Raw genomic sequence first — 134,189 nt, forward strand, 5'->3', positions numbered from 1 at the left:
TCTCACCTATTTGTTTTAATGTTGTTTGACTATTTTGGATATCTATGTTGACATCGAGCATAGGCAGGTGTGAAGGTAATCCCGAACTCAAGTGCGTGTGTGAAGCAACCCCGTCAATAGGGGACCGGTATATAAAGCCGGGAGGGGCCTTGGCATGATCATTTCAGTGGCAGGAGAGCGACGATCCGTCCCCCTTTGCCGAGCTTTCTTTCCTACGGCGAGTCCCTGGACCTCTGCTCCGCTTCCTCGACTTCCTTGTAATCCCAACTGGTATGCTTCTTCGCATTCTCCCTTCCTTTCTCTCTGCCTATGGCTCTTTTCTTCGAGAATTTCTAGCCAGGGACTCTGGCCTTTCGCCCATCCATGGCTTCTCTCTGATATCTCGTACCTTGTGCTTCGTTTTAGGTTTAGGGTTTCTCCTTCCATCGCTTGCTGAAAAAGTGTAAGAAACGGGTTGCTTTTGTGCGGAATTTCCCATAAAGGACGCCTGTTGCAGAGCTAGGGTTCCCCAACAGTTAGCGTTTCGTGGTGGTTCAGGGTGGCAGACATATCGTAGGGTCTCTTGGTAGGGTTTCATGGTACGGCATGATATCCTAGGGTTCCACTGACAAATAGGGTTCTGCAACACAACAGGGTTTGTTTGTGTGTTTTATGGCGCGCATTCCCTTGGCTCTGCAGGCGGGTGCTAGTGCTGGCCCAGTCTCTGCATCTTCATCACGTGGATCGGTAGCCGGTAGCTCTTCATCCTCGTCCAGATCTGTCACACAAACCATCAATGGATCTCACCACTTCAACATTGGTGGCTATTCTCTGGCCAAAGGCATGGGAGTAGGCAAATATATTGCAAGTGAAACCTTTACTGTTGGGGGGTACCAGTGGGCTGTGTACTTTTACCCTGATGGAAAGAACGCAGAGGATAATTCCTTGTACGTTTCTGTCTTCATTGCCCTAGCAAGTGAAGGGACTGATGTTCGTGCTCTATTTGAACTCACCCTGGTTGATCAGAGCGGAAAAGGCAAGCACAAAGTGCACAGCCATTTCGATCGAGCTTTGGAAAGTGGCCCTTACACTCTGAAATATCGAGGCAGCATGTGGTATGCATCCTTTATACTCATGAACTAAATGGTTTTATGCTATTTGTACATGCACATACATATATTTATTTACTAAAATAGTGTATGCTGACATATGCACATATATATTCACATTTATACATGCAATATACACAACAAATGCTTAATTTTGGGAATGCTGACCTATATACAAACATTTGTGACTATGCTTTTTGCTTCGACACGCATGCCTGATGCACGCACATGTAGGATGTAGATACATGTGCACATGCAGACATTTAAAAGAGCAGATTGTTGGCTTAAAGATATGCACATATACACATTAAAATGCATTTTGATCTTATTTTGTTCTACATTTTTTTCTTCATGTGCTCATTTTACATCTTAGTAGCAATGCATTCAGCCAAGAAAGTTGTGGGTTTTTTTATAAGTAAATTTAGTTGGCTATGAAATGAATTTTCAATTTATTTTCGAAGTATATATGCACAGTGGTAGCAGCAACCAATTCTTTTTGTGGTGTCCTAGGGGTTACAAGCGTTTTTACAGGAGAGCTGTCCTTGAGACATCAGACTACATTAAGGATGACAGCCTTGCAATAACTTGTACTGTGGGGGTGGTGTTTTCATCTACACAAGGACCAAGGCTTTTCTCTATTCCTGTGCCGGACTCTAATCTAGGGTCTCATTTTGGAGAACTTTTGGACAGTGGCATGAACAGCGATATTACATTTGAAGTAGATGGTGAAAAATTCCCTGCACACAAGTTAGTTCTTGCTGCACGGTCACCTGTGTTCAAAGCACAGTTGTTTGGTCCCATGCGGGAGAGGGACTCCCACATCATTCAAGTCGAAGACATGGAAGCTCCTGTTTTTAAGGTTAGCATCTGTAAGTTTAAGGTAGTGGTTCAGTGGATCTTATGTTCTTGAGATTTATGTGTAGCCAAAGTAACATTCCATTTTGAGGGGGCCAAAGTAACTTTTGACTTGATTGTGTTGCTTTTAGGCAATGCTGTACTTCATGTACAAGGATTCTCTTCCAGAGGACAATGAACTATCTGGGTCGCCTTCCCCATCAACTTCCACATTGATGGCCCAGCATTTACTAGCTGCAGCAGATCGATATGGATTGGACCGGCTAAGGATATTATGTGAATCAAAATTGTGTGATGAGGTCAATGTGGATACAGTGGCTACCACTCTCGCCTTAGCAGAACAACATCATTCATCACAACTGAAAGCAGTGTGCTTGAAGTTTGTTGCTGCAAATCTTGCAGGTTTTTGTTTCAGCATTCTTCTTTATGCTATAACCTCATTTCTCATGTGCTTAAAGTCATCACTAAGTTTTTTGTTGTTGCTCCATCCCAGCTGTGTTACAGTCTGATGGTTATGAACATTTGCGGGAGAGCTGCCCCTCGTTGCAGTGTGAGCTTCTGAAAGCTGTTGCTGGTGTTGGAGAAGAGGCAGAAATAGAGATTCCAGTTGTTGTGAACAAGAGATCCATAGTAGACATGACAAGTCTTGATGGATCAGATGCCGATGGTAGAAGGGTCAGGCAAAGGGCTTAGCTTTCAAAGGCCCATGAGTAACTTGGCTCTTTACTAACAGAGTGGGTGTACACCATAAATGCAGATCTGGGGTAGTCTTGCACATAGCTGACTTTGTATGATGGAACTAAAACTGCTCTAACAATCTCATCGCTTTCTTTTTTGGCTGCATAACTGTAGCTGTGGAGCTGTGTTCCTCTGTGTCCTTGACAAAAGAGTCATACTTCCTACTGCAGTGACGGGGCTGTCAAAGCACTTACACAGTGGTGGATTTTTGTTACTTTGCTATAATTGTTTTGCAAAAGCCCTGTAGCCTTTTGAGACAGGCTTGCCTTTTGGCAGCTCTCCATGATTCCATGGTGTTGCATATGGCAGATGTGTTCTTGAGACTTGAACTGCAGTACTGTTGGCCTTTGCAAGCTTCTACTCTCAAATAACTAGTGGTCTGCATTTTAACAGAGGGAATACATTTTTTGATTAATGTAAAGGATTGAAGATTTTGGTGTTCACCCTGTAGGGATGCTGCTTTTAAGGGTAAGATCCATTATTGGAATCTGTTGAGAGAATGTTAATATTTGATTAGAGGTTCAAAGAGTGGTCACTGAGCCTGCTCCCTGTTAAAAATCTGACGGATCATGTGGTAGTGGGTTTGCATGTTCTGATCAGAGCCTTCTATTAGAATGGCTTTGGATATACCTAGTGAGACAGTTGGAGTCTGGACAGATCTAGGTTAAAATGAAAATTCTAGTTGAGAGCTATGGAGAGGTCAGAATGTCATTTTGTTTTGGCTGCTGCCTGCCTTGAAGCAGTGGTTTGCTATTCGTGGCCCTTGTTTAATTTTCGTCATCCATTGGATAAGACTCACCTTTGCCACGTGTTGTCTGCTGCTACAGAATAACTCATGGTTCAGGAACAGCCATCCCTTCTTTCTCTCCCATACTCGAGTGTAGGCTAATAGTCCCTTCCTATGGGTTTCCTTGTAGGAAGAGTTGCCATTTGAATAAGAGTGGGTAAAGAAGTGACAGAGGGGGGGGATGGAAGCTAGCCTTATGTCTTATTTCATGTTCATATTCATTTTGAACAAGTATGTTTTTCAATATGTGTCCTCATTTTGAATGACCTTATCTGAGGTATGTTTGTGCATGATAACATTAGTTGAGTATGCGCATGCTCTACACATCTAATTGATTGTCAAGGACCTTTTGTATTGTAGTAACAAGTATAAATGGTGGTACTGCTTTCTGGTCTTTTATGGATTAAATGCTTTTTCTAATATTTGAGGATGTCTGATGTTCAATTTGGTTGGACAAAATTGTTTTTATGAGTAATTGTATCAAGTGTAGCCAGTAACAAGCAGCAGGACACAGAACACATTCAGTTTTACCAGTTATGATCTTCATTTTAATTCTGTTGTGTTTGAGTAAATAATGAGCTTTCTCAAGTTCCTGGGCCATGAGGTCATCTTAATCATCAGGCTATTTTTAGCTCTTGATTCATATCTAGGAGGTTTTAACAACTGAATGGAGATCTCGTCATGAAATTTATGTTGTCTGCTTGCTTGATGCTAGAATAATATGTTTGGATACTCAATTGGTAATGAATCATAACGAATCATCATTGCAAAGTGCAATTGAAGTCAATGATGATAATATGTGCATCTTTAGGGTCTTTTCCAACTTGTGTCTATCTTGGCCTTTGAAAATTTGTTGATTACTTTGGGTATTGTGCAGAGAGTGATGTTCATGAAAACAAGTTTAGGTCTCGTATTCAGGACTGGGTGTGAAAACCCAAACAATGTGGGAGCTCCAAGACACATGGGGAATGTCGTCATTAAGATGTCATTCTTTAGAATCCTGTAACTAGGCTGACTGTTGATCCAGTCTCCATGTACAAGTTTTTCTATGTACGAGTTCTAGAGGAAATGGAATGAAGAGACCATTGTACAACCATGCATCTTTCCGTCTCTACTCTTTGTTGTTGATTGGGTTGCTTGGAAGACCCTTTCCCTACCCAGAGGCCAGCTATTCAGCTATTCATCAAAATTTTGGAGATGGAATTGCTCCTTAATGAGACCCCCAAGGTTTCCACTAACAAGCCCTAGATCTCATCTCCCCATACCTGCACTTCTTTCTTGTGCAGACCATGTGCCCTTTAGGAATTGATTTGGGTTGCATGTTGAAACCCAAATAGAGTGTCCAGAGCGGCATCACTAAATATCCCCTTCATCCCCCTCTATGAAAGACGACTTATGTGCTTCTTGTGCTTTTATAAACTAGTATTGGACCTATACGACCAAGGTTCCAAAAAAGAACCGGTTCCCTCTTTATAGCCATCTCTCTCTCTTTCACTCTCTCTAGCTCCTACGCCTCTCTCTCTCTCTCTCTCTCTCTCTCTCTCTCTCATGCCACACTCAAATGTTTACATTACTTTGCTTCACATGACTTGTAACATGTTTATTATGAACTTCTCAAGGAAGACCACTCTCTCTTGGTCACTTGTGAGATGTTTGAGAACTTAACACTCTCTAGACTTGCATTGCATACATATTGAGGCAAACTCATTAGCAATAGAGTACTAAGTGCCTCCCATGAAGCTCTAGGAGGTCCTCCTCAAGAACGCATCATTGCAATCTCCATATTGATGTTGACCAAGATTTGTACCCCTACCACTGTTTGGCATCAATCCTTAATTGCCAACATTGCTCCATCAAAACACTTGGGCTTATAATCACATCAACGCTTTTTGAATATGGTCCACAGAAGATTTGCATTGGTCTCGCTCAGAACACCATTTCTTTAATCGAAAGACTTCATTTGGTAGGTAGAATTGCAAAATGTGCAAGTCAGTGAGAGACATGTTGGTCTAAAGCATCTTGCCACACTACTGTGAAGGCCCATCTTGGTCAAGTACCTTAGTTCTTGACAGCCTACAATCAATGGCATACTTAATGACTTGGACACCATTGGAAAGGAACTTTGCGATCTTAGCCCAACTTGCTCAGAATCGCGAAAATGTAAATCATGTAGAGGTGTTGAAGTCGAAAGGGATTAACCAAGTACCACCCACAGCGGTTTGACTCTTCCTTTGTGGCCTCCCTTATTCAAGAACGTGAGGAGTCGAGGCAGATGATGCGCCACGTTCTTGTGTTTTGGCTAAAGTATCTCCCAACATGCCACGTAGGAGTTGAGGAAAACGATGCACCACGTTTGTTTTGCCTAAAGTATCTCCCAACATGCCACATAGGTGATGTTTTGTTAGTCAATAATATGTAATAGATAGATAGCTATCTATCTAAATTCTATATATCTATTACATATTATTGACATCACAAAATGGCTCTTTATTGATGAATGGTGGACAACATGTAAAGTCGCAAAATTGTTGCTTCCTTTGCTCTCAAGCTGCCTCTTGATAATGATGTCACTAAGTGACAAACTTAATGCATGTAAGTTTAAAATATAACACAATAAAAGTATTCAAGATGAAAGGAAAGGAGTATTCAATAGTGCACCCAAATCATGTCTTTTGGGTTTGAATTTAAATACCTCGCTTATGAAAGGCTTTAAATGTTTTAGAAAGATATTTCTAAGGCTTGTGGATACCCAAATGTACTTCTTGGTTTTTCAAAATTTTAATTATTTAATTTTGTCTTAGAGAGGGCATGCTCGCCACATGTCCCCTGTTTTCTCTTTTGTTCTTTCCTCTCTCTCTCTTTTAGGGTTACCTTGCCATAGCTTCTTTCTCTCTCTCCCTTTCGAATAGAACACGTTGGCCTCTCTTTGGCTTACACAGCCATGACACCCACTCTCACTCTCACACACACACCCCCACACCCACATTGAGAGGTCATGCTCAATGCGTGTCCCTTGTTTTTTCTTTTGTTCTTTCCTCTCTCTCTTCCCCCTTTAGGGTACCTCACCATAGCTTCTTTCTTTGATTAAAGACCTCTAGTAAAAGCTTCCTTAGGCCTCAAGTTTGGCAAAGAAAAGATTTTTTTGCCTAAGCTTCGGAATTTGGAATGGCCGGTGATGGAGTCCGGACTCCGGAAGCGTGTAGGACATTGAGGATTGCTTCATTCAAGGGAGAAGGCAGAGCAGCAGCAGCAAGCACGCGTGGCTGCCGACTGCAATAGCACTGCACTTAAGCTATAACGAAACGCATGAAAGGCTCCAGCTGAGGCACTCTAGTGTACGAAGCAAAGCCGTTGCAGCGGCTAAAGCTGAGAGAGAGAGAGAGCGAGAGAGAGAGAGGGGGGGGGGGGGAGTGGAGGGGGGGAGCATGAAAAAACCTACTTCTGGAGGCAATGCTGCGTGCGATTTCTTCAGATGGCAGGTTCAGATGGTGGTGCTCGAGCTGCTTCCACTGTAATTGGCGATGGTGCTCGAGCTGCTTCCACTGTAATTGGCGATGGTGATGGTTGTGGCTGCTGTGATGATCATCGTCTTATATTGACACGAAGCGTCAGAGCAAACGCGTCAGAGTTGCAGGTGCCAACGAAAGCTCATTGCTCAGCTTGCCACGTTGCAAAAAATGTGTGTGCTCAGCTCCCATCCTCTGGATGGGGAGGGAGGCATTGATACGATGGAGGCGGCGATTGGGAGTTCTCTTCGACAGCGTGGTTGGCGTCGGAAGCAGCTCCGGCAAGACTCGAGTGTTAGATTGTCCCGAAATGGTGACAACAGGCCGGGAGAGTGCGGCCAAGGCTCGACAAAGACGAACGCTCGAACAGTAAACGGAGAGAGGTCCACGTGCGCATTGATACTGGTGGAGAAGAATAGCAAGAAGACGGAGAGGAGATTTCTAGCCTGGAGGCCAGGCTTGATGGAGAACGGACGGACAACGTAGGCAGCATAGGGGTTGAGCTTGGGCATGGAGCTGACGGGGACAACAGAGGCGTCGTAAAGTGAGTGTTAGAACCTACCACAGAGGACGACCCCGACGTGAAGTGGATGGTAGCTAGGAGTCTGGCTGCGAAGCTTGGAGTTGGGCTTGGAACCGCCAGAGCCGGCAGGCGAGCTCTATAGTTTCTTTCTTGATCGGGAACAACAAATGAGGCCATTGATCGAGGGAGTTGGTGAGAAATCCGTTAGAGACGCCCATCTCCATGGGCTGGAGAGCCTGGGTACCCACCAAAAGAGCTCATGAAGGCCGCCTCGCAAGAGCTGTAAACACATGCCACACACATTAGAAAGACGGAGAGAGAGAAGAGAGGGAGGGAGGGGGGGGCTAGTCGCCGCTCTTACAATATCTGCAAGCGATGGGAGCTAGGCCGCCATGTTTTCAGTGGTGAGCTTCCCCTCTTCTTCACCAACCTCACCCCCTCGACAATGTCTATTTGTTTGTTAAATTTGAAAAGAGAGAGAAATGTTTATTTGAATTTGAAAAGAGAGTGAAACATCTATTTGAATTTTAAAAGAGAGAGAAACATCTATTTGAATTTTAAGAGAGAGAGAGAAACATCTCAATGAGACTTTGAATTTGAAGAGAGAGAGAGAGAGGACGTGTAGAGGCTAGTCTAGACTAGGAAGAGATGCCTAAAAAGTTTGCCACGTGGAGGGAGGGTATTAGCCCAATAAGATATATATAGATTTGCAAAGATCAGAGGCCCTAGTCGTGTCTTTAAAGGTGGCAAATAAAACAATTAGAGTTGGCAATCCCTTCCAAACTTGACGACTCCTAGGGCTAATCAAGAAAGTATTGTGTAATAATAAATTAGCCCATGCTTCATGTGGATTTGCCAAGCTCTAATATTCCACTTAGCCCCAAGTCTATCAAGAATTCCCAAACCTCCAATAGTTTTGGGAAGATAATATGTTTCCCATTTTGACTTTTGCAATCCTCTTGCGATTATGCCTCTCCCAGGCTACATACTTGAGGATTTTCTCTTGATATTATGTTCCTTTGGTCTCTAGTAGTAGATGAAGAAAATAACATTGGAGATCAAAATCCTATTGATGGTTATAACTTTTCCTTCTAAGCTCTAAAAGACACATACCACTTAGCACATTTCTTGATGACTCTCTATAGAACCCACTCACATCTACTTGCCATGGATAATTCTTCACCCATAGGGACGCCTAGGATGCTAATGATTTGCCCTCTCAACCTGCTAGAAACCCATTTGACACAAAGAGATCGTCTTAGCATTCTTGACCATAGATCTTGAGATTGCACAAGATCCCAAGCTTCCATGAACCTATGAATGCTATTACCCAAGAATGCCATTAATTGCCAAATGGTCAATTTGGCAATTAGTAGCCCAAATGGTCATCTTAGCACAAAATCCCACGCTTCCATGAACCTAGGAATGCTATTACCCAAGGTAAGGGTTGTGTCATCTTCATATTGTTCAAAAAACTAGGCTTTTCCATTAGGCAATTTAAATATCTCAATTAAACCTTGCCCAAGCTTGCTTTTCAAGTCCCATCCCAAGAGATTCATGGCTAAATAAAAATTAAAGGAGATAAGATATCCATGCCTTACATTTTGTTGAAGAGTAATGGCGTTAGACCAATTCCTCTTGATATCTATATCGTATTTAGAATCTTTGAGGAGAGTCTTTGTCCATTGGATGAAGGTCGGTCCCAACCTTGTGACAGTTAACATGTCTTTTATAAAGTTCCAATTTATCCTCTCATATGCTTTATCCAAATACACTTTTAGGAAGATAGCCTCTTGTTCTAAGGACTTTATCCATTCATGTACGAAGAGGGAGACTACGGCATCTAAGATGTATCGGCCTTTAATAAATGCTCTTTGTGCTTTTATGATGAATTCTTTCATCTAGTAATCTTTCAACCTATGTGCTAGAGCTTTGGACACGATCTATAGGATACTCTAATTTTTAATGGATGACTTATCCCCCTCTTTGTCTAGAAGTGTGATAGCTCCCAAAATGCACCTAAGAGGAAATTCCTTTTGTTCCAGAGTATTTCGAATCATGATACAAAAGTCTAGTTTGATTATACTCCATGTACATCATACCATTACGTACTGAAATCATCTAGTACTAGTGAGTTTTCATCCTCCTTAGCAGAGCTTGTTCCAACTCCTCTAAAAGAGCGGTTTATGTAGAGTTGCATTAGCGAAAGCAGAAACCACTCATGGGATGAGACTTGATATCTTGACCAAATCCTCCTTATTACCTTTAGGAACTATCTTGGCATGGAATAATTCAAAGAAAAATTTGGGAAAAGCATCCTTGAATCTAAGAAGTAGAAGAACAAGTTCCCCCATTACTATTCTAAACGGTTTCTCACGCTTGCTTGCCATTTCAAGCAATTAAAGAAAACCTTACTTTCAATTTCTCAATTTTATTCTCCATCAATTGCCTAACTGCACCTTAGCTTTCCTAGATTTTTTCTCTTCCCACAATCGAAGAGCTTGGATGTCTCCCTATTGGCTGCATCTTGGCCCGAATCTGTTAGTATGCACTCAATGCCCGCCTCTCAACATGTATCTCATATCTATGTTTAGTGCACATTTGTAAAGGCCCCAATTATGAGGATAAGCCATCAGAACACGTTTGTAAAGGCCCCAATTATGAGGATAAGCCATCGGAGCACATTTGTAAAGGCCCCCATTATGAGGAGAAGTTGTTGGTGGGAACCCCGGCTTGGATACCGATGGAGTCATTATTATGACCATTGATAGTTAGGAGATGGTCAAGAGTGCAAGCGTTAGTTGGAGCCGATGGTTCATAGAATATTCCTAGAATATTTCTTAGGATACTTAAATTCTTTATTAGTGGGTGGTGGACGGCTAGCCGCCATTCTTGATACACGAGCGGTGACCGCCACTAAATTCTTTATTAGTGGGTGGTAGACGGCTAGCCGCATTCTTGATACACGAGTGGTGACCGCCATCCATACAATGTAATCGACCGCATTGTATGCACGTCTACCACACTACTTGCAACAATATATATGGACATAGTTTTCACAAGCTAAGGTATCCAATGCTTGTGAGTATCCACACCCTCTACACTTAGTATTTCCTCCATGTCTAGATGGCCATCTAAGCTCTACTTAAGAGTGCACAAATGGACAACACCATAAGAAGAAGAGGAGGAGGAGGAAGAGAGGAAGAGGAGGAAGAAGAGCAAGAAGGAGAAAGAGGAAGAAGAGGAGGAGAAAGAGGAAGAAAGGAAGAAAAAGGAGGAGGATGGGGATAAGAAAGAAGAAGAGAAAGGAAAAATCATAGGGCATGAAAGGGAAGAAAAGGAAAGCAAAAGAAGACAAGTAGGATCAAGCAAACCCACCATGTCAGCTATAGCAGATCGATGAGACAAATCAAGAATACCACTGAGAGATCAAGCCTACCATCGACAATGATGCGTTGAGAAGATAAGCCTTCCCCTAACACTATCTTTTGGCAAGTCACCGGGTGAGCAAACACCCTCGACCCCCATGACATTCCATCATAAGCATCCAACCACCTCGTAATTCAACTAATAGGTTCGTGTGATGTAATTTTACTATCCATTCTTTTACTGCTTAGATGGCTCCCCACAAAGTGGTTATAGAGTTGATACCCGCTAAAAGTGGGTTAGAGCAAGTTCAACTAGATCCCCATTGAGTGGGGTTAGAGTAGGTACACATGGACCCAAAAACAATTCAATCTCATACATATAGACCAGAAAAGTCCTAAACTCATATCCATAGAATTGGAAAGTCCATACTTATACCTATAGACCTAGAAATTCCAAGCATAACTCATACCTATCGCTTTAGAAAGTCCAAGCAGAACTCACTGCAAACCCTTTCCCCACTCCTTTTTTGCAGTCTAGTATTCTTCTTTCCGATATAGCCAAGAGGGTGTGTACACACTCTTATGAGTGAGTGTGTAAGTGACCTTATCATGCCACTTCACTTATACTTCACTCATTCTCATCAATCTACTTTGAGTGTTATACTTCTCTCTATCTCTACTTACTTGTTATATTTGTGTGCGTTGTTACCTTTGTCTCCACTCCAATAATTGGTATCAGAGTAGGTTCTCTTGATCCTCACCCCCTCCTTGAGATGCTCTTCTAATTGTCTTAGATTGAGCTATCCTCTTAGATGGAGAAGGTATACACTATTAACTATGTCAACAGCACACCATAGGGTATACCTTTTCCACCTATGTTGAAAGAAAATTTGTACATTTTTTGGACTATTTTGGGCATGTTTTGGGGCTCATTTGCATGCTATAAGGTTGCATGAGACATCCCAAGGGAGTTAACAGCACATTATAGGGTATACCTTTTCCACCTATATGTTAATAGAGATTTTGTGCTTTTTTGGACCGTCTCAGGCATATTGCATTATGCTCAGCAGTAGCGATTATATGTGCAAAATTTTCAGTCCGCTTTGGTTAGGCTGCGGGAGACAGCTAAGGTTCGGGCTCGTTTGCATGCTATAAGGTTTCCTCAGACATCCCGACAGAGTGTTAGTTTGAACTATCTTTGTTCAATTTTAGGTTTTCTACATTGCAACAACATATATTTGGAGTGTAGACAAGGCCTTCATCGTTGCTTCTTTGTCATTATCGACACATCGGATCTTTGAGCTCATCATCAGCTTTATCAATCATTGTCATCGACTTTTGTATCCCTGTCATCATGTCTACACCCTACACTCTGCCATTTTTCATACACTTTGCAAGTTACTTTGTTCTTATTAGTGATTCTACTGGCAGCCTTTAATAGTAACCATCTCGATTGCATTCAATGGGCATTGTCAGTACCTATAGGTAGTTGGGAGAGTTGCATTTTGTGCTAGAGATTTGTTGGCGAAAATGGCAAGGAATGATGTATTTGGGATGCTTTTCACTAAGGATAACCTTGACGGGACCAAGTACCCATTTTGTGGTCCTATATGATGCGTCATGTATTGGTTGCCAAAGGGCTTTGGAATGTTATTATTGGCATTAAGGCATGGCATGTCTTGCTATTGCATGATGGTATAGGTATTTTGGATGGTGATACTAGGTCAGATGTAAGTTTGGCATCCACCTCCGGACCTCCCACAATGGAACAAGCTAGGTGGGATGGTAGGTATGCACATGCACATGCACATACATATCTCTACTTTGTGACTTTTATCGATGACTACTCTAGACACACCTGGGTATATCCATTGAAAGCAAAGTCAAAGGTTTTTACATGCTTTAGACACTTTGTATCTATGGCTAAAAATGTGTCTACATGGAAAGTTGGCACACTTTAAACATATTGAGGGGGGGAGTATATGTGATAGGAGTTTCATGCATATATGGCTGAAAAAGGCATAAAACATCAATGCATAGTACCTTACACACCTCAACAAAATGGTGTGGCTAAGAGGAAGAACAGATCTCCCATGGAGATAGCAGGTTGCGTGGTTAAAGGCTAGGATTTGCCTCGTGTTTTTGGTTGGAGGTAGTCATGTGTTTCGCTTATGTACTAAAAACAAATGCCCCACCAAGGCCTTGCAGACAACTATCCCTTATGTAGCTTGGAATGGCAAGTAGCTCTCTGTGGCTCATGTTTTTTGGTTGGAGGTAGTCATGTGTGCCACTTATGTTCTAAAAACAACTACCCCACCAAGGCCTTGTAGACACCTACCCCTTATGAAACTTGGAATGGCAAGTAGGTCTCTGTGGCTCAACCCCCTCTATGGGTTTATTTTATGTTTTTAATTGTCTTCCTTATGCTCTTGTTCCTGAGCAATAACACAAGATGGATGATAAACCGATAAAATACTATTATGTGGGGTACAACTCAAAAAACGAAGTATATTGAGCCTACCATCCAACGCCATATGTTATCTTTGTTGAGAACTCAATTCAGCCCATGCTTTTATGCAAAAAATGGCAAAATGGACATCGTTGATACATCTTTTGTACCATGCCAAATAGCTATATGTGGAGCAAATGAAACCTTAATAAGGTACTATAAATCACCCTGTACAAGCTAAAAATAGCTATATGTGGAGCAAATGAAAGCTTAATAAGGTACTACAAATCACCCCGGACAAGCTAAAAATCAGGTTGAATTTTGGCCCACAGATCAAGATATTTGATGAAAGGGTTGTGGATGAGGAAAGGGTAGCCATAGAGGCGTTCGCAAGAGTCTGCCCCAAAAAGGTTGGTGCAGACATTGTGGAATAGCATATTAGCTACTCCTTTGCCTAGCAGGACATGTGCAAGTTCTCATCATGCATATGTTATTCTTTTATAGATCATGTTCTCATTGCCAATATATGAAATGAAGAGGAACTTATTTCATTTGAGGAAGCATAGGAAAATGGTCATTGGATGTAGGCCATGTAAAACGAGTATACGACTCAATCCTTTAAAAAAACACTTGTTATTTGGCATATTTGCCTTATGGTAAAAAAGATCATTGATGAAGTGGATTTTATAAGCTTAAGTGTAAAGACGATGGTAGCATTTACCGCTAAAAGGCAAGGCTGTGCAAAGGGTTATGCTCAAGAGAAGGTCATAGATTATGATACGACCTTTTTCCCACATCTCATATGCTTACACTCACGTGTATTATTACATTGGGCACATCACATCATGGATGGTATGTACATTAGTTGGATATCAAGATTTCCTTCTTGAATGGTAATTTGCATGAGGTATCCCAACAGGGGAATGAGTCTAAAGTATATAGGTTAAGAAAAGCTTTATATAGCCTTAAGCAAGCTCCCAAAGCATGCTAAATGATACTTGGTTGCAAATGGTTTTAGCAACAACCCAACTCAGAGCACCCTCTACGTAAAGATGAGTAAGATTTTTTTTTGTCATCATTTTATATGTTGATGACATACTGCTCACATGTTAGAATTTGCCGATTCTATGGGCAGTGCCCAATGTAATTTGTGTGGTGTGGACACTTATTAAAGTGTCAATGTAAGGTGTGTACACCTAGTGTCTTAGAAACTTAAAGTAGTGACACTAGGCTCTAGAGTAAAATAAACCTAACTCTAGTTAGTTGGTGGAAGGCTGGTTAGGTCAACCCTTGACCTAAACATAAGTTGTACTTTCACTCTATCTTTCATACTAGCAAGTACACTCTACTTTTTTTGCTTTAGCTCACTCTCTTGCTGTCATTGTCTCTCCTCTCTCTCTCCATAACTGGCTGCCATTTTCCAACATTTGGTATCAGAGCAGCTCGTATGTGCGGATTCCGTTCAGCCTCCATCCAGTGCCATCCCGCCTAAGGTCCTACTGCTGCTGCCAACTTGGTTCTCAACTCGAGGAAGAGTTTTTAGCTGCTGTGAGGTGCTGCTGAAGTGGAGGAGGAGCTGTAGCTGAGCCGTCTCTTGTCTACTCCAAATCTGTCCATTAGCTCCAGATCTGTCCAGCTTAGTCATCTGCTCTAGATCTGCTGATTTCAGCCTCTACGCGCAGCCCTGCACGCAGTCCAACGTGCAGTCCCACACGCAGCCCAATGAGCTGTTATTTTGGAAGAGCTGCTACTGTTTTCAACTTTGCTCGCCATTTTCTCAGCTCTACCCGCCATTTTCTCAGTCCTGCCCCGCGTCGATTTCTGCAAACCCTAAAAAGTGCAGAAACCCTAATTTTTAAATTTAGGGTTTTCTCAAAATTTCTAGAATTTCCAGTCTATTTCAGCCATCTCTTCTCGAATCTCAGCTCGTGCTGCCCAAAAATTTGGGGCTTTTGCCCGATTGGAGGCCCTTTGGGTAAATTGTTACCAAACTCATAGACATTGCACAATTCCTTCCACATTGGCTCAAGAAAATTTGGGACTTTAGTTTTTTGGATCTAGCACGCATCATGAGGTAGATTTCAACTGCTGTTCACTGCTGACGTGTATCTCGATGCGACATTTCTGCAGAAATTCCAGCTGTAAGGTATAAATTTCTTCAATTTCTTTGAAATTTTTAGAAAGAAATTTAGGGCTTTTGCCCGACATGCACTCCAAGGCAAGCAACAAGCAGTACAGTAGCATTTAATTGCTATTACAATCAGATTAGGCAGAGAATTTTGAGAAAATTCAGTAAATTTTGGTAAGAATCGGCATTAAGTTGCTGTATTTTGTACTTTTGTGGGCACACATTTCGAGGCAGGTGTGGTACAACAGTATAGTGCTGTAATTTACTGGTTGAGTGCTGATTTGGGTGGCATTGTGCACACTTTGGCATTTGAGTGACAGTTTGGTACTTGTTTCTTAATCTTGTGGGGGATTTTGGTACTCTGAGAAGTATACTCTATACTTCAACATTGAAGTATTTGGCTGCAGATTTTTGTCTATCATTGACAGCATGGCACATCAGGGGAATAATGATCAGAGCAACATCCTTGGTGTCCTCACTCAGGAGGACAAACTTGATGGCTCAACTACCCACTGTGGAGTTTTATGGTCCGTAACCTTCTTGTGGCGAAGGACTTGTGATTTGCAACGACCAGGAGGTCTTGCATCTCAGACACCTCAGCGTAACGCTCGAGGACAGGTTACTGGTGCTGCTGTTGGTGGTATTGGTGCTGCTGCTGCCTCTCCTCTCCCTCCTATCGAGAGGATCAGAGGAAATGGGACTCAAAAGATGCACAGGCACTTTCTTTGATTGCCTTGTGAGTGAAAAGGGCAATTATTCCGCACATTCGGTCTTGTAAGACCTCAAAATCAGCATGGGATGTACTTGAGTGTATGTTTGCAGCATGCAATGAGGCCAGGATATCCTATCTCCGTAGAGAGTTGGCCAATGTGACCATGGATGAAGGTGATAGCATGACAGAGCACCTTACTCACATACAGGATTTGCGTGAGCAGCTACTCAATGTTGATGAGGTCATTCAGGATGCTGAATTGGTAAACATCACACTGAACTCTCTTCTAGAGTCATATCTTGGTTTCCACACCTCTTTGATGTCTTTGCGGGGGGGCAGCAGCCCCTTACATTTATGGAGTTGGAAGGCCTCTTGCTGCAAGAGGAACAGACTCGGAAGAATGTGGCATTGCGTTCAGGTGATGTGGCTATGCTTTCCAAGTTCAAAGGCAAAGGAAAAGTCAAGCAAAATGTAAAAAATCAGCAAAAGAGTGATGCTGGACAGCCATCAAATAAGGTTGTCCAAGACACAGAAAAGACTAAAAAGAAGGGGGAATGCCATTATTGCAAGAAGCCTGGTCACTATATCAATCAATGCAGAAAGAGATTGGCCAAAGAGAAGAAAAAGAACTCCGGTTTGGCTATCCAAGAAACATCAGCCAGCAAATCTACTGATGATGATACTTCAGCCAACTTTGTAGAGGAGGACTATGCATTTCTCACATGCAGTTATGATTCTTCAATGGCTGATTCAGCATTTAATGCTGCTTAAACGCAGCAAACATGGTATTTTGATAGTGGGGCTTATGAAGTTAAGTATAGGAGGGTAGCTTACAGCAGTGAGTGTGGAGTGTGGAGTGTGTATTGCTTAAATTCCTTTTGGAAGATCTTGGTGTTGTGAACAGTAGTCTCTGCCTCCATCTTTCATTGACAGGTGTAATGTGGGGGCTATCGACATGTGTACATAAGGGGTCGAGGGCTTATGGATATGGGCCCAATCTTAAGTAAGGGCATGGGAACTAATAAGTGAGTGTAAAAAGGGGATGATTTATATATGTGAATTATAAAGCTCTTGGCTATGGTGATACTCCCTTAAGAGCATGATGTGATCACTCCATTATGAGTGTATGTGAGTGCAATATTTCTTTCTCATCTACCCCTCTCTTGCATTGGTATCTGAGCTTTTGGCTTTGACCTTGGTTGTGATTAGGATTTTGTGCTTCATCATTAGCTATAGATCAAGATTTTATTTTGTGTTTGAAATATTGGCATAATTTGTGGATTTTTTACCTTAGATTTTACATTTTCTGTGGCACATTTTTGCATTTCATAATTTGTGTGCACATTTTCCCCCAAATTTTTGCAAACCCCAGCTATAGAAATCTTCCAACAATTAGGATAGACATGTTGCATTCGTTGTAGCATGCTAGGTTTGAGTTGCTTGTGGGTGGCAGAGATCTTTAACCAACACACTTCATCAAGGACCTAGACCTTGATCCCATGCCTTTGCATTTGGAGAGCACAACACATTTCTTGATAGAGATGGATTTTTTTGAGGTTCCATCAATGTCTAGCTCTTCTAGAGAAACCTTTAATGGGGGTGGACAACATCATCCCCACGCCTCTGCCTCTGGCCTCCTCTTGAATTTCTACCTCCACCAAAAAGGGACTAACTCCCCTAAAGAAAGACTCAAAAGGGTTGTTTCCATCACCACCACCTGCACCTACCATGCCTTCTTTGAGCTCATCTTCTCATTTTTGCTGTCGATGTATGTAGTCATTGTATCTACATGGAGGCATTTGTTAACAGTACTAGCGATGGTACTAGTGGTAGGGACTACCTTACAATAGCTGGTCTTCTTCTTCACATTGCAGTTGCTTCTTCACATTACACAGTTGCTTCTGATAACTACGGTCATTGCTTTAGATCATTGTTATCAGTGATGAGTGGAGACAACCAAGACGGTCATGTTGGCTATTGTGTTGTTGATGATGAAGGAGGCTATGCTATCTTCGTCCTTCTACTATGTTGCCTTTATGCAGGTCCTTTTCTACTACAAATGTGTTGCTCGCTACTTGTTACTTTTGCTATTGAGTTCCTACATGCACCAAAATGCAGCTCTAACTACTACACTAGCTACAAACCATCTTTTGAGATGCTTATTGCACCTCTCTTCAACATGCCACCTCTGTTTTGCTGTTCACATTGCTTCCCTAGAGCCATCTAATTGCGCCTCCACTTTCTTGGCTGTTTGGAGGTACGCTGAGAATGTGTGCCAGCTTTCTCTTTGGCAATTGGAAGTTCCTCTCTCTCTCTCTCTCTCTCTCTCTCTCTCTCTCTCTCTCTCTCTCTCTCTCTCTCTCTCTCTCTCTCTCTCTCTCTCTCTCTCTCTCTGTGAATACTGGGCATCCCTTTATAACACCAATTATTATTGTCACCTCTCTTTGTGCTTGTTATCTTGTCAACTATACTACTGCATAGGCGTCTTTTGCTACTAGAATCGACTACACGTCATTTGCTTGACACTTTGCCAAGCTGCACATAAAAAACTTCTCTAACATGAACTTGACAGTGTTGGCTCTTTACGGCTCTACACCCAAGCTGTCCTTTTTACCTTGACATAGACTCTGTCATGAGGTTTCCATGATGACCATCAACATGGCCATTGAGCTTCATTTGCATGGTATTAAGGGTGCTTTTGTAAGGTTTCTCTCAAGAAACCTAAGTGCCATATATCATGGAAGTTGTTGAGACTTCCATCCAAACTTGCTCACCTTTAATGAGCAAATCCGTAAGTGCATCCTCTTCTTGATGCACACATCATATGGATTTCCAATTGAGACCACAAATTTGCTTGTGCTTGTAGCCAAGCAACCTTACACCTTAACATACTTCTTTGCCAATGCAAAGAGCCATGATATCTGCAAATCTCATTACAACCCTTCACACATTGAGCACCATGTATGCTCAAAAAAAATTCACGATACAAAATCCATAACCAACCAACCTTTTCTTGAGGCAAAAAACTTCTTGGCAGCTCCTTTATTGTCTTCATAATTTTGAAATCTGCTCTCCTTAACTTCATGGATAGCTTCAAGAGACCTCCAAGTTTCCAATGAACCATAAAAAGGGCTTAATATCACATAAATTGCTCTCCCTAAGATAATGAATGTGCCATTTTTTATATATACACAAACCATAACATTAATCAACATTCTAAAAATAAACACACCCAATCTAGGGTTAGCTAAACTTTGTTCTAATACCATGTTAAGAATTTGAGAATCGTGCTACACTTGGTGCTAATTACATAATATTGAACATCTGCTTAAGGAGGCTCATAGTAATCAAGAAACTCCATAATGATGCTGATCACACACTAATGAGAGGTGGATATGATAGGCAAACTCAACAACTTATATTTGCAATATGTTATGAACCATACAATGAAAAGGCTTCTAAATTAGTGTGCAATAGATAGCCTCTAGCCCAATATCCTTTACACATTATCATGCCATGTGGCAAATCCCTTTCCCACATTCTTTTATGTGTCTCTCACCATTCACACAATATCTCATGTGACATTCTTATCTTTCCGCAACTCTTAAGATAATATCTTGCACCTCTAGGATGTGTTCGCACACTCAACCAAATAACCCGAGCATTATTTTACATTGAACATTTCAACACCCCTTGTGGAGCCTACTGACTCCAAGATTTGCATTCACGTTTTGCTGATCATGAACACTCTTCAACGTTTTGCTGACCATGAACACTCTAGGATGTGTTCGCACACTCAACCAAATAACCTGAGCATTATTTTACATTGAACATTTCAACACCCCTTGTGGAGCCTACTGACTCCAAGATTTGCATTCACGTTTTGCTAACCATGAACACTCTTCCACGTTTTGCTGACCATGAACACTCTTCCACAAAATCTTGGGATAAGGTTTGCATGATTGGATGGTGCCAAAATCACATCCGTGTTTGTGCTCGACGCATTTAAAACAAAACAACCAAGTAGTGGAACTTGCTTACCTTGAAGTAGAGTTCCCTAAGAAATAAGAAAGACCACCTAGCTACAGGGCCTGTCTTAGTTGACACCAAGGTTAGGCACAACATCTAGATGGGGGGACCTTGGTGGGTTCAACTAGTCCATGGTATGAGACATCACCTAGAGAGCCCTTAACCTACCTCCAAAGAGCTTCAATGCACGTAACCTCTACTTTGACTGTATTTTAACACCAAGGCAACCTCGCCCTGGATGATGTATTTTAACACCAAGGCAATCTCGCCCTGGATGATGTATTTGATAATGAAGAAGCCTAATCTCTAAGCATCATGTTTTGAGATTAGGACATACTATCATATCATGCTAAGAAGATTCGGATCACCATCTACCCATGCAAATCATACCATGGTGGTCCTTTTGCCAATCACAGGGTGCGGACTACTTCTACCAAAACTACCTAATTTTCAAGGGTCCCAACCATTTCCACAAGAAGGAGGCCTTACAAGAAGAACTTCTACATCGCCTATACTTTCATCCCACCTCGACAAGTTGCCTACTACCACCAGGGCTACCCATAGCTTATCACCAACATGCTATGCATTTGGTGTTGTAGATCAATCCCAAACCATAACCTCACATGTTAACTTCATAGCATATCTTAGACCACCCCTATCTTTCAACCTTGGCAGCAACTTGACCACCCACTTGGGTGACGTGAGGACGATGTCACTACTTAACCATACCACTTAATCTCACATGCTAACTTCATGGCCTATCCTAGATCATCCATAACTTTCCACCCCGACAACAACTTCACCACCATTGAAGGGCAATGTAAGGACATAGTTACCATTAGGAAGAGGGGTATGTTAACCATTTCATAGGTTAATATACCCCACTAGTAGCAACTTCACCACCGACTTGGATGACGAGAGGATGCGGTCACCATTGGGAAGGGGAGTATGTTAATCACTTTATAGATTAATCTCGCATGCCAACTTCATGGCATATCCTAGACCATCCACACCTTTCCACCCTGGCAGCAGCTTCACCACTGACTTGAGTGACATGAGGATGCGGTCACCATCATTAGGAAGGGGGGTATGTTAAGCACTTTGTAGGTTAACATTTGTATGCTAACACGGTTTCACCTGCCAGATCTATCACATAAGGTAGTTTGCTATCTTACTCGCTTGAATGGGCACTATCTTTTATAAGATGGCACTTGAAAATATAGAGTGACCTTACCTTGAGCTTAATGTCAAACATACTTGCTTAAGACTAGTAATAGAGGCCATATCCATTTTAAGTTTGGCTAACATAGTATGAAAATGAGTCACTTGTATATAAGTCATTTTTCACAAGAAATACACAATCATTCCCTTGCAATAGAATACTTACGGGGTCTTCTCTTCTCTATTCTTGCTTGCATGTATGCTATTGGATCCTTCTTACTTCATGGATGCATGCCAGATGCAGGTTTACCTCTTGCATTAGCTTCTTCTTCTTCCTCTACTTTTGTAAGAGATAACCACCATGAATACGAACCTTGAATTACTTCCATCAAGGTGAAGAGAGCTCTCCCTTCACCCCATTAGCAGAGAGCATTTCTATGTGACAAAGTAGTGTGGCTGCAATGGATGAGATAGCGCACCCATGTTAGGAAGTTGCAATTGGCGACTCTAAGGTAAGGCCTAATGACATGTTTTGGTAAGGCTGAGGTACACTATTGACTTAAATACCAATCGCCTCAACCATGGTTGGTTTTAACATGTTGTGAGAAGTGACAAAACCTTAGTGCCTTTATTTTAGCCTCATTTTAGCAATTTTTCTTTAAGAACCAAGAGGCTTACTTGGTGGAGGTGAGGAACCCTATAGTTATCATAGGTGTGTGTATCATCATTCCCTTTCTCTGCTATTAATTACCTTTCCTCAATGCTTTATATCAAGGGCAATCTCTTGTTTTTATGCTAGCTTTTGTCTATCCTCACAATGGTGAGATGGTGCTTGTTAATTTATACATTAGTCATAGCAATAGTATTAAAGAGTTATTTTTATAATTATAAACTCATGAATGTGGTTTTGACCTACTTGGTGGGAAGTGTGCTCTCTATCTCTGTCTGTCTCTCTCTCTCTCTCTCTCATCAATAGATGGAGGAGAAGGAGCAGGAGGAAGGGGAGGAGGAGGAGAGAGAGAGAGAGAGAGAGAGAGAGAGAGAGAGAGAGAATAATTTGTGTAATTTCAATACGAAAAAGACACACATTAGACAATGAAGAGTGTAAAAGTGAGAATTAACGAAGACACATCCTTAACCTCCCTTTGAACCTTCAATACATAAAGGACATATGTTGAGGTCCGTGTTTGCGCACGCACATGCACGTGCGTCTCTCTCTCTCTCATATATATAAATATATATGAGAGAGACAAAATAATTTATGTACAATTTCAAAAGGGAAACGACACGCATCAGACAACGAAGAGTGCAAAAGTGAGGATTAACTAAGACACATCCTCAACCTCCCTTTGAACCTTTAGTACATAAAGGACATAGCAAGGACATATGTTGAAGCATGTGTTTGTGTGTGTATGTGTGTGTGTGTGTGCGTGTATCTCTCTCTCTCTCTCTCTCTCTCTCTCATATGTATATATATATATATATATGTATATACATATATATATATGTGTATATATATATATATATGTGTGTGTATATATATATATATATATATATATATATATATATGAATACATGTGTATTTATATATATATGTGTACACACACACACACATATATGTATGTATATACATATATATAAACATACATACATACATACATACATATATGTATATACATACACACACGCACGCACACACACACACACACACACATGTAAAGAGGTACCTCTCTCTCTCTCTCTCTCTCTCACACACGCACACACACACACACACACACACACACGTGCATGCACGCGCACACAAAATGCAAAACATGTAAAATAGAATTACTTCTAGTTTTCTTAAAATGTGAGTGAGGTTGAAGCGGCATCATCATTTGATAAAGGACACTTTAATTGAAAGCTTCTATCTCGCTTCATTCATCATAAAAATGGAGAACAAACACAACATAATACATACATGACCCTGTTGTTGAAGGCTTGATGATGATGAGGGTTTTGTTTGTAGTATGTGTGATAGGTAGTTTGATGCTTGTACACCCCTAGTCACCTTGTATTGTAGTATGTGGGCTAGTAAGGGTATGCCTTCCAACAGATCCCTACTTCCACCCCCCCCAAACAAAAAAAAGAAAAAACTACTTTAGTAGTGGTTATGTGTTAGATATCCGTAACGCCGCTACGGGCGTTACCACAGGAGGGGACGGCCTCTGGCTCCGGCCTCTGGCTCACCACCCAGCCATAGAGGAAGAATGAGGATTGCCCCTCATCCCCCAGGCTATATAGTGTGTGGCCTACCGTCCACACTAGCCTGGCCGCCCATGACCCGCATGGGCGTCCTCTCCCACTGAACCCCGGACATGGCCATCCAGTCTGCCGTCGGTTGTCACAGGCATTACAGCCTACGTGACATTACTCCCCCCTTAAGAAGAGTTTTTGTCCTCGAAAACAAACTCGGGAAACCTTTTGGAAATTGCACTACGGCGTTCCCAGGTAGCTACCTCCTCATCCCTATCTGTCCATTTAACAAGTACCTCCTGGTACACTTTATGTCGGGTTTGTCTGTCACAATACTCTAGAATCTTTTCAGGTTCATGTGGTATCTTTGGTGGCTCTATCAAGTCCACCAAAATCTCTAGAGAAACTGCGTTCTCTAACCCGTGAACTGATTTCTTCAGTTTACTGACATGGAAGACAGGATGGACTTGAGAACTCTCTGGTAACTCAAGTTTATATGCTACATCCCCAATCTTCTTATAAGGATTTTAAAAGGATCACAATATCTCGGAGAAAGTTTATCACACTTTCCTGTTTTCATGGTTTCTGACAGCGCATGAACCTTGAGGAATACAAAGTCACCTTCTGCAAAGGTCACCTTTCTACGTCCTTTATCCGCATAAGTTTTAGCGCGATCCTGAGCGCTACGAATGCTCTCACGTGCGGCTCTGAGCATATCATTCATATCTTCAAGGAAATCCTTGACAGATTGAATCTTCTCCTTTTCTAGGCCTACAACCATCGGAGATCTCGGCTAGAATCCATACATTAACATGAATGGTGTAAATCCAGTCGTTGAGTGTTTGGAGGACATATCCTCGAGTATTTGGTTAACCCTTTCCGTTTGACCATCAGACTCCGGATGATCTGCCGTACTCATACTCAGAGTAGTATCCAACTTTTTGAAGACTTCCCTCCAAAAATGACTGTTGAACTTTCTGTCTCTATCCGACACTATATCTGCGGCCGGGCAAGCCATATAGCTTGTAGAGATGTTCAATAAAGAGTTTTGCCAACTCTGGCGTTTTAACCGTTTTTTGGTTAACCTATCCACCACCACCTAGACCGAGTCATTCCCTCGACTTGTCGTGGGTAAACCGGTGATGAAATCCATGGAAATGCTTTCCCATTTTTCTTGAGGAATGCTTGGAGCAAGCCCCCAACCTTTAGCCTTTCATGCTTATTGACCTGACACTTATTGCATTGCAGCACATAAGTTTGGACGTCCTTGAACAAACTAGGCCAATAAAATTGTCGTTTGACTAGTGCATAGGTCTTTTGTATCCCGGGATGACCAGCACTTGGACTATCATGACTTTCTCTAAGAATGCATGCTCGAAAGTCACCAATAGTTGGTACACACATCCTACCCTTGTAGAGTAAGTACCCGTCGTCAATGGAGTAGTTAACATACGTCTCCCCCCGACGTAGAGTAAGTACCCGTCGTCAATGGAGTAGTTAACATACGTCTCCCCCCGACGAAGTTTAGCATCATCCTTTGAAACCATGTCGGAAAACAAAGGTGATGAAGGGCCTACGTCTGAGCTCTCCGGCTCTAAACTGTACCCCGAAGACTCGGCTAGCCTCTCCGGACTAACTCTCGCCTCGCTACCCGCCACACCTACGGCCAGTCTCTCCGGACTATCATTACGTGTCGGCGAGGAAGGTGGGCGCGGCTGTGACAAAGTGCATACGCGTACAGCACGCCAGACCTCTGTAAAGACAGGATCATGCTCACACAAGCCACGGAGTGATTCCAAGAACTCATTCTTGAAAATCGTAAAGCTTAACTCATTAATTTGTGGCATGCGGTTAAGCGCATCCGCCACAACATTATATTTACTTTTTTGGTAGCGCATCTAAAGGTCAAACTCCTGTAGGAGCTCCGCCCACCGAGCTTTCCGACCTTTCAACTTGTTTTGACTCGAAAGCCATGTCAGGCTTTCGTGATCCGTACGTACTTCAAAAGTGGCATCATATAAATAGTGTCTCCACTTTTTAAGTGCATGTACGATGGCCAGTAACTCCCGCTCGTAAGCCGAGTAGTTACGCTGAGCCCTATCTAATTTTTGCTCTCAAATGCAACAGGGCGTCCCCTTTGCAAAAGCACGGCTCCAATGGCCTCACCACTAGCGTCTGTCTCCAAGACAAACGGCTCAATAGGGTCAACTATAGTCAAAACAGGTGCAGCTGTTATGGCTACCTTAAGTTTTTCGAAGCTTCTTTGTTGGTGTCCCTCCCAACATATATTCTTTGTTTTTGTGCGCAACTGATCCGTTAACGGGACTGCGATCTTCGCGTAGTCCTTTACATACTGTCGGTAAAACCCCGACATGCCAAGAAAAATCTGCAGTTCTTCGAGATTTTTCGGGGCTAGCCACTTGAGAATAGCTTCCACTTTCTTAGGTTCCATCCGCGTACCATGGGCGGATATAATGTGGCCCAAATACTGAATTTCTCTTTCAAAAAATTCACATTTGCTCTTCTTCGCAAATAGCTTGTGTTGTCGCAATAACTGGAACACTAATCGCAAATGTGCCAAGTGTTCTTTACGCATTTTGCTGTACACAAGAATATCATCTAGGAAAACTACTACGAATTTTCCTAAGTATGGACGTAAAACACTGTCCATCAGCGTCATAAAAGTCGCTGGAGCATTGGTTAGCCCAAACGGCATAACCAAAAACTCAAAGTGACCGAATCGTGTCCTGAATGCTGTCTTCGCAACATCCTTGACCTTAATTCTAACCTGATGATACCCAGATCTCAGGTCTATCTTAGAGAAATATTTCGACCCATAGAGTTGATCAAACAACTCGTTCATATGTGGCATGGTTGTACCATCTATCAAGAAAAATTCCAAACTACTAATAACCACATTATCAATCCACAGATAATGACTGAGCTTGCTGCTGCGAAGCCATAGGTTGCTAGATAATTGATGGTAATTACACAAGCCCAATGTCTCATTACATCATAAATTCAATATAAATGCAAACATCACAGTACTTCGTGATGATGAACTTAGGAATTTCATCCTATCCCTGTTTGGTGTTGGTATGAAGTATAACTATGAGAACATTGTTTGTTGCCTCCTCATTATAGCGGCAAAGCTACCTAGTCATCACAGGTGGCAATCTCTACCAAGCTATAACCGATGACAAGCAAATAAACGAGTACTCTTGTAAGAACTTCATAACCATATCTCACACCAAACTCATAATCACTACGGATTAAATGCCAGGGCTTGCAAAATTGAATGTTGTCTGATAGGTAGAGGGGATCATTAAACTACGGATGACCTTGACAACTCACTAGGACTAGTGATGTGTAACTTTTAAGTTACTCCACTCTCCTGCTTATTCCATACCATCGAACAAATCGGTCTCTCGATTTGAGCAACGTCAACATATTTATGAGTACCTCGACACTCATGGATTGTGGTTCGGTAATTTAAAATGTTGATCTAGAGTATCGTTCACTCGAGGATCTTAATTTTATTAGCAGCTATGTATTAGTAGTGAGTAACTACGTACGCACTATCATCACACTAGTATATTAGTCTGTGAGTAACTCCGTACCCAATGGCGTACCTCCCCCGAGTGGGAGTACCATATACAACCATCTATAACAAGATGCTTAAGTCACTTGCTGCTAAGAAGTGACTACACAAATTGACCCTTCCATTGCACATTGCAGTACAATCTCTGGTATTACAACACGAATTTTTGGACGTCCTTATCATAGAGGTCAACTTAAAAACTAGTGCATAGGTCTTGTGGAGTCTCGGCTGACCTAACCACACCACTGGTGACTTCCTACAAAAAATGTGGCGCCGAAGTCACCACCTATGTACTTTAACTCCGTAAAGTACATGGTCTTCATCTATCATCTATGGAAAGTTGTAAAACATTCCTGCGATGGATTTTTATCACCCTAAAATTATTCTCTATATTTTAGTGTGAAGAGCTTTTTTCCTGGGTACCATGGTTCACCCCAAGCTCATCTGTTGCTAAATTATCCAATTTAACAAAAGATTTGTCTGCCTCCGAACACTCCAGTTCAGCCCCAGACTTTGAGTTTACTTCTTAACACTCCGGTTAAGTCAAAACTCACCAGATACAATAGGATTTACCACTAAGCTCTCCGGCTTAGCCTCCTATCCTAACTCAGCTCGAGTTTATGTACACTACATATGTCGGATCCGATACTAACAACAACCAGGCTCGTCTGGAGTGAGATACTACTCACTATTGCCATGTAAAATCTTATTAAATCCTAGAAATGCTCCACTCATTCCCCAGGGGTCATACGACTTATAGGGTTTATACGCACATGAACTTTATAAGCAAAATAGCCTGTCATGCAATATTACAATTGCTTATGTAGGAAAGTAATATATTTCCCAAATTCATATGGTAGCAACTAAAATGTGCTCACAATCGCACACTTATGTTGAACATAGGCAAGACTACGCTTGCAAAATGCTATAGGGCGTCCCCCATGCATGAAACTGTCTAACCAAATTAGTCTTACTGCTAACCTCTAGATTTAGATCACTCCGGAACTAAATCACTCTGTTAGCACTAGTACACCATCATGGTCTTGCTACCTAGAGCTTCTCCGAACTCTGTAATAACTGGGTTTTATCCCAACTTATGGCTATATTTGGTAATTTTCAAAGTTTAAATTTTATCTTGCACACTTTATCACTACAGACAAGTGTACATACAGACCTGCGAAAGAGTCAAGTTACATGCACAAGCCTTGGCGTCCCATTCCACCAAGACTACAATCGATTCCGTGAGAATTTGATGTCCCATACCATCAAATTACCACCAAACCAATTGATGTGACATATAAAAAGGCTCTTTCCCCCCTCGAAAGATCACCACAAACTCTCGAGCAGTGGGATGTCAACGCATGGCAATAAAAAGAAGAGAAAACCATGCTAGTAAGTTTAAGAACAGTTCTCTTCGATCAACTTATATAAGGGCATTGAGCATTACATCTCAAGACTATACCCCTTCAGATTTACCTTTGATTTCTACAAATCAATCCTAAATCTGGTATTATTATCTAGGCGTATGCTAATCCCTCAGATTAGTACTCCTAGATAAACCATTCAATTGAGTACTGCTAGCAGCACTGCTAGCCCCTTTATCCCAAGTAATACACACCTTAGGGATTACTTTTACAAGGCAATCTACGTGACTAAATCAAACTAGTCACTACTCTCCAGGCCCAAGTAGTGACACTATTTTGTTACTTTTAACAAGGGCCAACTTGCCTCTACGGGCCAAGGCTCTCTTGTTGCTACAAACAGTAAGCAACTTGTTTGGACACAAGGCATAACCACATCAAGACTACGCTTGTACATGGTTCTCATTTGTCAAAGTTTATCACAATCTTCTAGCAACTGTTAAAAGATTGTGAAGGGTTATGAGCACTACGGCTCAATTAGGCTTACCTTGATTTCTCGTGATAAGCACTTCGTCTAATTTGGGCACAACTGACACCACTGCCGGTCCTCTTAGCCCAAGTAAAACACACCGCGGTTTTAGATTTACACTATAGCCAAACTACGTGACTTTGATGGTTAATACTAAGTCCATGCTCAGCTTAAATTTAGTCTCTCTGAACCAAATGTGTGATCACCACATGTGCTACCCTCGAGGCGCTACGGCCATAGAAGTGTTCATTAGGCACAACGGCCATAGAACGGCTCTCTCTCGAAGGACTCGGCACTACGGCCATGGGAGTTGTCTCTCTCTGAGCACGCGGTGCTATGGCCGTGTGCGGTGGATCTCTTTCGTGGAAAACGGGCACTACGGCCACACAGCGTGACGGCCGTGTTGGGTTTGTTTCGTGGGGTGTATTGTTATTTTTTTTTTGTTAAAAAAAATAACGGGCCGGCGTCGCTTCGGGCATGGCCGCCTGCCCGTGGAGTGTCCACAACGTGGCCGCCGCGCCTGGCTGGCCGCCCGACTGGCCGCCTGCTAGGCTGGCCGCCCGCCTGGCCGCCCGGCTGGCCGCCCGCTAGGCTGGCCGCCCGCTAGGCTGGCCGCCTGGGCCGGCCGCCGCTTGGGCTGGCCATTTGGGCTGGCCGCCTGGGCTGGCCGCCGTGGGGCTGGTCTTCGCCCTATGCCTTTACGACCCACAAACCCAGGCATAACACCATCTCCCAATGCGGTGTTGCCACAAGCGAACAAGTATTCCCTCAGACGGCGCACATGGGCTCTTCGCTCCACCTCAAACGGCGCAATGCTGCGCTGCTTTTGCAGGTCGTGGGGCTGGTGTCGCCCCCCCACACACAAGTTTAACGAAACGCTTTTCGTTCCAGACAAGCTTCAGCGAATTCTTTCGCAGACAAGCTTCACCATTACCAAACGAAATTTTATTTCGCACACAAGCTTCAACGCAGAGAAAAAAAAACGAGCTCTTACCTGCAATTCGTTTGCTATGTGTGACGGGGAGAGAGAGAGAGAGAGTGAGAGAATTCTTCCCTTCCATTCTGTCTTGGCCGCCTCCCTCCACACACTCCATTGGAGATAAGGATAAGAAGATGTATGGTTGAAAATCATTGAGTGGGCTCCGGTCCCCCGGTCACGCGCGGACCCTGACGACCCCATCGAACCGACGCTCTGATACCAATGTTAGATATCCGTAACGCCGCTACGGGCGTTACCACAGGAGGGGACGGCCTCTGGCTCACCACCCAGCCATAGAGGAAGAATGAGGATTGCCCCTCACCCCCCAGGCTATATAGTGTGTGGCCTGCCGTCCACACTAGCCTGGCCGCCCATGACCCGCATGGGCGTCCTCTCCCACTGAACCCTGGACATGGCCATCCGGTCTGCCGTCAGTCACACAAGCGTTACAGCCTACGTGACATTATGGTTGGGTACTAGGGATGAAATTTTTATTTAAATACGTTAATGTTAGTGTAGTTGACAAAATCACTATTTCTCTTTTGGCTCTATTTGGTACCAATATTCATGCTCCTCGTTGTAGCTTGTTGGGGCTCTTAAAAATTTAAATGCAACAATTATTTTAACCGAGAGACGACTAAAATTAAATCATGAGATATTTGTGTTTTGAATTATGGATTGAGTTTATTTAGTCATGCATTGGCATTTTTCTTTCATTTTCTTAAGGTTGTCATACAACTAGCCCATAAACCCTAGCACTTAAAGTTATAAAAGCACGCGATTTCAATAAATTACTAAGACCTTGGATTCAAAGAAAATCACTAGAATTTTTATGGTGCACTAAGTGGTAGTCCATTTTCCATCGTAATAGAAAGAGTGTACTATGTGGGGAAAGCCCTCAGTTTTCAAGACTTGACACTCTTCTTAGGGCTTTCTACCCCTTAGGTAAGGACACTACGAAATTTGACGGCTTCATTTTAAACAATATGTAAGGGAATCGGCTTCATTTTATTAGTAAAAAAAGATGATTGGAATTGGTGCCTTATATGACTACACTAAAAAGGAGATACTAGGTTCGAATCTACCTACCTCCCAAGAATGGCTCCCAAGAAGGAGGTATAGGTGCACTAAGTGGTAGTCCATTTTCCATCGTAATAGAAAGAGCATACTATGTGGGGAAAGCCCTCGGTTTTCAAGACTTAACACTCTTCTTAGGGCTTTCTGCCCCTCAGGTAAGGACACTAAGAAATTTGACGCCTTCATTTTAAACAATGTGTAAAGGAATCGGCTTCATTTTATTAGTAAAAAATGATGATGAGAATTGGTGCCTTATATGACTACACTAAAAAGGAGATACTAGGTTCGAATCTACCTACCTCCCAAAAATGGCTCCCAAGAAGGAGGTATAGGCATCTCCTTTTAATACCCACTCTAAAGAAAAAAAGTTGCAAAATATCCATTTTCAAAAGGGTGTCTTGCTAGTTTTTATTGTAAACTTACAAAAACAATAAATACTAATCAAACATACTTACACCAAATCTAAAAATTTCAAATCTAAAAATTACAAAAATAAACTTCAACCCTTGCTTTGCTTAATGATTGACTTCTTATTGAAAATGGCCAAGAGATTCTTCTTTTCGAAATCGTTAGAGAAAAAACATACTAGCCTTTTCTAAATTGTGTAATAATGTATAGCTTTTCAACTCATAAGGGTTTGTTCATGCTAAGGCAAATAACCATTGATCTTTTGGTTATTGAGGCAAATACTTGTGCATCTTTTGGCTATTCAGTCATACTCCCGTATTCATTAATTAGTGCCTCGCAAGTGCAAACGGGCACTAACTAATGAATGGAGTAAGGTTTAGACTAAGGTTACAACCTTAGTCTAAATGTAAAAAAAACACACACACTATGAACGCTCAATCGCTCTCTCTTTCTCTCTCTTTGATTTTTTTAAAAAAATAAGGTGATTGTGGAAATCCTAGAACGCGAACACCCTTTAAAAAAATGTTTTTTTTATCTCTCTCTGTTTCGCTCTATTTCGTGAGATCAATAAAGTTTATTTTAAATGTCAGCGATTGCCTTCTCTCTCTCTCTCTCTCTCTCTCTCTCTCTCTCTCTCTCTCTCTCTCGCACGCGCACGCATTGAAGGCCACGGCCTTGAATGGCTTCAACTATTGTCCACCTTTTATCTACATCTTGAGGCGGTTACAAAGAAGCATCGGGAGATAGACTTGAAAATTCGATAATTATTTTTATAACGTCACATCACACGTAAGGTCCTAAGATCAAGTCATTTTTCTTCATCATTAAGGTGCCATCCCCTCACTCATAAGGATTCTCCATTCACCAAACTAATCAATGTAAGAAAAAGTTTGGGACCCATATATTAACTTATTATTGAGAACAATAACTTTGCTTACACAAGTGATAAATATTACTCAAGCATATCTACACCAAAACTAAACTTTGCAAAAAATAGATAGAATTTCCTCCATCGTTACAATGATGATTTACTCAGAGAAGTTTTGACTAATCCTCCACAGAGAAGTTTAGTTTTGAGTGATCCTCCACAATAATGTGTTGCATTTGGAAAGAATCAAACTATAAGTAAAAAATGCTAGTTTAAATCTCACATTAGTGGGGTCGCCCTTCAAAGGACCCCAATTGTAACTCTGGTTATGGTTATGGTTATGGTTAGGTGGGCTAAAACCCGAAGGTTTCCTACGCAGGGTTTTTGGTGTGATTCTTGGATTTGTTGAGAGAGAGTAGCTGCTGCGCGATGGCGATGGCTGCTGCTGCAACTGTTTGCAAGTCGTCTCGAGCTTCCCGTCTTCTTCTACAGTGTCGCCTTTCTTCGGCGAATGGTTTCTCCACCATCGGCACTCCGTGCTCCGACCATTTCTGCCACAGCAGCAGGAGCACCAAAAATGCCTCGTGGGAGGACAAGCTCCCCCTACTGGGACCCTCCTGCTGGAGGCGCGGCATGGCTACCTTTGCCCGCACGTAAGTACCCATGCACCTTCTGCTTCCCATAGATCGCTGTTTCACCAATTGACCTAAGTCCAATTCCGTGCAGAAATTGATGCTGAAACCAGCTTAGACGTCATTAACATTCAGTCTTTCTAACCCTTCTTTCCCCGACCGACCCACATCATTGCTAAGTGTGTTCATCCACCATTAGATGCATTTTTTGCCCTTGTATGTATGTGAAATGGCCGAAAACTGTGGCTTTTAGGGCTTTTTTTGCATCTAGGGATGAGAGGCTCCCTTGTGCCTATGTAGCTCAGTAACTTCAAATTTGCATTCCTTTTTTGTTGAATGTACATGGCCTTCTTACTTGTCCTCCTGGATAGCTAAGGTTCTCTAGACTTCCGGCTGATGGGTGGGTAGAGCCTTGTCCATGCACTATCAACCTTTGCCCATCACAGGGTGGCGCTGGTTTTTCGATTGGCGGTGTGTGTGCGCGTGCGTGCGGGTGTGTGTAAAGATCCTTGGTAACTTTGATAAATGGTCAAACTTTCATTTTGGGATTGTAGTATCCATATGCCAAACATTACAACATTATAACCTGCCTCTGCCTACTCACATGTGCATGCTGGGTTTTTGATCTCCTCTTGTCTATTGTGTCATGTGTCATGCTTCTTCTACATGATTCATACAGGTTTTCATGTTGTTGTTTTGACTTTCTATGGCAGTTGGCCATGCGACATAAGGTAAGTACTGAGGACTTTCTCTTTGGTATTAGAGAGATGTGCAAGTTTGTATATTGATCATTTGGATTGGCTTAGTGACTTGAACCATCTTTTGGTTGTGAATGGGGTTTATGTGTTCTTTAAATGCATGTGGATAACACATACCTGGTGTGAGATGAATTCATCAATCAATTTAATATGCAAAAAAGGAGGTATTTGCATTCATCTCTTGTGGTGTTGATTGAATCTTAATGTTGATATGTGTTTTCGGTAAATGAAACTCATGCCAAAGTTTGACCTAGTTTAATCTACTAATTGGTGGGTTCTTGCACAAGCGAAAGGGCATGAATTTGTAAGCATAGGTGCCTGAATGAGCTTGCATGTTAGATAAAGTGAAATACTCTAGCTAAACCTACACAAAGGCACCTTTGAATGCTTGTTGTCTTGCATTGACTTTGTAAGGTGGTTGGTGGTTGGTTAGGCGGTGATGAACGCCAATTTGCCATGCCAATTGGATGGACTTGAAGTCTTTGAGGAGGCAATTTTTCTGGCAGAGAATCTAGGAAAATAATATCGACTTGACTTAGGAAAGGAATTCTCTTTTGAGTAAACAACTTATCAATAGGAGTCTCTCTCTTCTCATCCATAAACACCAAGTATGAAGATACCTAATTCCTTATTGCATTTTGTGATTTGAATGCAAATCACAATGTGATAAGTGTCTCCCCTTTTCCCTTGAGAGGCTTATATTTTTGACGATGTCTTTTCCTTCGTGTGTGAGTGATATTCTGTGTGGTGTAATCTTTGTTAGGATTTGAGTGCATGGGTGAGGGCAATTTTAGGATCACATCACAAGTTATGCTTTTTTATAAGTTGTATTTCCTCGTACTCATAAGCTTAACATATCTACAGAAAGCCACATATGAATATTGGAACTATCGGGCATGTTGATCACGGAAAAACCACACTAACTGCTGCAATTACAAAGGTGAGCTCTTTACTATAAAATGTTAGATGTGTATTTTTTCATAAGAAATCTTTTCTAGGTTTTCTTATTGGTGTTTGAATAATTACTAGTCCTCACACATGTTTTCCACATTTGTTCTAGCCTTGATCATGGCTGAGTCTGCCCTTCACCTCAAAAGAAGTGATAGAAATTCAGTTTGATGGTTTAACGGTGAAGATTTGTCTACTGCCGTGACATATCTCTGAAGATAGAAACTTGTTTCGATGGTTTATCTATGAAGATTTGTCTACTACATTGACATCTCTTTATGCATGAACTTGCACTGATGACAGGAATGGGGATGTCATGGCATGTAGTCTATGCTATACATGATGGAGTTGATGATTTGAAGCTTTGTGAGTAGACTCTCATGGAGTCAAAGATCGCACTTTGGTTTTCGTTAAGTTCATGTTTTCCACATTTGGCATAGGTTCTTGCAGAAGAAGGCAAAGCAAAGGCAGTTGCTTTTGATGAGATAGACAAAGCTCCGGAGGAAAAGGCTCGAGGCATCACAATCGCTACAGTTAGTACTTCTCTTAATATTTGCTTTACACTCATAGTCACTAGAAATGTTTCAGGGGTTTTTGACGTTTCGAGGTTTTTGAGGTTTCGGGGCAAAACGTTTCGACCTTCGGCTAAGAAACACCAATCGTCTAGCAGTGTTGAGTTTAAAAATTTGTGGTTGTGGACAGGCTCATGTGGAGTATGAGACAGAAAAGCGGCATTATGCCCATGTTGACTGTCCTGGGCATGCGGACTATGTTAAGGTGAGCTAATATGTATCCACTTTTGGGTGTAGATGACATGGCATTTGGAAAAAAATTACGATGAGTTTAGATGTGAAACATGCGAACTAAGACTTAAGATGAGATTAATGCAATTAATCATAGATTAACTTAAAGATGCTTGACTTAATGAACTTAGACAGACATAGATTGCCCTAATCTACTATGCATGGATATACATACGAATGTAAGTTACTATGAATAAAAATGCAAACCCTAGAGTGGGGGTGCTTGTGCTTATGGTATGTTGGGGAGCCCTTAAGTCTGCTGGTTTCCCAACCTCCTGTGCGCTGCTGGGCATTACAACTGCCTGTGCAGCACCTCATGACCTCCTGAGTGCTGCTGAACCCTACAGCCACCTATGCGCTGCTACTGTATCCCTTGATAGAACCTGTGCGGTGCCTTTGACAACTACCTTGTCTACCCAAGGTTGACTTCACACAAATGACCTGCTGTACAGCCTCAACGATCTGCCAGTGAAAATAGCTCTGATATCACTTGTAGTGATTGTAATGGCTAAAGCAAAGGCATAAACACAAGCAAAACACACACGAACTGTACAGAATGAAACGAGCAGGGGCCGGGTGATGAGAAACTTACAAAAACCTGTATATTCACCTTCAATCCGTCATTTTCTATTGTGCGTTTCTTACAATAAATAACATCATGCATAGTAGGTGTACCAACCTTAGCCGAGTGTCACAACTTCTAAAATTGCCCACACTAAGGTTATAAGCATATAACATAAAATGCTAAAACTCTAATGTCCCTAGGCATTTTATTCCCCTAGCACCTATACACTTTTTCACTACCCAAATTGCGTAATCTCCTACACTCTTGACCACTTGGATCTTGTCTTGAAAACCTTTTGTAGCAACCTTGGATTGCTCCAATCTCTAATGCACTGTTCTACGTTGAGAAATGTGCACATGTTCTTCTCCCCTCCTTGGATTGAATCCTTGTACTTTTCTTGGATTGAGAGTTAGATCCCTTCTTGGAAACCTGCAACTCCTTGTTCCTCGCTTGTTAAGTACCTAATGCTAATCCTCGAGATTAGTGGCCTAATCGGTAGTGCTAGGAGATCCCTGGGATTAGGAAAAATATGCCGATATAGGCCGCTAAGGCTCATGGTTAATAATAGCAAGTATACTGGTTATTTATAATTGGACAATTATTTATAGCAGCAGTAGCTACTATATAAGTGAGACTTGGGTTATTATTTTCATAGAGAGTTATTCACTCTGTGGTCGGTGATGGACCAGGATTACCGTCAAGAACTCGATTGGATTCAACATATCACAGACGGTCATGCCGAAGGCCTCAGTAGGCAATCGTTGGTGGTATACCAGTGCTGACTTGCATGGTTCGTGGGATTGGAGCCTTAGCCTTCGGCTTAGGGCTGATTTTGGATAGAATCTACGGTTGGGAGGTGAGCTAGTTTGCACCCCTTCTATTTGGTCCTAATTTGGTTGTTTGTGTTTCATAAATAGCCAATATACTTGGTATTATTAACCATGAGCCTTAGCCGCTTATATCAGTCTGCTTTCTCTAATCCAAGAATTTTTACTAACCCTATAGGATTAGGTTGCTAATGTTGAGGATTAGCATTAGGTACGTAACATCCCCTTATCCTTGTAGCGTGGGTTGTCGGGTTGAACATCTTGGGAATCCACGATACCCACTTGGGGGCTCTATACCTCATGGTTGCTCTCATTCTAGCACCACCGGGATACTTGATGTTGAAGAACCACTTGGCTGTGTTTTCTTGTTTGAACCAAAAAGAACCACCTTTGTACTATGTGTTTTCCATAGCTGCACCAATTCAGCACCTTTGTGACTTCCACTAATAGTATAGAAACATAAAGATGAACTGAGAGAAGAGAGAGATATGTTGCTTAAACCGTGTTTTATGTATATATGTATTAAGATGTACATAGATCCTAGCCAATTCTGGTATCTAAAAGGTAACATCTATGCCTATGACTATTGGTATTAGGGTTAGAGAGCTGCACAGGCAGGTTACGGGGGATCAAATAGATCCATGGTTGTGAGGGACTCCTTCTAAGGATCAACTGATATATAGGCATCAATTAGATTAGAGAAACCAAACAAAAGGGGTGCAGGCAAGCCATAGTTACTAGGAGTTTTAGAAACGCCTAATTTGAAATGGGTTTTAGAAACGTTTTAGGAGTTTCATATGTTTTTGAAACGCCAAAAAAAAGTTTTATATAAAAACAGCAAAAAAGAGTATTTTTCAGTATATAATATACATGAGAATATACATGATATTATGTATTTAGGCCTTGGTCTATTCCTGCTGGCTGAATACTTGAAAACGTGAGAATTCAATGTAAAAGACGATACAATGCTAGAAAACATCATCCATATTTATCAATAATCAATGATCAATCATCATATAGATTCCAATCTCTAGCATCCATAGGCAACCAAGAGTCTTATACTTCACTTAACAAAAAGACAAAAAACAACCTAATATAAATAGATAATGATGACTCATGACTCATGAGTCATGACTCATAAAACAAAGTTCCATTGGTGACTAATCTCAAAAAAGTACATACTACATGGCTATACTATATAGCTAAATGACTAGAGAGTTAAAGACTCATCCTCTTGCTTATCATCCTTAGTATCCTCTCCATCATGAATATCCTCAATACCACGGAATGAGTCCTCAAATGCCACATCCTCATGATCTGTTGGTGTGGCATTGGTACTAGCGGGATTACCACGCGATGGAGCTATATCTCCTCATACAATCTTGAGGAGTGTCGGGATTCTCCTTGCACTTTGTGATATTAATCTTGTCAGGATTGACTTGGCGAGGCTAGATGGGGTTGCCTTCTTGCTCTATCAATCGCAGGTTGCAATGGCAAAATACAAGCCTCTCCAACTGTGGAGTTGAGCGCATGTTCCTCTTCTTGGTGTGGAAAAGTACCCATGTACTTCAGTTTCTCTCACAATGTCGTGAACTATAGTCTTGTGAGAGAACTCTCATTGCAATGCTCTCTGCAAATAAAAATCAACAAGTTTTATCATTGAATAGAAGTGTAAGCTATGATCACGATTCACAATTCATAGTGGACTGTCAATATTCTTACTACTTACTACTTAGTAACCCACCAAGTTTGGAATACCATTGCCATATTTCTCCCACCAAGACACAGGCTCCAATTGTGTGTCTCTCAGTTTTGCTGTTGCTCGTCCAAACTTGTGGCTGCTGTTCGCATATATGAGAAGCTCATTCTCTAGCTTTCTCATAAGCTCCACATCACCATCCACCAGCCTGGAAATGTAAGAGTTCCATCCCGACCATAGTTACTAGGTGTTTCAGAAACGCGTGATTTGAAACATGTTTTAGAAACATTTTAGGAGTTTCATATGTTTTTGAAATGCCAAAAATAAGTTTCATATAAAAACTTCTTAAAATATATATTTTTCAGTATAGAGTATACATGAAATTATGTATTTAGGCCTTGGTCTATTCTTGTAGGCAGAATACTTGAAGACATGAGAATTCAACGTAGAAGACGATACAATGCTAGAAAACATCATCCATATTCATCAATAATTAATAATCAATTATCATATAGATTCCAATCTCTAGCATCCATAGGCAACCAAGAGTTTTATACTTCACTTAACAAAAAGACAAAAAAACATCCTAATATAAATAGATAATACTTATGACTCATAAAACAAAGTTCCATTGGTGGTTGAATAATCTCCAAAAAGTACATACTATGTGGCTGTACTATATAGCTAAATGACTAGAGAGTTCAAGACTCATTCTCTTGCTCATCATCCTCAACATCCTCTCCATCATGAATATCCTCACTCTCAGTCGGTAGTACCACCGACTAAGTCCTCAAATGCCTCATCCTCATGATCTGCCGGTGTCGCACTGGTACTAGCTTGTGTCTGGGATCATGTACCACGGAATGGAGTTGTCATCTCCTCATACAACATGTAGTAGATGCCTCTCCTCATGAGGAATGTTGGAAATCTCCTTGCACTTTGTGATATCAATCTTGTTAGGATTGACTTGGTGAGGTTCAATGGGGTTGCCTTTTTGCTCTATCAATCGCAAGTTGCAATGGCAAAATACAAGCCTTTCAGCTGTTTAGTTGAGAGCCTGTTCTTCTTCTCGGTGTGGACAAGTACACATGTACTCCAATTTCTCTCACAAGATCGTGAACTACAGTCTTGTGAGAGAACTCTCATGGCACCAAACCTCCAATTGTTTTGGGAAGATAGTATGTTTCCCATTTTGACTTTTGCAGCCCTCTTGCAATTATGCCTCTCCTACATCAGTTGGATATTAAGATTTCCTTCTTGAATGGTAATTTGCATGAGGTATCCCAACCGGGGAATGAGTCTAAAGTATACAGGTTAAGAAAAGCTTTATATAGCCTTAAGCAAGCTCCCAAAGCATGCTAAATGATACTTGGTTGCAAATGGTTTTTGTAGGGATATTTGTGTCATTGTTTTGTATGTTGATGATCTCATCCTTTCTAGCTCAGATACTGAGTTGGTCACATAGGTTCAGTACAAGCTTTCAGAGACATTTGAGATGACTAATCTTGGCCTTCTTCACTATATTCTTGGGCTGGAGGTTTGGCAGAGTTTAACACGCGGAAGCTCTGATAGTCTTCTTTCAGTCCTAAACACTCCTGGAAAACATCTGATGCAAAACGCAGATATGGAGAGAGAGTAGAGAGAGAGAGATGCGCTGGAAAATTCAGTATATTTCATATAGTACAAAAAGGATACTCTAGTTCTACAGCCAGAGAGGCTGCCTTATAAAAGGTGAACATCACCAAAATCTAGCCTAATACTTGATCCACTCCATAGGGGAGAGAATGATTCTAATAATGAGCACACTCTTCCTTTTATAGTAGTCTTGGACACTTTGGTGTACTGGCCGACTGCAAGTCGGCCAGTCTTATATGCTTTAAATGCCCTTTTTCAGCGCTGCCCGACTGGTGGTCTTCTTCGATCCTTAGTCGCCACTGCCGCCTTGTCCTCTGGAGCGCTTGCAGCCGCCTTGCCCCCTCTGGTATAGCCGACAACACCAAGTCATGCAGCCGACAGGGTTTTTCCCCTTGCTCATCATGCGCCGGCTCCTGCCTTCCTTTGGTTCAGCGGACCAGTGCTGGTTCAGCCGACCCCATGTCCTGGCTCCTAACGCATGGTTATGAAACTCCTCCAGGCCATGCTCTGAATCCACCTTTGTCCTCTTGTGCTCCTATCTGGTTCATAGTCTTTATCTGGCTACCTTTTCTGGATCAGCGTCTGAAGTTTGTCCATGGCATTGATCATGCACATGACACAGAGAGATGAAGAAGCTACTCTCACTTTATGGGTTGTCAGAATGTACATCTCTTTCTTGTCCCATGGATCCCAATGCCAAGTTATCCAAGGAGGATGTTACACCCTTAGTGGATTCCACAGAGTACCGGCAGGTTGTTGGCTCATTGCTTTACCTTGCCAACACCCGTCCAAATATCTCCTATGCTATGAGTGTTCTTAACTAGTTCTCATCAGCCGCTTGAAGGTCTCATTAGTAGGCAGCCTTGAGAGTTCTTCATTATCTTCGAGGTACTTCAGATTATAGCATCACCTATTCCAATGGTGCTGATTTGGTTGGTTTTACGTATTCTGATTGGGTAGGTTGTAGTGATACTTGGAGGTCTACATCTCGATATGACTTCATGCTTGGTACAAGATTGGTTTCTTGGAAGTCTTAGAAGCAGAGGATTGTTGCTGCTTCTTCCACCGAGGCTGAGTACAAATCCTACTTTCTCTCCTCCACTGAGGCACTTTGGATTCATCAGATTCTGGAGCATTTGTGTTGTGCCGACACTTCCTCGGTTACCATCTTCTCGGATTCTCAGGGTGCTGTTGCTCTAGCTTGGAATCGTGTGATACGGGGACTATCCAAGCATATAGAGGTGCATTATCATTTTGTACATGACTGGATCGAGCTGGGACTTCTTCGGCTGCCCTACTGTTCTACCAAGGACAATGTGGCTGATCTCTTCACCAAACCACTTCCGAGAGCTACTTTGGAGGTGTTACTTCAGTGTGCTGGTATTGCACCGCCCCTTTGGCATTGAAGAGGAGGTGTTGGAAAATATATTTATCATCTCCAGATGGTCTACATGAACCCTAGCATGCTTGTACTGGTCATTTCTACGAGGCCCTGCATTAACATAAGTAGTAGAGATCATTTAGGTTTTTCCTAGCATTTGTATGAGTCTTTTAGGCTATTTATGGCTCATGACTGCTATCAGCCTGCTGGCAGGAAGATATAAGGGTTCTTACCCTTCTCATTTCTATCTCACTTATGCATATCTGCCAGAGTTCATTGGCTGTTGCAACAGTCTCTTATGCTTGTAAGCACCTACGGGCTTCCCTCGTACTCATTTTCAGCAATAAACGTCTGTCTACAACTTTCTATAGTTTGTACTTGGGCCTACAACCTGTGTTTTCTCTTTTTTTTTTTTTTTTCAAAATGGCCTGGATATGGGTGCGAACAAAGACGGCCAGTCCATTGCAACTCACGCATTTCGATAATGTTTTTTTGGGGCCAAAAAAACATGTTGAATAAAAAATGCATTTCACAATACGAAATGTTTAGTTCGCTTCATATCTTTTGAAATGCGTTTCGGAGCTACTATGAGGCAAGCTCACCACCCAACCGTGGGTTCGCGTTCGCAAGCCTCCCTTGAGTCAGGAACTAAGGTTCTTCCACTCCCTTGAGTCCATGCCGGTCAGCCCTGGCGTCCCATACCACCAATGCTTGCCCACAGGGACCTTGAGCAAGACTATCCGTGACCCGCCATGTCCATGGCATGAGTAAGCCTCTTGGTCCAGGTCCACACTAGATGAATCAATAACAATCCAAAAATCGTTTATATAGTGCTTATTGCTGCTATAAATAAAAGTATAATCATAAATAGCCAGTAACCTTGGATTTATTAAACCTGAACCTTAGCCACCTAAATCCTCTTGCTTTTCCTAATCCCAAGGCTCTCCTAATTGTTTTGGATTAGTATCTAATCTTAAGGGTTAGTGCTAGGTACATAACAATCCTCCCCACTTAGGATATTTCCACTCTTGGAAATAAATGAAGAAGAATCTAGCTACGTGCATCAACTATGTCCGAAATCAGGTTTATACCTGTCTATCAAATCCATGTAGCCATCTACCAAGGAACTAGCTCAACTGAAGCTATTGATCCTCCAGCATATATGACCATGGGAACAAGACAAAAAAGTAGAATCGTAGTAGGTCCTTAAGAACATAAACCATCCTTCAATCCTCCAACTCCTCATGGAATTGGAAACCTGAAATCGAGATAACTATTTGCTAGCTGTAACATAATACCCATCCTTTTGAGGGTTTGGTAAATCCTTGTACCTAAGGGATATCATACCTCCCTTTCAAAGACTCCTAATTATCAGGCAACTCAACCATGTCTCCTTCAAGCTATTAAAGTCCGAGGGAATCTAGGGCTTAACCTAACTCCTACCAAACATATTTGAGCTATTGTCAGAACTATATTCTCAGCAGTATCATAGGTAACTCTCCCAATCAAATGGTCGTGTAGAGCTCCCATCGAATTGAGGATGATAAGAAAAACGCAAGTTCATCAAATCTCCAGATGACCTACTGTAGGAGAGTCATGACATTCATAAAGGATCCTTTTCGTGATCTCAGTACAATTCGGCGCATAGACTGAATCATCACGAACGATTGGTTACAAATACGATATGGACTACCTTCCACCATAACAAGTGGAATGATCCCTGAGTCTTGATCAATGGAGCTCCCCGCTTAGACCTATTGTCAATATCGATTGAAATTCCCATCGGCCTGACATAGCCCTCTCAAGTAATCATACAAGTCAGTGCAAAATTGGGTAAAAGATTCACCCATCCAATCCTAGCAACCCCATCCAAATTACCCTTTCGATTTCCTTGTCAAGTCTTGTGTAACTGTCTACCGTAGGGAAAATACCCCGTATAAGGATAGGATATAGCAAGGTTAGAACACAGAAACTCTATATGTTGCAGATCCTAGTGTTCCATACCACTAGGATACACACCGTATAAAATTTCCTTGAGACTTTTAAAGCTGAGTTAGGGTGATCAATCCTTTCCCAACTAAGTCTTGATGTCCTCGGGCTGGTGTTTTACTCTCAAAGATAGCTTCACAAATGCCTAAAGCCTATGCATAGTTTTGCCCAGCGTTTGGTCGCTTTGTCCTTGCGTTTGGCGATCAGTCAGTCAGTTTGTCCGCTCAGTCTTGTGGACACAGTTCAGCTTATTTACAGTTCTCTAGCAGAAGAAATAAAGCAAATACTCCTGCTTGTAGGAGGGGGCCCCTTAGTGGGTAATTCGGGACCCCATGTGGTGTCGACGCTACTACATCTATATTCAGTTTCATGTATGCTGTTTTAAAGGATTGCTAAACTCACTAAACTCAGATTTAAAGAAAAGGCCCCGTTGTTTCACACGGTCCTAGCTCAGTGCATGCTACAGAATAGGGTTCCTAAAGCTGGAATTGGAAAAGCACCAGTCTTGGTCAAAAAGCAAGAAAAAGCAAAAAGTCAAACTATGTTGACCAAAAGCTGAGGACACCATTGGAAAGAGGACATCGAACTGGATCAAAAAGCTAAAAGCTGCTTTTTCAAAAAGTAGCTCCAGGGCCAAAAAGCAAGGCCTTGAGGTTGTAAAAGCACAAATCAAGAACTTTGGTTATAATTAATAATGTTTAAAGAGAGAAGCAAAAGCCAAGAGATAAAGCAAAAGCAAGGCAAAACAAAACCAGGGACCTCCCATCTAGTATATAAGAAGCTTGTACCCTCATGGAGGAGCATAGAAATTCTTGGAGCTTAACTTTGTGGAAAGCAAGACTAGTCTTGAGCATCATCACCTTCCCTCTCTAGCTCCTCCACCTTCCCTCTCTAGCTCCGTACGACACCTAGCTCCTCCACCTCCGCCGGTGGTAGCGCCCACTTCCTGGCTGGGCCGCCTCTTGCTGCCGCCTTAGTGCCGCCATCCCTGTGCCCTCTTTGTGAGCTGTGCCACCTGCACCTCCATCTACCGCCGTGCGCCGCCTCAGCCTTGTGCAGTATTTCTGTCTCTTGCCACCGCCCTTGCGCTGCCCTGAGAAGAAGCGACACCTCTGTACCGCCTGTAGCCACCTTTGCTGTTGGAGCTTGCTACTGCCTTCAGTCCTCGCTAGCAGCCTCTATGGCTCCCGGCATCGCCATCCCCGTCTGTTGCCCCTGTGCAGAGACTCCAGCCCCACCTGCGCCACCCTGTGCAACATCGCAACGCTGCCGCTCACTGCAGCTGTTGAAGATCACCACCGGCGCCAACAGCATTGCCTTGTTCTGCCTGCACAGCCTTGAAGCGCCGCCCTGCACTCTACTGTGCTGCCATCTCTTGCTGCTCAGGCGCCCACAACGGTACATTCAGCCATCCACCCCTGTCGTGCCTAGCAGTCACCACCTTCGTGTTTGTCCTTTTGGGATTCCTTTCCATATTGGGTGCAGAGTTCTTGTGGGTGTTGGAGAGCCTGAGAATTTGGTTCATGCATTGGATATTGGTACTAGACCGGTATAAGACTCTTGTGGGTCTTCCCCGTGGTGAGCTCGGCATTAGATATCTTGTGCCTCCACACCGACTTCAGCCCGACCTCGACATCGGCACTCTTGTTTGATATTGTATTCATTTGTTGTATTGGTCCTAGCTTGGAAAAGCCCGTGGATTGTTCCTGAAATAAATTCTTGGAAAGGGGGCGGGGCCTGTTCTCCGCTCAGCGTGGTGTATTGCGTGAAACCCCTATACCCATCTTCCTCTCCCCCTTCTCTCTCTCTCTATATCTCTTGTACACGTGGTTGAGTTTGTCACTGCACGCTCTGTTGGGCTTACAGTGGTATCATAGCAGGATTTCTCTTGAAGAAATCTTTTCTGGGGTGACAGAATCATGTCAAGAGTTGAGGGAGACCAAGGGCCTTAAGAAGGTATTAACTATGAAGCCAACCCAAAACATCAAGGAGGGATCCAAGGCCGCCAATCTGTCTCTCATGAGACCGCAGCCATGACATCAACAGAATATCGGGATTTTTAAAATTTCAGACAATATCTTCTGGATGAAGAGTTCCTAGCTTGGAGAGTCAAGAAGAAACAAGATTACAGAAGACTTTATCAAAGACCAAGCCATTGAAGCTGAAGGAGTGGAAGCCGCCAAAGCTTACTTACAAGCTAAAGGAGTTACCATTTGAGAGAACCCAAAGTTTCCCAATCCATCACTCATGGAGGACAGAGAGAAGTTACCCCTAGACCTGCTCTATCTGATGTACCTTCCTCAGGCCTAGCTAAAGAGAAGGTGGCAAAGGAGCCTTCAACCGGCAAAGTGGACTTCAAGCTGGGAGAGAAAAGCGTAAAGTTTGATACCTTTTACGGAAAGCGAGACACCGAGAAAGCCTTATCTTTCATTAAACAGTTTGATGCCGCCTTTGGAGGCGAGGACTTCTCGGAAATATCCAAACTCTGCATGGTCCTTATGCATTTAAAAGATGCCGCCTTGAATTGGTGGCTAAAAGTGGTACAAGATGGGACCGAGCCTGCATCATGGACTGATTTTAAAACCATGTTTAACAAAAAGTTCGTTCCTGCAAACTTTCAGGCAGATGTGCAGAAGGAATGGAATGAGATAAAGCAAAAGGCCGAAGAAAGTGTGGCAACATATCTTAATAAATTTTCAGTCGTCTCATTGAAGTGATGGTTCTTGGCGTATGTCTATTGATTACAGGGCTCTTAATTAGATCACTGTAAAGAACAAGTTTCCTGTTCCTAGGATTGATGACATCTTGGATAGATTGGATGGAGCCACTATCTTTAGCAGAATCGACTTGAGGAGTGGTTACCATCAAGTCAAGATTGTTCCAGAGGACATTCACAAGACCGCATTCAGGACTACCTTTGGACTCTATGAGTATTTGGTGATGCCTTTTGGTCTTACCAATGCTCGACAACTTTCAAGCGAATGATGGAAAGAATATTTCGAGCACATAGAAAGTTTGCAACTACTTTCTTTGATGACATTATTGTGCATTCAAAGAATGAAGAGGAGCATCGAAAGCACTTGGATATGGTATTTCAGGAATTGTGAAAGCACAAGTTGTATGTGAATGGCAAGAAGAGTGAGTTCTTTTTATCAGAGATTCACTACTTGGGCCATATAGTGTCCAAGGAAGGGGTCAGGATGGACCCAGATAAGGTCAAGGCTATTATGGAATGGACAAAGTTGACTAGTGTGCATGCAGTTCGAAGTTTCCTTGGCTTATGCTCTTATCACAGAAAGTTCATTAAGTGGTTTGTCGTGGTAGCAAGTCCATTGCATGATTTGACAAAGAAAGCCGTGGGCCAAAATTGAAAACTAATTCTTTGAAGCACTAAAGTTTTATGCTAGCAAAGGACCAGTATTGATTATTCTAGATTTATCAAAACCATTTATGGTAGTGTGATGCTTCAGGAGATTGCATTGGAACAGTCTTGAACCAAGAGGGCCATGTCGTGGCCTATGAGAGTCGAAGACTTCAAGGAGCTGAAAAGACCGCACCCACATACGAGAAAGAATTGATGGCTATCATTCATGCTTTAAAGATTTGGAAGCACTATCTTATGGGTGTTGAGTTTGTTATCAAGACGGATCATCAAAGTCTTAGGTATTTTATGTCTCAACCTAAGATATCAGAAAAGCATATAAGATGGGCCAGTTATTTGGCCTAATTTTATTTTCAGATTATGCATACCCATGGTAAAGACAACAAAGTAGCAGATGCTCTATCTCGAAGATCCATGACCCATGTAGTTTGTATGGGATATTGAAACCGGCCTTTGGTAGAAACCAAAGTGCGGTAGACTAGCAGTCACCCTTCCACTTGTAGTCCAGATATGAAAACAAAAATGATTGGAGCTAGAGTGCCCCAAATTTGAAAATTAAATCAGCGATGACTTTCCTCGAGGCAACCACGAGCTCACCCCCTTTAGAAAGTTGATGATTGGTCCCGGCAACGGAACCTTGAAACCGGCCTCTGGTAGAAACCAAAGTGCGGTAGACTAGCAGTCACCCTTCCACTTGTAGTCCAGATATGAAAACAAAAATGATTGGAGCTAGAGTGCCCCAAATCTGAAAATAAAAAGACACCTGTTGGCCCCAAAGCTTAGCGCCCCTTGCGGTATTTCTTTATTCAATTTCAAAAATATGTAAGGCTGAGTACAACAAAATCAGCCAAGAGAATACACCTATATGTCCAATCTGACAGCCCACAATACCTCTTAGCACAGAGGATTCACACACACAGATCTGTGTCTCAAAGCAACACTCTGTGCCTCCCTCTGATCAGCCAAGACCATTTAGCAGGGCAGCCATGAGCATACATCTGGCATATCTCATGCACATGATTCAACATCTCAGCACAAACATACATTCACTGTTCAATCTCTGTCTCCACCCTTTTCAATCTGCCATACCCCTCCTCTCACAAGGGGCCAGATAGGTCAAATCTGCAACAGACATAAGCCAATGGAAAGAGAGATAGATGAACAAATTCAGAGCTTACCAAAATCAGCTCGTGGATGTGCATCGGAGGAAGTGGTTGTACCAGTCTGTACTTGCACACTTGTTTCAACAACTCTGCTTCACACGTGTGGGTGTACCTGTCTGTACCTTCCTCTCTGCATCCACCTCAGTGCTGTACCTGTCTGTACAGATCAGATAATCTGTACTGTACTAGTCCGTACAGCTTCTGCACACGTGTCAGAGTCTGTTCGTACAGAACTGTACGGACAGTTCTGCTCTGTCGCCTGAGTGTACTGGTGCGCCTGCTCCTGCTCCTGCTGTACCTGACTGTACCTGATGGTACAGTTCTGTACCTGCAGTACAGCCACCTGTCAGCAGTCGTACAGGTATTTGTACCTGCTGTCCGTACAGTTGTACATGCAGTACAGCCTCAGCAGTACCCACAGCGCCGCCTGTACGTGCTCAACCCCTGTCTACGCTGCCTGTACCAGCAAAGCATGCAGCAGAGAAGACAGCTGCCTGTCCTGCAGCAGTCGTACACTTGCACACGTGGACTGTACGGGCAGGTGTGCACAGTAAACAGCAGCAAAAACTAGCAAAACAGCAGTCGCCTAGCTTCCTTCTTCTCTCCACGCTTGAGCATACACGCATGTCTCCCAAAAGCAAGAGCGAGAGAGAAGAGAGAGAGGCATGCACTCCAAAAGTGGAGTTGCCCCCTCCCCAAACTTGTCCTAGGGCCCCAACTTTAATAATTATTAAAGTTCCCTAGGGGCCACTAAGGCCTAGGGGCAACCACACATATAACATTAAAATATTAATGTTCCTAGTTCCCCCCTTCAGACCTAGGGATGTCCATACATCATTCTCTCTGTCCGGGCACCCCAAGTGTGAATCATTTAATATTTTGACTCAGCAACCACCATGCCCACACTTGTGCTGTTCCATTTTCACAGGGCCATGACATACCCCCCTCTTGAAAAATGGCACATTCTGGTGATACAGTAAAATATCCAAAGTGAAATATACAATATGGCAAGATCAGCGTCCCAATCTCTCTAAGCCATGCACATGTATCAATATCATTCACTGCAAACCAATGGCGTAGTAGTAGTCCAAGTTGTATACCAATGTGAACCATACACAACCACAATATCCCATGTGACTAGTACACATATATCGTAGAAATCCCATAAACAGATGTACTGTCAGCCTCAGTACCTTCGGGTGAGATAAAAACTGCACCAAGCGACCTCTAGATGTCATCTGAGCGTGTTTGTATCAAGGGAGTGGAGGTGCTACCCCCCTCTTGAGCATCAGGTAATGCTCCAGACCCATGCTCTGCTGAACCTAAATGAGCCACAACAAGAGTCGGCTCTAACTCAAAGGCATCGAGATAAAGCTGCAAAACCTGAGGTGAATCTGTTAAGTCACCTTCCTCCATCCACTTCGCATCCATCGGTGAATAGTTCTTGAACTTCACAAGATAGCGACGGGAAACTTTACCTCGTACCTTCCTTTCCTTATGTGCCAGTATCTGCTCTGGAATCAGAACCTCATCAAGTTCCTCAACTTCCGGCTGAGCCTCATCTGATACATCCTCAGGCACATCCCCACGGAAAGGTCTAAGGAGACTCACGTGAAAAGCATTGTGAATCCTCCAGTGATTTGGTAGCTTCAAGCGATAGGCTACCTCACCAATCTTTTCCAATACCTGAAAAGGCCCATAATAACGCATGCTCAACTTAGGGAATAAGCGCTCTTTACCCTTTGAGTCGAGCCTTTTCAAAGCGCAAAAGAACCCAATCACCCAATGCAAACTCTAAAGCACGTCTTTGACGGTCTGCGGCTTTCCTTTGCTTCTGCTGAGTTTTCTGGAGTGCCAACTTAACTCTCCGATAAGCTTCATCCATACTCTCCACATACTGATCAACCTCAAAAATCTTATCTTTTGTATGCAAAATGGGTGGTACCTTCTTCCCTCCTTCCACAATCTCAAAAGGCGCCTTGCCTGTCGAGGTATGTACAGTGTTGTTATATGCAAACTCCACCAAAGGAAGATACTTTTCCCATTGTTGCTTGTGCTCTGACACATAACACTTAAGAAGATCCAACACTGTAGAGTTAGCCTTTTCTGACTGACCATCTGTTTGTGGATGAAATGACGATAAAAACTTGAGTGTTGTACCCATGTTGTCAAACAACCCTCTCTAGAACAAACTCGTCATCCGTGGATCACGGTCACTAATGATAGACGTAGGCAAGCCATGATACTTGAAGATGTTCGCCATGAACAACTTCACCATATGATCCACTTTGATCGTCTTACGCACGGGAATGAAATGAGCCTGCTTACTGAACCTGCATATGATAGTCCAAATGCCATCATTGCCCGTTTGTGTCCGTGGAAGATCAAATATAAAATCCATGGCAATGCTCTCCCAAGGTCTATCTGGAATAGGTAAAGGCTGTAGTAACCCTGGTGTCTTTTGACGGTCAAACTTTACCTTTTGACAAAGGCATCAACATCTCTTCTCAAGGTTGGCCAATAAAAGAAAGTCTCCACTGCTTTTACCGTGGCGTCAATACCTCTATGACCTGCATACGGTGGAGCATGACTTTCAATCATAACCTTGAGGCGCAATGGCCTGGTAACACACAGTTTGCCATGCATCAATAGAAACCCATCTCTGAGAGTGTAATGCTCATGCCTCTGACCCTCAGATATCTGATCATACAACCTTTCAAAGTCCTCATCATGGACATACTGCTCTTTCATTTCATCAAGCTCATGATAAGCAAGTAGAAACTGCTGAGACCTGTGGCTTGCGTGACAAAGCATCTGCCATTACATTCTTTTTGCCTTCCACATGCACAATCTGGAAGTGAAACATAGACAAAAGGTTTGCCCAACGCATATGCTTCTCTGAAAGCTTAGTTTGCGTGAGGAAATAACGCAAGGTCTGATGATCTGTCTGCACAGTGAAATCAGCCCCAAGCAAGTAGTGTTTCCATGTAGAAAGAGCTTGAATTACAGCTAACATCTCTTTCTCATAAACCTGTAAATGCTTCTCGGCATCTTGCAATATTCTACTCTCATAGGCTATCACATGTTCCTCTTGCATGAGAACTGCACCAATGCTACTTCCGCATGCATCACACTGGACAACAAAAGCCTTTCGGAGGTCCGGTAACACCAATACTGGATCCGAAGTTTGCTTTTCTTTGAGCTTTTTGAATGCTGTAATTTCCCGATCAGCCCATCTAAACGGAGTTGCCTTTTTTGTCAAGGCATGAAGAGGCGAAGCAATTTCAGCAAAGTACCGTATGTACCGCCTGTAATAGGAACACAATCCTAGAAAGCTGCGTACATCATGCACGGTTCTCAAATCTGGCCAATTAAGAATTGCTTCCACCTTTGCTGGATCCATACGGACTCCATGCGTAGACACAATATGCCCCAAGAAATGTATCTCTTGCAAGAAAAACTCACTCTTCTTGCCATTAACAACCAGCCTATGGTTCGTGAGTTCTGCAAACACAATGGCCAAATGCCTTCTATGCTCTTCCTCAGTTTGTGAATGCACAATCATATCATCAAAGAATGTGCCCACAAATGCTCTATGAGGTCTGAAAATCCTGTCCATCATTCTGTTAAATGTGGTAGGTGCATTTGTCAAATCAAAGGGCATAACCAACAACTCATACAACCCAAACGTGGTTCGGAATGCTGTCTTATGCACATCCTCGGGTCTAATACGTATTTGATGATACCCGCTTTTCAAGTCAATGCGACTAAAGACTGTGGAGCCCTGTAAGCGGTCCAAAATGTCATCGATCCTCGGTATGGGGAATCGATTCTTGATGGTATTCTTGTTCAGCGCCCTATAGTCAATACACATGCGCCAAGAACCATCCTTCTTTTGCACTAAGAGTACAGGTGAGCAAAAGAGTGATGAGCTCATAACCTTGCAAATGAAGCCGAAGCTTCCCAATGATAGGAGTAACGGGTCTGCATACCCTGGACAAGCCATGTTGGCCTCATATACTGGCCCCATCTCCTCTGCACGAATCCCCAATCGGCCAGCCAAATCTGGTGAAATAAAGTTGGCTCTAGCACCTGTGCCAAAGAATATCAAGGCATTCTGATCTCTCACTTTGCCCCATACCCTGCACAACTCTGTTTCTTCACCACCTGGCTGTTCCCCCACAAGATCAGGAACTAACCTTGGAGAAGGTTTTGGTTTCTTTGACTTGGGCTCTTCTTTATTGTCAGTGTCCTTTTGGGACTTTCTCTTGGGACAATTGAATGACAGATGTCCCTCTTCAGTACAGTAAAAACATTTCCGAGCATCTCTCAAAGCCTGTCTTTCCTCAGAAGTTCTCTTGGGCATTGGCAACTTCTTATACCGTGTCTCTGAAGACCCTTTAGCATCACGTGAAGCATGCCCAGATTTATCAGCTTTCTTGCTCAAGTTCTTACTGCCTTTAAACCCAGATGATCCTCCAGTGAGTAACGCATTAGCTGTTATAGCATTTTCAATCATCTGTGACATGTTCGTTACTCAAGTCTTGATACAATAATCTCGCACCTCCTTGGGCAGTCCACAACAATACCTCTACCTGCTCAGACAAAGGCACTGCACGGTAAGAAGTCACTGGGAGTAAAGCTTCCCAAAACTTCTTGTTATAATCTTCCAAATTTTCACATTTTGAAGCATCCAACTTGTGCCATGCAGTCATAACATCCACCTAAAATGTAGATGTGAGCCATACGGAAGAGAAAACCTGTTTAAATTGTACCCAAGTAGTGGGTGCTTTGCCCTGCAAAAGAAGAGTAGACCACCACTGCAAAGCATTGTCCTTGAGAAAAGTGGCAGCTTTCCTCACCTTAGAGGACTCTGTGTAATTCCCACCAGAAAAAGCAGCATCAAACTGTTGTAAAAAGGTAAGTGCTTTCAATTTATCCTTGGCTCCACTGAATGTATCAAACTTCATTGCAGCTCCCCCTTCCTTATAATCTTTCGCCTTACCCATAGGCGTTAGATTATCATATGGAAGTGGCTTCGCAAGATTGCTGCCCCCAACATTCATGCCCATCATAGGGTCAACATTTCCCATTCCCACACCTGGCATACCATACATTCCAGCCATGTTTCCAAACATTCCATTATGCATACCTGGCTGCATGCCACCATACATATTTGCTTGCATTCCAGGTTGCATGCCCCCAAACATATTTCCTTGCATACCGGACTGCATACCACCATACATATTCCCCTGCATACCAGGCTGAAAATTAGCTCCAAAAGGCCTTGGCATACCCATGCCTCCCTGAGGATAATCCCCAGTCATAGATTGGAACACCGAGCCACCATTGAAATAACGTGGATGCATAGTCTGCTGAGGAATAGATGGCTGTCCAAAGAAGGAACTATGTGAATTTGCACCATAAGCATGCTGCATGTTCGGAAACTGGCCAAAAGATGGATCCTGTGGGATGGCACCACTATGACCCTGAGGAAGATTCTTAGAATGAACCTTCTTCTTCTTTTCGGGCTCTGAACGGGATCTCATAAATTCAGCAAACCTCTCACTTTGAGTGAGCTGCATAAATACATCCATAACACTAGCCAAACGATCTTTAAACCGAGCATCATCATCCTCTTTACCAAGTACATTTTCTGACTGTGTTACATCCTCATAATGCTCAACATTTGCAGCCTGTTCTCCTGCAAAAATATCTTCAGATGCATTTCTCTCAGGAGAGGTCTCTTGCTCTTCCTCTTCATGATAGAAGTACTCATCTTCTGTATCAGACATGCTTGCTGAATTTTTCAGCGATGACTTTCCTCGAGGCAACCACGAGCTCACCCCCTTTAGAAAGTTGATGATTGGTCCCGGCAACGGAACCTTGAAACCGGCCTCTGGTAGAAACCAAAGTGCGGTAGACTAGCAGTCACCCTTCCACTTGTAGTCCAGATATGAAAACAAAAATGATTGGAGCTAGAGTGCCCCAAATCTGAAAATAAAAAGACACCTGTTGGCCCCAAAGCTTGGCGCCCCTTGCGGTATTTCTTTATTCAATTTCAAAAATATGTAAGGCTGAGTACAACAAAATCAGCCAAGAGAATACACCTGTATGTCCAATCTGACAGCCCACAATACCTCTTAGCACAGAGGATTCACACACAGATCTGTGTCTCAAAGCAACACTGTGTGCCTCCCTCCGATCAGCCAAGACCATTTAGCAGGGCAGCCATGAGCATACATCTGGCATATCTCATGCACATGATTCAACATCTCAGCACAAACATACATTCACTGTTCAATCTCTGTCTCCACCCTTTTCAATCTGCCATACCCCTCCTCTCACAAGGGGCCAGATAGGTCAAATCTGCAACAGACATAAGCCAATGGAAAGAGAGATAGATGGACAAATTCAGAGCTTACCAAAATCAGCTCGTGGATGTGCATCGGAGGAAGTGGTTGTACCAGTCTGTACTTGCACACTTGTTTCAACAACTCTGCTTCACACGTGTGGGTGTACCTGTCTGTACCTTCCTCTCTGCATCCACCTCAGTGCTGTACCTGTCTGTACAGATCAGATAATCTGCATTGTACTAGTCCGTACAGCTTCTGCACACCTGTCAGAGTCTGTCCGTACAGAACTGTACGGACAGTTCTGCTCTGTCGCCTGAGTGTACTGGTGCGTCTGCTCCTGCTGTACCCGACTGTACCCGATGGTATAGTTCTGTACCTGCAGTACAGCCACCTGTCAACAGTCGTACAGGTATCTGTACTTGCTATACCCGACTGTACCGGATGGTACAGTTCTGTACCTGCAGTACAGCCACCTGTCAGCAGTTGTACAGGTATCTGTACCTGTTGTCCGTACAGTTGTACATGCAGTACAGCCTCAGCAGTACCCACAGCGCCGCCTGTACGTGCTCAACCCCTGTCTACGCCGCCTGTACCAGCAAAGCATGCAGCAGAGAAGACAGCCGCCTGTCCTGCAGTCGTACACTCGCACACGTGGACTGTACGGGCAGGTGTGCACAGTAAACAGCAGCAAAAACCAGCAAAACAGCAGTCGACTAGCTTCCTTCTTCTGTCCACGCTTGAGCATACACGCATGTCTCCCAAAAGCAAGAGAGAGAGAGAGAAGAGAGAGAGGCATGCACTCCAAAAGTGGAGTTGCCCCCTCCCCAAACTTGTCCTAGGACCCCAACTTTAATAATTATTAAAGTTCCCTAGGGGCCACTGAGGCCTAGGGGCAACCACACATATAACATTAAAATATTAATGTTCTAGTTCCCCCCTTCACACCTAGGGATGTCCATACATCATTCTCTCTGTCCGGGCACCCCAAGTGTGAATTATTTAATATTTTGACTCAGCAACCACCATGCCCACACTTGTGCTGTTCGATTTTCACAGGGCCATGATAGATATCATTTGGACTTCACTATGATGAAAGATCTTTATGCTATAGATGAAGATTTCAAGGACATTTGGGACAAGTTGTAGAATGGAGACTTGGTGACCTCTTATGTCATCAAGGAAGAGTTCCTTATGATGCAAACCCGTTTATGTGACTAAGGATTTGAGACCAAATATAATGGAAGAATGCCATGCTCCACCTTATATGGGATAGAGGAATCATGACAACAACTTAGGCATTAGAGAGTTATTTCTATTGGCCTAGCATGAGAGGGACATCGATCAATATGTTCGAGAATGTTTGGTTTGTCAGAAGGTCAAGTTTGATTGACAAAAATCCGCAGGATTATTATACCTTTGCCAATTCCCAATATTTCATGGGAAAGTATTGCTATGGACTTCATCTTTGGGTTGCCAAAGTCAAGATTTGAAAATGATGGAATATGGACTATTATTGACAGGTTCTGTAAGCAAGCCCACTTCATTCCAATGAAGAAGACCATCTGCACAGATCATATGGCGAGATTATTTATTCAGCAGATTTTCAAGTATCATAGATTACCCAAATCCATTGTAGGGGATAGAGATTCTCGAACTACCAGTTTCTTTTGGAGACCACTTTTTGACAACATGGGGACAAAGCTGGATTTCTCTTCGGATTATCATCCTCAAATAGATGGACAAAGTGAGATTGCAAAGCTCACTATTTTGGATATGCTAAAGTGTTATGCTCTCGAAGCCAAAGATCAATGAGAGAAGTACTTGCCATTGGTTGAGTTTGCCTACAACAACACTGTTCACTCTTCGATAGGCAATGCTCCTTTTGAGATTATTTATGGCAAACTATTGTTGTTGCCTATTCTAAAGGCCAAAGAAGAAATCTTTCATGCGGACGAGTTTGTTCGAGATTTGGATATGGCCTTTGCACAGGTTCGAAAGGCTATTGAGACATCTCAAGCCAAGCAAAAGAAAGATGCAGATAAGCACAAAAGGAAGGTCACTTTTGAAGAAGGGGATTGGGTCTTATTGCGATTTGAAAAAGCAAGACTTAGAGAGTCAAAAGCTAAGAAGCACAAAGAACCCAAGCTAGTCCCTAGATAGTATGGACCTTTTTAGATTACCAAGAAGATCAACGATGTATGTTATCGATTGGACCTTCCAGATCATTGCAGGATACATAATGCCTTTCATGTCAGCTTATTGAAGCCATATATAGGACTACCCCGAGAGGAGCTTGTATTAGAGGATCCACCAGAAGTGGAAGAATAGGAAGAAATCTTACAGCCGGAACATATTGTATTCCATTCCGTCAGAAAAAGAAGAAAGACACTGGTCAGGAAATTCCTCTTGAAGTTTAAGAACTATTTGCCTATGGATGTGAAATGGATGCCGGAAGAGTATTTCAAGGACTACCCAGATATTCTTCGAGCTTATGGAGAAGCAGTTGGTCCAGATGTATTTGAAGTATAGGCTTGAAGTGTCTTGTGATCAAGACAGATTTAAGAGGGAGGGATTGTACATGTAGTCCTCTTTCTTCATTATATATATTTATATTGAAATGGAATTGATCATTATCTTGCTTATGTAATGGTCTTGATTGGATATGCTCTAGTTTGGGTGGCAACGATGCCCGAAAGCCCAAGGAGCAACATTTGTATATGGGAGGCAAAGATGTGAGAAGATCCATTGGATGGCAACGATGCCATATATTTTGGACTTCGCAGTCAGGTGGTCATTGCGACCAGATGGCCCAGATGACTATATTGGACTTTGCAATCAGGCGGTCATTGTGACTAGATGGTCCAGATGACTGTATTGGGTTTCACAGTCGGGCGGTCATTGCGACCAGATGGCCCAGATGACTGTATTGGATTTCATAGTCGGGCGGTCAATGTGACCAGATGGCCAAGGTGACTATGAAAGACTTCTCGGGCGGTCCTAGTGACCAGATGGCCTTGAGGATAGTCTAAGTGTTTCCCTCGAGAGCCAGATGGCTTAGCACGATTTTGATGAAACCAGATAGGACAATCCATGAATAGGAGGATCATTACTTGTGCATTGCATACTGATGTATGTTTGAAATTCTTTGACTTTGTGTGTTGTTTTTGATGTGTGGATTTATGGCAAGTGATAGTCCACTGGGCTCCAGAGTACTCGGCCAATACCTGGACTACCCAGTAGACACGAATGATGCATACTTGTTTGTTGACCAGCATCTGTCTAGTTTTTGCAGAAGGTGAGTATGCATTTATTAGATGATATATCTAACGCATGTGATAGGCTATCAAGAACATGTATTATCTAGAATAAGGACATCGGTCAAACAAAGGCACAAAGTGTTGCGAGAGGAGCAAGAGTCACCACATATATGAGGAAAGACCAGATGCACAAGAGCACCAAATGGGGTACCATGATCGTATCACATATTTGTATCCCACAGTTGAGGACAACTGTGATATAAGAGGGAGGGAATGTAACTACTTGGTCCTCCAAGGCCTTTTCACATGATGGAACTCATGCCTGGACACTTGGACATTTTGATGGACACATGGAAACATGGTTCCTAAAGGTGGAACTGTAAAAAGCACTAGTCTTGGTCAAAAAGCAGGAAAAAGCAAAAAGTCAAACTATGTTGACCAAACGTTGAGGGCACCATTGGAAAGAAGACATGGAACTGGCTAGCACCCTGTACGGCTCCCGACATCGCCATCTCCGTCTGTTGCCCCTGTGCAGAGACTCCAGTCCCAAGAGTGCAGGGTTGTGCAAGCAGATTAGGGCAGTGTTGTTGGCGCCGGTGGTGATATTCAAGGGCAATAGTGGGCGGCAGCATTGCGTTGTTGCAAAGGGTGGTGTAGGTGGGGCTGGAGTCTCTGCACATGGTGGCGCAGGACTATGTTGCCATCTCTTGCTGCTCAAGCGCCCACAATGGTACAGTCATCTACCACCTTGAACGGCCTCCTGTCCTGCCTAGCAGTCACCACCTTGGTGTTTGTCCTTTTGGGATTCCTTTCCATATTGGGTGCAGAGTTCTTGTGGGTGTTTGAGAGCTTGAGAATTCGGTTCAAGCATTGGATATTGGTACTAGTCCGGTAGAAGACTCTTGCGGGTCTTCCTCGTGGTGAGCTCGGCATTAGATATTTGTGCCTCGTCATTGACTTCAGCCCGACCTCAACATTGGCACTCTTGTTTGATATTGTATTTATTTGTTGTATTGGTCCTGGCTTGGAAAAGCGCGTGGATTGTTCTTGAAATAAATTCTTGGAAAGGGGGTGGGTCTGTTCTCCGCTCAGCGTGGTGTATTGTGTGAAACTCCTATACCCAACTTCCTCTCCCCCTTCTCTCTCTCTATCTATATCTCTTGTACACGTGGTTGAGTCTGTCACTGCACGCTTTGTTGGGCTTACAGAAATAATTCACACATGTCTACATACCCAACACCTCTCGTCCTAATGGAGCTCCCACAAGGAAATATACCATGCGATCTATCCCAATCTTGAGATATTTCGACTATTGTTAAACAATCTTATCCTCCCCTAGTTGGCTCAGCCTCATAGGCCCAGGGATTCAAACAATCTTCTGATCATCCAATCGTCCATCTAGAAGACCAGAAACGAACTTAGCAGAGAAAACATATGCAAACCCTCACAATGATGCTTTCTAATCAAGTGTTTCCCAAACATATAACTGAAGTGTTATAAATCACAATGAACATCAGATGAATGGCCTCATCAGTGTGGTGTACTATGTGAAACTCCTATACCCATCTTCCTCTCCCCCTTCTCTCTCTCTCTCTATATATATATATATCTCTTGTACACGTGGTTGAGTCTGTCACTGCACGCTCCATTGGGCTTATAGAAATAATTCACACATGTCTACACACCCAACAACTCTCATCCTAATGGAGCTCCCACAAGGAAATATACCATGCGATCTGTCCCAATCTTGAGATATTTTGACTATTGTCAAACAATCTTATCCTCCCCTAGCTGGCTCATCCTCATAGGTTGAGACCCAGAGATTCAAACAATCTTCTGATCATCCAATCGTCCATCTAGAAGACCAAAAACGAACTTAGTAGAGAAAACATACGCAAACCCTCGCAGTGATGCTTTCTGATCGAGTGTTTCCCAAACATATAACTGAAGTGTTATAAACCACAATTAACATCAGATGAACGGCCTCATCAGTGTGGTGTACTGTGTGAAACTCCTATACCCATCTTCCTCTCCCCCTTCTCTCTCTCTATCTATATCTCTTGTACACATGGTTGAGTCTGTCACTGCACGCTCCGTTGGGCTTACAGAAATAATTCACACATGTCTACACACCGAACAACTCTCATCCTAATGGAGCTCCCACTAGGAAATATACCATGTGATCTGTCCGAATCTTGAGATATTTTGACTATTGTCAAACAATCTTATCCTCCCCTAGTTGGCTCATCCTCATAGGTTGAGACCCAGGGATTCAAACAATCTTCTGATCATCCAATCGTCCATCTAGAAGACCAGAAACTAACTTAGCAGAGAAAACATCCGCAAACCCTCGCAGTGATGCTTTCTAATCGAGTGTTTCCCAAACATATAACTTAAGTGTTATAAACCACAATTAACATCAGATGAAAGGGTACCAACACATTCAAACACTTCATAACAAATATACATTATATTACGAAGTCTCGCTGAGTTGCAAAAATAGAGGGTGGGACCGTAAAATCTCCCTTCAACATACTGGTACATCTTGCATTACAAAGGACAAAACAAGACCCTTCCAATCCACATGCCTATTCCAAATCTGTCCATGTTTCGCCACCACCTTCACACGATACATGTTGGGCATTTAGAGCCGTGTGTGCGTGTCATGTATGAGTCATCTTGTGTGTGTGTTCATGTGTATGTGTGTGTGAACACCGACTTTTTTTTTTTCCAAGATCCTTCTATTAGTTACTAAAAAAAAAGCCATGAAGGGCTAGATACAAACCATAGTTGAGGGGAACGGAAACGAAAATGGAAACACAAACGGAAATGGAAACGAAAACGAAAATCTCAAGGAGAGCTGAAATGGAAACAGAAATGCCACGTCAGCAAGGAGGGCTAAGGGAGGGGAGGGGTTGAAAGTTCATGAATGTTTGTATGCACATGCGATCCCGTTATAACATGAATTTTATGGTCTATAAGAAGAAAAGGGGAATAAAATGGATATCAGTTGTAGTAGTACTAGTTCACATTGATTTGGGTCGAAAGATCTTTGAAACGTGTGGTGTTGTGGGAAACGGCAAGCTGAAACGTTTCCCCTATTAGCTGAGACGTTTCGGTGACTGAAATGCGTTTCAATCCCCTACCTACCCCGAAACACTTTGCGCCCTCAAAAACAGTCGTTTCGGGCCATTTCCCGTAACTATTTTACAAACTTGCCTCATGTATAGGGTGGGGATCAAGTAATCAAAAGAGGGGAAAGAGACGCTTCTCCTCCGGCTGGCCGCTTTATGAGGAGAAGGCTATCTCATAAGGGGGGGAGAGGGAGACAACCACACAGGTGGTCTGTAATGCCAAGTGGGGTCACCACCTCTATCAATAAGGGAAGAGCCAGGCCGCTAGAGCCTCAAGAAAGCTTCCCGCCGCTTCTGCATGCGGTCAGATCCACCCTGCAACTTCCCTCATCACGGAGGGTGTATGATATCGAGCCAAATGCTCCTAATAGACTCTGCTGGCGGAGTGTTGTTACCCTCAATGGCTTTGTTGCATTTAGCTCGCCATATGTGCCAGGTTGCAATGCTACTGCAAATCTCCCATCTCTGGCATGAGCTTGGTCACCAATAGTCTGTAGGTGGGGCTGATTGGTACTGCCAAAATGCGGTGGTGAGAGACCCGAAGGGCTAGCCCTCTCCCATCCTCGTAAGCCCTAACCACCTTAGCCTCTGTGGCCCAAGCAACAGTGTCTCATGTAATGATCCGCGTCAAGGCCCTGTCCATAGTGAAGATGTGGAGAATCCGTTGCCAAACCTACTGAGCCTTCAAGCAATCCCAGATGAGACTCCTGAGGGTGGCCACACCTTGGACAAGCTGTTGGCTGTCACCGACTGCCAGCCAAGTGCCGATCACCAAGCTCCTGTGTGCCATCAGCCAAAGAAAGAGAGTGATCTTTCTAGGCTGAAAATTGTCCCAAAGCCTCTTTCAAAAATCTTAGGGAGGTAATGCTGTGAGAGGCCTTGTGACTGCCAATGTATTGCTGGTGTCGGGGTGCCATCAATCTCTCGCATCTGGATCCTGCTGTCTAGCTGCGCGGTATATGCAAAGAAAGGGGCATCCAAAGTCTCCTCGGATCAACAGGGTCATGCCAAGTCCACTCGCCTGGGTCGCATTGAAGGTGTGTGAGAGGTTGGCACTTCCATATCCATAGCCGCCATAATCTCTCCCTAGCCACCTTGGCCAGTGGTGGGTCTATGTGCCGGTGGTGGGTCTATGTGCCACTCCCGTGCTTGAAATCCAATCACCCTCACCCTCTGTAAGGTGCAGCCACTGAAATCCTCTAAGGGGAGCTCGGATCTCTCTAATCTGCCATGGGATCCAATAGAAAAAGTAAGCAGCTTCTCTTGAGTGCGGAGGGGGAGACAATCCTTGAAGCCCGGTCTCTTGGGGTGAGAGAAAACTACTCATGGCCTCGGCGACAAATAGGAAGAGGTAGGACAGCCCTGCTGTACCGAGTGGGAAAGGGGGAATCTGTCGCCACGGGCTCCCTGAATGAGAACCTGGCTTTGCGAGGCTGAGTAGAGTCCTGAAACCCCACGAATCCACTCGATGGGAAATCCCATTCGGCTCATCATGCCCTCCTGAAAGCTCCAATCCATCCTATCATAAGCTTTCTCAAAGTCTAGGAGTAGCACTATGAGGTCCTGCTGTTCCATCCTGGTCCAAGCTATCACCTCCTTGAAGGTGAAGATGTTGTCCATAATGCTCCGATCTTGAACAAAGCCGGTCTGAGTGTAATGAATTAAGTCAGGGAGGAAAGGCCGTCTCCTGCTAATGACCTTGGCCAAGATCTTATAGGCGGTCCCTAGAAGAGTGATGGATCTCCACTGCTGGATTTCCAATCTGTCACCACCCTCCGTAGGAATCAAGTGTATCAAACCCTCTGAGAGCCTCTTTGGCATGGCACCTGTGGGCATAATCTCGTTAAAGGCAGCTTGACGGCCGCCTTCCATGAGGTCCAAGTGATGAAGAAAGAAAGAGATTGGAAGCCCGTCCATCGCCGTCAATGCCTCCACCAGCTTCTCAGCAGTAAATGGAGTCAATAAGGACCAACGTGTAACTTGGTTGAACGCAATGCTAATCAATACATTTAAATGAACTAAGATTTGATGGACACTTGCGCAAATACAACAAGTAAATTGCTGAATTGACAAGAGACACACAATGAGCCAGAACGGCTGGCCCCTCCCTCAAATAAAGTATATTGATCTTGGGAGAATCAAGTACATAGTGTCATGGGCATTTCTGACCAGATTTTCATACCAATGCATATGAATACAGTATTGCAAACAAGTGGTTGTCGTTGTAGACTTGCAATCCACACTACCCTCTCAAGTGCCCATGTTCCCTACCATCTGTTCTCTATTGTTCTACCAACACATGGTAGCAACAATCTAGAGCACGTAGGACAAGAGAACACTACACAGGGTATGTGATCTTGTACGTAAGACAAGAGAACACTACACAGGGTATGTGATCTTGTAATCCGGTTCCTCCCTCCTGCTACTTGCTTCCATATTTAAGCGTAAAAGCTTACCAATAGCAAGTAGAGTCGATGACAGTGGAAGTCTTCGCGATGGAAGTCCTTGGAGTGTTGAGATCTTCGATTTGTCGCCTTTCTTCACGACAAAAGTCTTCAAGAGGATGAAGGGAACCTTGGGAAAGCTTCCCCTATGGTTCAACTTGAGAAAGGAGGGCTGAAATTAGGGTTTTCAGCAAAAAGACCAGAAATTACAGCAATAAAGAGAGCTATTTTGCTGAATTTCAGTCATTGGGAGTGTGTAGGAGAGTGATTAGCATCCGGAATCACTCTTGGAAGCTTGAAAATCACCTTAGCAAGCTTGGAAATGGAGTTGGGAAGGAGAATGTGTAGAAAATGCAGCTCAACAGTCCTCATGGAGGAGGCGCTAATCTCTAGAGAGAGGAAGAGGAGTGAGGTGGTGAGTTGTCCAGTGTAGGTGGCAGGCAGGTGCTTTGTGGAGCAAGCTAGAGTGGACACATGGCTGGTTACTTCCTTTGTACAAAGGGGATAAGGTCTGGGCGGTGGACATTGGGTTATGTCCACCTCGGGACATCAGTGTGTGTGAACACAGAGCTGGTCATAATTTACAAGTGAGTTTTGGTCGCCCAAAACTTAATGAAGTGTGTACACACTCATTTATAAATTAGTGCTAACTCCTAAGGCTAGGTTTATGACCAATACTTACCACTTGTCACATGCCACATAACCATGTCAGCAGACAGTTTCACACGCACGGTTCGCGGGCGGGCGTCCCCTTACCCGGAACTACACATTGGTCAAGCAAGCATGAAAACAGCATGTAATTTCAATTGCAAGCGAGCACATAAAGATGCTATGCAATGCAGCATTGGTATGGAGAATCCTCGTTCATGAGACTCTACCAAAATAGACGTGCTCCAGGCAAGTACACGAGGTACCAGACCCAATGGAACACCAATCCACCAAGCATTTTCGGACATGTACACGGAGGCTCAAGTCCCAACGGAAAGCCAAGTCCACAATATCACATGAGAGGCATCAATCCCCGGTATATACAACTGCCATGCACACTAGTCCAATGTACATACATGATAAGAAAGCACGGGTGGACCAATTGGGTGGCCAAATGGTGACATCCTTCCCGGCTTCTAAACAGTTGTCCGCAACTGAAAAGTATCCAAATATGTCTGAAGCACATGCGGGTAATCTTTGAAGAACTCTTCATCTACCCATTTAGTATCAACGGGAAGATAGTTCTTAAACTTCACAAGGTAACGTCTCACAACTTTGCCTGCACAGCAAGCTTGCATTCCTTGTGATACACAATCTGCTCTGGCTGTAAGATCTCCTCAAGCTCATCCACTTTTTGTGGATTCTCGATGACCGTTTCACTGGGCTCTTGCCCTTCATACTTGCGAAGGAGACTCACATGAAAAGCATTGTGTATGTGCCAATGACTAGGTAATGCCAATCTGAAAGCCACTTCATTGATCTTCTCGATCACTCGAAAAGGCCCATAGTACTTGGTTGTAAGCTTAGGATATGCACCCTCTTTGCTAGGCCTCTTTGCAAGTCTTGCTTTGCAAATTTCATTAATACCCAATGTTCCGCGGAAACACTCACGGGAACACGGATTATGGAAGGAGGCCGGAAGTAATTAATGCGAGAGAGCGGGATTGTAGTCATGGGAACATAAAGACGCACATAATTTTTTCATATTTTTGTGCCGAAGTGCAATGTAAATCGTTTTAGCCCAATGTGGGTTCTAAATGAGAGTTCTAAGTGTATTAAGCAAGGCTCACTTATGGGGTTGTCCGCCCATGTGTGAAAGAGGCCTAGGGTTAGTGACATGTCTATAAAAGAGATGTTAGCTAAAGAAAGAGGACGTTTTTGGCCATTCTCATAAGCTATCGAGTGAATCTCTTGAGCTCTCAAGCTATGGCAACTCTCTAACTCTCTCTATTGTACTCTAATGAGCATCAAGCTCCAATGAGTATAGCTCCACTTCTTTCTCTTAATCTGTTTTAGCATCATTGAAGTAGATTAATCTATGATTAGTTGAATGCTTCTTTCTTTCTCTTGTGTATGCATGCTTGTAGTGTGTGTGTGTGTAGTCTCCATTGATGCAAGCTCTTGCCTACTTCATTGGCAATGAGTTATTCATGGATAGACTCTCTCTATGAGCTTGTGGGTTTGTGAATGTTACATTCTATGCTTGCTTAAGCTTGTGGGTTAATAGATGCACGCTTATGGGTTTGCTTGCATTAGGAAAAGCTAAGATTTAATCAATGTTTGAATGGGATTAAGAGATTGCCATGCATTGCCTGTTCTCTTGATTAGTGTAGTGGGTTTAAGGGATCGAGAGATTGATTGAGGTGTTGAATGGTTGAATCGTCAAGTGGTGGTTCGTGTATGTGAGCTCTCCCGCAAGGGATAAGCCTTCATGCACTAATCGGGTCGAGTCCTCGGATTGACATCGTGTTTCTCAACACATTTGTTGATCGGTAGTACTCTATGAGCACTATATTGCACGGTAGAGAGAACCGCTCTTCAATGGCGCCGCTGCCGGGGAGCGAGTGCCTACATTAGTTGAGCACCATACACATACTACCACTCCTTGTTAAGCTCCAATCGGTTGCAAAACCGTTGGATAGGAGAGCAGGCTTTGGGACTAATTTTGGTACTTATTTAAGACTAATCTTTTATTAAATGCTCTTTATTGTCTTGCAATTTGAGTGCAATTGGCTAGCTACGCCTCTCCCTTGAGGTCAGGACAAGGATTCAACACACGGGAAGGATTGGAGGTAGGCGCTAAACCTGCCAATTTCAATTTGTGTGCGAAAGAGAGAGGCCTGATTTGCATTTTTGTCATTCTGTTTTAGGATAATTTTTGCTGTCTGAGGTTAATTTTTATAGTTTCAATTTTCTGCATGTTCGTTTTATTTTCTGTTCTTAGCCTAGTTTTCTGCATCTTTAATTTTGTGCATTGTAGTTCTCTGTTAAACCTGCACCTGTAGAGAAACTGAAATCTATACACACACATGAAGATTGAACATTTCGAATTCCCTGCAAATCTCACACCTGCACACTCATTGAGTTTCCTGCCACACGCATTGAATTCGCTGCAAATCTCACAGTTGCACACGCATTGATTTCACTGCACACGCATTGAGCACGCACTTCAAAAAAGAAAGAAATAATAATAAAAGAAGGCGACTGTGCGTGAACAGCGCACCGCGCGGAGAGACCCACACACCGCACCATAAAGATCGCCACCGCACCGGATAAAGGGGTGTAAAACAAAAAAAAGAGTCTGGAAAAATTTTCATTTTCTGTCGCAAAAAATTAGGAGGTTTTCTAACTTTCCGAGAGGAGTTAGAAAACACCCATGGTCGAAATTTTGGTCCCAGAATCATTTTTCCATAGTGAGTTCAGTATGGGAAACTGGTAAATTTTAGGCGATTTTTGATCTTGAAAAATAGGCTATTTTTTTGGCCTAATGTGTTCGAGGGGGTTCAAAATGGGTTCAGACAAAGTTTGAGCCAACTTGAAAATTTTTAGATTTTTTTGAAAAAAAAAAAACCTTAAAATTTGACCTTATGTACTTGCAGTCGGGACGTCATATAGACACTGCCATAGGGTCTAGGGCACCTTCTAGAGTACCTACGCAGGAAAGTGGGACCCAATCGGTAGGAAATTTGGCAAATATTGTTGAAACCTTTTCCGAATCCCAATCTGATACCCTTTCCAGGACAACTAGCTCATTGTCTATGGATAATCTAGGGCCGTGAAATAGTCATCCCTTAGCCCCAAATAGGACACCCACAAGATCTTTTAATCCATTTGAAGCCGACATCATGGGGTTACTACTCAATGTGAGACTTCAATATGTCTACACGAATGCTCAAGGAGGTGAGATCTTTAGGGATCCACAGCAACGGTATCTCGTTAAGATTGGAAACCTTTTCTCAGAGCTTGATAGAGCACCTCTAGTCAATGAGCAGGGTAACATGTACATGGGTGGAGACGGCGTTCGCTACGAAGTCACCTATCATCCAGAGAATGTAGACAAATTAGGAGAGCTCTCTAAGAGTGAGTTCCTAGATTTATCAAAGCCTTTCGGAGCAAGGGAGTCTAGAAATGATTGGCTCATTGAGCCAGATCTGGACCATTCAATGCCCAGTCCTCAAAGCCATCCATAGATGATTTACTTTTTGTAGATCTAAATTTGGAAAGGGACAGGAAAGGCAAGAGCAAAATGGATCAGGGGGCTGAGAACCAATGGGAGTTTGTACGACAAATTCCAGTGACAAAGGTCTTTCAGGATGACCTACTTCAAGAGGTCTATAAGGACTCTTTAGAAGGATATTATGCCGTAACTAGATTACCAGAGCTAGATCTTCCTCTAGCACTTGTGGTGGTAGTCGAGAAGCTTGTAGGATACAAGATCCGAATCGTTGATAAATGGGCCAATGAATACCGAACCTTAGATTGGAATGAGATTCGTGAGCTCACGTGGAGAGGACAACCATTATTCATGGAAGTGTTATCAACTAATACAGCTAAACCAGGAGAGACAGCCTTTCTTGGAGAAACTGTTGCTCCTCCCCTACGAGAGTTCACTAGAGAGGGACCCTCAACATCAAAGTGGACCACTGCAAGTAGCCCAACTCTAGCACCAAGATATTATCCTACACCAAAAGTGCGACCACAGATCACACCACAACAACGTTTCTCTCACTATGACAATCGGAGGGTAGGGGAGCCAACTCGGTCTACCATAAATGCACCTCCTGAAATGCGGGTCACAAGATCTTTGGAGTGGGTTGTTGAGGCAGGTAATAGGGGACCCACACCAATTTGGGATGCATATGGACCATCTTACCAAAGAGAGGAACCACTGAGAGTGAGAGGCCGTAGACCTGATGATGAGTATTCAAGACGAGCAAGGCCAGGAACTCTTCAGAAACTGGTAAAGAAGTACGAAGGGTCGGGAGATCCATATGACCATGTAGCAGCATTTAGGCAAGCAGTTCGAGCTGAGCAAGTGACTGACAAGCATACGCAAATTGAAGGATTTGGGCTCACTCTTGAGGGAAAGGTCCTTGCTTGGTTTCAGGCACTAGAGGCTTCAGACAAATCTTCTTTACGAGTTTTGGAAGAGAGATTCATTGCTGCTTTTTCCTTGATGGGGATTCAGCATGACACAGTAGGAAACATCTACTCTTTCAAGCAAGGCGAGACTGAGAGTGTTAGAGACTGTGTAAATAGGATGAAGCAGTACATTAATCGTTGCCTAGAAGATGAGAAGTCCACCCAGAGTTGATTAATTTCTCTCTTCTTAAAAGGACTCAAAAATTCAACACTGCACACACATCTCTATGCAAAGAAGCATACAAATTTCAACGAGTGTTGCCATGATGCTATGGATTTCACAGATAACTTCAAATTCCAAGATGGTACTGGCCCTGAGGTGCAACCTAGAGATCAGTGGGGTGATGACCAAAGTTCAGGGTCTAGTGCACTAGTAAATCCAGACCAGATAGCTAACCTAGTACTAAGGAGATTGGGACAACCTATCGTCCACCCATGCAGCCACAACAACAGCAGCGAATGAGGAGTGTACTACCTACAGGTCCTCATCTTTGTGGAGCATGTGGCGATAACCATAAAACCGAAGAATGTAATACCTTTTCTCCTCTAGTCACAAACCAACCCACAAAGAAGTAATGCCAGGCCTGTGCTTGGAATTATACCCACACCACATAGGAATGTACTCGCATTGCAAGAATGAGACAAGAGCGTGAGCAGCAAAGGGGTGCAGTGGCTCCACAAATGCATCAGCAGTATACTGATTTTGAACGTAAGCCACCAATGGCACAAGAGCAAGCACTACCTGTACTTGGAGCTCAACCTCCTGCTCCTCGGATTGCTCCTGTGAGGTTTGTTGACTACGACAATTCAAATATGTGTAGAGACTTGGTAAACTCAAGCTATGTGGAGGAGGTATATGCATCATATTTATCCAAGGAAAATCTCTTTGAAAGTCCCGCATATCCAAGCCAAGCACTGGAGCCTCAACCGGGGGAACAAAATTCTTTGATGTTGCTAGGCGGCTACCAACCTAGGACTTCAGGCCCTTCAAGTCAATGGCAGCAAAGGAAAGTAGAAGCCAAACTAATGGGCCCCTGTTATGAGTGCAGAGAACCCCATTGGGCTCGTGATTGTCCACATCGCCAAAGGCAAGCAGCTCGATCCAATACAACAGTACCACAGTTTCCACCAATTGAAAGATATTGTCTAGGGTATTGTGTAGAACACTTTCCAAAGGATTGTTTGCTGAAACCACATGAGGAAGGCACCTCTCAACCAAAGGTCTCACTCAACTTTGTAGAGGCAGTTCCATCTCCACCTTCATCAAAGAATGAGGATGTCCTGCCACTTAGAGTCATGACTAGATCACAGACACGAAATGCCGAAATGCAGACTCATGAGACACCTCGAACTAGGGATGCAAAGGCAAATCTAGTGGACAAGACCCTACATTCCAATAGAAAAAGGACCACTAGGAAGAAAAAGAACCGCAACAAGCAAACTAAGAGTGCATCCACTAGTTCTCAAGAAGTCTCTAAACAAAACATGAAGGATCAAGCTTTTACATCCCAAGAAGTGCATGAGGAGCATCAACCTCAACCTGGGCCTAGTGCTAAACAAGATGAGGCTATTACAACCAAGGATAGTTCAGGGGGTTCTGTTTTTGTGGATAAGGGGAACGAGACTCTAGATGCCATGATTGATGTTCATAGAAGTCGCAGCATTGCAGCTTTATCTGAGCTACCCAAGAAGCTTCAAGAATACCCAAACCCTCGTGAGGAGAAGATCAATCTAGCTGGACATCAGCAACTCATTAGGGAAGCTCAATCAATACTTGAGGGCCCACCTCCACCTATCCCTCGGGGCCCCACCTCTCTTAAGCCAACATTAGAAACCATACCAGAAGTGTCATCAAGTTGGGAAATGAAAAGTGAGCTGATCTCACAAGCTCATAGCGAGAAGTCTGCACCAATTGACACCCCATTGAAAGAAGGCATTTTACCACCACCTAGTCTTGCCTTCCCATGTAATGATGGAGTTATTGATGCTAACCAGGACATGGCAAATGAGATGTGGGCAACAGTTCATGAGAAAGTTAATGAGAATATGTTCTCTATTATTTCACCTCCATTCTCTGAAGTGGATTTTACCAGGGGCACAGAAAACAACTTTAGACGCCCAAGCATCCAGGAGGAAGTTCAAACAATTGTTTCTCCTAGAAGTAAGCATACAATGAAAACCTTACCATCTAATTTCGGAGAATATGAGAACTGTTCTCAAACCTTGAGGATACCCTCCATGCATAGAAGGTTGACAAAGGAGATGGATATGGGTATCGTGCAAGCTATTTTGTCAGCACCAGTGGCTTGTACCTTACCTTTGCTTCATTTGATAAAGCTTCGACCAAAGTTGTGGAATGATATTGCCACATGTTTGTCAGAGCAGGTATTGCTACAAAAGGGTCACCATCAATGTACTATACACCCTGAGACAAAGCATGTTATGTCAATTCCTATCAACAAAGTAGGAAAATTTTGTGAGGACGATCAGGGAAATGCTACCCTCCCATTAGAAGTGCGAAAAGTAGCTTCAACTGCAATACTTGATAGTGGTGCAGCAGGAGTGGGCATTGTGACAAGGTCCATTTGGGAAAAGTGGGGCAAACCAGCTATTAGGAGTACAAGGATGCACTTGCAGCTAGCAGATGGAAGCTTAGAATATTCCATTGGACTGCTAGAGAACATATTGGTCACCACATGTGGGATTGAATATGAGCACACATTTGCAGTAGTGGATTTTGGAAAGCATCCAAACTATGAAGTGATATTGGGTAGACCATTCATGCGACAATTTCAAATGATTCAAGATTGGGGGTACAATTATTTGTACCTCCGACATGATTCTGTCGTCACAAGGGTCAACCTAAAGAATCACTCATATCGTGATGTAACAAGGTCTCCAATAGATGAGTTTGATTCTGCTTCATCTGAGGGCTCAAGAGTTACATTGACAGATGGGCGAGAAGATCTGTGGATGTGTGGAGCCTCATGTAAGGATTTCAACACTGAGAGACTTAAGGGTAATCGAAGTGTATCAGATGAGGCATACATTCCACAACCCTTCCTTGAGCACTTAATTGATCCCCTAGAATGGAGTCATGTCCTTGCAACATTATCGACATGTGCTTTACCTAAGCCAATTCAATTTTGTGACTCAGATACATATGACATTATTCCTATACGAATGGTACAACCACGTGACCTTCTAGATGATCTATACTATGTCCAAGCACAAGATAGTATCAAAGACCAAGTAAAACGATCGGATGGATTCCAACCAGGAGAAAAGCTAAAAATTGTTAGAAAAAATCGCAAAAAAACAAAGAGACCAAAACAAAAACTCAAGTCTCAAACCGATTCAAATGAGAGTGTCGGAAGTGCAAAGATTAAGGTTGAACGAAAAACTCTGATGCAAGATTGCAAAAGAGAGCTCAAAACTGCATGGTCTTCAATTAGTGATGACTCAAGTGGACAAGAACAAGGTCTCAATGTTCCCCCCAACTTCACACAGTACACTCTTCAAGATCGGAAGATTGTCCTTCAACAGCCCATGCGACAAAAGCCAAGCATGCTAGGGGTTTCATATGATGGTCGAGAAGATGCAAAAAAAAATTGATATCGCTGAGCCAAGAGAAGAACCTCGCTATGTGTGGATTGCCACAGACCTGTCCTTAGATGAGTAGAAGTTATTAATTCAAACAATAAAGGAGTATCGCGATGTTTTTGCTTGGAGTTATAAAGACCTCAAAGGAGTTGATCCAAGCATATGTCAGCATACAATTCCATTGCGAGAGGATGCAAAGCCTTCCAAGCAACATCCTTATACTTACAATGAAGATAAAAGAAGAAATAGACAAGCTCTTAGAGGCAAAATTTATCTATGAGATTGAACACACTGAATGGGTCTCCCCTATTGTAGTGGTGCCCAAGAAAAATGGAAAACTTCGAGTATGTGTAAACCTCAAGAAGGTAAATGCAGCTACTGTACGTGATCATTACCCACTTCCAATCACGGATCATGTTTTGGAACGTGTTGCAGGGAAAAAGGCATATAGTTCCTTGGATGGATTCTCCGGTTACAATCAAGTGTCAATTGATCCGAAGGATCAACACGAGACAGCCTTTGCTACTGAAGATGGCATCTTTGCCTATCGTGTTATGCCATTTGGTCTAACAAATGCACCTGCAACCTTTCAGCAGTTAATGAGTCATGTATTCAAGGAGTACCTTAGGCTATTTCTTGAGATCTTTATGGATGATTTATGTGTTCACTCACAAGAGCGTGATGATCATATAGAACACCTCAGACTTGTGTTTCAAAATTGTCAAGTTTATCGTATATGCTTGAATGTTGACAAGTGCAAATTCATGGTAAGACAAGGGAAGATTTTGGGCCATATTGTTTCTCGCAATGGTATTTCAACAGATATGGATAAAATTGATGTCATTGTCTCATTACCTCGGCCTATCATCCCTAAAGGGGTACAAATATTCATGGAACATTGTGGCTATTATCGTCGATTCATCTACATGTACGTTGTCCTAGCCAGACCATTATATGCTCTTCTTGTAAAGTTTAATTGGACTGACGAGTGTGAGGAATCCTTTGAAAAGTTGAAGCAAGCATTAGTGTCTGCACCCATCTTACGGGCACCAGATTGGAACCAAATCTTTCATGTCCATATTGATGCTTCAAACTTTGCAATTGGATGTATTTTGGCTCAATCGGGAGAACATAATAAGGATTTCCCAATCTCATATGCTAGTCGACAGTTGAACAATGCTGAGAAGAATTATACCACAACAGAAAGAGAAGATTTGTCCATGATATATGCAGTGAAAAAGTTTCACCATTACCTTTTGGCAAACAAATTTATATTTTTTGTGGACCATCAAGCACTGCTATATTTGGTGAATAAGCCTTGTGCAACTGGAAGGATTGTGAGGTGGTTTGTCATCCTTCTTGAGTTTGATTTTGAAGTGGCAGTCCGAAAAGGAACAACTCATCTTAGGGCAGATCATTTGTCTCGAATCACCTCTGGAGAAGCTCCTGTGGGTGTGGATGATGATATGTTAGATTCAACACTTTTCCTTGTAGAGACAGCTCCTAAATGGTCTGAACCCATCTTAGAAATTTTGACAAGTGGGCAGATACAACTAGCGGGTCCTAATGTGGACCTATGGCGACCATTCAAGTTAATCTCAGGGAGATTATATCGTCAGGGTAATGATGGAGTGTTGCGGCTTATACCTAACCCTGACCAATATGAGGACCCGCTTATTGGCGGTAATGGAGATGTATGCCGAGAAGAGGAGACAGAAGCAATGGTATGATCGAAATGTAACAACTGGCCGATTAAAAAAAGGGGACCTTGTGCTCTTGTACACACTTAAGAAGCATAAGCGAAAGCTCAAGAAACGTGGCCTTGTGATTAATGAGCTTACTCCTAGTGGTACAGTGCGTTTAGAGACACTAGAAGGTGAGCAAATGCCTAACTTCATTAATGGAAGTCTTCTGAAGAAATACAATGAACCATTAACAGAAGCCATGCTTCAACAAATGCATGCTGTCCACACACGGAAAGAAGCACATGACCTACTTAAACGTCAGGCTCAAGAAGAAGCTAAAGCTAGAGTTGTGCTTGAACCTCCTCAGGTAATCTACGTTGATTTGGTCTTCGGTCTGGTACTCTCACATCAAGAAGGTTATGGCGTTGGGGTGTAATTCCCACAATTTGTTTCATTAAGCCCGTGTCATATCGTCGAAAGTAAGAGCGGCATAGCCAACAAATGTGTGAAGCTTCCCCTAATACGAGTCGTGCACACTGTTGACAATGTAGAAATGGATGATGCTGTTGATAGAATAAAGTGACAAAGTGATGCCCACAGCAAATTTTACCTAAGAGAGCATAAAAGTACCTAGAATGAGTTTGAAAAGGAGGAGCACTATAACCCCCGCGAAGTTCAGGTTGAGTACTATCAGGGTTTATGCATGGTGGACATGTATCTCGCCAAGTATCCATCGGGAGGTATCTGGACGTAGAACAATGAAATTTAGAAACTTCAAACTTTATACACTCATATCCATCATTACAATCCCTATCAAAAACAATGTAGATAAGATCATCTTAAAAAGAACACAATCCTGTAAAGGCAGAAGGAACCACATTAGTAAAAGTGAGACTATTCAAACACTGATCTACCAAAGAGCTTCAATTGTAGTCTTAATGCCTTACCTTTGGTTTTGGGTATGTCCTTCTTAAGAGGTGGGAAGGATAGCAATTGTTGAGGAATTTGAGCAAGATAAGAGGATTTAGGCAGTGAAGCGCTAGAATCTATGCTCAAAGAAGACCCATGTAAAGTTGGATTCGTCTTAGGTACACAAGTTGATGGTGGAAGTGTGTAACAAGGAGAAGTTGGGACAACTGGTGATTCAATACATGTTTGGGGAAGGTCAACACAAGGAGATTTGTAGATGCTATCACAACCACCTATCCTATCTTGAAGAGGTTGTGTTGATTTCCTTTGCACCCACTGATATGAAAAACCAAGAGTGGCTTTTGGAATCTTATTGATACACTCTTCTGGCTCTAGCAAACCATGGCATTTGGGAAGCCAAAGTGTTGTTGCACCCTCATTATAGCCTTGTGCTTTAAGAACGTGCTTTAGAAAAGATATGCTTTTTAGGAGGTTTAGCAACTAGGCTAGATGGTACAAGTTTGCACGCATCTTTGGGTAGCCAAATTAACAATTCCTTCTTGCCTGGCCTTCTTTGAGCAGTGACTAGAGTAGTTGGAACATGCCAGCCATGGCCCTCACTTGAGGACTCATCGATCATCCACATCATTTGTCTTGGGGCTAAAAGAGCAGATGTTGAAAGTGGGTTGTGTAAGGTAGAACTACCATCCTTTTGACATGATAAAACTCGTGGAGCAGCAGATCCCAAGATGCAATCAGAATCAATTTGCAATTTGTATCGTCTATTCTTCCAATCTAATGAACAATTCGTAGCACTTAACCATGATCGACCAAGAACAACCTCTACCACTGCCTTGGACTTACTAGCCACATAAAATGGAACTGACATATGGTGATCCTGAATGGACATCATAATGACACATTTTCCCTCTATAGGGTTATCTTCACCTGAGAAGCTTCGTAAGTCAATAGGAATGTGCACAAGTGTTGGTTGTCCCAAGGCTACCCATGTGTTAAATGAGAGAACATTATAATCTGCACTAGAGTCAATTAAGGTAGAGACAAAGTAGGTAGTCTCATGAAGATGAAGACACACGTGAATATTGAAAGGATCAACATATTGTTCATCAGTAGCCAATTGTAAGGTCAAAACAGAAGCCTTGCGACACTCCTTGGCTTTTGCAACTCTAGCTTTAGCTTCTTCTTGAGCCTGACGTTTAAGTAGGTCATGTGCTTCTTTCCGTGTGTGGACAGCATGCATTTGTTGAAGCATGGCTTCTGTTAATGGTTCATTGTATTTCTTAAGAAGACTTCCATTAATGAAGTTAGGCATTTGCTCACCTTCTAGTGTCTCTAAACGCACTGTACCACTAGGAGTAAGCTCATTAATCACAAGGCCACGTTTCTTGAGCTTTCGCTTATGCTTCTTAAGTGTGTACAAGAGCACAAGGTCCCCTTTTTTGAATCGGCCAGTTGTTACATTTCGATCATACCATTGCTTCTGTCTCCTCTTCTCGGCATACATCTCCATTACCGCCAATAAGCGGGTCCTCATATTGGTCAGGGTTAGGTATAAGCCGCAACACTCCATCGTTACCCTGACGATATAATCTCCCTGAGATTAACTTGAATGGTCGCCATAGGTCCACATTAGGACCCGCTAGTTGTATCTGCCCACTTGTCAAAATTTCTAAGATGGGTTCAGACCATTTAGGAGCTGTCTCTACAAGGAAAAGTGTTGAATCTAACATATCATCATCCACACCCACAGGAGCTTCTCCAGAGGTGATTCGAGACAAATGATCTGCCCTAAGATGAGTTGTTCCTTTTCGGACTGCCACTTCAAAATCAAACTCAAGAAGGATGACAAACCACCTCACAATCCTTCCAGTTGCACAAGGCTTATTCACCAAATATAGCAGTGCTTGATGGTCCACAAAAAATATAAATTTGTTTGCCAAAAGGTAATGGTGAAACTTTTTCACTGCATATATCATGGACAAATCTTCTCTTTCTGTTGTGGTATAATTCTTCTCAGCATTGTTCAACTGTCGACTAGCATATGAGATTGGAAAATCCTTATTATGTTCTCCCGATTGAGCCAAAATACATCCAATTGCAAAGTTTGAAGCATCAATATGGACATGAAAGATTTGGTTCCAATCTGGTGCCCGTAAGATGGGTGCAGACACTAATGCTTGCTTCAACTTTTCAAAGGATTCCTCACACTCGTCAGTCCAATTAAACTTTACAAGAAGAGCATATAATGGTCTGGCTAGGACAACGTACATGTAGATGAATCGACGATAATAGCCACAATGTTCCATGAATATTTGTACCCCTTTAGGGATGATAGGCCGAGGTAATGAGACAATGACATCAATTTTATCCATATCTGTTGAAATACCATTGCGAGAAACAATATGGCCCAAAATCTTCCCTTGTCTTACCATGAATTTGCACTTGTCAACATTCAAGCATATACGATAAACTTGACAATTTTGAAACACAAGTCTGAGGTGTTCTATATGATCATCACGCTCTTGTGAGTGAACACATAAATCATCCATAAAGATCTCAAGAAATAGCCTAAGGTACTCCTTGAATACATGACTCATTAACCGCTGAAAGGTTGCAGGTGCATTTGTTAGACCAAATGGCATAACACGATAGGCAAAGATGCCATCTTCAGTAGCAAAGGCTGTCTCGTGTTGATCCTTCGGATCAATTGACACTTGATTGTAACCGGAGAATCCATCCAAGGAACTATATGCCTTTTTCCCTGCAACACGTTCCAAAACATGATCCGTGATTGGAAGTGGGTAATGATCACGTACAGTAGCTGCATTTACCTTCTTGAGGTTTACACATACTCGAAAGTTTTCCATTTTTCTTGGGCACCACTACAATAGGGGAGACCCATTCAGTGTGTTCAATCTCATAGATAAATTTTGCCTCTAAGAGCTTGTCTATTTCTTCTTTTATCTTTCGTGCAAAATTCTCATTGTAAGTATAAGGATGTTGCTTGGAAGGCTTTGCATCCTCTCGCAATGGAATTGTATGCTGACATATGCTTGGATCAACTCCTTTGAGGTCTTTATAACTCCAAGCAAAAACATCGCGATACTCCTTTATTGTTTGAATTAATAACTTCTACTCATCTAAGGACAGGTCTGTGGCAATCCACACATAGCGAGGTTCTTCTCTTGGCTCAGCGATATCAATTTTTTTTTTGCATCTTCTCGACCATCATATGAAATCCCTAGCATGCTTGGCTTTTGTCGCATGGGCTGTTGAAGGACAATCTTCCGATCTTGAAGAGTGTACTGTGTGAAGTTGGGGGGAACATTGAGACCTTGTTCTTGTCCACTTGAGTCATCACTAATTGAAGACCATGCAGTTTTGAGCTCTCTTTTGCAATCTTGCATCAGAGTTTTTCGTTCAACCTTTATCTTTGCACTCGCGACACTCTCATTTGAATCGGTTTGAGACTTGAGTTTTTGTTTTGGTCTCTTTGTTTTTTTGCGATTTTTGCTAACAATTTTTAGCTTTTCTCCTGGTTGGAATCCATCCGATCGTTTTACTTGGTCTTTGATACTATCTTGTGCTTGGACATAGTATAGATCATCTAGAAGGTCACGTGGTTGTACCATTCGTATAGGAATAATGTCATATGTATCTGAGTCACAAAATTGAATTGGCTTAGGTAAAGCACATGTCGATAATGTTGCAAGGACATGACTCCATTCTAGGGGATCAATTAAGTGCTCAAGGAAGGGTTGTGGAATGTATGCCTCATCTGATACACTTCGATTACCCTTAAGTCTCTCAGTGTTGAAATCCTTACATGAGGCTCCACACATCCACAGATCTTCTCGCCCATCTGTCAATGTAACTCTTGAGCCCTCAGATGAAGCAGAATCAAACTCATCTATTGGAGACCTTGTTACATCACGATATGAGTGATTCTTTAGGTTGACCCTTGTGACGACAGAATCATGTCGGAGGTACAAATAATTGTACCCCCAATCTTGAATCATTTGAAATTGTCGCATGAATGGTCTATCCAATATCACTTCATAGTTTGGATGCTTTCCAAAATCCACTACTGCAAATGTGTGCTCATATTCAATCCCACATGTGGTGAATAATATGTTCTCTAGCAGTCCAATGGAATATTCTAAGCTTCCATCTGCTAGCTGCAAGTGCATCCTTGTACTCCTAATAGCTGGTTTGCCCCACTTTTCCCAAATGGACCTTGTCACAATGCCCACTCCTGCTGCACCACTATCAAGTATTGCAGTTGAAGCTACTTTTCGCACTTCTAATGGGAGGGTAGCATTTCCCTGATCGTCCTCACAAAATTTTCCTACTTTGTTGATAGGAACTGACATAACATGCTTTGTCTCAGGGTGTATAGTACATTGATGGTGACCCTTTTGTAGCAATACCTGCTCTGACAAACATGTGGCAATATCATTCCACAACTTTGGTCGAAGCTTTATCAAATGAAGCAAAGGTAAGGTACAAGCCACTGGTGCTGACAAAATAGCTTGCACGATACCCATATCCATCTCCTTTGTCAACCTTCTATGCATGGAGGGTATCCTCAAGGTTTGAGAACAGTTCTCATATTCTCCGAAATAAGATGGTAAGGTTTTCATTGTATGCTTACTTCTAGGAGAAACAATTGTTTGAACTTCCTCTTGGATGCTTGGGCGTGTAAAGTTGTTTTCTGTGCCCCTGGTAAAATCCACTTCAGAGAATGGAGGTGAAATAATAGAGGACATATTCTCATTAACTTTCTCATGAACTGCTGCCCACATCTCATTTGCCATGTCCTCGTTAGCATCAATAACTTCATCATTGCATGGGAAGGCAAGACTAGGTGGTGGCAGAATGCCTTCTTTCAATGGGGTGTCAATTGGTGCAGACTTTTGTCCCAATCTCCTTAGTACTAGGTTAGCTATCTGGTCTGGATTTACTAGTGCGCTCCACTGATCTCTAGGTTGCACCTCAGGGCCAATACCATCTTGGAATTTGAAGTTATCTGTGAAATCCATAGCATCATGGCAACACTCATTGAAATTTGTATGCTTCTTTGCATAGAGATGTGTGTGCAGTGTTGAATTTTTGAGTCCTTTTAAGAAGATAGAAATTAATCGACTTTGGGTGGGCTTCTCATCTTCTGGGCAACGATTAATGTTCTGCTTCATTCTATTTAGACAGTCTCTAACACTCTTAGTCTCGCCTTGCTTGAAAGAGTAGATGTTTGCTACTGTGTCATGCTGAATCCCCATCAAGGAAAAAGCAACAATGAATCTCTCTTTCAAAACTCGTAAAGAAGATTTGCCTGAAGCCTCTAGTGTTTGAAACCAAGCAAGGGCCTTTCCCTCAAGAGTGAGTCCAAATCCTTTAATTTACGTATGCTTGTCAGTCACTTGCGCAGCTCGAACCGCTTGCCTAAATGCTGCTACATGGTCATATGGATCTCCCGACCGTTCGTACTTCTTTACCAGTTTCTGAAGAGTTGATGGCCTTACTCGTTTTGAATACTCATCATCAGGCCTACGGCCTCTCACTCTCAGTGGTTCCTGTCTTTGGTAAGATGGTCCATATGCATCCCAAATTGGTGTGTTGTCCCTATTACCCGCCTCACCAACCCTCTCCAAAGATCTTGTTACCCGCATTTCTGGAGGTGCATTTATGGGAGGCCGAGTTGGCTCCCCTACCCTCCGATTGTCATAGTGAGAGGAACGTTGTTGTGGTGTGATCTGTGGTCGCACTTTTGGTGTAGGATAATATCTTGGTGCTAGAGTTGGGCTACTTGCAGTGGTCCACTTTGATGTTGAGGGTCCCTCTCTAATGAACTCTCTTAGGGGAGGAGCAACAGTTTCTCCAAGAAAGGCTCTCTCTCCTGGTTTAGCTGTATTAGTTGAGAACACTTCCATGAATAATGGTTGTCCTCTCCACGTGAGCTCACGAATCTCCTTCCAATCTAAGTTTCGGTATTCATTGGCCCATTTATCAACGATTCGGTTCTTGTATCCTGCAAGCTTCTCGACTACCACCACAAGTGCTAGAGGAAGATCTAGCTCTGGCAATCTAGTTATGGCATAATATCCTTCTAAAGAGTCCTTATAGACCTCTTGAAGTGGGTCATCCTGAAAGACCTTTGTCATTGGAATTTGTCGTACAAACTCCCATTGGTTCTCAGTCCCCTGATCCATTTTGCTCTTGCCTTTCCTGTCCTTTTCCAAATTTAGATCTACAAAAAGTAAATCATCTATGGATGGCTTTGAGGACTGGGCATTGAATGGTCCAGATCTGGCTTAATGAGCCAATCATCTCTAGACTCCCTTGCTCCGGAAGGCTTTGATAAATCTAGGAACTCACTCTTAGAGAGCTCTCCTAATTTGTCTACATTCTCTGGATGATAGGTGACTTCGTAGCGAACACCGTCTCCACCCATGTACATGTTACCCTGGTCATTGACTAGAGGTGCTCTATAAAGCTCTTAGAAAAAGTCTCCAATCTTAACGAGATACCGTTGTTGTGGATCTCTAAAGATCTCAGCTCCTTGAGCATTCGTGTAGACATATTGAAGTCTCACATTGAGTGGTAACCCCATGATGTCGGCTTCAAATGGATTAAAAGATCTTGTGGGTGTTCTATTTGGGGCTAAGGGATGACTATTTCACGGCCCTAGATTGTCCATAGACAATGAGCTAGTTGTCCTGGAAAGGGTATCAGATTTGTTGGGTTTTATGCTGTGTATGCACCCAGAGGAGTGCTAGTGATCATCAGTAGATTACTGGGGCACTTTTTACTTCAGTTAGTGGAGGTTTTTCCCCCCAGTTTAGCTCAGTTTCACTTATATGCAGTTTATAGGTGTTTTGGTCCTCCCGGCACATTTTATGGCCGGACATGTGAACACATCTCTTTAGGTCACTATTATGTGGCTATTGTACTTCACTTTTCTATTTAGCATATACACTGAAGTCGTGTTCTCTCTCTAAGTTGGCTTCCACGCATGTTTGAAGCTTTTCTAAACCCTAACCCTAACACCTCTGTTGCCTTCATTTGGTATCAGAGCTTTGAAGGCTTGCCTTGCCCTGCCCGTACACTGCCAGGTTATTATTGCTGCTGCCCGTACAACCCGTACATTATTGTTGCTGCCCGTACACTGTGCGCCGATTGCAAATCGTACAGCTGTCGACTGTACTTGTTCGCCTACAGCAACTGCCGTAACTGTGCGCCGCTGTCAGCATCTGTACCTAGTCGCCTCAACGCTGGTCGTCTTGCTCTTGTCAACGCTGGTCGTCTGTCGACTGTGCTCAGTCGACTGCTGCAGCCCGTATACTGTACCTGGTTGCCTCAACGTTGCAGCACCGTACTGTACCTGCCAGCCTGTTTACAGTACCTAGTCGCCTTGCTCAACACTGTGCAGCTTCCGTACCTGTCAGAGCCGACCACAGTACCTGCACAGAACCAGCCTGCAGTCGCCATCAGTACTGTGTAGTACAAGTCGACTGTACGTGCACAGTACAGTCAACTGTACTTGCTCTTTGGTGGACTGTACCTGCGTAAGTACCACAAGCTACTCAGACAATCTGTGGTAAGCATTAAAAATTCAGTTTTTGGAAAATATACAGGCACAACAGGCAGACTTTCTAGGAAAGAAGTCTACAGTCTTTTTTGCACAGTTTTGCGTGCAGCAAATTTGGGCATTTTTGGGGCATTTTGGCATTGTGTACTCCATTTGCTGCTCTACTCAGTCATTGGTGCTTTGAGCTGCACATTCAGAGGATTAAGAGTGCAGGCATAATTGGGTGAACTGTATTCAGTGGAGTACATTTATTTTCAGGGTTTTTGCTATTGGGTTTTTTGATAAACAGGTACAACATTGTGCGTAAGCATAATGGCAAATCAACAGCAGAGTGATGTATTCACGTATTTGTCTAAGGAAGACAAATTGGACGGCACGAACTACTCCTTGTGGAGTTTTATGCTGAAAAATGTGCTTGTGGCAAAAGGTCTTTGGGATTTTGTTAGTGGTGATGAACCACGTCGAGGTCCATTAGCTCCAGAGACTCCTCCCCAAGGGGGTGCTCGTGGACGAGGACAACAGGTACAGGCTCCAGGGCTGCCATTGCCTGTTCAAAGAACAAATGCTCAAAAGACATGGGATGCCAGGGATGCACAAGCTTTGTCACTCATTGCATTGTCAGTACAGAGGTCCATTATACCTCATATTCGTTCAGCTGGCTCTTCACAGAATGCATGGGTGACTTTGGAGCAGATGTATGCTGCTCGTAATGAGGCTAGGATCTCATTTTTGAAAAGAGAGCTGGAAAATCAGAAAATGAATGAAGGAGATGATATGTCTAGCCACTTAAACAAGCTGCAGGATTTGAGAGAGCAACTCATCAATGTGGATGAGATTATTCCTGAGACACAGCTTGTGTCCACCATCTTGCACTCTTTGCCAAGATCTTACTTGGCTTTTCATACCTCTTTGAACCTCAGCATGAGGAATGCTGTTGAACCCCTCAAGTATCAGGAACTTGTTGCTCTCTTACTACAAGAGGAGCAAATGAGGAAGAATATGAATATGAACACAAATGCTGAACAAGCATTTACTACAGGTCAAAAGGGGAAAGGAAAAACTCAGCCAAAGAGTTCAAATCAAAATTCAGGTGATGGTGGTTCTTCACAGGATACCAAGAAAGGTGATGGACAGCCCAAGAAGAAGGGCAAATGTCATTACTGTAAGAAGCCAGGTCACTACATCACGGAATGTAGGAAGAGGATTGCCAAAGAGAAGGCAAAGGAAGCTGGGATGTCTGTTAATGATGCTTCTAAAGCTCCTCCAGAGACTGCTTCTTTTGTTGAGGACAGGGATTATTGTTTTTATACATGCAGCTATGATGCCTCTTGGTCACAGGCACTCAGTATGACAGAGCATGCATGTACTTGGTATTTTGATAGTGGTGCCTCAAAGCATATCACATCTCGCAGGGATTTGTTTAGTCATGTTGGCCTTGCCCCTGTTGGCAAAACTGTTCAGTGTGCCAACAATGCTTCATATCCAGTTCGTGGCATTGGGGAGATTCAGCTTACAGCCATTGATGGCTCCATTCTCCGCCTTACAGATGCCTTATATGTACCAGGGATAAAGAAGAATTTGTTGTCCATTTCTTCTTTAGCACATTGTGGTATGCAAGTCCACTTTGATGATGATAAATGCATGGTCAGAGACAAAGCTAATGCCTTGACCTTGATGCTTACTGGTACATTATGTCATGGACTTTATCAGTTGGATGCATTTCAGCCAGTGGATCAGTCTGCTTATAATGCATTCACTCTTACTCCAGCTATGGTTGATGCGGAGTTATGGCATGCTCGCATGGGGCATGTAAATTTTGGTAGTCTTATGCTTATGCAGCGACATAACATGTTTACAGATCTACCTCTCATGGAGAAGCCTCCAGATCACATTTGTGAAGCATGTATTTTGGGAAAAATGCATAGGTTTTCCTTCCCACGTGATGAGGCTCTAAGAGCAACTGCAAAGTTGCAGCTTATACACAGTGATCTTTGTGGTCCCATGCAGACGAAGTCATTAGGTGGTTGCTTCTATTTTGCAACATTTATTGATGACTTCTCTCGTATATGCTGGGTCTATCCTTTGACACAGAAATCACAGGTATATGATGCATTTTTGGCCTTTGTAGCACTTGCTGAGACAGAGTCAGGATGCAAGGTCAAGACTCTCCGTTCTGACTGAGGGAGGGAATATATGTCACATATGCTGAATTCCTTTCTTGGGAGTAGAGGTATAACACATCAGTATACTACTCCTTACACTCCACAGCAGAATGGGGTTGCAGAAAGGAAGAATCAGTCACTCATGGAGATGGCCAGATGTATGCTAAAGGCAAAAAGGCTACCACATATCTTTTGGGTGGAAGCTGTCATGTGTGCTTGTCATATTTTGAATCGATGTCCCACAAAGGCATTGGTTTCTATTATTCCTTTTGAGGCTTGGCATGGCCGCAAGCCTTCTGTATCGCATTTTCGTATCTTTGGGTGTCTTGCATATGCACACATACCCAAAGAGTTGAGGAAGAAGCTAGATGATAAAGCCACAAAATGCATTTTTGTTGGGTATAGCCGTGAGAGCAAGGGCTACCGGTTATATGACCCACTATCCAGGAAGATATTCACTAGTCGGGATGTGATTTTTGATGAAAAATCAGAAATATCCATGGCTGGTTATGAGGCAAATCAGGCTGAAAATGATGTGTTTGAAGGTCTACTACCTATGGAATTTCATTCCACAGTTGGTGATCCAACTAATGAGGGTACAGGACAGCCAGCAAATGATGTAGGTGGTGCAGAAATTCAGCAGCAAAATGAGCCAGAAGCTGAACCAAATATGGGGCAGCAGGCACCACAGGTCAGACATATACCTAGATGGTATTTGAGGACATTACAGGACAGCCATTTAGAGGGTCCTCTTGCTGGTCGTACTCGTAGGGAGACAAGGACCAATGAGCATGCACACATCATGGATTTGAATCTGGTTATGGCAGCCAGTTTACAGGATGATGATGAGCCTGATTCATTTGTGGATGCACGAGATAATGTGCATTGGAACAAAGCCATGCAGGATGAGCTTGATTCTATTAAAAGGAATCAAACATGGGATTTGGTTGATCTGCCCAAAGGCAAGAAAGCAATTGGTACTAAATGGGTCTATAAGTTGAAAAGACATGCAGATGGATCCATTGACAGGTACAAAGCCCGTCTAGTTGCAAAGGGCTATGCACAGAAGAAGGGCATTGATTATGAGGAGACATTTGCTCCTACATCCCGTATGTCGACACTTAGGTGTGTTTGCATTGGCTGCACATCGTGGTTGGGTTGTTCACCAGTTGGACATAAAGACTGCATTCCTACATGGGGACCTCGAGGAGGAAGTTTATGTATTTCAGCCCATGGGATTTGGAGAACATGGTCATGAGGGGAAAGTTTGCAGGCTGAAAAAGGCCTTGTATGGTTTGAAACAAGCTCCATGAGCTTGGTATGCAAAAATAGATGCTTTCCTACTCACTCAGGGATTTGTGAACAGTCCATCGGAAGCCACTCTGTATGTAAAGAAAGAAGAGACAGATCTGCTGGTCATCAGTCTTTATGTGGATGATCTCTTGCTCATGGGATCAAATGATGACAAAATTGCAGCTTTTAAGGAGATACTGCAATAGACATTTGACATGTCTGACTTGGGGCTTGTACATTACTATTTGGGCATACAGTTTGTGCAGGATAACAAAGGCATTGGGTTGTTGCAATCACGGTATGTTGCTAAACTTCTGGAGAAGTTTAAATTTCAGGATTGCAAACCTATTAGTACTCCTATGGAGCCTGGGATGAAACTGTCACTACAAGATGACAGTATTTCCTTTGATGCCACTACATATGCTCAGGCTGTTGGGTGCCTCATTTACTTGTGTAATACAAGGCCAGATATTCAGTATGCAGTCTCTCAGTTGAGCAGATTCATGCACAGCCCGCGGTTGTCACATTGGCAAGCTGTGAAGCGTGTATTCCGTTATTTGCAGGGTACCTTGTCTCTTGGATTGCTTTATCCTGAGGGGGGTGACATGCAGTTATACGCTTACAGTGATTCAGATTGGGCTGGTGATTTTGATACTAGACATTCCACTAGTGGAAATTGTTTCTTTCTTGGCTCGTCATGCATTTCTTGGCTAAGCAAGAAACAGACCACAGTGGCCACTTCGTCTTGTGAGGCAGAGTACAGAGCAGCCTACACTACTACTGTTGAGTGTGTTTGGCTGCGTCGTCTCATGACTGATATGGATATTTCAGTGGAGGAGCCTACACCTATCTATACTGATAGTCAGAGTGCCATTGCTGTGGCCAAGAATCCTGTGTTTCATGCTCGCACGAAACACATTGAGATTCACTATCATTTTGTTCGGGAGAGACTCCAGGCAGGAGATATCAGTTTGATCTACTGTCCTACAGATCAGAATGTGGCAGACATCTTCACCAAGGCATTACCACATCCGAAATTTGAAGCATTCCGTAGTGCTTTGAATTTGTTTCCTTTTGGTGAAGATGTACAGTGATCACATATCACTCCAGGGGGGTTTGTTGGGTTTTATGCTGTGTATGTACCCAGAGGAGTGCTAGTGATCATCAGTAGATTACTGCGACACTTTTTACTTCAGTTAGTGGAGTTTTTTTCCCCCAGTTTAGCTCAGTTTCACTTATATGCAGTTTATAGGTGTTTTGGTCCACCCGGCACATTTTAGGGCCGGACATGTGAACACATCTCTTTAGGTCACTATTATGTGGCTATTGTACTTCACTTTTCTATTGAGCATATACATTGAAGTCGTGTTCTCTCTCTAAGTTGGCTTCCACGCCTGTTTGAAGCTTTTCTAAACCCTAACCCTAACACCTCTGTTGCCTTCAAGATTGGGATTCGGAAAAGGTTTCAGCGATATCTGCCAAATTTCCTACCGATTGGGTCCCACTTTCCTGCGTAGGTACTCTAGAAGGTGCCCTAGACCTTATGGCAGTGTCTATATGACGTCCCGACTGCAAGTGTATAAGGTCAAATTTTAAGCTTTTTTTTCCCCCCCAAAAAAATCCAAAAATTTTCAAGCTGGCTCAAACTTTGCTAGAACCCATTTTTGAACCCCCTCGAACACATTAGGTCAAAAAAATAGCGTATTTTTCAGGATAAAAAATCGCCTAAAATTTACCAGTTTTCCATACTGAACTCACTATGGGAAAATGGTTCCGGGACCAAAATTTCGACGATGGGTGTTTTCTAACTCCTCTCGGAAAGTTAGAAAACCTTCCATTTTTTTGCGGCAGAAAATAAAAAAATTTTCACTCTTTTTTTTTTTATAATATCCCTTTATCCGGTACAGTGGCGGTCTTTATGGTGCGGTGTGTGGGTCTCTCCGCGCGGTGCGCTGTTCACGCACAGTCGCCTTCTTTTATTATTATTATTTCCTTTTTTGAAGTGCGTGCTCAATGCGCGTGCAGTGAACTCAATGCATGTGCAGCTGCTGTGAGATTTGGAGCGAATTCAATGCGTGTGGCAGGAAACTCAATGAGTGTGCAGCTGTGAGATTTGCAGGGAATTCGAAATGTTCAATCTTCATGTGTGTACAGATTTCAGTTTCTCTACAGGTGCAGGTTTAACAGAGAACTAAAATGCACAAAATTAAAGATGCAGAAAACTAGGCTAAGAACAGAAAATAAAACGAACATGCAGAAAATTGAAACTATAAAAATTAACCTTAGACAGCAAAAATATCCTCAAACAGAATGACAGAAATGCAAATCAGGCCTCTCTCTTTCGCGCACAAATTGAAGTTGGCAGGTTTAGCGCCTACCTCCAATCCTTCCCGTGTGTTGAATCCTTGTCCTGACCTCAAGGGAGAGGCGTAGCTAGCCAATCGCACTCAAATTGCAAGACAATAAAGAGAATTTAACAAAAGATTAGTCTTAAATAAGTAATAGTCCCAAAGCCTGCTCTCCTATCCAACAGTTTTGCAACCGATTGGAGCTTAACAAGGAGTGATAGTGTGTGTATGGTGCTCAACTAATGTAGGCACTCGCTCCGCGGCAGCGGCGCCATTGAAGAGCGGTTCTCTCTACCGTGCAATATAGTGCTCATAGAGTACTACCGATCAACAAATGTGTTGAGAAACACAATGAATCTGAGGACTCGACCCGATTAGTGGATGAAGGCTTATCCCTTGCGGGAGAGCTCACATACACGAACCACCACTTGACGATTCAACCATTCAACACCTCAATCAATCTCTCGATCCCTTAAACCCACTACACTAATAAAGAGAACAAGCAATGCATGGCAATCTCTTAATCCCATTCAAACATTGATTAAATCTTAGCTTTTCCTAATGCAAGCAAACCCATAAGCGTGCATCTACTAACCCACAAGCTTAAGCAAGCATAGAATGTAACATTCACAAACCCACAAGCTCATAGAGAGAGTCAATCCATGAATAACTCATTGCCAATGAAGTGGGCAAGAGCTTGCATCAATGGAGACTACACACACACACACACTACAAGCATGCATACACAAGACAAAGAAAGAAGCATTCAACTAATCATAGATTAATCTACTTCAATGATGCTAAAACAGATTAAGAGAAAGAAGTGGAGCTATACTCATTGGAGCTTGATGCTCATTAGAACCCAATTATTCTCTTTAACATCCAATTGCCTTCTATGCTTGTCGGTAGCCCTTTTATGCTTGTCTTGTGACCTTGCAATGGCTGTCCGCACCTGAGCAAAAGCAATATCCAAGTCTCTTACATACTCATCAGCTACAAATATTTCATCCTTTGTGCGAAGGATGGGTGGCAAAACCACCTTACCATAAACAATCTCAAACGGGGCCTTTCGCGTAGATGCATGCACCGTGTTGTTGTATGCAAATTCCACAAGCGGTAAGTACTTCTCCCGCATGCACCGTGTTGTTGTATGCAAATTCCACAAGCGGTAAGTACTTCTCCCAAGAAGACTTCTAATCCGCCACATAACATTTCAAGAGATCCAACACGGCTGAATTCGCAGTCTCACTTTGCCCATCCGTTTGAGGGTGATAAGCTGATGAGAAATCCAATTTAGTGCCCATATTATTAAATAAGGCCCGCCAAAAGAGACTTGTAGTCCTGGGATCTCTATCCCCCACAATGGACTTCGGCATTCCATGATGTTTGAACACTTGTGCAAGATATATTTTAACCATATGCTCAGCTTTGATGGTCTTTTTGATTGGCAAGAAATGAGCTTGTTTGCTAAACCTGTCCACAATTGTCCAAATTGCATCATTACGGCCACTACATTCTTCTTCTCATAAATGCCAAGAGAGAGCTCTGCATCATGCAATCTACGGCTTTTATAAGCCACGGCATGTCCCTCTTGATTAAGGACAGCTCCTATGCATAATCCAAGAAAACTACGGATCTCATGCACCGAACTCAATTTGGGCCAATTCTGAATTGCATCAATCTTTGCAGGATCCATCCACACTTCATCTTTGGACACAATATGTCCAAGATAATGTATCCGTGACAAGAAGAACTCACTTTTCTTTGCATTTATGAAGAGTTTATGCTTACGGAGTTCTTCAAAAACAATGGCCAAATGAGCTCTATGCTCTTCTTCGATCTTCGAGAAGACTAGGATGTCATCAAAGAAGATACCTGTAAATTTCCTGTACCCATGGAATATGCGATCTATCATTCTATTGAATGTAGCTGGAGCATTTGTAAGACCAAAAGGCATAACAAGATACTCATAAAGCCCAAATGCTATCCTGAAAGCAGTTTTGTGTACATCCTCAGGCACTACACGCACTTGATGATATCCACTCTTGAGATCAATTCGGCTAAAGCATGCCGATCCATCCAACTTGTCAAGGATGTCGTCTATGCGTGGAATCGGAAACCGATTCTTGATGGTAAGCTTATTCAAAGCTCTATAATCCACACACATACGAAAGGATCCATCCTTCTTTTGAACCAAGAGGACGAGTGAACAATATAGGGAAGAGCTTGGCTGAACCAAACCCTTCTCAAGAAGCTCCTTCACCTGCTTCATGATCTCCTCTTTTTGGGATGCACTTACACGATAGGCTGGCCTATTAGGTGGTGAGCTACCCGGCACAAGATCAATGCGATGATCTTCCGGTCGTACGGGTGGCAACTCATTTGGTAACTCATCAGTAAAACAATCATTGTGCTCTTGCAAAAATTTCAGCCTATTATATTATTTTCCTCAACATGATCTTGTACAAAAATCAAGTACGCAAAAACACTCTTTTTCATTACTTTCTTAATTTGTACATGAGATACAAGGGGAATGGTATCACCCTCTTCACTAGCATCAATTACATGCTCTCGGCCTTTATGCATGAAGGTGATCCTGTTGGTCTTGTAAGCCTTGCACGGATCATTACGTGTATGCCAAGGCTTTCCAAGCAATACATCACAGCCATTCAAAGGTGCCACAAGAAAATTCTCATGATCCACATAGCCTTGAATGTGTATGCGCAACTTGCCAAAAATAGGCATGACCTGTACTTCTCTACCAACAAAGGCAGCCCTTGCTTCAATTTGAGGACCCATGTCCTCCACTTCAATACCCAAAGCAGCTGCCATCTGTGTGGATATGAAATTTTCAGATGCACAATCATCAAACATGAACAAAGCGGGCTGATCCTTGAGCTGTCCCCAAGCTTTACATACAACCCTGTCTTTGCTATCATGTGAAGTGTTGTCTTGCACATCCGGAACCATATGCACAATTAGGCTTTGATGCATTTGCATTATCACGCTTCTTCTTGTTTGGGCATGCCTTTGCAATATGCTCGGTGCTACCACAAGTAAAGCATTTCCCCTCACTCATATATTGCTTTTTCTGCTCCGGAGTGAGACCATAGTCTCTCTGTTTGAAGGGATGCTTCTTGATAGTGTTATTTTCAGTCTTTGAACCATTTTTATCTTGGTTTTGGTCCTTTTTAGGTGGCTGTCTATCATTTTGCAGGATTTGGACAGCCCTCTTTTTGCCTTGAAATGAGGGTTCAGCCTTATTGGATCGACTCAATTTGAGTTCCAATTGCTCAGTGGCGGTGGCGGCAGCGACTGCGATTAGTTGGTGTAAGGTATGACCAGGATACATTTGTAGTCCCGCTTTGTACACAGGTTGCAATCTCGATTGAAACCTTCTCTTCCTTTTTGCCTCGGTGACATGCATAAATGGAGACACCTCGAAAAGCACTTTCCAAAACTTTTGTACATATGCATTTACCGATTCCTTCTCATTTTGCTTCACCCAATCCCACTTCATTGTTATCTCATTCAATGCATTGGGGAGGCAAGAATTGACCATAGAACCTCTCCTTGAACTCTACCCATGATCTAACAGGATTTGGTGAGAGCTTCTCCGTGAGCCACCAATGGACAGCAGTGCCTTTTATAAACATGCTTACATGCCGGATCATGGATTTCCGAGTGAAATCCTCATCACTGAAAGTAATATCAAACTGGGCAATAAAAGCAAGTGTCTTTGATGCATCATATTTCTCCATGATGTGTTAAACTTCACAGATTTGTCTCCGACTTGACTTTGATGCATGTACCTACATCTCAACATGTTTTCCCCCATGTTTGTCCATTGGGATAGCCCCTGTGAATGACTGGCATCATTTTTGGACCAAAAGGTGATGCATAAGGCATAGATACATGTGCCCTGTAAGCATGAGGCATGGCTGGCCCCTCAACATGCATTGATACATTTTCAGCCGTACCTTCTCCCTCACGAGCACACTGGAAGGCATGAGTGGCATGAGAGATACGCGGAATACCTGCACCAAAAGAAAATTGCAGCCCATGTTGCATGTGCTTTGCATGCACATTTTCAGCCGGCAATGGCATTTGACATACATTTTGACCACTGCCATAAACATTGTTTTCTTCACGGGCTACATAAGGTATTCCTGCATGGCGTGAAGTCATTGATTGTTCCTCTCCCATAGCATGGAGATTCGTCCTCTTAGACATAAGTTCTTGTTCGGGCACCTGTGGGGATTCCAAGACATGTGGGATGGTTGCCTTTTCTGCATAGGCATCCTCGGTACGAGCCAAGTATGCACGTGCTGCATCCCTCGGTTGCATGTGCAACTCTTGAGCAATCATTGCCATTGCATGATCCATATAAGATTCAGCTTTCTTGGTCTCCAAACGGTTATGTACCAATGGATTCTCGCGACGGTAGAGATTCAATTCTTCTTGTTGTGCATGGAGAAGAGCCTGCATACGAGTAAGTTCAATCCTCAAGACTAGGGACTTTTCTTTCTTCATCTTCTCTTTGCCACGGGATGGCTGTCCCACATATTCATGTTCCCTATTGTGCACCACATGAGTTTGCTCATCTTGTAAAGCATTGGAAGAATGCATTTCATTGTCCCCGCCTCTTGTGTTAGCATCTCCAACATTCATTGTATGGCTATCCATAATGTTGTAAGTGTAGAGATAGCTAGTGTTCACGATGATCGTCTCTCACGATTGAAGTGAAAGAGAACCGTATGCTCTGATACCAATGTAACTTCGTTGAACACAATGCTAATCAATACACTTAAATACACTAAGATTTGATGGACACTTGCTCAAATACAAGAAGTAAATTGCTGAATTGACAAGAGACACACAATGAGCCGGAACGGCCGACCTCTCCCTCAAATAAAGTATATTGATCTTGGGAGAATCAAGTACATAGTGTCATGGGCATTTCTGACGAGATTTCCATACCAATGCATATGAATACATCATTGCAAACAAGTGGTTGTCGTTGTAGACTTGCAATCCACACTACTCTCTCAAGTGTCCATGTTCCCTACCATCTGTTCTCTATTGTTCCACCAACACATGGTAGCAATAATCTACAAGAGAGCACGTAGGACAAGAGAACACTACACAGGGTATGTGATCTTGTAATCCGGTTCTTCCCTCCTGCTACTTGCTTCCATATTTAAGCGTAAAAGCTTACCAATAGCAAGTAGAGTCGATGACAGTGGAAGTCTTCGCGATGGAAGTCCTTGGAGTGTTGAGATCTTCGATTTGTCATCTTTCTTCGCGACAAAAGTCTTCAAGAGGATGAAGGGAACCTTGGGAAAGCTTCCCCTATGGTTCAACTTGAGAAAGGAGGGCTGAAATTAGGGTTTTCAGCAAAAGACCAGAAATTACAGCAATAAAGAGAGCTGTTTTGCTGAATTTCAGTCATTGGGAGTGTGTAGAAGAGTGATTAGCATCCGGAATCACTCTTGGAAGCTTGAAAATCACCTTAGCAAGCTTGGAAATGGAGTTGGGAAGGAGAATGTGTAGAAAATGCAGCCCAACAGTCCTCATGGAGAAGGCACCAATCTCTAGAGAGAGGAAGAGGAGTGAGGTGGTGAGTTGTCCAGTGTAGGTGGCAGGCAGGTGCTTTGTGGAGCAAGCTAGACTGGACACATGGCTGGTTACTTCCTTTGTACAAAGGGGATAAGGTCTGGGCGGTGGACATTGGGTTATGTCCACCTCGGGACATCAGTGTGTGTGAACACCGAGCTGGTCATAATTTATAAGTGAGTTTTGGTCGCCCAAAACTTAATGAAGTGTGTACACACTCACTTATAAATTAGTGCTAACTCCTAAGGCTAGGTTTATGACCAATACTTACCACCTATCACATGCCACATAACCATGTCAGCAGACAGTTTCACACGCACGGTTCGCGGCGGGCGGACATCCCCTTACCCGGAACTACACATTGGTCAAGTAAGCATGAAAACAGCATGCAATTTCAATTGCAAGCAAGCACATAAAGATGCTATGCAATGCAGCGTTGGTATGGACATTCCCCGTTCATGAGACTATACCAAAATAGACGTGCTCCAGGCAAGTATACGAGGTACCAGACTCAATGGAACACCAATCCACCAAGCATTTCCGGGCATGTACACGGAGGCACAAGTCCGAACGGAAAGCCAACTCCATAGTATCACATGAGTGGCATCGATCCCTGGCATATACAACTGCCATGGACACCAGTCCAATGTACATACATGATAAGAAAGCACGGGTGGTCCAATTGGGTGGCCAAATGGTGAAATCAATGAGAGGGGGGAACCACCTCCAGCCAGACCCTCTCGCGTGCGTCCTTCACCTCTGGGGATAATGGAGCACTAGTGAGAAGAGATCAGAAAAAATCTGTGGCAATGGGTACACGGGGGGGATTAGAAACAATAGCTCCGTCTTGGCCACACAACTTGCGAATGCCATCTCTCCTCTTGTGGGGACCGGCTATCTCAAAGAAATCCCTTGTAACTCTGTTGACGGCCTGGGTCCAGAAGGAAGCTCTGGCATGGTACCTGTACTCCACCCCCCTGTCCTCTATGGCTCTAATCTCCGTGTGGGCGGCAACAAGCTGACTCTCAATCCATGGGCTATATGGGAAACTGTCCTGAAGCCGCTGTAAAGAAGGTAGACTCCTCCTCAGACTCCTCTTCTGCGCATGAAATCCCTCCAATCTGCATTGGGCTGCCTCCTGTAAGAATTGTTGATCTCCGCAAGCCCACATCCAATGTGCATGCAACAAAGCCTGAAATAAAGCCTAGTCCCGTCCATATCTGCTCTATCTTGCCGCTGATCTTGGGGTCCTGAATGAGGTTGTCTGGAATCCTAGAGCCTGCACGCCTGTCTTGCCTGTAGGGGTCTTCTAAGGATAGAATAATCGGAGTGTGATTTGAAAAAGTAGTGCATGCCAAGATAATAATCATGCCTCCACGGCCGCAAGCCCACTCATTAGCGGACATGCAGATTTCACATTGTGAAGTTTTCATGCGAGTTGCGGCCAGTTGATATTGTGCTAATTCTTTCTATCTTTAGCGGTGCATTTGCCCTATCAACTACTTATTTGCTGTACTAATTCTTTCTATTTGCTACTTTCATTAGTGCTAGGCTTCATTATGGCTGAGTCTGCCATGCATCTCCGGAGATTTGACAGAAACTCAGTACGAAGGGCTTTGTGTGAACATATGCTCTTATGTGTGTGTGTGTGTGTGTGGAGTGCGTGTGTGAGAGCATATCTTGATACAGAGTTCTACACCCACTGTTTGGCACTGATGACGTTAGTGGAGATGTCGTAGTATCTAGTCCATACTATGCATAATGGAGTTGATAGTTATATAGTCTTGTGGGTTGACTACCATGAGTATATAACATGCACATTCCTAAACGGTGAATTTGGGCATGTTCCTCGATTCATCTAGGTATAGAATTCAACCGTATTAGCGAACATGCAGATTTCACATTGTGAAGTTTTCGTTCGAGTTGCGGCCAGCTGATATTGTGTTGATTCTTTCTATCTTTAGCAGTGCATTTACCCTATCAACTACTTATTTGCTGTACTAATTCTTTCTATTTGCTACTTTCCTTCGTGCTAGGCTTCATTATGGCTGAGTCTGCCCTGTAGCTCCAGAGGTTTGACAGAAACTCAGTACGAAGGGCTTTGTGTGAATATATGCTCTTATGTGTGTGTGTGTGCGTGGAGTGTGTGTGTGAGAGCATATCTTGATACAGAGTTCTACACCCACTATTGGGCATTGTCAACTGATGACGTTAGTGGGGATGTGGTAGTATCTAGTCCGTACTATGCAAAATGGAGTTGATAGTTATATAGTCTTGTGGATTGACTACCATGAGTGTATAACATGCACATTCCTAAAAGGTGAATTTGGGCATGTTCCTCGATTCATCTAGGTATACAATTCAACCGTATTAGCGGACATGCAGATTTCACATTGTGAAGTTTTCGTCCGAGTTGCGGCGAGTTGATATTGTGCTAATTCTTTCTATCTTTATAGGTGCATTTGCCCTATCAACTACTTATTTGCTGTACTAATTCTTTCTATTTGCTACTTTCCTTCGTAGTATCTAGTCCGTACTATGCATAATGGAGTTGATAGTTATATAGTCTTGTGGGTTGACTACCATGAGTGTATAACATGCATGTTCCTAAAACGTGAATTTGGGCATGTTCCTCGATTCATCTAGGTATATATATATAAAACTTGTCAAGTCTAGAGAGGTTGGGGCCGATGCTCCTCCTATCCGATCGTGAGAAGCTAAGGCTCCCAAGGATGCACCTAAACTTTGGAAGATGCCAAGGGTCATGTCCCCTAAGTGCCAGTATCGTCTCCTTCCAGGCAGAGTACTTTGCTCTTGAGACTGTGGCCGTGACTTGTCTGTGTATGTCCTCTGTTGTCGGCAAAAGCTGCCCATTGATAGAAATACAAACTCCTCCTTGCGTCCTTGAAGGGCCAAAGGATGGAGACCAGAAAGTGTGCTCTTGCCTGGTAAAATCTTCCCGCATCGGTGGGTGTGCCCCTTAGAAAGGTGATGCTCTTGGAGGAAAAGAATTTTGATAGGTCTCCCAAGTGTAGCTCTATGAAGCTCTCCTCTAAGGATGCCTACCTGTAAGAATGGGGGAGAGGTACTACGACCGAAGTATGCATGGACACAAAAAGCAGCACCTCCAGGCTGGAGGCCACCATCTCCCCGTCGTGGTCTTTGTGGCCTGAGCCTCCAAGCTCCATCCTAGCCAACGGCCATAGATGGGTGAGTACGTCAGTGATGCGAAGGTCGTGAAGATGATGGGAGAGAGTGAACATCTGCTTAGGTGTGAACACTTCCTTATACCTGGATAAGATAAGTGTGACATGTTTCATGTGTGTGTTTGTGAGCATGATTTGTTTGGGTCAAAAGATATGGTTTGTGAGCATGATTTGTTTGGGTCAAAAGATATGGTTGTAAGCCCCAAAATTCATGTACACGGTGTAAGAACATCTCAATCAAATCTTGTTCTCTCTCCTCTCTCCCATGGCTCACCATTTTCATCAATTGGTATTAGAGCTAGCTGTCCGACAGATCTCAATGCCACATCATGCTTTCAGCCCAACCGTCCACTGCCCATTATTTTCGTTGCCTTTGCCGACCATCTGTTTTCATCGCCGCTGCCCGTTTTCACCACCCACTAGGCGGAGTTTATGATAGCATGCTGGCCAAGCTGCTCAGTCGGTTGGGTGGACTAGGGGGGACGGACCTCAGTTGAGCCACCCATGTGCCGGGCGTCACTAGGCACTTAAGGGCCTTGCCTGGACCATACCATTTTTCGAGCCTGGAGTGCTGCTTCACCCCCGTGCCGATTGTTCTTTGCGGCCTGTGACCACGTCCTCTTCGTCAGCACTCACCTATTTCCGCCTTCGTGGCTTGCCGTTGTTACCTGTGACCCGTGTCCACTCGCTCCCTTTCTTTGCTCTTTGCCTGCTTGCACAGCTTCTTCATCCGCGTGTCCATGTGCCTCTTTGCTCTGTTCCTCATGCATCTTCTTCTCCCGCTTGCTCTTTGCATGTGCTACACCTGTGCCTTCGGCCGACAGCTCCATGTTAGATGGTATCTGTTACCACATGTCATCTACCACAATTGCTCTTTGAAGCTGGACACCTCCCACACTCAGAGATACCTACAATACCCCTCCCTCCATGCCATCATTTCTAGCCTTTGAGCTGCCGCTACTTCAACATCATGGCATCATCACTGGCAACAATCAACATTTTTTTTGTTGTTCGATTTCCTACCTAGCAAACCAAGATGCAGCTCCTGCTTATGTCAAAGGGAGTATGGTAGATTGTCTGTGAAGATGACGAAGATCTAGGAGATATTGCTCCAGAAAAACAAAAGGTGTGGCAACAAAGAAATGAGAAAGCCATCGATGCCACACAAGAAATGAGAAAGCCATCACCCTAATTTGCCTAAGGCTTGTAGATTCTTTGGTGCATCACATAGACTTCAAGTCAACAACCAAGCAGATCTAAGTAAAACTAGAAGGTATCTTCGGTAACAAAATCACTAACTCTAAGGTTTTCCTTAAGCTCAAGTTTTATGAAAATGAAGAGTTAAGTGATCTGGCCAAGTTTGAGTCAATGACCCAACAAGTTGCTAGCCTTAAATGTGAACACGAGGATGAAGACAAGGTGGCTGTACTCATTAAGTGTATGAGAGGGGTCACTCGATTTGAGCAGACTCTGGAAATCCTTTGTGTGGCAACAACAAGCTTTGAAGGCCTAGTGGCTTTGCTTCTCGAAACAGATAGAAGAAACAAAGAACAACAAGTGGGCTCGGGCAGCAGTCTTGACTATGACAAAGCTTTTGTAGGAGCACAGAAATGGAGGAGTAATAAGAAGGTTCAATGTAGGTACTACAAAAGGATGGGGCACAAGGAGGCCAACTGCATCAAAAAATTGGAAAAAGAGCAAGAAAAGCATCATGTAAATCTCATAGCTGAAGATGAGGAGGTACCAACTGAAGAAGAAGAAATAGTTGCAGCAACAGCCCAAGTCTCCCTCAATGAGGAAGACTATGACTGAGCATTCTAGTTGTAAGTAAAGGGTTTTGTGCCTTGGAGGTCTCCTCGAAAAAGATTTGTAATAAATGTTTGTGTGTTGTTTGCCTCACTCATAAAAGGCTCCATGTTATCCTTTATTCCTATTAAGAGCAAGGGGGGTGATGAGCAGCTAATTTTGCTACTTCGATCACTTGTTGATTGGAGGACTAGTATGGCATGGGAGGTGCTTATGCAGAGTCAAAAAGGATGTGCACAATCTCCCCCTAACACTGACCCATACATATATATCAAGTCGTTAGGACCGAAGACTACCATGCAGAAAACACATTCCATGCAAGCACTTTGACCTAAAACAATAATATCTATGGAAGAAATTTGAGGATTACTTGTTACTTCGATCAAATGAGATGTCTTGGCCTTGGCCGTCGGACAACTTGCCTTCATATGGCCCTTTTGACTGCAGGAAAACACCTGTCCTTCCTAATGTTTGGAAGGATTTGCTGATGCTGTTGATCCTTTTGTGGATTGGGTTAACCTGAAGACTAGGTTTGGCAAACTTAAACTTTCATTTATGCTTGGAAGCTTGCTTAGAAGTTTGTGTGGTTTGAGGTTTCTCAGAGATGTTCTTTTACGTTTGGCCAGCCATCATCTCTTCATAAATCCTAGCATACCGGATGGCATCCTCCAGTGTCTTGCTATGATTGTTCTTTACCTGGAGCTTGTGTCCTGGTGCCAACCCACGGATAAAAAACCCACACAATGTTGTGGCATCCATGTGTGCTGTATGGGACTGCAACTCTCTGAATCTCTAAATAGGTGTTGAAAGACATGTTCTTCATGTCCAAGTCGGTAAACTTGGCCACAAAATCAAACTCATCCTCCACCTGGAGGAAATCGTTTTCTAAAACAGTGTGTTAAACTTTGCCCAAGTACTTGGTTTATTCTTGAGTTCTCTCCACCATGTCAGGGGTTTCCCTTTTGGGACCCCTAACCATCTGAATCTTTCGAGCTTCTGGGAATGGGTGAAACTCAATGTGTATGTTCAACGGTTGAGCCAAGAGTCAACCACCTCCTTGGTCATCTCCTTTTTCTCACTGGCAAAAATCTCGGGTGCAAATGAAGGAGCTACTGCAGTCAGTCCTGTAGGAGCCGCCGCACCAATCATTGTTTGTTGAAGTACAACCATCGGATCCTGCAAAAGCTGGATCTCTTCTTGGAACTCTGCTCAGAGTTGTGCCATTTGCTCCTCGAAGTGGCACTCCAAGTAAGCTTTCTCAACCCCTTCTACCACCTCTTGCTGCACCTCCAAGTGTTCCGTTGACCCTTGAGGATGGTCCTCCTCATGGTCGGAAACATCATCACTGAAGTGGAGTTCTGCCGCCATGGTAAAAAGAGAAATAGAAAGAAAGAAAAGTTTGCTGTTGCAAGATACCTATGTGACCGATTCTGAAATTCAGAAAATCCGGGGAGAAAACATACGTTTGACTTGAGAAACTAGAGAAAAGCATGCAAAACAAGGTGACCCACCTGTACTCCACACACGAGATGAAGAACCGGCTGAGAATCTCACAACGGGCTGCCATCAGTCGATTTCATCACGGGCTGAGTACAAGTGGTCTAAGGCCTTACCTTTTATGGCCAAAAAAACACTTACGTGCTTTTTCCTCAAAAAAACTAGGCCTTCAATAATTGGGCGCTAAAAACTCCCCCCCTGCTCCTTTTTCTTTTTTATAACAAAAATATCATAACTGTTTATTTAAAATAAACATAATCCAATAGATGGCTTTAAAATATGGTTTTTCTGCCCAAAAAACAGCTCGCCACCTCCCTGCTTTCTCTCTCTCTGTGCCCTGCCCTGCCCTGCCGTCCGCCTGTTCTGTCCATATGCGTCAGCCCTTACGCCTGTCCGTTGGCCTGTACAGTCTATCCAGACTGTACGACCTGCTGGACAGCCTGTTCCCAGCGTTGTAGAGGCTGCTGTGCATCACCACTGGTTGCAACTTCTGCCCGGCTGCTGTCTGCGCATCTTCTGCTTGGCTGTTGGCACCCAGATCAGAGCAACATCTAGCCCTAGTAGACAGCCGCCTGCTGCACTCACGGAACCTGCACATGGTCGCTTTTTTTCTGCACGTCTGGCTGCAAGCGCTGACATAACAGAGAGAAAACCTAGGGTTTCCTTCCGAAAAACAGGGGTTTCCCGGGACAATTTCACCTACATGCATTCATACAAATCTCCCCTTTCTCCCTCCTCTCAGAATCCACATAAATCTTATCGTGCCAACAAAACCCTAAAAAACCACCGACTTGTTGCAGATTCACAATGCAGATATGCTGATCAAGATACTTGGCTCAGGCAACCTTGAAAAATACAAACGACACACAAACCTTGCTTTTTCCCGCCTTTGCGATTAGGCTTGCTCTGATACCGACTTGGAAGGACTTCTCCCAAGGATCTCCGATTAGAGAAACCAAATAAAAGGGGTGCAGGCAGGCTCACCACCCAAACAAAGGTTCGCGTCCGCAAACCTCCCCCAAGCTAGGGGCTAAGGCTCCACTCCCACGAGTCCATGCCAGTTAGCCCTGGCATCCCATACCACGAGTGCTTGCCCACATGGGTCCTCGGCAAGACTACCAGTGATCTGCCATGTCCATGGTAGGAGTAAGCCTCTTGGTCTAGGTCCACAATGAATCAATAATAACCCAAGACTCACTTATATAGTGCTTATTGTTGTGATAAATAACATTCTAATCATAAATAGCCAATAACATAACCTTGGATTTATTAAATTTGAACCTTAGCCACTTGGATCGGCTTGCTTTTCCTTTCCTAATCCCAGAGCTCACCTAACCTTGTTGGATTAGTTCCTAATCTCAAGGGTTAGTGCTAGGTACATACCATTGGTGGGCATGTGCATAGGGAGAGGTAGAGAGAGAAAAAACAAAACTTCAAAGAGAGTATATGCACGACTCAATGATGATTCTATTGATATGATTGAAGTGATTGTAGTTGACCAAGTACAATGCTTTTTGTAGGCTTGAGAGTAGCCTTATCTTTTGACACATACACATGACACATGTCAACACACACTTCTTTTTTTTTTTTGATGAAAACCATTGTTTCATTATAAATGCAATGTACATTCATAGCCGCCCCAACATGGAGCAGCTACTGCGGGAAAACTAGAAACAATGATAAAACACGTCACACACACACACACACACACTAATGACGTGTGACACACTTATCTTATCCACATATAAGGGGGTGTTCACACCTAAGTAGGTGTTTCACACACACATACATATGAATAAGGACTCTTACACACATAGGATGGTTACACATGAGATGACAAAGATGTGAAGCTCCGAAATACCCAACAAACCCCCCTTAGGAGCGACGGAGGTGAGATTCAAGTTTTCAACACACAAAGGAAGTAACTCTTCTAACTCCATCACGTGCTGCAAGGGAGCGATCTAGCCATGCACACCTCCCATGCCATGTTAATCCTCCAATTAACAAATGACCGAAGCAACAAGGCCAGCTCTTTGTCACCCCCCCCTAGCTCCTCACAAGGATTATAGATAAGAAACCTTACACAAGGTGGTGAAAACCCAAACACTGACATTGAACATTTATTGCAAATCATTTTTGGGGGACTACTTGGGCAGAATACCCATGACACTTACACACATAAATACAAAACATAGATAACGATGGGGATTTTAGACCCCCCTTTTCGGGAATGCTGGTGGAGACACTGATTTCTTGTGGTGATTCTAGTGCTGAAGCACCCTCCATGGTGTTGCGAGAACTTCAATCAGTGTGATAGGCTTTCAAATTGAAAAACCCCAAATTTTTGAATTTGTAGAAGCTTCAAGTTCGAAAATGCTGGAGTGTTTAATTAGAGAAAGATTACCTAATTTTTGGAAAAGCACTATTTTTTTTAAATGTTGCATAACACCTACAAGCTGTTGTGTGGTGGGGAGGCAGTGGGAGCAAGGTGTTGCACTAGGAGAAGGCGGGTAGTTCGGGTGGAATGAGCAATGGGCTGGTGTTGTCGAGTAAGTTGCTAATGGCGATGGGACTCTATAAGCGGCATTGGGGGACGTGTTTAAAAGCCTTTTATTAAGGCTTTTGGTAAGCCTTAAGCCTTTACGCCAATGTGGTTGGTCTCACAACAGCCAGTGCACAACATGCGACACACGCCCAACGACCGGTACACAACTCCAATAGCTGGCTCTGAGCTGGAGCAAGAGGCGGCACATGCCTTCCAACAATCAAGGGTGCACTCAAGTGGCCACTGTCAGACAAGCGCAGTAGGGACACACCAACCAACGAGCGAAAGTAGCAACGCAGAGGACCGTTGAGCTGAGATACCATTTTTTGGTATTAGGGTTAGAGAGTCGCATAGGTGAGTTACAAGGGATCAAACATATCCATGGTGGGCGTGTGTGTGTGTGTGTGTGTGAGAGAGAGAGAGAGAGAGAGAGAGAGAGAGAGAGAGAGAGAGAGAGAGAGAAGAAGAAGAAGAAGAAGAAGAAGAAGTAAGTTGTATTAACTTCTTCAAAAGGCCAAAATGACCTATGAGACCAAAAGGTTACATCATATCCATGAGGTACATCATCCTGGGTACAAAATAGTAGTAAAGAAAGATAACAAAAATCTAGAACTATAAAATCTGATCTAGGTACATGAGCAGAGAGCTCTCATATCACCCTAATACATCCCTCATGGGCCGCTGTGACATGGTGCTCAAGGTGGTAAAACTGAGCTAGCGCGAGAAGGTCTTGCGATGATGGGAGATGATGGCCCAGATCCTCTTGTGGTGGCATGGCCATGGGGTCAGGGGCGTCGATCTTTGCATAACTCAGTGGCTCTGTCGAGTGTCACACCTCTCTGTCAAGCTCCTGCACTAGGCTGTGGTTTGGGTGTGATGGGTGGATCGGCCCGCGGAGTGCTGGTATGGAAGAAGTCGGTGGGAGCTCTCTGTGCTGGTCCTCGAGCACGTACAACTGATCTGGATCTCACTAAGGACTCCTTGTGTCTATGGAACTCTAGAAGAAAAATTCCCAGGCATCTCTAATCCAGGAAGTCCATGATCCTCGAAAGTGGTCCGAACCCAGCTCGGAAGAGGTAGTGGAACCTCCCCCGAATCTCATAGTATACATGGCATCGGCATATATAATGATCCTCTGTCTCGGGTTCTGTGTGACAAAGCTGGCATATCCTGTCCTCTGGTGCGGTCGCCCTGGGCCCATATCTGGCAGTCTCCACTCTCAGCCGGTGGGACGAGGTGCGGAGCTGGCCGATCGTGCATCTCACCCCAAAGGATAGGTGTGTGTCCTTGTAGCATGGGCGGATGATGAAACCATCCTCTGCCAGCCATAGGAGGTGATCTCTGTAGAAGGCCATCTTCGTCCCCAGTGGACGACTAGGTGAACTCCATGTCCTCTAAGTATCCAGTATGACAATGTCCTTCTTGATAACCTTGTTCTGCTCTATGCGGCTTAGAGCATGGGCCTATGAGACCAAAGTGATACAATAATGTCCATGGCATATCTCATCATGGAATGGAAAATAAAATAGAAAGAAAACCTAAACATAGCTATCTCACTAGGGTGATACAAAACTGTCCATGGAAAATAAAATAGAAAGAAAACCTAAACATAGCTATCTCACTGGGGTGATACAAAACTGTCCATGGAAACTCATCATGGAATACTAAGAACATAAAAACATGAGAGCAGCATTAGCTCCGAATAGATGGTATACCACTCTCCAAAATATCAAGCATGGGGCTAATGAGTATGGCCGAGAGGTCTCCCTCAACTATGTCACGTGGAAAGGTAGCTCGATGGTGGTGGAGCATGTCTTGGATCTGGAGCTGATAAGGTGATCGTGGCCGATGGGGGGGCCGGGGCGTCGGGCACGCTGGAGTGCGGAGGCTTGGTCCGAGGCAACTCCTCTCGGGCGAGGTAGGTCCGGAGCAGCTCGTGGAGGGTCCACAAGATCCACTATATTGGTGTCCTCCACCTCTTGGGTCCGGAAGAAACTGGTGATGGTTGGCTGGCGAGGGAGGGGGCCGAAGCTCTCTCAAGAAGGTGTCCCTGTGTTTGTGGAGCTCAAGAAGGAAGAGGCCGAGGCAACGCTGGTCCTGGAAGTCAATGATCCTCGAGAGTGGACCAAATCCCTCACGAAATAGACAGTGAAACCTCCCGTGGATCTCATAGTATATTGGGCAGCGGTATATGTAATGCTCCTCTGTCTCGACCTCTGTGTGGCATAATCGGTAGATCCTCTCCTCTCTGGGTCTCCGTATGTGCTTCCTGGCTCTGAAGATGCGCTCATCTCTACCTGTCTCCACTCTGAGGAGGCAAGATAAAACCTGTATCTGACCAATGGCAATCCGCATGGCATGGGACATGTGAGCACTCAAGGAGCCTGGCTGCTAGATGAATCCATCCTTAGTGAGTGTGAGGAAGTGATCTCTGTAGAGGTGCATCTTTGTGGGGAGCTTTGAAGGTGTGATCCATGTGCAATGGGTATAGAGGCTGAGAAGATCTAACCGGATAACCCAGTTGGTATCCTCATGAAAGAGCTGGAGAAAAGGGGAGTCCAAACTGTACTGAAGGGGGGGTAGGCGGTCCATGCGGAGCCCATATACTGAGAACCAAGTGGAAACTAGTGCATACCATACTCCAGAGTAGCCCTCAAGTGCTAGCTGTCTTGAGGACTTGTAACTCGCGGCGAGCCACGTACTCCTCCTTATGTGCGGGTCTCGCCTGAGAAAGTTGACTCCCACTCATACTCGGCTATGTATGGTAAGCCCCTCTCAAGGCTCTGACGAGTCTCCAGCTCCTGTAGTCTGGTAGGGTCGTCTAGATCGAGTAGTGGGACTTGTTTCCTGTCTTGGCATTGAAATCCTCGAGCAGGAGGACTTCCCCCAGCTATGAGAACTCCATAATATCCCCATATAATGGTAAGTACGGTGACTGGCCATGCTGTGCGGCATAAGGGGAGTGGCGTGGTGCAAAATAACACATCAATGTGGATGACTATGTCACTGCTAAGCAGTAGCTGCACCCAAAGATACCGTGCATCCTCGTCCTTCTGGACGATGCTGAGAATCTGTCGAAGATGGGATCTAAAAAGGACAGCTATCCCTCCAGAGGCACGTACTCCTCCTGATGTGCGGGTCTCGCCTTAGAAAGTTGACTCACTCATACCTAGCTATGTATGGTAAGCCCCTCTCAAGGCTCTGATGAGTCTCGGCATAAAAAATGACATCCTTGCCTGCGAGAATCTCGCTCAAGCCTCTTGGATTCGACCACAACATGCCATTGCAGTTCCATACTGCCAACCTTAGATGTTTGGTCTCATAGACCCTGCGTCCCTATTTGGGATGGCGCTCAGTGTGATAATGACCCTACCATCTCTGTTGATAGCCCACTTGCCTTCTCTACGGGCCTCATGAATTGTCACCATCAGCTCACGCCAGTGTGCCACCTGTGGTGGGGTGAGATCATCTCCCATGTACACCTATTTGCCCGCACTTGAGGACAGCCCGCCTGTCTAAGGCGGCTTGTCTGCTAGTGGCATCAAGGAATCTAATGATGAGGGGCCGCTCTCGTGTCATATCCTTGCCTGCCCTCCATGTATCTGCAAAGGGGGGAGGGGGGGGTGAGGGGGGCGCGATCCCATCCACTCCTAGCATCTGGCAAAGCATCATGGCATCCTCCTTGGGGGAAGCCGCCCCTCCCCCTTGTAGCCCCTGCACTTGCACATGGAGGGCCCTATCCTTCATGCGTTTCTCCTGTATGATGCTCTGTGGGGGTTTGTGCTTCTTCACCACCTCCACCCAATCTTTCTTAGTGGTCTGTAGTGCTTCCCGCAGCTTATCACTCGCAGCTTTCAACTGTTCCAAGTCAGTCCTTAGACCCTCCTGAATATTCAGTTCCCACTGTATGGTCCTTGACCATAGCCTTTAGGGCTTCCATTTTTGCCTGGGGTTCCCCTATCACTGGGGCAGCCTCTGGCATTCCTTGTTGCAGCTGGGTCTTTTTTAACATCTGAATCACCTTGAGAAAACAATACTTCAAAGAGAGAGAGTAGATGCATGCCTCAATGATGATTCTATTGATATGATTGAAGTGATTGTAGCTCACCAAGTACAATGCTTTTTGTAGGCTTGAGAGTAGCCTTATCTTTTGACACATACACAGGACACATGTCAACACACAACACACACACACACTAATGACATGTGCCATACTTATCTTATCCACATATAAGTGGGTGTTCACACCTAAGTAAGTGTTCACACACACATACATACGAATAGGGACTCTTACACACATAGGATGGTTACACACGAGATGGATGATGATAAAGCGTGGTGCTCATGCTAGATCAAGTGTGTGGAGTGGAGAGACTCAAAAAGTACAAGAAAAAACTCTTGCTTATTAAGTTGCTTATGCATACAACTAGGCTTTGCTCTCATACAAAATGCCTCATGGCCTCACCTTTAAATAGGTGGGCAAGTGGACCTCAAGTCCATTCACACTCACACCCTTCTCTCACCCTTCTACATAACCTTAGTCTCTTAATACCCCCCCTCAATCCCAACTATGGAAGGATGGAATAGGTGGTATTGGACATAGGATGCCTTTATAACAATAGGCATACAAGGCTTGAATATAGGTGTGGTTATCTAGGAATTACAAAAGAGTTCCTAGAGCCTTAGAGGCTAATACATTGATGCCATCTAAGTCTTTATTTGTTGTCGATGAAGATGTACACCTCAATGATGGTGCACCCCACTCTTTGTGTTTGCTTGACTTCTTGTAGATGACATGCTTGAGAGATACATGCCATTGTTTCCACCATACCTTGACCATTCCCACACAATGATCATAAGCAGGCTGCCACCATTGCTTAAGTGGTTTTGCTCTAGATGGTCCTCCAACATGCTTTATGCTTCCTTGAATACCATATCTCCTCCATGGGTAATGAGGTAGATTTAAATCGGAAAGGGAAAGGGAGGGTCTTACCACTTGCCTTATGCATTGGTCAAGGGCAGTGTCTACTCCACAATTACAATAGCTTTTATGTATGTTGGTTAAATGATACCCTTTAGGGTTTGAAGTTACAAGCTTAATGAGTAATTGGTTGAGGTAAATACTCAAACAAATAAGGTTTATCATCTTTGGCTCAAGAAGGAGAGGGCATAGCTCATAATGTTGCCAATGCCTCTTACAAAAGTAATGCCAAAAGATGCTTAAAATCATGACAACCAATAAGGTAGAGCATTTAAGGATTCTATGCTCAACCTTACAACTCATCTTATACGATGAAAGTGCAGAATATACAGCGGAATAACATTCCTTGGGCTTGGGAAATGAGAACATATGACTTATGGCTTGCCTATGCCTCTTACAAACAAGGGCCTCAAGGATAATACACATAAACATTGAAGATGAGCACTTAATGTACATGTGCCCAACTTTAAGAACACTCAAAAATCTGAGTTTTATGATGAAAAACCAGAATTCTTCAACCTCTTTGGGTGATGGGATGAAGACACTTGGTTCATGGTTGCACCATTTCTCTTTGGAAGAAACGGGTTCACGACGATGAAGACTTGAAATGTAGCACTTATGGTGTGTGCTCGGCCTCCATGTTGATGAAGAAGAGTCTCCTTAATGTAAATGACCTCCTCCTTTGATGGTTAAGACCACCTTAGTGTTAAGCAACACTTTGGTTGATGATTAATATCACCATTAGTGTGTATAAAACACAATTAGTGCTAAAAAGTACATTTTTAGTATAAAATAACACTTATTTTGGTGATTAACTCACCATTAGTGTTTAATAACACTATTAGTGTTTAAGAACACTTTAAAATAACCTCCCTTTGCTGGATTAACAGATTAATTAGTGTTAAACAACACAATTAGTGCTTAAAAGCACACTTTGAAAGCTTTGAAAGCTTAAAGTTTGATGTTGATGTTGAAGCTTGACGGGCATGAGGCTTATGGCTACCTCATGTGGATGGAATCTCTTCAAAACCAAGAGAAATCTCAGCAACAAACATTTACTTCATCATATGATTGATTAGAGGGAAGGAGGAGATGATATGAGCAAGAAAAATCACCAAAAATCAAGCTTTAATGGAAGCTTGAGGGGAAGAAAAAATGGCGCCTGGTCTTTTGCTGATTGCCGGCGCGTTGCTGCGTGGTTGGAGCTCAAATCAGAGCTGTGAGTCCTCCATTCAATGGGCTACCATAGCCCTAATATGGCTTGGCTTATTGTGGCCCACACGCGTGGTATTACTGTACGACCAGCGCAAGAAGCAGAGAAAACGCCGATTTGCTGCAGAGATAATGCCGCGGCGGATACACGAGTAATCACCAAATTGGCTGTACGTTTAGAAGCGCCCACGAGTCCTCTTCATCTTGCATGTTGACATCTCCATGAGATTTTGTCTCCATAGGCTGCTGGAAGGCCTCCAATGGAAGAGGGTTGAGCTCCACACAAGAAAGATAAGCTAAAAGTGGATATTTTTGACCTATTCTACACCACAAGTGGTTCAAATCACCTAAGCTCTAGATACCATGATGATAAAACGTGGTGCTCATGCTAGATCAAGTGTGTGGAGTGGAGAGACTCAAAAAGTACAAGAAAAAACTCTTGCTTATTAAGTTGCTTATGCATACAACTAGGCTTTGCTCTCATACAAAATGCCTCATGGCCTCACCTTTAAATAGGTGAGCAAGTGGACCTCAAGTCCATTCACACTCACACCCTTCTCTCACCCTTCTACATAACCTTAGTCTCTTAATAATGGACACAGACGTGAAGCTCTGAAACACCCAACAATGACCTGTCCCACAAAAGTTGGGATCAAATGATTACAAAAGGAAGTGATCTTGCCTATTTGTAGGCTCCTAATTACGCGTATGTTGGAGTTGGCCAATGCAACAGTTGTCGACCAGGTCCTTGGACACATAAAATGCAAAAATAGGCATAAAATACTAAACTGCCAGTACATGTCCTCCATCTTCTTTCAAAACTGCCTTGGGTAAAATCCCTAACATTAATCTTGGCTGTTTTTTTCCCCAAAAGGTGCCTGAACACAGCCTAAAACTGGGGATTAGCATTTCCACATGTTGTGCATGTGACAAGGATGCTGAGCTCTGATACTAATTGTTGGTTGCCCAAGTGAGAGAGAGAGTCCACGAACAAGAGCACCCGCAGAATGGAAGAGAGGATGGCGTACAAAAAAGCACACATGCACATAGATAGTTGACAAAGAAGCCTCACGTATGTTTACATAATACAAGCTTTGGAGGTACATGCATGTATAAGCGACCTAACTTGTGCCAAGTGTCAACAATGCTAAGTGAGTGTGTACTAAGGTTATTAACCCTTTTATTGCTAACCCTATAAATGTGTGTGCCCCTAGCGCTAATTCCTAACTCCCTAACACATGTACCACTACTAAATGTGCATCTCTCTCACAATGGTGTCCGACCAAATGGTGACATATCTCTATATTTTAAATTAATATTATATGATATAATAATAATAATAATATATATATTTGTGTGTATGTGTGTGCGCGTGTGAAGAACTTGAGACACACACACACACATTCATATGTGTGTGTGCATGAAGGTAAACTTCTAAGTTTTAAACTTCATTGGACCTTGGTGAAGTAATTCAGCTTTTGTTTAGGCCCCTTTACACATGTATTCGTCCATCCAAAATCTGTCTACCCAGGCCCACGGTGGGTATTCTGTTGGCCTGGCAGGGCAGTGTTGCCCTATCTCATCAGAGATGCTGGGTGCCCAAGGATTTTGACGCTTGTTTTGTTTGTCAGCTATGCTGAGTTCCATGGTGAAAGCGTCCACTAGTCCACTAAGTAACTAGAAACGCTGTCTGATTAAGACCCTGACTTGATCATTGTCATCTGTCTTTTCAAGGAAAGGCTCTTTGTATTTTCTACTAATTGGTGTCTTTTTGCACTTGATTAAGAACATGATTACTGGAGCAGCACAAATGGATGGTGGTATTCTTGTTGTGTCTGCACCCGATGGGCCCATGCCCCAGACTAAAGAACACATTCTGCTTGCTCGCCAGGTATTTGCTGTTTTGATTCCTGTATACTGTCCCTTTGTATCAATATGCACAGCTTATGCTCGTTTTTGTGATTAACTGGCTCAGGTAGGTGTGCCATCATTGGTATGCTTTTTAAACAAAGTGGATGCAGTTGATGATGAGGAATTATTAGAACTTGTTGAAATGGAATTGAGAGGTATTCCTAGTTATCTGTGACTTCTGTCATCACATTGCTTGTTTTTTCTTTTTTTTGGGCTTAGAGGCATTGCTCATTGTTTGGTGATGTTATTGGATTGGTACAGAGCTGCTTTCTTTTTACAAATTTCCTGGAGATGATATCCCTATAGTGAGGGGCTCTGCCTTGGCTGCCTTGAATGGCACAAATGAAGAGATAGGGAAGAATGCTATACTAAATTTGATGAAAGCTGTGGATGATTATATTCCAGAACCTAAGCGGGCACTGGACAAGCCTTTTCTCATGCCCATCGAGGATGTTTTTTCCATTCAGGTACTCAAGGGTTTGGACCTCAAAGGGTACAAACTTTTTGTGTGTGTGGAAAATGTCAATATAAGGTTTGCATGTGTTGAAGGATTTGTAATCACCATGGGGACGACCATTCATGTAAAAATACTTTCTGCTGTTATTTATGTCAGGGCCGTGGAACGGTTGTGACTGGACGTGTGGAGCAAGGTGTTATTAAACCTGGCGATGAGGTTGAAGTGGTTGGCTTGAAGGTAACCTAGTTGGAAACAAGTTTTTGCTTTTGTTAGATGTTTATAGGTCTATTCACTATGCTTGTACATCCCTTGCAGGCAAATCTAAAGTCGACTGTAACAGGCGTAGAAATGTTCAAGAAGAGTCTAGAAAATGGTCAGGTACTGTGTTTTCTTGCAAGTCACCACTTTGCCGTATTAACTGGTTTTGGTGATTTTGATGAGGTGTATCACACCATTTTGGGATTTTACACTCATTTAGCTTTATGGATAGCCACCTGGAATTGCAATGACACTTTATGGATGGATCCAAGAGGATTCTCGGAGACCTTTACATGGCGGGACATCATCTGCGACAGAGACACATACCAGAGCTGTGAGAGAGGTTTGCCATAGGTTATAGGGTATGTATGAGAGTCAGCATGCAGAGAGGATTCTAGGTCATGTGAAGTTGTCGAATGGTTTTGGGGGGGGGGGGGGGGGGGAGGGGTGCGTTGCGGCCCTCTTCAAGCCACATTCCTGCACCATACTTACATTGGTCCAGAAGAATGAGGAAGCCCGGTATATGTAGATGCATTTATGCTTGCTAGGGCTACACATAGTATGCTATTTTTGCCGGATACATATGTGTAGGCCACGTGCTGAAGCGAGAAAGCAAGAAAGCGAGAAAGCCTACACGTTTGAAGCGAGAAAGCCTACACGTTTGAAGCGAGAAAGCAACGGGACAAGTCATTGTGCACCAAGAAGAAGTTCCAATGCCTAACTCGTTGTAAAAAAGTGGGTGGTTTTGGTCAAGTGTGAGGATAACTTCTACCAATCTTTTTTGACTCGCAAGCGGCTTGGATGGAGAATAGTCCCCATCCGAGCGACTATGAATCTGCCCACCCGGCGTGCTGCAAGAATCTCGAATCAGGCGCCAGTGGCTGTCCCATGGCGACTGCCTCCCGCTCAGATCGAGCATCCTCGTGTATGCATACATATCCAGGGTCGCGTGCTAAGTCTGCCACTATGCGAACCACCAAATGTCGAATCCCGGAGGCATCCACACTCCCGGTATCAAAGAAAAAATGAGCCAACTCCCATAGTCGGCCTATCACGTTTGTCACCTCCAGATCGCTCACATGGTGAGAAAACTCAACTGCCTGAGTCTTCAAAATGCTAAGAGCGAGATCCAGAGTCCACTCCCAGTCGCTAGGGCCATAGAGAGGGAATGAGAAGGCCACCGCTGAATCAAGTGCCTCCTCCCCTCGGGCCGGAGGTATCACTACATGAACTCTGATGGGTGCTGACTCATGGGGGCCCTCCGTTTCAAAAAGCCGTGTGAAGGAGTAATCAAAAGCCTCCGAGCGCTGTCTAGTGTCGAGACGACTGAGCCGACTGGGGATAGAGGATATTCGTGAAGCCCGAATCGGCATGGTAAGTCTCCTCTGCGGTGCTCAAGCAAGGTCGGTGCTCATTGTCCGCCGGACTGCAGGTGACCGCCAGGGAACTGCCAGGGCCTCGTGGGGAGCTGAGGCGAGCGGGGGGGGGGGGGGGGGGGGGGGGAGGAGCGGGGGGAGAAGGGGGTGGAGAAGGAGCCGCTGCCAAAACCGGAGCAGGAACGGGAGGAGGCGAAGGTGGAAGCGAGGCGGGAGGGGAGGGTGGGGGCGAAGGAGGGGGTGCTGGCATCTCCTGGTCCTCAGTCGGCGCTGGGGTCTCCTCCTGGAGGGTAGCCAAGCTGTTCCTCATGGGAACCCAGTGATGCTGAGACTGTGGCTGCTGCTGCATCGGTCTCTGGGCGTGCTGCTGTGGCTGTCTCCCTCGACGGCGCCCCTGTCCAGGCTGCCACTCCGAGGTCTTTGTGGGCTGAGCAGGTGTCCCGGAGGTTGCTTGCCGAGCCGCATCTGTGGGCGGGCCATCGGGGGCCTGCTGCTGCGGTGAAGGTCGGGGTCTCCTGCGAGGGCAGCAGGCCTTGGCCATGTGGCCGACCTGCCTGCAGATAAAACACTGGTTCGGGAGCCCCGAAAACTCCACTCTCTGATCAATCCATCCCCCCCCTATCCTAGGTAGCCGAATGACCTTCGGAAGGGAGGAGATGTCAGGAACCAAAACTCTGACCGAAGGTAGCCCAGCTGCTCTAGCCACCACTGAAGCTGCTGTGGGGCCAGTCTCAAGCACCGAGCCCACCAATGCTCCTAGCCTAGAAAGGAGCGGAAGGTATTCACGGCGGAGTCCATGGAAGCAAACTGTAACATGAAATAGGCGCTCTCCCTGCTCGGCCGCTGCTGGGTCAAAGCCATGCTGCCAAGGTTTGAAGAATGCCCGAGCGCCCCTGATGTCAAGGGGACTCATGGCTAGGACCTGGGCCACGCTTTGGGTTGTCTCGAACTCAATCTGGTAGTGTCCACGGCCCAGTAACTGAACGTCCAGGATCTTGCCCACATCTGCAAGAAGGCGGGCCTGGAGAAGATCCCGGATCTCCCCTCTGCTGGGGCGAGTGCCGACTATACGGCAGATGGTGGAATGTGCCTGGAGGCGTTCCACCTCTGCGGCGAGGCTCCCTTCCTCTTCTGGCGAAAGAGAAAGCCTGATGGGGGTATCCTCAGGGGCGGGCGAGGGGGCTACGGAAGAGTCCCTCTGAGGTGGGGCGGGAGGAGCCTCCATCAGAGTCTGAAGCTATGTCGATTCGATGGGGCGGAGCGAATGTGGAGAGTCCTTCAAGAACCGAGCTGCACACAAAGGGCGGAGGGGGAAGGCAGAAGGCAGAAGGCAAAAAACCCCAGGGGGTGGAAAAAAAAAAGCAGAAAGAAGGGGGGGGGGGTAAGGCGGCGACAAAGAGAACCCGGGGGGGGGGGGGGGGGGGGGGGGGGGGGGGAGCAACGTGAAAGGGGGGTGGGGGGGAAGAGAGGGCGGAGGTTGGCGGAGGGGGGCGGGGCGTTGAAGAAGGGAGGGGGGCGCGAAGGAGAGGAGCAGGGGGCGGCGGGCGCAAGAAAACCGGGGGGGGGGGGGGGGGGGGGGGGGGGCATACGCGCGGGCGGTAGAAACACAGGGCAGGCGGGGTTTAGGGTGGGAAGGGGGGAGGGCGTGCAAGCAGCAGCACGAGCAGGGGGGGGGAGCGGAAGCTTCAGCGAGCTCTTTTTTTAGTGATACACATACATATATTGTTGAATCCAAAAAGTACAACTTTCAAACAAGGTAGTACTTAACCAAAAAGGAAGCATAGTCATTGGAGGATTTGTCAAAAAGCATAGCTCAAGCTATGGCAAAAGTATCCTCATGTAAAAGAATTACTCCACGAAAAATCGTCGATAATAATAGACGATCTCAAAGCTCCTAACTCTCCCTCATACTCATTTGGTTCGAAGCCAATGTACCTTGTTTGATTTCGTTGCTCAGACTCATCCTCCAAATCACTCAAAATTATCAATTTGTGCAGTGAAGTGACTCGTGGTCACACAGAGGCCACACTATCCACAAACAAGGAAAGACGGTAATTGCTCTGGGGTGTCGTGTAAAATGTGGGGACAAAGAACCTGATCAAGCTGAACCTTAACACCGTCTTTAACTCTGCACTTTGGTTTTGTTTCTTTCGAGGGCCATCCTCAAAGCTAGGAAGAAGATTAGGAATGCTCTCCAAATTCTCATGTCCAACCGGAGGTGTCACCGAAGAGAATCTAAAGCAGGAGTTTCTGCCCATTCTCCCAAAGATATCTGTAAGCTAGATCTCTGGGGTTTTCTGCATATACTTGAGCAAGATTCCCAAAGATGTCCATAACATCTCTAGCTTGAGTCACTTTGCCCTGGAGAAGCCTATTGACATAAGGATCCCGTCTATAGAGTGTTATTAAGGCTTTTTTGTCAGCCAATCACTTTGAAAACTTATCCAATACCTCACAAAAGAACTGCTGCTAGCTGTCAAGAGTCTTTTGGAAGTCAGCAAACATCTGCTCAAAAAGCTTGTATGGATCGTAACCCAACAAGGCTGACCTGTCCATGATATAGCTATCAAATCCGGTTTCCACCAAGATCTTTCCCTTTTTAAAGAGTTACTAACAAGCCTGCTCTGCTAGAAAGGTTGAGCTCTGATACCAATGAAACCTATCAGGGAAATTGAGGACAATAGATAGACACTTTAGTTCCAGACACAAATTTTGAAACACAACGGAAGAACCACAAACAACACCAAAACATAGCACTGTAGGAACTTCTTTATTCACAGTAGAAGCTTTTACAACAAACCAAGGTGTGGGTGCAAACTTGCACCGGATTTAAAACAACGCTTCAGCAAAGACTCTTGCTCAAGATAAAGATACAAACAACACACCAAGAAGCTTTCCAAAGGTTGCAGTCAGCGTTGCACGGCCAGAGAGAGGAAACGTGCAATCGGCTACTGCAGCAGCTGTGTACGGCCAACGCACAAAGGGAACTTGCATACGTTTATTGCAGCTGTGTACGACCAGCACACAGAGGAGAGAGAGAACCAGTCGGTTGCCCTGCTGTACGGCTAGAGAGAGGGATTCTGCAGTCGGCTACTGCAAGTGTGTATGACTAGCGCCCAGAGGTTGAAAGAAGAGGACTATTGTTGGCTGGGAGATGAAGGTGCTTGTTGATGATCCTCCCAAGAGGAACACCACCTAGCTTTTTATAAAATCGACCAACTCTACTTTTGGATGGTGTTTTTCCTTTCTGCTAAAAGTAGCTGGACCTGCCCAAAATATCAACTTTATGCTTTTCTCAACTTGCAGGACAAGTTTCCTCTAGGCACCTCCTTCTGTCCAGATATGCATGCCCGAAAAGTAATAAGTCCGGCCAAATTTTAATGGTGAGTGAACTTGTTGACTTATAAACCTTATAAGTCACACCAACAAATAAAATCCCATGTTGCTCATGCTCTTTAGCCATCTTTCAAGCCAAAATATGCCAGTGAATGCTTTAGCTTTCTTTTGTGGAAAATCCCCGTTCTCACGTTGGCTCTGCACTGTGTGTGAAACACTGGTCAAGACTGGTGAAGGGACCAAATAGTGACAACTAAGGCTATCCATAAACTGCAGCTTGACAGGAAGGCCAAGACTTACCAGTTGAGCATCTCGCTCATGCCTGTGACACTCCGGCCCCCTTCCTGGATGATATGTTATACATAGCTCTTTGCCATGGCTTTCCATTGTCATGATCTAGTATAACTACTCGACAATGAAGGGATATAGATAAAAGATTTGAGCATGGGACAAGAAGTGGTCCTTCGTGGAAGCAACCCTTGTCATGGAAGGCACACATTGCTTGCGATGGTGCAAATCAAGACAAGCTAAACAATGGACGATAGAGACCCAAAGAGTTGAAAAAGGGTGTCTTTTTGATAAAAAAGTCATGGGTAAACCAACCAAGCGTATTTGTTTTTGGTAAGATTTTCTATGTGAACAACCCCTTTCCAAGAACATAACTTGGCGGCTTCATGTCAAAAGGCAGAATCAACATCAACAATTGACTATGCCACATCTACCAAATAGAAGGCAAAAACAAATGCAAAATTAATGGTAATACATTTTTTGTGCTTGTTGGTTTTTTCCAAGATGCTATGGAAGGGGTTTGCTTCAATGTAATGCAATAATAGTGAAACCTATTGAGCTATTTCACCACATGAACTTCGACAAGGCTTGGTGACAGTTTCTCTCTCTCTCTCTCTCTCTCTCTCTCTCTCTACATTCACAACTTCTCTCTACTTTATAGATTGCGAATCTATTCTTATAGCTTACTCGTGTGCGATAATAACTGCGATCTCCTAGCCATCCTATGGGCATGTCAATGCTTGAGTCTGAGGTCAACACCTTTGTAGAGGGACATGGGCATAGATCTAGGGGACAGGTAGGACCTACTCTACTCTAGATGATATTTTCACATTGAGAGCCATCATTGAGGAGGCCAAGTCCAAGGGTCGGAAGGTATATTGTTGCTTCGTGGACTTCTGCCAGGCCTTTGATAATGTACCCCAAGCAGGTTTGTTTAGACGCCTTCAGGAGTTGGCCCCTTGTGGAGATGATATGGGGAGACATGGCATTATATGAGTTGGTGACATGGAGAGTCCGGCACCAGGAGGCATGTCGGATGTGATCACTAGCATCATAGGGGTGAAGCAGGGATGCCCTCTCTCCCCAACAGTCTTTGGCCTTGACATAAATGACGTCTCCGACTTCATTGATAGACTTGGTTGGCCTGGTTCCACACTATGTGATACACTTGTTAAACATAGGTGCTACACAGATGCTTGATGGAATTGCAGGCCTTTTGCAAGCAGCGGATCTGCACCTTGGACAGAGACAGGCTCCCTCGGCTGGCACTATAGTCGTTTAGGAAACCAGTGTAGATGGGACAGGTTAGGGTTTGGTATGCTAGGGTTATACAGTGGTTCCTCTCACATGGGTTTCATATGGATCATCTGCCACCATTCCAGTACTGGATGCACTGCTATTACCTCTCACCTGCCAGGACATCATTTGACTTATTTGAGCTGACCTCTTCAGACTAGAGATCCATATCACATGGTTGGATCCACTGCATGCAGTTTTAACGGGATCACTTTTTAAGGCTTATAGAGGACGGCTTCATTCAGAAGGGTGGCTATCTTCAAAGACATGTCACATGCCATGAGGATTGAGAACGGTGAGATTAGAGTCTCATCACATTACCTAAGGGTGGAGACTAGGCGACCAGAGGTCATTGTAAGAGGGAACATGATCTGCCAATGCTGTTCACTAGAGGCCGAGAGAGAGGAGCACTATCTTTCCAGATGCCTAGTTTTTTTCATCTGACCCAGGATGGAGGCTCTCATCAACCACCACGAGAGAGCTGTGACCTAGATGCCCCTACTCGACGGACCAGGCAACGCACACTGGCAGCCCATGTGCCACTGGTGCCACCTTGCCTCCCGGGCGTCTGCCTAGACAAAGCGATTCAAGTGCAGTGAGCTAGATGTGGGAGACCCACTAGTTTGAGGACATGGTTGTTTCTCGTATCGGTACGAACCTATTTGTATCGCATGGTTCGTATGGTACAGTTCCATATGATATCGTACGGTTTGAGCAGCCCCCCCCCCCCCTTTTTGAGAAAAAAAATTTCAAATGCTTTAAAAAAATAGAAATCCTGCTCAACAAAGAGATCCCAAATGTCCGCAATACTTCGCAATTTTCGTATCCACTCAATATTCCATATGGGGTTGCTAAGAGACCTTAAAAATTTGGGAAGGTAGACTGGTAGTGTACACTTGATTGGTAGGATGAGAGAATCTTGCTACATCACTTGGAGATCCCTGGTATAGGTAGGCTAGACAGTCAGATCCTCAAGTTATGTATGAGGGAGAAGATTTGGACAAGGCCATTTTGATCCACAGAGGAGTCCCTAAACTTATCACCCTAGAAGCACTGCATGTATCTGTGCAAGGACGGTCCCTTAGTCATACTGTATACACACTACACCGGGAGACCTCTAGTATCGCATTACCCATGCAGGCTCTTTTTTGGAGACAATTGGGAGATCCAACTGGGAGAGACACATCTCCATGTTCTGGTTCCCCAAGCTTTGTGGGCTCCTCCCCCCCCAACCTTCCCTCACATGCAAGCTTGAAGCTCCATAGTTTGTAAGTGAAAAAAAAACCCGTATCTTATCGTACGGTATCCCAAAATTTCATATCGTACCAAAAATCCCCATACGGTATCGTATTTTCATACCGTGACAACTATGTTTGAGGAGATGCTCCATCCAGTAGGTTCAGATCTGAGAGGTGCTGCTCCACAGGCAGTGGACATGGAGAGCCTCTACACATTCATAAATGTTGAGGATCCACCTTGATCCCCTCATTGTAGTGTTGTACCGTTACATGACTGTTTTTTCTTTCAGCTCTAGTTGGGTTTTTTTTAATGTTTTTTTATGATTCAGTTACTTGATGGACACATTGTAACACTTCTGGTCTCATAGACCCTTTGGTCTTTTGTAGATGATAATAGAACTTTCTTTCTTTCTCTCTGGGCATGCGTGCTCGTGCGCAGAGAGAGAGAGACAGAGTCATGCGCTTGTAAAACACTTTAAATCTGTGGGAGTGTTTGGTGCTGGCCAGGCTGGAGACAATGTTGGGCTGCTTATGCGTGGGTTGAAGCGTGATGATGTGGAAAGAGGTCAGGTAAGAGGTTCTTTTTTTTTTGTGATTGATACCTTTTGAAATTGCTAATATTGCCTATTTCTGCCCTGATTTTTTTAAATGGGTGGATTGAGTAGTATGGTCAGTAGGCTTGCTCATATTTTCATGATGTACTTTTCTGTGGGCATTTACGCTCGCATGAAGCAGGTATCATGATCGAGTCTGTCTTCTCACCTCAGCTTTCGTGGTGTTTTGAAGGTTGTATGCAAGCCAGGGACAGTGAAGACGTACAAAAAGTTCGAAGCGGAAATTTATGTGCTTACAAAAGAAGAGGGTGGGCGCCATACTGCTTTCTTCTCCAATTACAGGCCTCAGTTTTATATGAGAACGGCAGATGTTACTGGTAAAGTGGAACTTCCAGAGAGTGTGAAGATGGTTATGCCAGGCGACAATGTGACGGCTACCTTTGAGCTAATCACTCCAGTTCCAATCGATGCAGGTACTGTTTTTAGTTACGTATTTATTGGTTCTATGAGTAATAACTTGCATAGTTCGATGGCTCCAGGAATTAGGCCTGCTTCACCGCTTTGCTTGAATATATATTTTGACAGCGCTTTGCTCTGCAGGACAACGGTTTGCTCTTAGAGAAGGTGGTCGAACAGTGGGGGCAGGCGTAGTGTCCAAAGTGATCAGTTGATAGTCAGGGTTTGGTTATGGCTAGGTCTCGATTCGGCATCTCTTACAAGCCTGTGAGTGTATTTTGAGAAACAAAGAAAGGAGAGGCTTTGAATTGTGAGGGAAGATAAGGTTGGTCGCTGCATTGTTGGCCATTGATCATATTGAAGTGTCTGGAAAGTAGAATTTTTTGGTGTCAAATAAGATAAAAATCTATAGACAGACTCGATGCTCATCAGTCTAGTGGCAGTGGGTGAGGGATTTTGTCTGCAACATTTTTTTGGCAAATTTGATGATAATTGGCATGGATCTTTTCCTATAGTTAAGCCGTGTTCTAGAGCTGGTGAAGCAGTTTAGAAGATTGAACTATTTACAGGTGCCTTCTTCCGTTCCTTGCCAGCTGCCAAAGGTGTTGTGAGACCTTGATTCTGTGCCTTAGAATAAGGACAAATTTGGGTATGGGATCATACTTGGTGCAATCAATCAGACCATAATGCAGTCAGCTCATATCAATATATACTCTGGTTATAGTAACTTCAGCAAATGTTATTTCTACATTGTCTGTGCTTGCAAGCACAGCTAGAACTTTACAAAATGAAATGTAAGCAGCGTTGTTTATTCTCCTTTCAGTTGTCACTGGGCTTAAACTTGCTCTGTTGCTGTGTGAGATGCCAAGCTGTCCATAGGGCATGGTGGGGAAGATCTTTTGTCCGAATGCCTTAATGGCAGTGATTCTCATGCTTTCCAGACTTTGTGTGGTGTGTAAAAAGTTTGGTATTTGTTTCACGGCTGCTTCGCAAATACGGTTGGTGTGTACCAATGGGCTCTGCCTATTTTCAAGTTTCAGTAGGTTGCTGTCAATTTTCAAGGGTCAGTCAGCATGCTTGGATGTGTGCAGGCAATCACCACGACGGATTAGAATGGACTTTCAATGCAGTTCAAAGGGCAGCTTTTACTGTGCTCATCCTTCAATTTGTTGAATGGTACTTATCTAAATTTCTTTCCAATATACAATAAAGAGCAACTGAAGTACCTGAGCCCATTTTACAACAGCAAACACATACAAGGTATTTATTTTCTTCAGGTGCCCAACTCTTTGAACTAAACCAATTTTTATGGCACGTGTGCTTTCCAGTCCAGGGTTGCAGTGGCGTCATGTACTATTGTTTTCTTGTCATTATTACTTAAGTACTCAAAGCAGGTAATGATTGGAGAATGTAAAAAATGGCCTGACACACATTCTGGTCAGTAAGGACTGTCTTCTGTAAACGATGGTGTTAGGGGTTGCTGGTACCAATCTCTTAGGCATAGTTCATATTTTCACGCATCCAAGCTACCAACTAAATATTTACTTTTCCTCATCATGAGCCTAAATGAGCAAAATAGAATGTTAACCTTTTTAGGAACACCGTTATTGTGGGTAGGGATACCTCTATGTTGGGTTGTTTTCTCTCATGGTGTATAGTTATTTACTGAGGCTTACCCGAGGGTTAGGTTAGCTCATGTGTGGGTCAGGGCCCAAGAGATTTGTAAAAGGGTAAGCTCATTATAAGTCTAATGCTTGCAAGCTCATAAATTGTCTTACAATAAAAAAGCTATATAATTCAGGGTTTTCTGATGAGTGTGGATTGTTCTATCGTATTGTCATGTGATGAGATTGTCTTTGCCTAGATTATGGAGGCAATCCACTCTCGATTGTCCATCCTTAATGTAGACGGTTTACCAATGGTCCCTTAACACAAGTGTTGGTGGATGTATGTCATGTATGTTATGTATGAGATTGTCTTTGCCTAGATTATGGAGGCAATCCACTCTCGATTGTCCATCCTTAATGTAGATGGTGTACCAATGGTCCCTTAACACAAGTGTTGGTGGATGTATGTGATGTTAGGGCTAATTGGTGTGTATGGATGGAGCCTTAGCTCTTATGCTGGAGGGATGTCGTGTATTTAGTTGATCTTTAAAAATTATATTGTGAGATTTTGTCATGTGAATTTGTGACACCCATTGCGTGAATCTTTGACGCGAATGTCACTTGAATTTTATATTCAAGCGAGAATCTTTGGATGCTCTTAATATCAATGCAAAATGCAAGTTATGGTAGAAGACTTAAGATGAGATTAACATGATTATTTAATGCAAAGATGATTGACATACACAGTAGACAAGAGAGACGACCTAATCTACTATGCATTGATATGAATGCAAATTACAATGAATATAAAAGCAAAATCCTATGATGGGACACTTTCTTAATGATGATGTTGATGATGCTTGTACTCATAGCATGTCAGGGGGCAATACGTCTGTTGGTTGTCCACTGTCTCCGAGCACATGTAAACTCTATTTGATTGATTCTCAGTCCCTTGCCCTCTATTTGTAGTGTATTATGGGTTGGTTGACTTATTATAATATAAATGTCCAATAATAAACATGTCTATGCTTGGTTGCTCATAAGATGCTTGGACCAAGTACAATGAAATGGATGAAAATCCCAAAATTGGCAGACAACTTGGTCACGAACACTCTAAATTGACTTAATGGTAAGGGCATGTTCACATCACACCGTCGCAAAAGGTCACAAAAGGTGTGCGCGTGACATCCCTTCTTGCATAACTTGGAGCAAGGGTGCACATGATGCTTGGTGTTTGTCCAATTGTTGACTCAACCTCCAACATGATGTTCCCACCACTGCCTCCTTGGGAGATTATGGGCACTGGATTTGGCACTTTGCCTTTGGATGCATAGTGTTGTTGGCATGGCAGATTACTTGGAAACTTCAAGAACTACTACAGTAGTCCTCAATGGATTTGGAGATAAATGCTTGAAGCTCAGTTGTTGCCATCTCCTCGATGACAATGATGACCTTCGAGTCTGGTTCATGGTGGTTGTGCACAGCTGGACATTTGTGCTCCTTGGTCGACTTAGAAAGCTACCCTTGGTCTTCAACTATGACACTCTTGTCAACTTCCATCGGCTTCACCAGTACTACTTCCACTTTTGTACTGGATCTCATACATGCCACCATCATGTCTACAAACAGCTTCATTTGGGTGGTGTGAAACTGATAGCACACTTTGAAGCTCAATTTTGTAATTTTTGTACTAGTATTTTGTAATAGCATAAGTTAATGAGAGTCTATAATGACATATTCCTATGGAGTTCATTTGTAAGGCTGTGATTATGAAGTAAGGTCAATCTTTGGTACTTATAAGAGGTGTCTGACATAGTGTGAACTTATGGCTGGGTATATAAGTGACTTTTGAGTGATTGTATGAGACTTTTAACACATAATGCAAAGAGAACACTTGGCAAACTCATGTGCAAGAGAGAGAGGTTGGGCTTGAGAGAGTTAAACTTCGGTAAGACCTTTGCAATGGCGTCAGGCACTATCATGAATGTTGAGAAGTTCTTTGGGGAAGGATTTGACACTTGGGCCACACAAATGAAGTATCTTCTCATGCACAAGAAGCTATGGAAATTAATTAAGGAGAATGGACCTGCTTATCCAACTGATGATTAGACTGAAAAAGATGAACATGCACTATCATATTAATTGCACTTGGGAACTAATCTTATTTATCACATTGATTCCAAAACCATGGCCAAATAAGCATATGATGAGTTAAATTTAATATTTGGTTCCAAGGCCAAAAATCAAGAAATTCATTTGAAAATAGAATTTTATGGTTTAAAGATGGAATTTCACGAGTCACTAGCATAATTCATAAGCAAAATGAAAAGTATCATGACCGAGTTGGATGGTATTGATGATGAAAAGATAGGTGAAAAGGATGCACTTCCTATACTTTCGATCTCTACTTGAAGAAGAGAAGTGGATAAAGAATGGAATACAAAATACATCAAGGGAGCAAGCATTCTACACCAACAAGGGCATAAAAGAATTCTACTCGTGTGGAAGGAAAGGGCACTTCCAAAGCGAATGCACACTCAAACGCAAGTGCAAATGTGGACACTACAACAAGCAGCTCGGGCACAAGGAAGAAGATTGAAGACTGATGGACCAAGAGGCCAACTACATGGAGGATTCATCAAGCAAAGATAAGATCCCTGAAGAGCATCTCTTGTAAACCAAAGCTACATCAACAAGCCTCACCACCTTAGCTTCATGATTGTAAAAGGTCACCGATGAGTAGACCTAGTTCTTTGTATTATGTTTTCTTATCACACGTGTTGAAATATACAAGTGAATAGGGTGTGTGCGGGAACAAGCCCTTGGCTAGAGGCTGTAAAAGAGAATCTGTAAATGTATGGAAAGAACCTGTGAAAAGGTGAGAAGAATCTACTGGGAGAGAATAAAGGGTAGCATGAGGAGATTTAGGAGGTGTGGAGATATTCTAGGAGAGGTGGAGAGAATCAAGCAAAAGAGGTGGAGTGAATCAAGGAGAAATCAATGGGATTAGATGCTTGGATGTAAACCCTATAAATTGAGGCATTGGTTTAATAAGAATTTGTTGGTTTTTGATTATCCATGCCTACATTAAGCTATCAGCTAATTGCTCACTAATCACGTCTTAATTATCATCTAATCTCTTGTAAATGATGTTGATTCTAGCATTTGATCTACCATAGCTTAGCACATTACTGTAATTTTAACATGGAATCAGAGCCTAGCCTAGAATCCATCAAGTTTATGAGCCCATTATCTAACTAATTAAGATTAGTAGATGATTTAAAAAAATCATTTTTTTCATGTAGCCCACTGTACTCCCAGCCAGTGGTGGAGGGGCTTGATCTCCCTCCTCCAGGAGCGACATTAGCTCAAGCCCTTGTAGCCATACATAGCTATCTCACCTGTGCTCCAGCCAAGCGAATCAACGCAGCAAACCGCCTACGAAAGCTCACAATTTTCGCTAATTTGCAGGCGCCATTTTTTTTGAGGAAAAATGATATCTCTTCTTCTTCTTCTAGTTGCAATGGGTCTAATTCCTCTTGGCCCTAGGGGTTTTCAAGGGTTCTCTACAAGGCTGGTGAAGTCAAAATTTGATTTGATCAAGTCTATAGTGAGATGCAAGCTCTTCATCAAATCTGCCAGGTGACTTTGGTAAAACAGAGATTAAGCATTCAATGTTTGGTCAAATCTTGTGTTTCTTGGCTTAATCCTCTACTAGACTAATTGCTATTGATGTCCTTGAAAGGATTTGATCTCATTTGAACTCTAAGGCTCAGATTTGGGCTCCTCACATACTCTATTTTTTGCACACAAAACAGAGGATTAATTTGCTAATCAGTGATTAATGAGTGCTAATCACTATTTTTTGGTACAATTGAGGGTTTAAATTAACCACCATTAGGTATCTGATACAGATCCCTATAACTTCATATTACAATTCGGAGATGGATACTCCAACCATTCCGTACAAATTGGTTACCCTTGATTTAATGTAATTTTTGGCGGCATCAGATTGAGTTGTAAAAGGGTAGACACTGCCCTTGAATCTTGAATTGGATCAAGAGGTAAGACCCCCTTCACATTATCATGAGTACGGCATAAGAAATAGCCAAATTTAATGGGGAACAGTTTTACACATGGCAGACACACATGGCAAACAAAAACCATATATCTGCTCATGAGGAAAAATCTGTGGGGGCTAGTTGAGGGAAGAGATGAATGCCCAGAGGTGAGAGGAAAAAATGAGTGAAAGAGCAGGAATGAAAAAGTATTGGAACGTATCGCACTCAGTTTAAATGATGAAATCATTCATCACATCACAGGGATACAATGGGCAAAAGATGCATGGGATGAACTCAATAAATTATTTAGCACACAAGCTAAAAATTCAAAGATAAATCTATTAATGCAATTCTACAAATTGGATATGAAGGAAAGTGAACCTTTAATCACACACTTGAACAGATACAAAAGCATTAAGCAACAACTGGCAACTATCTATTGGCAAAAAGGTAGAAGATGATGAGGCACTAGCAATGCTTTTGAAGAGTGTGGACAAAGGTGAATATGAAAACATTGTAGCAACACTAAAGAATGTACCTGAATTGAAGCTACACGAGATAGAAGGAGCTCTACTAGAGCAAGAGTGTAGAGGCAAAGAGAAGAAATGGCTCGACTCAACAGCAGGAGAAGAAAAAGCATTCTTCACCCGAGGAGGATTCTCTTGAAGACGAGGATGAGGAAGAGGCAGAGTAGGAGGAAGGACCTTCACTTTCCACACTGTGGAAAGCCAGGACACATGGCAAGAGACTGCTATAGCAAACCCAGTGGAAGAAACGACATCGACAAACTTCATGGAGGCTCCTAAGGAAGTGGAGTCAGATCATCTTTTCTGAGAGAGAGAGAGAGAGAGAGAGAGAGAGAGAGAGAGAGAGAGAGAGAGAGAGAGAGAGAGAGAGAGAAACCCCACAACCCAATGTAACCTTCCCCAACAGAGCAAAACCACCTCTGAGCCACCGATGATGTAGGCCATGTGGTAGATGTATGCATGAGCACTGTAGTCAAGATCACGGGCACTTGTAGTAGCCTTGGACACATAGAGAGAGAGAGAGTGTCAAGGACTAAGCTATCAGTTAATTGCTCACTAATCACATCTTAATTATAATCTAATCATCTAATCACGTCTTAATTATCGTCTAATCTCTTATAAATGATGTTGATTCTAGCATTTGATCCACCATAGCTCATCATATTGCTGTAATTTTAACAACCTGACCACCTGAGAGTAGCAATTTATGCACCTAGGAGGGGTGTTGACATCTTGTATTACCACACTTAACCACCTTGAGTAGCATGTTGCACTAAGGGGAAGTGATGGAACTTTTGTAATTCACATCCAACCACCTTGCAGTAGCCTATACATCATGGTATCAAGGGGGGGGAGGGGGGGTTGAAATTTGTGGTGCCGTTGAGGGCAAGATACGAGTAGAGGACCAAGATTAGGAGAATGCAGCCACATCACACTTGGACATTATCCCACATGAGCACATTTGTAAGAGGTGTACCCTCCTCATATAAAAAGGAAAATTTTCAAGCAATGAACACAAGCACTTTCAAGCCTCTTTATGAGTACAAGTTTTCATCTTATAACCTAATTGTGCTTGACTCAAGCCTCTTTATGAGTACAAGTTTTCATCTTATAACCTAATTGTGCTTGACTCAAGCTTGATTAAGTCATTAAGATTATAATTATGTTGGTAATAAGACTACACCCACCATAGGATTAGTGTTTCCATCTTGTAATCTAATTGTGTTGAGTTAAGCTAGATTAAGTCTTAAGATTATCATTATATTGTTAATTAGGCTACGCCCACCATAGGATTATTCTTTTATCATAATAATTAGGGTTAAGCACACCATAGCTATGCATGCTTGAGGATTCATGTTCAATATTTTGACAAGTGACAGAGGATCACATTTTATAATGATACATTCAATCACTTTCTATTGGAATTTTTTGAAGTGCATCAAAAATCATCACCTTACTATCCGTAAGAAAGTGGATAAGAGCACTAATATGACATTGTTTCCAAGATAAGAGTATATGGACAAGATAAGAGCACCAATTAGACATTGTTTGCAATCTCGACTAAAACAATAAATATAAGCTTATCAACAAGAAGCAATGACTTGACAAGGTAAGCTTATAACTAACAAGCCTTTGCTCAACAAGAACGAAATAATTGATAAAAGCTTAGCTTGTCGAGTCTTTGCTTCTTGGTTGTTAAGCTAAGCTTATAACTAATAGTGGGTTACAGAGACAAGCTAACATTCTTATCGGTAACCTGATGGAGATTAAGGTGATGAAGACATTGAATCAGCTATATTATGGATAAGAATACCGACACATAATGAATTAATGTATTGTTGTTCTTTGATTGGTTAGTCATAGTATTCTCTCACATGAAATGTGGGAGTTAATGTGGAAGCTTGAGTTAATATGTTTGTGAAAGGTGTGAAGGAACAAGTAATGTATTGTTAAAAAAGCATTTTCACGATGCGCCACCCTCATGATGTTTCTACGTGGGTGACGAATGTGCTCTATTTTGTAAGGCCCCCTTTATGAGTAACTATTGTGGTGAGCACCCAGGCACCCAATAGTTCCTAGTTTATACACTGGATGATGGCTAAGTGTGGCTAGATGTGATGTAGATTTTATGTCAAAGTAGGATGTATGCTTGTGTGAGCTAAGTGACTGCATTAGTGAGTGTTGACAACAAACATTGACACACTATTCTTGAGATGCGAGGCTCGGTTGAGGGTGTCCATACAGTCGGAGGTGTACATAGTTTCTATGGGCCTATGTTGTAGTCTAATAGGGTCCCAATCGCATGATGTGGCCGGTTGACATTTTGAAACCACGTCATGGATTGACAAATGTGGCCGACCTATGTCCATGTCGACCCTCAGTATTATATATAGAAACTTTGATCTCAAATGCAAAGAAACTTTTAATAGGGATCTATTATTTGGGGGACTAACATACAATTAGTAGAGATCCATTTGTCCCCTGCTATGTAGTGGAGTATTAGGGGGTTAAAGTCTTGATGTGAAAGTTGTGAGTTTGATCCCTACTCACTGCATCTCTAAGTACAAATTGAATAAAATATGGCATGATAGCTATGTCGTGGTGGAAAAAAAGAAATCCATTTGATTAGAATTAGATTTTTTTGAGACTTAATGTCTTATGGAATGAACTTTGTAACATGTATGAATCAACTGAAAATGAACATCGTCAATTTGTGTGAAGGCATCAAACTTTCTTGAAAGATTGAAACATATTTATTTTAACTTCTTGCAATTTTAAAATGCCTTCGACTAAAAAATCCATGTATTTTGGAAAATATGTGTGCATGCATGCATTTGAATGTGTGTATAACACATGGATGGACAATATGGGGTTGTTTTCAGCTTGGATGAACCATATATACATATTGGGTAAGAGGGTTCTTAAGTGGAAAAATCATGTTGTATTATATAGTACATAAGGGATTAGTTTAAGGTTTTTACAAACATAAAGGAATAAAAACTCTAAACTTGTCATGTATAGGAGGGGTTTTCTCAAAGGATTATTGGTGTTCCATAAATGTAGTAAATGAAACCCTCAAGATCACATTCATGGCTTTTCTATTCTAAATAGTACTTTCTTTACTATATTCTCTTTATCTTTTCATTGAAAATTTTTGTTTTAAATTGTTCTACATAGCCAACCACTTTAAGTGTCATGATTTTTTATAAACTTAAAACTCAAGTCCATATGCTTAATTTATAGCATTAGAGCACGGGCTCTATTAATTAGCTTCCACTTAGAGCTTTGGCTTGTTTGCATTGTTAAGAGTTTGAGTCTTGTGAAACAAGAGGCTAGAGGTTAAATCTTTGGTTTGTTTGTGTTGTTGAGAGTTTGAGTCTTGTGCAATAGGAGCAATAGGAGGCTAGAGGTAATATCTTTGGTTTGTTTGTGTTTTTGAGAGTTCGAGTCTTGTGTAACAGGAGCAACAAGAGGCTAGAGGTTATATCTTTGGTTTTTTTGTGTTGTTGAGAGTTGAATCTTGTGCGACAAGAGGCGAGAGGTTAAAACTCCTAGCTCTTAGATTTTCCAAACAATTAAGAAAATGAAGAGGGTAGAGGAAAAATGCCTTGCTTTTCACTTAAGTTTTTTCTTTCCTCCACTAACCTTGACTGTGAGGAGGTCAATTTTATATTTGGAAAAATCTATAGAGGTTCTTGTTGAGAGGAATTGGCATTGAAAGCCTATACGACATGGGAGATTGATGATGCATGTTTCATGTGAAAGTAGCCACGAATGTTGGTCCCTTCTTACCATGATATACACACAATTTGTTGTCATGTAGTGTCATATATCATCTCTTGTCTTCTGTAGTTGTCAGCTTGCGTTGTTTTTGTGCTTATGTATAATGCCTTTGTTATCACAGGTTCTCTCTTTGTGTCTTGCATATTACATCTTCTTACATTTCAATGTTTGACTAAGGTTTCAGACTTTTACTTTTTTTCCCCCCTCTAAGGTTGAGCCTTGGGAAAAAATGAAGGAGGTCCTCCTAAAAAGCATACATAAACAAAAAAAATAGTACACTAGCACACATAATTTTTCAAAACATACATCAAAACATACATAAACAATATGTGAGATTATTACCTTTTAATTTTGCATCTTCTTACGTTTCAATGTTTGACTAAGGTTCCTGCCTTTTACTTTTCCCCCCCTAAGGTTGAGCCTTGGAAAAAAAAATGGAGGAGGTCTTCCTAAAAAGCATACATAAACAAAAAAAATTAGTACACTAGCACACAAATTTACAAAACAGACATAGATGATATGTGAGATTATTACCTTGAATATACGATTTTGATAATTACATGAAATGATGTATGGTGCACTCAAAACCATCACAAAGAATGAAATAGCTTTTAGACTTGAGCCCTAAGCGGATCTCTAGCCCTTGAGGCGAAAGTATAAATTTGGGATAATAGGCAGCAAAGGTTAACCCATTTGCCACTTTGTTTGTACCACATTCTCCGTTAACTATTTTCTTCCATCCTGTTTATATAATTTCTCTTTCACTTTAAAAATGTCTAAAGGGAATGGAAACAAGAAAACAAGGGGTTTTGTTATTCTAATCAATGCATATTTACAAATTATAAAGCAACCACATTCATAAGTGAGTTATGCACTTTTGACTGAGTACAAAAAGAACTAAACTTTTTTTGTATATAAAGGATGTAAATCATGGAGTTAGTCATGAGTAAATGGTCAAGCCTCTCAAGTTAACACACCCAAAAAAAGTATATAAAGGATGCAAATCATGGAGTTAATGAATTGTCACATGAACACCAACTTAAACACTACACATGATTAATAACTCACATGTTATGCACTTTTGACTGAGTACAAAAAGAACTAAACTTTTTTTGTATTTAAAGGATGTAAATCATGGAGTTAGTCATGAGTAAATGGTCAAGCCTCTCAAGTTAACACACCCAAAAAAAGTATATAAAGGATGCAAATCATGGAGTTAATGAATTGTCACATGAACACCAACTTAAACACTACACATGATTAATTGCTCACATGTATAGAGTACTCGTGTGAATTTTAACTTTCATTTATGAATTGAAAAAGTATGAATGACAATCCCCCATCCTGTATCTTGTGATTGCAAGAATGAGGGAAAGTTGAAGAGTTTTATGCAATCTTTATGCTTGCCTTTTCCAAGCCTAGATTGATGACATGATGGTTGCTCCCAAAACTGGTGGTATTTCTCACCTTAATTTCCTTTTTTCATCATAGAGCCTCACATGGATTTTGCAACTAAAGATGCTACCATGAAGTATAAGCGACTTGCTTGATATTGGAGTTACATCATGGAAATGTGTAAGCCCTACTATATGCCATAATTGATGTTGGTTTTGTGGCCGTATCAAGGGGTGAGAATTGTTAAAAATATGTGTCACAGGGAGTAAGCAAGGCCGTCATACAAGTGTAGATAATTGGGCAGTGGAAAATTAAGTCCAAGGGCTTTCACATTGTCCGAGGGCCGTCGCATTTATGGAGAATGGACTTTGGAGGAGGCAACAGGAAGAGGGGAATTGCTTTGAGAGAGAACTTGTAATAAGAGGGTAAGTGTGTAGAGGTGAGGGAGTGATGGAGCTTGAGGCACAAGGGGCACTACATACATGGGGGCAAGATGGTTGGGGAGGGGAAGGTAAGTGTGCAAAGGCCCCTAGGCCCTAGGAAGTAGTTCAAGTATTGGGCGGGCAAATGTGTAAAGGGCCTAGCTAGCTAACTAGTGATGAAACGAGGGAAGTAGTTCACCATAGCGATTTGGGTGGCTACGAGCATGGTGTGGAGGTGGTGGATCTGTTGCTGCAGGGGAGCCATGCAACCTAGGATCTCGTCTGCCTTCTTGCTCACCCTCTCAACCATGAGAAGAAGCTCCTGTCTGTGTGTATCACTCAACATGCTGATGGCTAACAAGCTATGGAGCTGCTTGGTGCTGGCTTTGAAGTCCTTTACCTCCCATAGAAGGGCAAAGGGTATGCCTTGGGATTTCCACCTCCTCCTCACCATCTCCTCCTCCATTTTGTGTTGTAATTTGAGTAGAGGAGCTACCCCCCACCATGGCTTCCTTGAACGCTTCAAATCACAGGGCTTCACCAAAAAACAGGCCGCCATAGCCCCCACAACATAACTGCTTACTGCTTGATCTATGCACATAATGGTGGCCAATGAACTAGCTTGTTTGGATCTCATCACTCCTCTTAATCCCCCATTAGAGTACCTAAACGCTTGTGGATTTGTGGGTAATGAGCGCTTGCTTAGCTCCTCCTCCCTCTGCTTCATTGCCTGCATGGACTTTCCAAGGGTGTTTCTCGCTCTAACCATGGATCTATGATTGAGCTCTAAGAGCCCTTTAGTGTGGAAGCATTGGAGAGCAAGCTTCACAGCCTTGAGGTAGGTTTCAATCTCACCCATCGTCTCCTTCAAGGCATTGCAGGTATCCATCACCCTCACAACATGCGCCATGTACTGCTCAAAGAGCTTGCAATCCCTCTTTGGCAGTGTCAGGGAAGGAACTTGGAGGCTATGAGAGCGGATGAGGCCTTGGGCAAAAGCTTGAGTGGAGAGCACCACAAGCATGGCATCCAAGAGGCAGGCAAGGCTAAGGGTGGAGGAGGTGATGGATTGTTGGAAGAAGTGGTGAAGGTGTTGAGGGAGGGAAGGTTCCAAAGGGCGTTTTCCAAGTGGTTTGAGTGAGGGCATGAAGGGGGCAAGGAGGGGTGGAGAGGGGGCCATTGGGGTGTGTGTGTGTGTGTGTGTGTGTGTGTATTGGGTCACACTTGTACACAACATGTAGATGGTTGTGGAGGAAGAAGCATGGAAAGAGGGCCTCTTGTGGGAGGAAGGGGTGCAAGGAGGAGAGCTCCATATATAGTGAGATGGAAGGAGGGGACACAGAGGGAGCCAGCTAGGGCTAGAATTGTATATGGAGCCCCCCTGAGCTCTGTGGAGTGGCCATGGCAGCCTCTCAGGAGACAATCCCATTACAAAATTGCCGTTAAGATAGCCTCCTGCCTTGCGAATCTCCAACACCCTTTTGAGAGAGAAGCATGCAAAAGGAGCGGCACCTTCACCTCCTCGTTTTCCTTCCCCTCTCTTATTACTCTAATTTGATACCCACCATAAAGCTCCTACATGTCCCCTCCCCATCATGCATGGGCAAATACAAATTCAACCCTCTCCCCCCACCTTGCCCCAACACATTACTAGTTAGTACCACACTATCCACCATTGCCTTGGTCATTAGACAACCCACTTTACCACCCACCTACCCCAGAAGCCCTCCCTTCCCTACCTTCAAATTGTTGAAATAATGACACAAATGTGCATGCCATGACCAAAAAGCATCTTGCTTCTAATTCCATATACTACAATGTGTCCAATCGAGCAGGGTGCACACAAGAAAGAGGCAAGCATCCTAAGCCCCCTAGAGTGCGTTTTCTTATGAAGCTGTATTGCTTACAATTAATTTGATACTCTCTAAAAAACAATATACATACTATATTAAACATGCTCTTCAACTATCATTGTGCCAAATTAAACACATTAATCATAATATTTTCTTATTGTATTGAGACATGTATCGCGCTTTATTGCATGAAGAGAAACATGGAAGGATTCCTAGGCACAATGCATTCGCGCGCGCGCACACACACACACGTATAAGTATGTCGTACATGTATACACGTGTATATATATATACACATACATACACACATACACATGCATGTATACCCACACACGTACATAAACACATGTGTAGATATATACATACACACATACATATATACATAAAAATATAT

The 134,189-nt window shown here is 43.3% G+C and overlaps 2 protein-coding genes across 3 annotated transcripts; both read left to right on the forward strand.

Annotated features, from left to right (window-relative positions):
- Positions 1-133: 133 nt before the first annotated feature.
- LOC147607869 (BTB/POZ and MATH domain-containing protein 1-like) lies at positions 134-3,122 on the forward strand. Of its 2 annotated transcripts, XM_086790180.1 has the most exons (6): positions 134-270; positions 406-578; positions 679-1,094; positions 1,599-1,947; positions 2,075-2,345; positions 2,437-3,122. In XM_086790180.1, the coding sequence occupies exons 2-6, from the start codon at positions 576-578 to the stop codon at positions 2,634-2,636; spliced, it is 1,239 nt and encodes a 412-aa protein (XP_086646306.1). In that variant the 5' UTR covers positions 134-270; positions 406-575; the 3' UTR covers positions 2,637-3,122. The 2 variants fall into 2 exon arrangements, with proteins under 2 accessions (XP_086646306.1, XP_086646305.1); XM_086790179.1 differs by having other exon boundaries at positions 406-1,094.
- Positions 3,123-32,761: 29,639 nt separating this feature from the next.
- On the forward strand, positions 32,762-121,205 carry LOC147607870 (elongation factor Tu, mitochondrial-like). The gene is made up of 12 exons (XM_086789958.1): positions 32,762-33,055; positions 34,657-34,732; positions 35,181-35,273; positions 35,443-35,517; positions 110,764-110,868; positions 110,953-111,043; positions 111,150-111,355; positions 111,502-111,582; positions 111,661-111,723; positions 119,645-119,707; positions 119,924-120,164; positions 120,292-121,205. Exons 1-12 carry the CDS (start codon positions 32,832-32,834, stop codon positions 120,360-120,362), a joined length of 1,389 nt encoding a protein of 462 aa, XP_086646084.1. The 5' UTR covers positions 32,762-32,831; the 3' UTR covers positions 120,363-121,205.
- The last annotated feature ends 12,984 nt before the right edge of the window (positions 121,206-134,189 follow it).

This window comes from Cibotium barometz, chromosome 54 (genome assembly GCF_041138505.1).
Source record: "Cibotium barometz isolate CiBa-2024 chromosome 54, ASM4113850v1, whole genome shotgun sequence".
NCBI lineage: Eukaryota > Viridiplantae > Streptophyta > Polypodiopsida > Cyatheales > Cibotiaceae > Cibotium > Cibotium barometz.

What these genes read in the sequence shown, in the direction of transcription:
- LOC147607869 (XM_086790179.1), top strand. Translation starts at nt 652, where the DNA reads ATGGCGCGCATTCCCTTGGCTCTGCAGGCGGGTGCTAGTGCTGGCCCA. An exon ending in AAATATCGAGGCAGCATGTG is followed by an intron (nt 1,095 to 1,598) that starts GTATGCATCCTT and finishes GTGGTGTCCTAG; the next exon opens with GGGTTACAAGCGTTTTTACA. An exon ending in TGTTGCTGCAAATCTTGCAG is followed by an intron (nt 2,346 to 2,436) that starts GTTTTTGTTTCA and finishes GCTCCATCCCAG; the next exon opens with CTGTGTTACAGTCTGATGGT.
- LOC147607870 (XM_086789958.1), top strand. Translation starts at nt 32,832, where the DNA reads ATGGCGATGGCTGCTGCTGCAACTGTTTGCAAGTCGTCTCGAGCTTCC. An exon ending in TAACTGCTGCAATTACAAAG is followed by an intron (nt 34,733 to 35,180) that starts GTGAGCTCTTTA and finishes CATTTGGCATAG; the next exon opens with GTTCTTGCAGAAGAAGGCAA. An exon ending in AGGATGTTTTTTCCATTCAG is followed by an intron (nt 111,356 to 111,501) that starts GTACTCAAGGGT and finishes TATTTATGTCAG; the next exon opens with GGCCGTGGAACGGTTGTGAC.